Here is a 144,179-nt window from a genome sequence, read left to right on the forward strand (position 1 = left end):
TGGGATCCAGATATAATGGGGTTTAAAGTGGTCCAGGAAGAATATAAAATTAATTTATTTGCTGATGACATTTTAGTATATTTGGCTGATCCAGCCGGCTCTTTGGTAAGACTTAGGGCCTTGCTGGACAACTATGGTATAGTCTCGGGATACAAAATAAATTGGAATAAAAATGAAATTTTACCTTTACGTAAAGGAGACTATGCCCAATATCAATATGGTACTCAGTTTAGATGGGTTAATTCCAACATGAAATATCTGGGAATTAAGTTTAATCGTAATTTGGATGACCTTTATAAACTTAATGATCTCCCCTTGCTGCAGAATGTCGAGGAGGACCTGCGTCGGTGGATAAACCTGCCCATCACACTGACGGGCAGGGTAAACTGTATAAAAATGAGGATAATGCCAAGACTTCAGTATTTTTTTCAGTCTTTACCTATCCCATTACCTAATAATTTTTCTAAGATTCTCAATGGACATATTCGATTATTTTTATGGTCGGGTAAAATATCTAGAATCTCCATGGAAAAATTGACCTGGGACTATAAATTGGGAGGGTTAAAATTACCAGATTTTAAAAAATATTGTTTAGCTGCACAAGCACATTTCATTGCTTCTTTTTTTTGATGAGACAACTATTCCTTCTTGGGTTACAATTGGCTTTCATATGGTACGAGAAGAGATGCCAGAAGAATTTATATATAATGGGACTCCAAATTAATTAAAAAGAAAGCAATCAGTCCTCTACTGAGACATGTAATTTATGTCTGGGGAAAAAAATTAAACAATTTATGGGTCTGAAAAAAGGAATATCCTCAAAGACGCCTCTATCTCAGAACGGAATACCCATGACTCTGGGTAATAAGTTTCTAGTCACCTGGTATCAACACGGTCTCAGGTGCATTGAAGATTGTTATAATCAACAGAGGCAATCTATGTCTTTTGAGGGGCTTAAAAATAAATATAACTTATCTAATAATACATTCTTCCGCTATCTCCAATTACGATCTTTTTTGAGGGACTGTTTGGGTCCATCACTGGCCCTACCAAGTTGCTCAGACATGGAGATTCTAATTCAAAAGGGGAATACAACTAAATTTATCTCTAATATGTATTCTTTATTCTGGGACCAATGCCCAAAGACTGGTATATATGCTGGTCACATCTGTGTTTGGATAGTGTTACCACTCTTATGAACTCTAGATACAGAATGATACATTATAATTTTTTACATCACTTATATCTCACACCTGAAAAAATACATAAAAATAAACCAGAAATTTCTGACAAGTGTTTCGGGTGTGGCATAGATGTCGGTACCTTTGTGCATTCCACCTGGCTATGTACGAAACTGAGATCTTTTTGGATAGATTTGGGAGATGTACTGGGAAAGATTCTGGGGATGGATTTCCCCCTAGACCCAGAATTGTTTCCTCTGGGGAATTTGGCAGTTTTGAAAGCTAGCCTCTCCAAGAATAAATCCAAATTTATTAAAATTGCATTGTCAGTAGCCAGAAAATGCATAATGGTAACATGGAAATCCAATTCCCTTGTACATATTGATCGTGGAATAAAGAAATGCAAAGTTGTATACCCCCTGAGAAGATTATTGATACCCTTAGGAATAGATACGCTATGTTCATTGAGATTTGACAACCATATTTGGATTACTTAAATGCCGGGATTGTTTAACTTACTTATTTTAATTCTTTTAAATTAATATATCCCTTATTATAAGCTAGTTTCTTAAATTTGTATTTTAAACTGACTCTGAGAGCTGGATGCCTACTCTTTTACTTTTTATTTCTCTTTTCTTTCTTCTTCTCTCCTTTCCTTTCTTTCCTCTGTCTCTTATGTTTTGGGATAGGTGTTCTTTTTCCTCTTGGATTTATTAATCTATTTGAATTAATTTTTTTTCAATGTGTATCAAATGTTGTATTAATTGAGTCCTTATATTTCTTCTTTTAAAAATATTTGAATAAAATATGAAAAAAACATCAATTTCCCACTGTGCAAAAAATTAAAATCAAGCAAACGGCAACAACATAAACGAAAAATATAAAACACAAAGTCAAAAGAATCCAGGCATATTCAGTTCAGCTCAGTGTTCGTTATCTGCAGGCAGCCCCAGTTTAAAGTCACCTAAAATAGCAACAGAAACCAGAAGCACCTCAAAAAGTGAACTACAATATCCACTCCCTAAACCACATCCATGAAAACTTGCCCAGAACCCCAGGACTCCAGCATAATTTTCTGACAGCATCCAGGGAGAGGGACCATTTAAATGCAGAGACTCTTTAGGAGCAGCAAGAGAGGGAGAGAGAATGTCACACAGATACCTTCTTCCAGCAGCAGTGAGTGAGAGGCTGATAGATGGTGCTGATCCCCCATTCCCCTTCCACAGGGTTTCCTCCTGCCTTATCTCCTTACCTACCCATCAGCTCCCTCTGATGCTTCTCCCCATTCCCTTCCTTATGTCCTTCCCTAATTCCAATCAACTTCCCAGTTCTTCACCCTTCCCCCTCTCCCAGTTTCGCCTATCACCACCCCCTTGTATTTCTTCCTCCCCTCCTGCCACCTTCTTACTGAGTCTTTCCCCCTTCCTTTCCAATTCTGGTGAGGGGTTTCAGCCCAAAGCGTTGACTGGTTACTCTTATCCATAAATGCTGCCTGAAAACCTACAGCACAATACAGGCCCTTCAGCCCACAAAGCTGTGCCAAACATGTCCTTACCTTAGAACTACCTAGGCTTACCCATAGCCCTCTATTCTTCTAAGCTCAATGTACCTATCCAGGAGTCTCTTAAAAGACCCTATTGCTTCCACCGGCAGCCCATTCCATGCACTCACCACTCTGCGTAAAAAACTTACCCCTGACATCTCCTCCGTACCTACTTCCAAGCACCTCAAAACTATGACCTCTTATGCTAGCCATTTCAGCCCTGGGAAAAAGCCTTTGCCTATCCACATGATTAATGTCTTTCATTATCTTGTACACCTCTATCAGGTCACCTCTCATCCTCCATCACTCTAAGGAGAAAAAGCCGAGTTCACTCAATCTGTTCTCATAAGGCATGCTTCCCAATTCAGGCAACATCCTTGTAAATCTCCTCTGCAGTCTTTCTATGGTTTCCACATCCTTCCTGCATTGAGGCAACCAGAAATGAGCACAGTACTCCAAATGCTGTAAAACTCAGTCCCACGGTTGATGAAAGCCAATGTACCATATGCCTTGTCATATTGTCATATGCCATACACAGAGTCAACCTGTGTAGCAGCTTTGAGTGTCCTATGGACTCAGACCCCAAGATCCCTCTGATCCTCCACACTACCATTAATGCTATATTCTGCCATCATATTTGGCCTACCAAAATGAACCACCTCACACTTATCTGGGTTGAGCTCCATCTGCCACTTCTTACTAACCCAGTTCCTCCAGCATTTTGTGTGTGTGTGTGTGTGTGTGTGTGTGTGTGTGTGTGTGTGTGTGTGTGTGTGTGTGTGTGTGTGTGTGTGTGTGTGTGTGTGTGTGTGTGTGTGTGTGTGTGTGTGTGTGTGTGTGTGTGTGTGTGTGTGTGTGTGTGTGTGTGTGTGTTGCTCTGGATTTCCAGCGTCTGCAGAATTTCCCTTGTATGTGTAATTTTCTGGGCTCAGTACCCCGACCAATCAAGGCAAACATGTCATACGCCTTCTTCACCCACCCCATCAATCTCCTCAACTGCTTTCAGGTTTCTCCAGATGCTGTCTAAAAATCAGAGTCATACAGTATATAAACAGGCCCTTCAGCCCATCTAGTTTGTGCCAATCTGTTATATTGCATATTCTTATCGACCCATTCCCAGACCATAGCCCTCCATATCCAGCCCAACCAAACTTTTTAAATGTTGCAATTGAGTCCACCACTTCTGCTGCCAGCTCATTCCGTACTCTCTGTACCCTCTCAGTGAAGGATTTCTCCTTAAATATTTCACCTTTTACCCTGAATCTAGGACCTCTGGATTCACACTGGCATCATGGTTGGCACAACGCTGTAACCCAGGTTCAAATCCCGCCGCTGCCTAGGTTCCCGCCTCCTGCCGAGGTTGTACTCTTCCCGTGACCACGTGGGTTTCCTCTGGGTGCTGCAGTTTCCTCCCACAGTCTGGTTGGTAGGTTTATTGGTTATTGTAAATTGTCCTATGATTCGGTTAGGGTTAAACTGGGGATTGCTAGGCAGTGTGGTGTTCCGCACTGTATCTCAATAAATAAACGAGGGCCTCTAGGCAAAGATCCATTGACCAAGGGGTGGAATTCTGGAGATATTGCTGAGGAGGACTGCTCTTGGGACTATTATACTGTATCTATATTTTTTTAAGAATTGACAGTTCAGAGGAGATTTACGAGGATGTTGCCTAGATTGGGGATCGTGCCTTATGAGAACAGGTTGAGTGAACTCGGCCTTTTTTCCTTGGAGCGACGGAGGATGAGAGGTGACCTGATAGAGGTGTACAAGATGATGAGAGGCATAGATCGTGTGGATAGTCAGAGGCTTTTTCCCAGGGCTGAAATGGTTGCCACAAGAGGACACAGGTTTAAGATGCTGGGGAGTCAGTACAGAGGAGATGTCAGGGGTTAAGTTTTTTACTCAAGAGAGTGGTGAGTGAGTGGAATAGGCTGTCGGCAACAGTGGTGGAGGTGGATATGATAGGGTCTTTTAAGAGGCTTTTAGATAGGTACATGGAGCTTAGAAAAATAGAGGGCTATGAGTAAGCCTCGTAATTTCTAAGGTAGGGAAATTTCCGACACAAATTTGTGGGCCAAAGGACCTGTATTGTGCTGTAGGTTTTCTATGTTTCTATATTTAGTGGAAGCATGGAAAATGGTTACCACAGACTTGTATTATTACTAAGGGTGCCTTAGTAAGAATGCAAGGAGCGGGGGCAGCACCAGTCCAGTGGGTTTAAAGGGATTCTAAGAACCTTCACTTACAACATAACCACCTCTATCACTTGACTTCCTCCCACCACTGGTACCTCACAGACTCTATGTGCTGCTGTGGTGTGATTTGTCAATCATAGGTGTCACTTGATGTGGGAGTTACTGGAAGGCTTCGTATTAGCTGCCGCATCATTTCTAAGACTTGTGTCCAGACAGACCGCATGCCCGAGCTGTTTTGACAAGAATGGTAAGGGGGTGTGTAGCAGTGTTTATATTTTAAAGGAAATATAACTGGTTAGTGCAAAGTGCATTGCAGGCTGCTTGAGGAAATGTTAGAGCCACTTGCTGTAGCTCATAAGACACAGGAGCAGAATTAGGCCATTCAGCCCATCTGATCACAGTTGATTGTTCTTCCTCTTAACTCTTCCCCCCACCCCATGCAGTTTCTTTATCATCCTGTCCACTTCTGCTGCCACTTTCAATCAGGATTAATACCACTGGATCGTGAGAGTTGTTTTGTGGCAGCTGTACATTGTAGTACATAATTTTAAAAGCTATAAATTACAATGAGATATATATACGTTAAATAATGAGTGGAAAAAAGGAAAAAAAAACTGAGGGAGTGTCAATGGGCTCACTATCCACTCAGAAATCTGAAGAAGCTGTTCCTGAAATTGGGTGGGTGTGCGGGTGTCTCTCCCCCACTGCCGCCCGGCTCATTCTGATTATGTTGCCCAGCTATTCGGAAATCCCGATTGTTCTGGATAGCATCCGGCTTACCAGGTAGTTTGCCGCACACCCTTTGAGCTCACAGAGACCCCGGTTCTCCCTTTTCCCCCAATTCCTGCCCTCTTTATCCAGAGATGCAGCGAGGTAACGAGCCCTTTGGGCAAGTGTCACCCAATTTTACCCGTGCGGCCAAGAAACTTACTTTAAACATCTTTGTAAAGTGAGGAGGAAACAAGGTGACAGGGAGAATGTAGCAACCCCAATCAGACAATAGCAGGGCTGGAAGCCAGGTCGCTGGTACAGTGATAGAGTTAAACTGACTGTTACACAACTGTGGAAAGTACCTCATTGCTGTGTACCATCATGGAGCTTAAAACCGTGCATCAAACACAAAATGCTGGGCTTGTGTGGGAAGAAAAACCGCTAACCATTTCAGGTCAAAGACCATTTGCCTTAAATGGGCATTAGGGAAGGCAAACCTAATAAGGACAGGAGGTGAAAGGGTGTAAGGGACTGCCTTCATCAGATGCAAACTACATGGGTGTATAGGAGATGCAGTAGTAAGTGTGCGGCACACATAAACCACACAAAATACAGAGCAAGTTACAAAGACTTCTGCAAAACACTAAGGTTTCAGGGCTCGTGATTCTTAGTCACCACTTGATTATTGCTGCTGTCAGGGGAGCTCCAAATTCTGACTCGCTCAAATTGTCAAGTTTATTGTCATTTAACTAAACACACTTATACCATCAAGCGAGACAATGTTTCTCCGAACCAGGGTGTAAAGCATTGCGGAATGCATAACGCACAAGACTCATAGCTCATGGAAGTAAGGATGAAAGCTACAGGTGGATTACGCATAAATAAACTGAAGGGCACAAATGAAATATTGTAAGGTACAGAACAGATTTACCACTGACACTTGATGTGGCAGGGAGTTCAGAAGCCTAATGACCTGAGGGAAGAAACTGTTTCCCATCCTGACCGTTCTTGTCTTGATGCATCGAGTCTCCTGCCTGATGGTAGAAAGTCAAACAGGATGCTGGACAGATGGGTGGGACCTTTAATAATACTAAGGGCCCTGCGTAAGCTGCAGTTCTGATCAATGGCAGTTCTGACCCCTATGATCTCACAGCCCTTTGTAGGGACTTCCGGTCCGATGCTCGGCTGCTCCTATACCAGATGGAGATGCAACTTGTCAGGACGCTCTTAATGGTGCTCCTGTAAAACGCAGTTCAGATGGCAGGAGGGGGCTTCATTTGCTTCAGTCTCCTTAGGACAGGGAGAGTCTGCTGTGCCTTCTTGTTCAGGGAGGTGACATTAAAGGACCAAGTGAGGTCATCCGTGATGTGGACTCCCAGGAACATGGTTTACTTAACTCTCTCTACCGAGGAGCCATGTATTCTCAGAGGGGGATGGTTCATCTGCACCTTCCTGAAGTCCACAATGATTTCCTTGCTCTTCTCCACGTTCAGACTCGTGAAACCACTGAGATTTCCAGCCCTTGGTTGAACTCCAACAGAACTGGGAAAGGCAGCCCTACAAGACAAAGAGAGCCAGAAACAAGGCAAATTCTTTGTTCGTGCATTAACTCAGGCTGGTTTCTTTCATTTAAACAACAAAGCCCCATAAATCAGTCAGACACTTTAATAGTCTCTCCTTACCCATTAGTCCAGCAACCAATGGATTGGACACAGCATTCCTCGGGGCTTTCAAATGTAATGTTTACATATAAGTAATCAGCCTGCATCCAAAAAATAATCCATCAACCCAGCTCTCAAAATGACCAGCAGACAGACAGCACGCTGGTGTAGTGGTTAGCACAACACTTTACAGCACCAGCGACTCAGGCTCATTTCCTGTTGCTGCCTGTGAGGGGCCATTTTCCAAAAGACCGGTATTTGGGTTTCACAGTTGCAGCTCTCTGAGTTGTACAGAGCTCGGCTGAGACGAACACCAGAGACGTGAGGGCGAAAGGAACAGTGGGGGATGGAGAGTGGGGGCAGGAAGTTCAGGAGGAGCAGAAGCTGGTGTTGATCGCTGGCTCTCTGCCTGGACATTAGCAATACCTACGTCAGGCTGCTGTTTACTGATTACAGCTCGGTGTTCAGCACCATCACCCATTCAGTACTAATCAACAAGCTTCATAACTTGGGCCTCTGCAACTGGATCTTAGACCTCCTTGTCGGGCAACCACAGTCAGAGCAGATCAGTCATCTCCTCACTGATAGTCAACACAGGTGCGCCTCAAGAAAGCGTGCTTAGCCCACTGCTCGACACTGAATTCCTGAATGTATGGATAGGCACAGTTCAAATACCATCCATAAATTTGCCAATGCAACTAATGCTGGCAGAATCTCTGGTGATGAGGAGGTGTAGAGGAATGAGATAGATCTGCTGGCTGAGTGGTTCATTTTATTATCAAATTAGTTATATGTTACCCTGAGATGAATTTTCTTGTGGGCATACTCAATAAATCTATAGAATAATAACGATGACATAATCAATGAAAGACCACCTAGCCAGACAGTTCAACCAGAGTGCAGAAGGCAACAAATTGTGCAAATACAAAAGAAGAAATAACAATAAATAAATAAACAATTAATATCAAAGCACAGAAACATAGAAACCCTACAGCACAAAACCGGCCCGTTGGCCCACAAAGCTGTGCCGAACATGTCCTTACCTTAGAAATTACCTCGGGTTACCCATAGCCCTCTATTTCTCTTAAGCTCAATGTGCCTATCTAGGAGTCTCTTAAAAGACCCTACCGTATCCGCCTCCACCACTGTTGCCAGCAGCGCATTCCACACACTCACCACTCTGCGTAAAAAATAACTTACCCCTGACATCTCCTGTACCTACTTTCAAGCACCTTAAAATCATCCCCTCTCATGCTAGCCATTTCTGCCCTGGGAAAAAGCCTCTGACTATCCACATGGTCAATGCCTCTCATCATCTTATACACCTCTATCAGGTCACCTCTCATCCTCCGTCGTTCCAAGGAAAAAAAGGCTGAGTTCACTCAACCTATTCTCATAAGGCATGCTCCCCAATCCAGGCAGCATCCTTGTAAATCTCCTCTGTTCCCTTTCTATCATTTCCACATCCTTCCTGTAGTGAGGTGACCAGAACTGAGCACAGTACTCCAAGTGGGGTCTGACCAGGGTCCTATATAGCTGCAACATTACCTCTCAGCTCCTAAACTCAATCCCACGGTTGATGAAGGCCAATGCACTGTATGCTTTCTTAACTACGAGTCAACTCATGCAGCAGCTTTGAGTGTCTTATGGACTCAGACCCCAATCCTTCTGATCCTCCACACTACCAAGAGTCTTACCATTAATACTATATTCTGCTATCATATTTGACCTACCAAAATGAACCACCTGGGCTGAGGTCCATCTGCCACTTCTCAGCCCAGTTTTGCATCCTATCAATGTCCCACTGTAACCTCTGACAGCCCTCCACACTATCCACAACACCTCCAACCTTTGTGTCATCAGCAAACTTCCTAACCCATCCCTCCACTTCGTCATCCAGGTCATTTATAAAAATCATGAAGAGTAAGGGTCCCAGAACAGATCCCTGAGGCACTCCACTGGTCACAAACCATGAAATGAAGAGTCCTTCCAAGTGAGTCCATTGGTTGTGGGACATCACTCAACTTCACTTCATCATTGAAATGTATGGACTCACTTTCAGTGTCTCTTCCTCTCATGTTCTCCATATTTATTGTTTATTATTATTTCCTTATTTTTGTATTTGCACAGTTTGTCTTTTGCACAGTGATTGAAAACCCAAGTTGGTGCAGTCTTTCATTAATTCTTATTCCCTCCAACAGCATTCCTAAAACTATTTGGTTCATTAGAACTTGTTGTTAATTGACATTCATACTCCTTGCATATCATGGGATTGTAGTCCAGTGTTTAGCTTAATTTGCAAAGCTCCCATCACTCTACACCTAGTCAGCTAAACTTTAGCTGATCTTGAGCATCATACACAATTGCTGGAGAAATTCAGTAGGTCAGGTGACATCTATGGCAGTGGTCGCCAACCACTGGACTGCAAAGCATGTGCTACCGGGCCACGATGAAACGATATGATTTGACGATATGAGTCAGCTGCACCTTTCCTCATTCAGCTATTTACAATATACATTAATGATTTAGATGAAGGGATTAAAAGTAACATTAGCAAATTTGCAGATGACACAAAGCTGGGTGGCAGTGTGAAATATAAGGAGGATGTTAGGGGAATGCAGGGTGACTTGGACAGATTGGGTGAGTGGGCAGTAATTTAATGTGGATAAATGTGAGGTTATCCACTTTGGTGGCAAGAACAGGAAGGCAGTTTACTTGCCATAGAGGGAGTACAGAGAAGGTTCACCAGATTGATTCCTGGGATGGCAGGACTTTCATATGAAGAAAGACTGGATCGACTAGGCTTATACTCACTGGAATTTAGAAGATTGAGGGGGGATCTTATTGAAACGTATAAAATTCTAAAGGGATTGGACAGGCTAGATACAGGAAGATTGTTTCCGATGTTGGGGAAGTCCAGAACAAGGGGTTACAGTTTAAGGAAGCCTTTTAGGACCGGGATGAGGAAAAACTTCTTCACACAGAGAGTGGTGAATCTGTGGAATTCTCTGGCACAGGAAACAGTTGAGGCCAGTTCATTGGCTATATTTAAGAGGAAGTTAGATATGGCCCTTGTGGCTAAAGGGATCAGGGGGTATGGAGAGAAAGCAGGGATAGGGTTCTGAGTTGGATGATCAGCCATGATCATACTGAATGGCGGTGCAGGCTCGAAGGGCCGAATGGCCTACTCCAGCACCTATTTTCTATGTTTCTATGAATGGTGTTGTTAGGAAAAGGGGAAGCACAACGAGATCTAGGTGTTCTTGTACATCAGTCACTGAAAGTAAGCATGCAGGTACAGCAGGCAGTGAAGAAAGCTAATGGCATGTTGGCTTTCATAACAAAGGGAATTGAGTACAGGAGCAAAGAGGTCCTTCTGCAGCTATACAGGGCCCTGGTGAGACCACACCTGAAGTATTGTGTTCAGTTTTGGTCTCCAAATTTGAGGAAGGACATTCTTGCTATTCAGGGAGTGCAGCGTAGGTTCACGAGGTTAATTCCTGGGATGGCGGGACTGCGGGACTGTCATATGTTGAAAGATTGGAGTGACTGGGCTTGTATACATTGGAACTTCGAAGGATGAGAGGGGATCTGATTGAAACATATAAGATTATTAAGGGATTGGACACGTTAGAGGCAGGAAACATACTCCGGATGTTGGGGGCGTCCAGAACCAGAGGCCACAGTTTAAGAATGAGGGGTAGGCCATTCAGAACGGAGTTCAGGAAAAACTTTTTCACTCAGAGAGTTGTGGATCTATGGAATGTTCTGCCTCGGAAGGCAGTGGAGGCCAATTCTCTGGATGCTTTCAAGAAAGAGTCACCACCCAGGCGAGGTGCCTAACCGCAGCGACACCCTCGCGCCAGGATCACCGGTCGGCCTCGGGCAACTGGCGCCTCGCGCGGCCGGTGGGAAGCGCCGTTGGTACCGGCCCGGAGCGCGGACAGATGGTGCCGACTCTAAACCTGTTCACCACACCGAATGCTCGTGGGGAACCCGGTGCTAAAATATTCGCAGACGACCTAATTCGGGCTCAGGGTTTCGGAAGTAGCAAAGCAGCTACCTCGCTGCGATGGACTGAAAGTCATCCCTCGGCCGATAGATCCTACAAGCGAGGCGGGCGGGTGCCCTGCCGCTCTCCCCCGCTCGCTCGCTCGCTCGCTCCGGACTGCGATCGCTGCGGCCCCGGTACGGGGACCTCCGGCCCTGACCTCGTCCTCTCACCCCACCCACGACCAGCCGCACCTGGCCAAGGCAGCGGGCGGGAGGCTGGAGCTCGGGCCCGGAGGCTGTCTAATGAGGCAATGAAGCCTCAGAACTGCTTCGGTACCTTGAGTCCAAGCGCCCTGCACTTAAAGACAAACCCGTTGAGTTTTTTGAGCGGAAAAAAACGTGAGCAAGCGGGACAGAAGCAAGTGTTGAGAGTCACGAAAACCAAATTGTGGAATAGACATAAGGAACCTCCTTCGAGTATTGCTGTATTCCGGTCATGTTTAACATTCCCCCCCCCCCCCCCCCCCCCGCCATCGGCCGGTCCGCAAGAATATTGTCAATATTAAACCGATACACGGTGCAAAAAAGGTTGGTGACCCCTGATCTATGGAGGGAAATAATTTTTGAAGTAAATATTATGGATCTATGGAGCCTGCAGAATCCAGAGTAATACACACACAAAATGCTGGAGGAACTCAGCTGGTCAGGCAGCATCTAACCAGAAGGGGTTGATTAAGCATTCTTGTTTGTTTAAGTAATTAATTATGGGTTATCCAGAGCAACACACAAAATGTTGGAGGAACTCAGCAGGTCAGACAGCATCTAAACACAAGAGATTCTGCAGTTGCTGGAAATGCAAACCAACACACACAAAATGTTGGAGGAACTCAACAGGTCAGGCAGAACCTAAACACAAATTCTGCAGATGCTGCCTGACCTGCTGAGTTCCTCCAAAATTTTCTGTTAATCAAAACAAATTTATTAGTCACTTTGAGTTACCTACCACCCCATTATCCTCCGCAACTTCTGCCATCTTCAAAGGGATCCTACCACTAAACGTACCTTTACTTACGCTCTCTCCCCCCCCCCCCCCCCGCCGTTCCACAGGGATCACTCCATCCATGATTCCCTTGTCCATTTGTCTCTCCCCCTAATTTTCCTCCTGGCACATCCCCATCAGGCCTAAATGCTACACCTACCTACCCCTGCACCTCCTCACATCCATTCAGGGCTTCAAACACTCCTTCCAGGTGAGGGAACTCTTCACTTGTGAGTCTGTTGGGGTCGTCTATTATTTCCAGTGTTCCTGATCTGGCCTCTAGTGAAACCTGTCGTGAATTGCAGGACTGCTTTGCCGAGCGCCTCAATGCTATCCGCCACAAGTAGGGCTTCCAAGCAGCCAAACGTTTTAATTGTGACATGCTGATCCTTGTTTCTCTCGAGCCAAGATGAGGCCACTCTCAGGTGGAGGAGCGACACCTTATATTCCATCTGGGTACCTTCCAGCCTGACTGCATGAATATCCATTTCCCCTACCGGTGAACAAATTTACACTCCCCCCCCCCCTTCCTTTATTCCTCACTCTGACCTTTTACTTCCTCTCATCTGCCTATTACTTCCCCGGGTCCCTTCTCCTTCCCTCTCTCCTATTGCCCACACTCTTCTCCTTCCCTCTCTCCTATTGCCCACTCTCTTCTCCTTCCCTCTCTCCTATTGCCCACACTCTTCTCCTTCCCTCTCTCCTATTGCCCACACTCTTCTCCTTCCCTCTCTCCTATTGCCCACTCTCTTCTCCTTCCCTCTCTCCTATTGCCCACTCTCTTCTCCTAAATCACAGCAAGAGGCGGAAAGAGAAGAGGTAAAAGAAGCTCGGAGAGAAGCTGTTCTTTTTTAAACTGATCCCGGCAAAGAGGCTAGACTGCACGGGCGCATGACGTAGCACGCCTAAGGTTTAAAGAGAAAGACCGCCACATACAGCAGCAGCCATCGTTGGAGTGGACTGAGGCAGAGTGGATCGGCTTCGGCTCAGTCAGGCAGGCAGAGGCGAGGTTGAACGGGGCACGGCTGCGCAAGCGCATGGAAGTCAGCCCGCAAGGCAGCGGGGGAATTTAAAAAGCGAGCAGATGCTGAGTACGAGCTTCACTCCAGGTGAGGTAAGGCCGGGGAAGCTCCTTTAATTAATCTGATTAGTTTAGGAGTAGGTAATGGAGGCAGCAGTTAGGGCAGTTGAATGCTCCGTTTGCAGTACGTGGGAAGTCACCTCCCAGGTGCCAGGGTCTGTGATATCTCGGATCGAGTTCTCAGTATTCTCAAGAGGGAGGGTGAGCAGCCAGATGTCGTGGTCCATGTAAGGACCAATGATGTGGGTAGGAAGAGTGAGGAGGTCCTGAAAGGTGAGTTTAGGGAGCTAGGTGCCAAGTTAAAGGACAGGACCTCCAGGATAGCAATCTCAGGATTGCTGCCAGTGTCATGTGCAGGTGGGTTTAGAAATAGTAAGATAGTGCAGATCAACACGTGGCTGAAGACATGGTGCAGGAGGGAGGGCTTCAGATTTATAGATAATTGTACAGTTTTCTAGGGAAGGTGGTACCTGTTCTGGCGGAACAGTTTATATCTGAACTGGAGGGGGACAAATATTCTTGCAGGTAGGTTTGCTAGAGAGGCTCCAGTGGATTTAAACTAGATACGAGGGGGGAGGGGAACCAGAGTGTAGGAACAGATGTATGGGAGAAGGAAGAAAAAGAAGATAGTAAAGTTGTTTGCACTGATAGTGATAAACGGAGAGGGAGAGGTGGAGAATTTCTTAAATGCATTTATTTTAATGCTAGAGCATTGTAAGAAAGGTGGATGAGCTTAGAGCATGGATTAATACCTGGAAATATGATGTTGTAACTACTAGTGAAACATGGTTGCAGGAGGGGTGTGAATGGCAACTAAATATTCCTGGATTTCGTTGCTTCAGGTGTGATAGAATCGGAGGGGCAAGAGGGGGAGGTGTTGCATTGCTTGTCAGAGAAAATATTACAGCAGTGCTCTGGCAGGATAGATTAGAGGGCTCATCTAGGGAGGCTATTTGGGTGGAATTGAGGAATGGGAAAGGTGTAGTAACACTTATAGGGGTGTATTATAGACCACCTAATGGGGAGTGAGAATTGGAGGAGTAAATTTGCAAGGAGATAGCAGATATTTGTAGTAAGCACAGGGTTGTGATTGTGGGAGATTTTAATTTTCCACACATAGACTGGGAAGCCCATTCTGTAAAAGGGCTGGATGGTTTGGAGTTTGTAAAATGTGTGCAGGATAGTTTTTTGCAGCAATACATAGAGGTACCAACTAGAGAAGGGGTAGTGTTGGATCTCCTGTTAGGGAATGAGATAGGTCAGGTGACAGAGGTATGTGTTGGGGACCACTTCGGGTCCAGTGATCACAATGCCATTAGTTTCAATATAATTATGGAGAAGGATAGGACTGGACTCAGGGTTGAGATTTTTGATTGGAAAAAGGCTAACTTTGAGGAGATGCGAAAGGATTTAGAAGGAGTGGATTGGGACAAATTGTTTTATGGGAAGGATGTAATAGAGAAATGGAGGTCATTTAAAGGTGAAATTTTGGGGGTACAGAATATTTATGTTCCTGTTAGGTTGAAAGGAAAGGTTAAAAGTTTGAGAGAGCCATGGTTTTCAAGGGATATTGGAAACTTGGTTAGGAAAAAGAGAGATATCTACAATGAATATAGGCAGCATGGAGTAAATGAGGTGCTCGAGGAATATAAAGAGTGTAAGAAGAATCTTAAGAAAGAAATTAGAAAAGCTAAAAGAAAATACGAGGTTGCTTTGGCAAGTAAGGTGAAAATAAATCTGAAGGTTTTCCACAGTTATATTAATAGCAAAAGGATAGTGAGAGGTAAAGTTGGTCCCTTAGAGAATCAGAGTGGACAGCTATGTGTGGAGCCGAAAGAGGTGGGGGAGATTTTGAACAATTTCTTTTCTTCGGTATTCACAAAGGAGAAGGATATTGAATTGTGTAAGGTAAGGGAAACAAGTAGGGAAGTTATGGAAACTATGATGATTAAAGGGGAGGAAGTACTGGCGCTTTTAAGGGATATAAAAGTGGGTAAATCTCCGGGTCCTGACAGGATATTCCCTAGGACCTTGAGGGAGGTTAGTGTAGAAATAGGAGGAACTCTGACAGAAATATTTCAAATGTCGTTAGAAACGGGTATGGTTCAATGCTCTGATTTATAAAGGCCAACATACCAAAAGCTTTCTTCACCACCCTATCCACATGAGATTCCACCTTCAGGGAACTATTAGACATTAGACATTTCAAATCTGGACAGAGGCATAGATGGAGTAGACAATTTACTCTACGTCCACTCTACCTATGCCTCTCATAATCTTGTAAAACTCTATCCGATCTCCCCTCAGCCTCCGGCACTCCTCTGTTTTATGGCCTTATGGAAGGGGGCAGAAACCGGACATTGGGGGAGGAGGACAAGCTGGTAGGTTCTCGGTTCAGCTGATCTTTGATGCTCACTATGTCTGCTGTCACAACCAGGGATCGTATTAAAAAAAAAGATTTTTTTTCCCAGTTAGTACATGGATTGACTTCTCTCGGTGCAACCTCGTGGGTCTGCGTTGTCTTTGGATTGTTTACCTTTTACATCTAATCGTTTGTCTTTGCACTTGCTCTGGGTTTTCACTTTGTCTTACAGGTGTCTCATTTGGGATTGTGGGGATTGTTAATCTCTCTTTGTATTTATCACTTTTATTCAACTTTGGATAATGTAGTTAGCACTGTCTAGCATCATAGTTGTTGTCTTTGGGGATTATTGCTTCATCTGGACACCTATGTTGTCTGACTGGCGCTGAATTCAATTGTGATCCAGGATATATTTCAGAAGGGCTACCCAGCTCTTCTGTGCTGGGTCATTGTCGATCCTTGTCTGGTGAAAACTCTGACTGAGTTCTTCTGTGTATTGTGAGTGATTTCAGTTCATCAAGCTACTGTATAGCTTGCCTGAGCTCCTGTTAGTTTTTTGGGTTAATTTCAGTAATAGATCTTTAGTTTTGTTTGAATTGCCAACACCTCTGTGATTCCTGCACTCAAGTTTGCTCATGACCTTCACATCTGCCCACCACATTTCTACTACCCTGGGTGATAAATAGGTTTAAAACATGTTATACTGCAGTGGTTAGACTTCAGCTGAAAGAGCCCACAAGCATCCTGTGCGGCCACCTCCAACAAACTAGTTGTAATGAAGGCAGTGAGTGGCACACACAAAAAGAACGGCTCTGAAGAGCAGCTGCTGCTTCCCTGCAAAGGACAGATGACCTGGGTAGCCTTTCTGTGGATGTACAGTATCCTCAATGCTTGTGGGGGCCTTGATCCAGGTAAAGGTCTGATCTATTTACATAAAGCACGTAACACGCAGGCCAGGCAGCGTCTATGGAGAGGAATGAACAGTCAATGTTTCAGGCTAAGAGCCTCATCAGAAATGGACAGTTTATTTATTTCCATAGATGCTGCCTGACCTGACGAGTTCCTCCAGCACTGTGTGTGTTTTACACTTGATTTCCAGCATCTGTGGAATCGTGTGTTGTTTATTGTTAGCATAACATGTGGACGATAGAAAAATGAGGGTTATGTACTGTAGGACGGAAGGTTTAGATTGGTCTTAGAGTAGATTAAAAGGTCAGCACAACACAGTGCATTAAAGGGTCTGTCCTGTTCGGTATTCCTCTCCCGTTCATACAGGAGATTACCAAGATGCTGTCTGGATTGCAAAGCATGTCTGATGAGGGAAGGTTGAGTGAACTGGGGCTTTTCTCTTTGGAGCAAAGGGGGATGAGAGGTGACTTGATAGAGGTACAAGAAGATAAGTGGACAGCCAGAGACTTTTTCCCAGGCCAAAAATGGCTAACACAAGGAGCAGTCATTTTAATGTGATTGGAGAGAGGTGTACGGAAGGATATCAGAAGAAAGATTTTTTACGCAGAGCATGGTGGCTGTGTGGTGGTGGTGGTGGTAGAGGCAGATACAGAACTTTAGGCATTTAAGAAACTCTTTGATGGATATGTGGATGATGGAAAATGAAGGGTATACAGGAGGGAAAGTTTAGATTGATCTTTCAGTCGGTTAAAGGTTGGCACATCATGGGCCAAAAGGGCCGTACTGTGCTGTAGTGTTCCGTGTCCTACGACACAAATATCTGTGGAGTCGTTGACAGCACAGAATCACAATGTGTTGGTGAAGTGGGCTGAGAAGTCACTGAGGGCGTTTAATCCAGATAAATGTGAGCTGAAAGACACTGGGGGCATTAATGAGGCCAGGACATGGAGTACTGAGGAAGACGGATGGAGGTGATATCACTGGAGAGAATGTGGATGTCGTATGGGATGGTGATGAGGAGGGTGAATGGAGGTGCAGCAACAGGATTGAGGTACACATGACCATGAGGGTATGGACAGGGTCGATTTAAGAAAATATTCACAGGGTGGTAGAAGGTCAAGGTGAAGGGTAAGGGATTTAGAGGGGGTCTGAGAGGGAGCTTTCTCTCCCAGAGAGCAGTACATGGTAATGTTCGCTGTTCTAAGACTAATTCTTTCATCCCTACAGATGGTGTTAGGTCTCTCAATGCAGCCTGTTCTAGGGTGTAATAGCTGCGGTTTGAAAAGACTGCTGCATTATCTCAGCTGCAGCGGCAGAGATCTCAGAATTAGAATCAGTTTTTTTTATCACTGGCATATATCATGAAATCTGTAACTTTGTGGCAGCAGTGCAGTGCATTACCTAATAACAGAGAGAAAAAGACTGTGAATTCTGTAAGTATGTACATGTATATTAAGTAGCTAGATTAAATAGCAAAATCCAAAATAAAAAGTAGACTCGCCCGGTATTACAAGTCCAAGAGGGTGCTTCCACCCAAATGGAAGTATGAATCCTCGAAACACAAAGTCCACTACAGATGCTGTGGTCAAATCAACACATACGAACAAGCTGGATGAACTCAGCAGGTCAGGCAGCGTCCGTTGAAATGAGCAGTCAATGTTTTGGGCCGAATGACGAATGAAAGATCAATCTAAACTTTCCCCCCTGCATACCCTTCATTTTCCATCATCCACATATCCATCAAATGTCCTGACGAAGGGTCTCGGCCCGAAACGTTGACTGCTCATTTCAACGGATGCTGCCCGACCTGCTGAGTTCATCCAGCTTGTCTGTACATCTTGAGTGTGAATCCTCTACTGCTTCAGCACTTGTAGCCTAAGGACGGTCTTCATTGACTGAATGGATCTCAGAAAGAATAAGTCAATTTGTCATGCTAACATGTCTTGAGTTTTGATTGAGATGGAATCCTTGGTATTACTCTATTAAAATGCATAATAGACCGTATGGCCAAGCAGTTTTGTTACAAGTTTCTTTGTACTGGTTAAAACTTGCTACCAAGGATTGCAAGTCTGGGACAAATCTTCCTGTGAGGATGATTCCTCATCCTCTTGTATTTGCCCATATTTCCATATGGGCTTTAACCTGACTCCCATTTAAGATTAATTCACAAAAACATTAAAAGGATTTATTGATCTAAAAAAAAGTAGAGAGGTAGTGTTCATAGGTTCACGGTCCATTCAAAATTCCGATGGCAGAGGGGAGAAACTGTTCCTGAATCGCTGAATGTGCGTCTTCAGGCTTCTGTGCTTGTAACAATGAGAAGAGGGCAGGTCCTGGGGGTTGAGTGGGGGTGGCGTCACGGTTTTCTCTGAAGGTCTCGACTCTGAATCCTGAGCCACGAAAAACTCATTGTCTGATCTGTAGAAAGAAGGTGTTTGCACTGGAGAGAGTGTAGAAGAGTTTTACCAGGGTGCTCCCTGGGAAGGAGTGAGTCAATGATAAGGAGATAATGAGAGAGAGGCTGGATTTGTTTTACTTGGGCAGAGGCAGTGGGGTGGTTGAGTGGGTTGCAGGGGGCTTGAAAGAGGTAGACAAAATTAGGAAAGGCATACACTCAGTGGCCACTTTATTAGGTACACCTGTACACCTACTCATTAATCAAATATCTAATCGGTCAATCACATGGCAGCAACTTGATGCATAAAAGCATGCAGACATGGTCAAAAGGTTCAGTTGTTCAGACCAACCATCAGAACGGGGAAGGGATGTGATCTAAGTGACTTTGTTTATGGAGTGATTGTTGGTGCCAGACAGGGTGGTTTGAGTATCTCAGAAACTGCTGATGATCTGGGATTTTCACACACAACAGTCCCTAGAGTTTATGGGAAATGGTGTGAAAAATAAGAAAAAAACATCCAGTGAGCGGCATTTCTGTGGGTGAAAATGCCTCGTCAATGAGAGAGGTCAGAGGAGAATGGCCAGACTGGTTCAAGATGACAGTAACTCAGATAACCACACATTACAACAGTGGTGTGTGGAAGAGCATCTCTGTACACAGAACACATCAAATCGTGGAGTGGTTAGGCTGCAGAAGACCACAAGCATACACTCAGTGGCCACTTTATTAGGTACAGGAGGTATCTGATAACATTGCCACTGAGAGTATAGGGGAAGAGGTTTAGAGGGATACAGAGGGAAATCCTTCACACACAGAGACTGGGGAGTCCCTGGAATACCCTTCTGGAGAAAGTGATGGGAACTGACGGTATTTATGGAGTGTCTGGCTGAGCATTTGAATTATCTTCGTATACAGGGCTGCGGGCCAAGTGTTAGAAAATAGGAATGATATGGATGGATGCTCACTTGCCTACCCGCCATCAAGAACATACAGTACTGTACAAACTTTTAGGCACGTATATATAGTTAGGGTGCCTAAGCCTTTTTCTGTATTTGTCAATGTGGAGTGGAGAGCAAGTTTGCAGATCTGGCGGGAGCAAAGGGTGTTGGAAATTGCAAGAGTGGAGTGCTGCGGGAGGGGTGTGGGACAGGTGGCAGAGAAGGAATGCCAGGGGCATTCCTTCAATATATGTTTATCAGCTATCTTATGTATTTATATTTATATTTATTGTGTGTTTATATTTATTGTGTTTTAGTGTTGTGTTCATTATATTGTGTTTTTTTTCATGTTGCATCAGATCTGAAATAACAATTATTGTGTGGTTCTTTACACTTGAGTACTGGAAATGACATTAAACAATCTTGAATCTTGGTCAATATGGGCAGGTTGGGCCGAGTGGCCTATTTCACTGCTGTATGACTCTCTGACCTTCAGTTTTACACCAGGTGGAATCAAAGTCTCTTCCCATTGCAGGCTCTCAAGGGGAAATCCTCGTCTCGCAGTCGCCACCATATCTCAGGGTCACGGCAGGGGAGAATGTGGTTATGAACTGCAGCTTTTCACTCCAGAGCAACGTAACGTCAATGTTTGTCGAATGGATTCAGGAAGGGCAAAAGCTTATCGAGTGTCAGAGTGAATCGGTAGGCTGCCATCCGCCTGACACACAGGAGAAGATTAAAGTCACTGTCAATTGGACGTCTCAGTTTTCTACGTTACATATCAGAAACATTGAGCCAAAAGATAATGGCACTTACTACTGCAAGATTCAGGTCGAGAAACCAGCTCCAATCAAACGAGTGTTTGGAAATGGAACAGCCCTCGAAGTCACCAAACCAGGTAAATGAACAGAAAGGCAGCCAAGGTGCGGCCCATTGGCACGGCTGGCAAAGGCACTGCCTTACAGCATTGTATCTACGGTAGGTCAAGAATATGGGACACTCTAACACTATTACAGCTCTGGGCACTGGAATTTGGAGTTTAATTCTGGTGCTCTCTGAAAAAAAAAATGTTTGTGCATTCTCCCCATGAGCTACCTGGCGTTTCTCCAGGCACTGCAGTTTCCTCCCACTGTCCAAAGACATACCGGTTAGTAGTTAATTAGTCATTGTAAATTGTCCTGTGTTTAGGCTAGTTTTAAATAGGTAGGTTGCGGAAGGGCCTGTACTATGCTGTATCTCTAAATAAATAAAGAAGGCAGAATCCATCATCTAAGATCCCTACCGTCCAGGCCATGCCATCTTCTTGCAGCTACATCCAGCTGCAGGTACAGAGTCCAAATCCCTCACCAACAGGTTCAGGAATAGCTGCTTCCCTTCAACCATTCAGTTCCTGAACTAACCGGCACAACCCTAATCAAAGACACATTAATTATCAGAGTATGCAACCTTGAGATTCATCGTCCCACAGACGGGCACAAATCACACAAACGGTAAAAAATGAGCAAATAACACATAGAATATTAACACCAGACTGCAGAGTCCTAGAAGCAGTTTAGGAATGTTCAGTTTAGCGCTGTATCATTTGTTGACTGCCGGCTACAGAGCCAGTCTGCCCAGATCAAAATCATTAAAAAAAATAGCGATTAATAAAAATGACTAACCAGAAACACACAAAACATGATCTGCAGGGTCTTCTTAAAAACCAGTCCAAATCCACAAACTGCCCAACAACTGACTCCTGCACCTTCTTCCAGCAGCAGCCCGTGAGAGGGAGAGGGAGACCAGTCAAACGCAGACAGGCGGCGCTGAAAGCCTGCTCTCCTTCCACTCTCTTCCTCATTGACTTCAGTCTTGCGCTCCGCTTTTATCGGCCAGTTGGTCGAGAATTGGAGACGATCATGGGTTTGCGCCCACGATCTATAGGCTGCTCACTCTGTACTCAACTACGCCAGATTCGCTCAGAGACAGCAGAGGCACCAGATTGCTCAGTCAGCCCAAAAACACAAATTACCAAAATGTAAAACAGTGGCCCCTGTCGCTCACAGATTTGTAATAGTATATTCAAAAGGAGAGGAAGTGGATTTTTTTTTATAAACTGTCTGCAAGACATCATCATCATCATGTACATGTGACTATCATAGTGTAGCAACTTTGCATTAAAATGAACTTCAGGTATTTCCTTTTTCTGATTGTTTTCTCTTGCAAAAAAATATAATTAATGTTTAATTTATGTTTTTTTCCTTCTAAATACTGCTCATATGACGCTACGTGCACCAGGGTGTAAAGCACAGTTGTACACATAACACACAATAACTTAAGAAAGTAAGGACAAAATCTACAAATGAATTACACTTAGATAAACAAAGTAAAGGTGCATAAATTAAATATTGGGAGGTACAGAGCAGATTAACCAGTGACACTTTGAATACGATGCAGCAGGGAGTTCAGAAGCCTAATGGTCTGAGGGAAGAAATTGTTTCCCATCCCGACTGTTTTATGTATCAGAGTCTCCTGGTAGAACGTCAAAGAGGGTGGGATCCTTAATAATACCAAGGGCCCTGCTAATTCAGCGCTCCTGATAAAAGTTTTTCATTGCACCTGTGCATGTATGAATGTGCAGAAGAGAATAAATTTGACTTCATATAATTTCATTCCCGATCTGCAGTCCAGTCTATGCTTGGAGTTTCAAATTCAAGTAGATCATCATTGGTGTAAATACACAGGGTATAAATGCCTTGAAAATGAAAGCGAAATTCGAGTTTATTTTCATGCACACAGGTCCTGAAGGATTTCAGTTCCAAAAGGATGGCCCCTTATTCCAACAACATGACCACATGGACAACTAAAGACCTCCCTACGACCAGTACATTTCAACACCTCCCAGATTCTACCCTTCATCTGCACAGTGGGAGCCAATTGACCCACCGACCCTGCACTGCATGTTGTTAGGGTGTGGCAGGAAACTGGAGCACCCGGGGAAACCTATGTGGTCACAAGGAGAATGTGCAAACTAGACACAAACACACACACACACACACACACACACACACACACACACACACACACGTACACTCAGGCGCACACACACACACACACACACACACACACACACACACACACACACACACACACACACGTACACTCAGGCGCACACACACACACACACACACACACACACACACACACACACGTACACTCAGGCGCACACACACACACACACACACACACACAGACACACACACACACACACACGTACACTCAGGCGCACACACACACACACACACACACACACACACACACACACACACACACACACACACACACACACACACACACACACGCAACACATCAGAGAACAGTATAATGAGGCAACCACTGGGCCACTCTATAGCAACCGATTGATCACTAGCCCCAGGTGATCTTGTATGGGGCATATTACACAAAGCAATGTGTTTAATGGGCAGTTTCTTTTCCTCGCAGAAGAAGCATCAGCTGACAGTAGCCATGACCTCCAAAAGTGGCTTCCATTACTGCTGGCCTTAGGGGTCATCTTTTGCCTGCTGTACACCACGTACGAACTGTGTAAAGGCAAACACTTGAAAGGTAGGTGCAACCTGAGTGATTGCCGGAGAAATTATTGTGCTTAGTGTGAGCACGGACACGTGGGGCTGACTCTCCCTGGGGAAGTCTGTAATCCAGCAGATGTCCTTGAGGTTCTGGGCATGGAGATAACAAAGAATTTGCAGCTCTTGCTGCTCAAAATGCTGAACATTGAAGAGGCAGACTGAAGCTCCCTCTACACTGTCCCACCACACACTCCTGGGACCAGACACAGACTGAAGCTCCCTCTACACTGTCCCACCACACACTCCCGGGGCCAGACACAGACTGAAGCTCCCTCTACCCCGTCCCATCACACACTCCTAGGGTCAGACACAGAGTGAAACTCCCTCTACACTGTCCCATCACACACTCCCGGGGTCAGACACAGAGTGAAGCTCCCTCTACACTGTCGCATCACACACTCCCGGGGTCAGACACAGAGTGAAGCTCCCTCTACATTGTCCCATCACACACTCCCGGGGTCAGACACAGACTGAAGCTTCCTCTACCCCGTCCCACCACACACTCCTGGGACCAGACACAGACTGAAGCTCCCTCTACCCCGTCCCATCACACACTCCCAGGGTCAGACACAGAGTGAATTCCCTCCACACTGTCCCATCATACACTCCCAGGGTCAGACACAGAGTGAAGCTCCCTCTACACTGTCCCACCACACACTCCCGGGGCCAGACACAGACTGAAGCTCCCTCTACCCCGTCCCATCACACACTCCCGGGGTCAGGCACAGAGTGAAGCTCCCTCTACATTGTCCCATCACACACTCCCGGGGTCAGACACAGACTGAAGCTCCCTCTACCCCGTCCCACCACACACTCCTGGGACCAGACACAGACTGAAGCTCCCTCTACCCCGTCCCATCACACACTCCCGGGGTCAGACACAGAGTGAATATCCTCCACACTGTCCCATCATACACTCCCAGGGTCAGACACAGAGTGAAGCTCCCTCTACACTGTCCCACCACACACTCCTGGGGCCAGACACAGACTGAAGCTCCCTCTACCCCGTCCCATCACACACTCCTAGGGTCAGACACAGAGTGAAACTCCCTCTACACTGTCCCATCACACACTCCCGGGGTCAGACACAGAGTGAATTCCCTCCACACTGTCCCATCACACACCCAGAGTCGGACACAGAGTGAAGCTCCCTCTACACTGTCCCATCACACACTCCCAGGGTCAGACACAGAGTGAAGCTCCCTCTACACTGTCCCATCACACACTCCCGGGGTCAGACACAGACTGAAGCTCCCTCTACACTGTCCCACCACACACTCCTGGGACCAGACACAGACTGAAGCTCCCTCTACCCCGTCCCATCACACACTCCCGGGGTCAGACACAGAGTGAATTCCCTCCACACTGTCCCATCATACACTCCCAGGGTCAGACACAGAGTGAAGCTCCCTCTACACTGTCCCACCACACACTCCCGGGGCCAGACACAGACTGAAGCTCCCTCTACCCCGTCCCATCACACACTCCCAGGGTCAGACACAGAGTGGAACTCCCTCTACACTGTCCCATCACACACTCCCGGGGTCAGACACAGAGTGAATTTCCTGCACACTGTCCCATCACACACTCCCAGGGTCAGACACAGAGTGAAGCTCCCTCTACATTGTCCCATCACACACTCCCAGAGTCGGACACAGAGTGAAGCTCCCTCTACACTGTCCCATCACACACTCCTTGGGTCAGACACAGAGTGAAGCTCCCTCTACACTGTCCCATCACACACTCCCGGGGTCAGACACAGAGTGAAGCTCCCTCTACACTGTCCCATCACACACTCCCGGGGTCAGACACAGAGTGAAACTCCCTCTACACTGTCCCATCACACACTCCCAGGGTCAGACACAGAGTGAAGCTCCCTCTACACTGTCCCATCACACACTCCCAGGGTCAGACACAGAGTGAAGCTCCCTCTACATTGTCCCATCACACACTCCCAGGGTCAGACACAGAGTGAAGCTCCCTCCACACTGTCCCATCACACACTCCCAGGGTCAGACACAGAGTGAAGCTCCCTCTACACTGTCCCATCACACACTCCCAGGGTCAGACACAGAGTGAAGCTCCCTCTACACTGTCCCATCACATACTCCCGGGGTCAGACACAGAGTGAAGCTCCCACTACACTGTCCCATCACACACTCCCAACATCAGCCACAGAGTGAAGTTGCCTTGTATCATCACCTCGTGTGGATGGAGTTCACTCCTCTGCACTTGCAGCTGGGGTCCAGGCAACGGAGCTGTTGTAGGACATCGATTCTGGGAGTCATTCTGTGCCATCTGGAGGGAGAGACAGGAGGATTTCTGCTCCCTATGGCTATGCTGGGATGTGAGCAAAGCCCACCATCCAGTTTCTATGTCAGGAGTACACTAGGGGATCAACAAAGAAACAGGGCTCTGAGATTGAGCAGCTTGAGTTAAAGTCACGTCTTAGTCTGGCCACTAGGGACCCACAGTTATGGCAGGAATACCAGGAGAAGAAGGATGTACTGAGGGATCTGCAACTTCAACAGTCCTGAGGCACATACATGAGGTCACGGATCCAAATGCTGTAGGATTTGGACTATGGCTCACCCTTCTTCTACTCGTTAGAGAAGTGGTGGGAGTCCAAATGCCAGTTGTGGAGTTACTAGTTGTTGATGGCTCCTGCGTCACGGATCCTGATGCAATCTACAAACCCCATTTCCAGAAAAGTTGGGATATTTTCCCAAATGCAACAAAAACAAAAATCTGTGATATGTTAATTCATGTGAATCTTTATTTAACTGACAAAAGTACAAAGAAAAGATTTTCAACAGTTTTACTGACCAACTTAATTGTATTTTGTAAATATACATAAATTTAGAATTTGATGGCTGCAACACACTCAACAAAGGTTGGGACAGAGGCATGTTTACCATTGTGTTACATCACCTTTCCTTTTAATAACACTTTTTAATCGTTTTGGAACTGAGGATACTAATTGTAGTAGATTTGCAATTGGAAATTTTGTCCATTCTTGCTTGATATAAGACTTCAGCTGCTCAACAGTCCGTGGTCTCCGTTGTCTGATTCTCCTCTTCATGATGCGCCATACATTTTCAATAGGAGATAGCAGCAGGCCAGTCAAGCACACACACTCTGTATCTACAAAGCCACGCTGTTGTAGCCCGTGCAGAATGTGGTCTGGCATTGTCCTGCTGAAATAAGCATGGACGTCCCGGGAAGAGACATCGCCTTAATGGCAACATATGTCTCTATAAAATCCTTATATACGCCTCAGAGTCAATGGTACCCTCACCTGCATGCAACTCACCCATGCCGTGGGCACTGATGCACCCCCATACCATCACAGATGCTGGCTTTTGCACCTTTCACTGATAACAATCAGGATGGTTGTTTTCATCTTTGGCACGGAGAACTCGACGCCTGTTTTTTCCGAAAACTAGCCGAAATGTGGAATCATCTGACCACAGCACACGTTTCCACAGTCTTTCGGTCCATCTGAGATGAGCTCGGGCCCAGAGAACTTGCCGGCATTTCTGCATAGAGTTGATGTATGGCTTCCTCCCTGCGTAATACAGTTTCAAGTTGCATTTCTGGATGCAGCGATGGACTGTGTTAAATGACAATGGTTTTCCGAAGTACTCCCGAGCCCAGATGGCTATAATTGTCACAGTAGCATGACCGTTTCTTAGGCAGTGCTGCTTGAGGGCTCGAAGATCATGTGCATTCAACAGTGGTTTCCGACCTTGCCCTTTACGCACTGAGATGTCTGTGAATTCTCTGAATCTTTTCACAATATTATGTACTGTCGATGTTGAAAGACCTAAATTCTCTGCAATCTTGTGTTGGGAAATGTTCCTTTTGAACTGACTAACAATTCTCTCATGAATTTTGGCACAAAGGGGTGAGCCATGACCCATCCTTGCTTGCAAAGACTGAGCCTTTGATGGACGCTACTTTTATATCCAGTCACGATACCTCACCTGCTACCAATTAGCCTGCTTAATGTGGAGTCTTCCAAACCGGTGTTACTTGAATATTCTGTGCACTTTTCAATCTTATTTTAACTCTGTCCCAACTTTTGCTGAGTGTGTTGCAGCCATCAAATTCTAAATTTGTGTATATTTACAAAATACAATTAAGTTGGTCAGTAAAACTATTGAAAATCTTTTCTTTGTACTTTTGTCAGTTAAATAAAGGTTCACGTGAATTAACATATCACAGATTTTTGTTTTTATTGCATTTTGGAAAATATCCCAACTTTTCTGGAAATGGGGTTTGTACAAAGGACTTTACTCCTTTCACGGGTCCTTGTTCTCGCCAGACCCGTTAAGTGCAGATCCGTGCAGTGAGGTCTGGGAGGAATTGTCAATGGTCAGTACAGAGGATGTGGAGTGGTGAGGTCTGGGAGGAATTGTCAATGGTCAGTGCAGAGGATGTGGAGTGGTGAGGTCTGGGAGGAATTGTCAATGGTCAGTACAGAGGATGTGGAGTGGTGAGGTCTGGGAGGAATTGTCAATGGTCAGTGCAGAGGATGTGGAGTGGTGAGGTCTGGGAGGAATTGTCAATGGTCAGTGCAGAGGATGTGGAGTGGTGAGGTCTGGGAGGAATTGTCAATGGTCAGTGCAGAGGATGTGGAGTGGTGAGGTCTGGGAGGAATTGTCAATGGTCAGTACAGAGGATGTGGAGTGGTGAGGTCTGGGAGGAATTGTCAATGGTCAGTGCAGAGGATGTGGAGTGGTGAGGTCTGGGAGGAATTGTCAATGGTCAGTACAGAGGATGTGGAGTGGTGAGGTCTGGGAGGAATTGTCAATGGTCAGTACAGAGGATGTGGAGTGGTGAGGTCTGGGAGGAATTGTCAATGGTCAGTGCAGAGGATGTGGAGTGGTGAGGTCTGGGAGGAATTGTCAATGGTCAGTGCAGATCCGTGCAGTGAGGTCTGGGAGGAATTGTCAATGGTCAGTACAGAGGATGTGGAGTGGTGAGGTCTGGGAGGAATTGTCAATGGTCAGTACAGAGGATGTGGAGTGGTGAGGTCTGGGAGGAATTGTCAATGGTCAGTACAGAGGATGTGGAGTGGTGAGGTCTGGGAGGAATTGTCAATGGTCAGTGCAGAGGATGTGGAGTGGTGAGGTCTGGGAGGAATTGTCAATGGTCAGTGCAGAGGATGTGGAGTGGTGAGGTCTGGGAGGAATTGTCAATGGTCAGTGCAGAGGATGTGGAGTGGTGAGGTCTGGGAGGAATTGTCAATGGTCAGTGCAGAGGATGTGGAGTGGCTGGATGCTCCCATCCTTGAACTGGGTTGTCTACAGCCCTTCAGAAACTCCAGAGGGGCAAGTCCCCTGGCCTAAATGGCCTGACCATTGAGTTATTTCAGGCTCTGTGGCACATCCCGGGGGATGATTATAGTCTTGCTCAGCCAGAATTACTCATTAGACCTAGGCCGTGGAATCTTACACATAAGCTAACCCTCAAACTCTGAGCGATCTCTCATCGACAATCCAGTCCCTTTCGGAGATGCAGGTAGGACTACACCTCCACACCATCCAGTTCCTAGCTCTTGTTCACCGTCCCGACCTGGCGTGGGGGTCGGCCTTGATGAGGATGGGGATATGTTAGTTCAGAGTCATAGAGTCACAGGAAAGTACAGCACAGAGACAGGCCCTTCAGCCCATCTAGTTCATGTGGAAACCATGAACTGCCTACTCCCATCAACCTGCACTGGGACCAGAGCCCTCCATATCCCTACTGTCCATGTACCCATCCAAAATTCTTGAAAAGGTTGAAATTGAACTCACATGGACCACTTGTGCTGGCAGCACATTTTGCACTCTCACAACCCTCTGATTGAAGACATTTCCCCTCATGTTCCCCTTCAACTTCTCACCTTTCACCCTTAACCCATGACCTCTGGTTGTATTCCCACCAATCCGCTGTGGAAAAAGCCTGCTTGCATTTACCCTCTCTATATCCCTCATAGTTTTATCTCTATCAAATCTCCTCTTAGTCTTCTACATTCTAAAGAATACAGTCCTAACCTATTCAATCTGTCCATATAACTCAAGTCCTCCACACCCGGCAACATCCTTGTAAATTTTCTCTGCACTCTTTTGACTTTGTTTACACATTTCCTTGATGTAGGTGAGCAAAACTGCACACAATACTCCAAATTAGGCCTCACCAACGTCCTATCCAAATTCAACATAACACCCCATCTGCTGTACTCAGTACATTGATTTATGAAGGCCAATGCACCAAAAGCCTTCCTTACAACTCTTTCTACGTGTGACACCACTGTCAATGAATTATGGACCTGTATTTCCTCGTTTCTGTTTAGAACCGTTTTAAAACAGCGGAACAACATTGGCTATCCTCCAATACTCCAGTGCTTCTCCAGTCACTAAGGATGTTTTAAATATCACTGCTAGGTCACCGGCAATTTCTGCACTTACCTCCCGTAGGGTCCAAGGGAACACTTGTCAGGTCCTGGGGATTTATCCACCCTGACTTGCCTCAGGGTAGCAAGCACTACCTCCTCTGCAATCTGTAGAGGGCCCATGAAGTTGATGCCACTTTACCTCACTTGTATAGACTCTGCATCTGTCTCGTGAGTAAATAGATGCAAAGAATTAATTTAAGTTCGCCCCCATCTGTTTTGCTCCACACATGGATTCCCATTCTGGTCTTCCAGAGGACCAATTTTGTCCCTTGCAATTCTTTTGCTTTTAACATACCTGTAGAATTCTTTAGGATTCTCCTTCATCTTATCTGCTAGAGCAACCTCATGCCTACTTTTAGCCCATCCGATTTCTTTAAGTGTTCGCTTACATTTCTTCTACTCCATAAGTACCTCATTTGTTCCTACTTGCCTATACCTGCTATGCACATCCTTTCTTAAACAGGGTGTCAATATCGCTTGAAAACGAAGGTTCCCTACACTTGTTATCTTTACCTTTTATTCTGACAAGCACATACAAGCTTTGTATTCTCAAAATTAAATGTTTAAAGGCCTCCTGCTTTCCAATACACCTTTGCCAGAAAACAGCCTGTCCCAATCCACACTTGCCAGATCATTTCTGAGACCATCAAAATTGGCCTTTCTCCAATTTGGAAACTCAACCCGTGGTCCAGACCTATCTCTTTGCATATTTACTGATGGCATTGTGGTCACTGGACACAGACTTCTGTCACCTGCCCTGTCTCATTCCCTAATAGCAGATCCAATATCCCATACTCTCTTGTTGGGACTTAGACGTACTAAAGGAGGAAACATTCCTGAACACATTTGACAAACTCTATGCCATCGAGCAACACACACAAAATGCTGGTGGAATGCAGCAGGCCAGGCAGCATCTATAGGGAGAAGCACTGTCGACGTTTCAGGCCGAGACCCTTCATAAGGACTAACTGAAAGGAAAGATAGTAAGAGATCCTTTTACAGTATGGAGTTCCCAGTCAATATGTGGAAAGTTAAAATCAACTACTATAACAAGCTTATGTTTCTTATGTCTATGATTTCTCTACAAATTTGTTCCTCTGAATACCTTGGACTATTGGGTGGTCTGTAATTTAACCCCATTAACAAGGTCATACCTTTCTTATTTCTCTGTTCCTCCCATGATGCATCACTAGTTGAGTTCTCCAGTCTGTGCTGATGGAGCACTGCCGCGATATTTTTCCTGACTGGTAACGCCACCCTCCTCCTTTATCCCTCCCACTCTATCACATCTAAAACAACAGAACCATGGAATACTGAGCTGCCAGTCCTGCCCCTCCTGCAACCAGGTCTCACTAATGGCTACAATATCATAATTCCAGGTGTTGATCCATGCCCCAAGCTCATCTGCCTTTCCTGTGATCTTCTTGCATTGAAATATATGGAGCTCAGGACACTAGTCACACCATGCTCAACCTTTTTGATTCCTGACTTTGTCTGAGGTCTTACCAACATCTACCAGCCCCAACCGCTCCACTAACAGTTCTGGCATTCTGGTTGCCGTCCCCTGCAATTCTAGTTTAAACCCCACCCTACAACATTTGCAAACTTTCCTCCTAGGATATTAGTCCCCCTCCAATTCAGGTGCAAACCGTCCCTTCTGTACAGGTCCCATCTTCCCTGGAAGAGAGCCCAATGATCCAAAAATCTGATGCTCTCCCTCCTAAACCAACTCCTCAGCCTCGTGTTAAACTGTATAATCTTCCTAGTTCTGGACTCACTACCACATGGACAGGTAGCAATCCTGAAATCACAACCCTGGAGATCCTACCCTTTACCTTTGCACCTAATTCCCAGAACTCATCATTCATCCTCCCCATCTCATTGATACCTACATGAACTGTTCACCCTTCACTTAAGAATGCTGAGGACTCAATATGAGACGTCCTGGGCCCTGGTACCCTAGAGACAATGCACCATCCAAGAATTTTGTTCTCACACACAGAACCTCCTGTTTATTCCCCTAACTAATGAATCACTATCACCATAGCGTACCTCTTCTCTCCCCTTCCCTCCTGAATTAGAGGCAGAGTCAGGCCACTGTGACTTTCCTCTATTCAGTCAACCTTGCCCCCCCCCCAAACATATCCAAAGTGATATACCCATTGTGATGGCGATGGCCGCAGGGGTACTCTTCACTGGCTCCCTAACCCCTTTCCCCTTCCTGACTCACCCAGTTTCCTGTGTCCTTCACCTTGGGTGTAACTACCTCTCTCTATGTCCTATCTATCTCCCCCTCAGCCTCCCAAATGATCTGGAGTTTATGTAATTCCAGCTCCAACTCCTTAACACGGATCATTTGAAGGTGCAGCTGGATGCACTTCTCGCAGTTGTAGGCATCAGGGTCACTGGAGATCTCCCTGCCTTCCCACATCCCATGAGAGGAGCTTTCAACTATCTTGCCTGGCATCTCCACTGTCCTAGCTGTACAGATATAAAGAATGGAAGGAGAAAAAAAAAACTTAACCCGGAGCTTTTCTTTCTCGGACTGAAACCTCCCTTCACTGAAGACTCAAAGAGCTGAAGCCTCTAGATCAACACTCTGAAGATGGCCGCTGCAACAATGGCCACTCTGCTTGCCCCAGCCTTCCTTTAATTTGTTCTTATTACTCAATGCGGAACACCAATTGGTCACTGGTCAGAGCTCCCACTGCCGCGACCCACTGCTTTTACTACTCAGGCACTGGATCTAATTAAAACAACCTCCTCTCAAACTTCTGATGTCTGCATTGGCCCCTGGTCAAAGCTCTTGCATATTAATGGATATTAGTTATGATTCCTGTGGTCTTTCAGTTTGCAATATGATCCTAGATTAGTGTAGAGGTTTAATAAATGTATTTGTGTACAAAAAAGGGATCAGACAGAATGTGAAACATCTACTGTACCGTCCCATCACACACTCTCGGGGTAAGACACTGAGTGAAGTTCCTTCTACACTGTCCCATCACACTCTCTCAGAGTCAGACACAGAGTGAAGCTCCCTCTACAACATCCCATCACGCCCTCGCAGCAGGTTCAGACAGAGTGAAGTTTCTTCTAGATCGTCCCATCACATGATCCCAGGGTCAGACACTGAGTTAAGCACCCTCTACGCTGTCCCATCTCAAATGCCTGGGATCAGACACAGAGTGAAGCTCCCTCTACACCGTCCCATCACACACTCCCAGGGTCAGACACAGAGTGAAGCTCCCTCTACACTGTCCCATCACACACTCCCAGGGTCAGACACAGAGTGAAGCTCCCTCTACACCGTCCCATCACACACTCCCAGGGTCAGACACAGAGTGAAGCTCCCTCTACACCGTCCCATCACACACTCCCAGGGTCAGACACAGAGTGAAGCTCCCTCTACACTGTCCCATCACACACTCCCGGGGTCAGACACAGAGTGAAGCTCCCTCTACACTGTCCCATCACACACTCCCGGGGTCAGACACAGAGTGAAGCTCCCTCTACACCGTCCCATCACACACTCCCGGGGTCAGACACAGAGTGAAGCTCCCTCTATGCTGTCCCATCACACACTCCCGGGGTCAGACACAGAGTGAAGCTCCCTCTACACTGTCCCATCACACACTCCCAGGGTCAGACACAGAGTGAAGTAGAGAGAAAATACTGGGAAGCTGAAAGGTCTGACAGTAGATAAGTCCACTACACCCCAGGGTTCTGAAAGAGATGACTGAAAAGATTGTGGGGGCATTAATAATGATCCTTTAATAATCACTAGATTCTGACAAGGTTTTTGAGGACTGGAAAATTACAAATGTCACTCCACTCTTCAAGAAGGGAGGGAGTCAGAATAAAGGAAATTATAGGCCATTTAGCCTGAACCTTGAGGTTAGGAAGATGTTACCATCAATTCCTAAATGTTAGGAAGAGTCCATTTTAAGGATGAGGTTTCGTGGTATTTAGAGGCACATAATAAAATAGCCCAAAGTCAACATGTTTTCCTTAAGGGAAAAGCTTACCTGACAAATCAGTTGGAATTCTTTGTATAGACAAAAGAGAATCAGTGGATATTGTGTACTTGTATATGCAGAATGACTTTGAGGCTGCTTAGCATGATGAGAGCCCATCATGGAAAGATAATTGAATGGAAAGAGCATTGGTTGATTGGCAGGACATAAAGACTGGGAATTAAATGGAGCCCTTTCTGATTGGCTGCCATTGACTGGTGGTGTTCCACATTGGTCTGTGTTGGGACCAATTCTTTTTATGTTATATGTCAATGATTTGGATAATGGAATTGATGGCTTTGTGGCCAAGTTTTCAGATGATACAAAGGTAGATGGAGGGGCAAAAAGTGTTAAGGAAACAGAAGGACTTAAACAGTATAGGAGAATGGGCAAAGAAATGGCAGATGGTATAAAGTCTCAGGAAGTGTATGGTCATGCACTTTGGTAGAAGGAACAAAATAGTGGGAGGAAGATGCAAAAATCTGAGATGCAAAGGGAGCCCCACGTAGGATTCCCTAAAGGTTAACTTGCAGGTTGAGTCAGTGATGAGGACGGCAAATGCAATGTTAGCATTCAATTCAAGAGGACTAGAATGTAAAAACAAGGATGTAATGTTGAGTCTTTATAAGGTATTGGTGAGTCCTCATTTGGAGTATTGTGAGAAGTTTTTGGCCCCTTATCTCATTGAAGAGGGTTCAAAAGTTCATGAAAATAATTCCGGGCAATAAAAACTTGCCATACAAGGAGTGTTGGTGGCTCTGGGTCTGTGCCCAGATGGCTGCAGTTTTAGAAGAGTGAGGGAGGATCTCATTGAAACCTGTCGAATAGTGAAAGACCTCAGAAGAGTGGACATGGAGAGGAAGTTTCCTATTGTGAGTGAATCTCAGACCAGGGGGAGGGAAGTCCATTTATAACAGAGATACGTAGGAGTATCTTTAGATGGGGGGTGGTGAATCTGTGGAATTTGTTGCCACAGGTGCCTGTGGAGGCCAAGTCATTGGGTGTATTTAAGGTGGAGGCTGATAGTTTCTTGTAAGGGTGTGAAAGGTTATGGTGAGAAAATAGGAGAATGGGAATGAGAGGGAGCTGGATCAACCATGATCAAATGGCAGAGCCGACTCGATGGTTCGAGTGATCTAATTCTGCTTCTGTGTCTTATGGTCTTAAGTTGCACCTAAGGCTGGCAAAGATAGTCATCTGTGGGCCTTGGAGATGGGCAGCTGAGGGTTCTGACCTGGTTGACTGCCTGGCAAAGTTCAAGGAGTATGCTGTGGCATTCACGGGTAATATATGGGCGTTAGACACTATGGAGGTTAAATGTCATCTTTGATGGGGGGGGGGGGGATATGTTACTTTAATGTATATTCGTTTTGATATTTCTGATCTTGCAGTTTGTAATATGATTGTTCATTAGTACAGGCTTTAAATTTGTAATAAGTGTATTTTTGTACAAAATGGGGTCAGACACAGAGTGTAGCTCCCTCTGCACTGTCCCATCACACACACCCAGGGTCAGACACAGAGTGAATCTCCCTCTACACTGTCCCATCACATCACACACTTCCAGGGTCAGACACAGATTGAAGCTCCCCCTACACTGTCCCATCACACACTCCCGGGGTCAGACACAGAGTGAAGCTCCCTCTACACTGTCCCATCACACACTCCCAGGGTAAGACACAGAGTGAAGCTCCCTCCACACTGTCCCATCACACACTCCCAGGGTCAGACACAGAGTGAATCTCCCTCTACACTGTCCCATCACACACTCCCAGGGTCAGACACAGATTGAAGCTCCCCCTACACTGTCCCATCACACACTCCCAGGGTCAGACACAGAGTGAAGCTCCCTCCACACTGTCCCATCACACACTCCCAGGGTCAGACACAGAGTGAAGCTCCCTCCACACTGTCCCATCACACACTCCCAGGGTCAGACACAGAGTGAAGCTCCCTCCACACTGTCCCATCACACACTCCCAGGGTCAGACACAGAGTGAATCTCCCTCTACACTGTCCCATCACACACTCCCAGGGTCAGACACAGATTGAAGCTCCCCCTACACTGTCCCATCACACACTACCGGGGTCAGACACAGAGTGAAGCTCCCTCTACACTGTTCCATCACACACTCCCAGGGTCAGACACAGAGTGAAGCTCCCTCCACACTGTCCCATCACACACTCCCAGGGTCAGACACAGAGTGAAGCTCCCTCTACACTGTCCCATCACACACTCCCAGGGTCAGACACAGTGTGAAGCTCCCTCTACACTGTCCCATCACTCACTCCCGGGGTCAGACACAGAATGAAGCTCCCTCGACACTGTCCCATCACACACTCCCAGGGTCAGGCACAGAATGAAGCTCCCTCCATACTGTCCCATCACACACTCCCCAGGTTTGACACATAAAAAAGCTCTCTCTCTACTGTCCATCACACTTGTCCAGGACACAGAGTGCATGGGTTAAATGAAGAGTAAGGATTGCTCTACACTATATGAGAATTCCATTCAATTATCCAGTATCAATGGGCTGGAAGCTGTCCTTGAACCTGATGGTGAATCTTTCAGGGTTATGTGTCTTTTGCCTGATGAGAGGGGGGGAAGAGAGAAGGTCCCGAATGGAAGGCTTGATTATGTTGGCTCTGTTCCCAAGACAGTGGGAAATGTAGACCGAGGCAGAGAAGGGAAGGCTGGTTTGTATGATGGATGGGGCTGCGTTCACAATTCTCTGCAGTTTCTTGCAGTCTGTCCGAGCAGTTAGCACACAGAGGTGTGTCAAAGACGGGATACTTCCCTGGTGCATCTGTAAAAATGGGTGACATGCCAGATCTCTTAGCCTCCTGAAGAAGTAGAGGCGCTGGTGAACTTTCTTGGCTGTAGTGTCAAGATGGCTGGACCGGGGCAAACTGTTGGTGATCGCCCACCCACCCCTCCCCATCACCCAGGTCATGCCTTGTTCTCATTGTTGCCATCAGGAAGGAGGGATAGAAGCTTGAAGGCACACACTTAGCAATTCAGGAACAGCTTCTTCCTTTCTGAATGGACATTGAACCCATGAACACTACCTTACTATTTATTTTTGCACTACTTATTAAATTTAACTATATATTTACTGTAATTCACTGCTTTTCTTGATTATTATGTATTGCTTTGTACAGCTGCCGCAAAGACAACAAATTTCATGACATATGCCGATGATATTAAACCAATTCTGGTATGATTCTACTGTTCACAGCTGGGAACTTGGAGCTCCCAACCATCTCCACTTCAGCACTGTTGATACAGACAGGGGAGTGTCAAATCAGGCCTAAAGTCTTTGGTTTCATTCCTTCTGAACCTCCTCATTTACGAAGCCCATCAGATAGTGTGCTGCTTGTTTATCCAGTGCATTGAGCCTTGACCCATCATTGAAGTTCAAGTTTATTGTCATTCAACCATACATATGTATGCGGCCAAACGAAACGGCGTTTCTCCGAGACCAAGGTGCAAGGCACTGAACATTCAGTCGCACACAGTACCCAGCATATATATTTAAGAGAGCACATACAGTCACAAAATAACAGAAACAGTGGCATGGCCTGAAGTTTGATGTCGTCCTGGAGCCACGTTTCTGAGAGAGCAAGCACTCAGTAGTTCCCCCTCCCATTGCAATCTAGCTTGCTTTCCAGGGAGTGAACACTGGACAGCAGCACTGAGCCGCCACAGATTCCAGCATGCCCGCTGCGACTCTGTTCACTCCCACACTGCCCCGGGACACCCTCCCCTGGGTGGCTGTAACAGGCTTTGCCGCAGTAGGAGGCCATAGTCTGTGCAACAGCTGAGGTCAAGCACCTCCCCTGACATCGGTCTCACCAATGAAAATATCAACCTGACTTGCATTATTTTGTATGACCAAAGTCTGACAGGACCTTGTGATCACAAGGAAAATTGTTTACGACACACACACTTGCAAGCTGGAGAGGCCGCCATCTTACAGGAAGCCTTGCACTGGCACCAATGGGCAGAATGGTCTCTTTCTGTGCCAGCGTGCTGATTTCCTTGAAACATCTGTTGGGTCCTGAGGCAGGGTCACAACTCAAAATGTCGACCATCCGTTTCCCTCCACAGTTGCTGGGTTCCTCCAGCAGTTTGTTCTTGTGCCCCCATGTGCTCTCTACCTTCCTCATGTCCTCAGTCTCTGAGATATCACAGCCCTCTGGAGGAAAGAATTCCAAGGATTCACTGAACACAGAGTGAAGCTATTTCTCCTCCTCTCAGTCCTAATGACCCATCCCTGATTCTGAACTATGGCATCGTTAGTAGGTAGACCTGCCCACCTGCTGGTTAGTGCAAATATCTAGTCAGCCAATCGTGTGGCAGCAACTCAATGCACAAAAGCATGCGGACATGGCCAAGAGAGCAGTTGTTGTTCAGAACAAACATCAGAATGGGGAAGAAAGATGAGAGGCATTGATCGTGTGGATGGCCAGAGGCTTTTCCCAGGGCTGAAATGGCTAACACGAGGGGGCACAGTTTTAAGGTGCTTGGAAGTAGGTACCGAGGGGATGTCAGAGGTAAAGTTTTTCACACAGAGAGTGGTGGGTGTGTGGAAAGCACTGCCGGCAATGGTGGAAGTGGATGCAATAGGGTCTTTTAAGAGACTCTTAGATAGATACATGGAGCTTAGTAAAATACAGGGCTATGGGGTAGGGTAATTCTAGGCAGTTTCTAGAGTAGGTTACATGATTAGCACAACATTGTGGGCCAAAGGGCCTGTAATGTGCTGTAGATTTCTATTTTTCTAAATGGGATCTAAGTGACTTTGACCATTGGTGTCATACAGAGTGGTCTGTGTATCTCAGAAACTGCTGATCTCCAGGGATTTTTACGCACAACAGTCTCTGGAGTTTACAGAGAATGGTGCGAGAAATGAAAAGAAAACATCCGGTGGGCAGCAATTCTGTGGGCGGGAAAGTCCTGTTAATGGGTGAGGTCAGAGGAGAACGGCCAGACTGGTTCATGCTGACAGGGAAGTGACAGTAACCCAAATAACCACATGTTACAACAGTGGTGTGCAGAAGAGCATTGCTGAATGCACAACACGTCAAACTTTGAAGTGGATGATGTGCAGCAGCAGAAGGCCACACTGGGTTCCACTACTCTGGCCACTTCATTAGGTACCACTTTTGAAGTGGCCACCGAACATAGGAATTCCCGACAGCACAGACAACAGAGACCTGCTCTCTGAATCCAGCCTTTGAAACCGTTGAAGAACTTGGCCAGCTTCAATGAGATCTCCCTTCAGTCTCCTAACGTTGAGCCTACTCAGCATCATTTGGAGTCATACAGTACAGCAGCAGGCTCTCCAGATCCACACTGACTAAGATGCCCCATCCAAGCCCAACCTTCTAATCCTTTCCAATCCACACATCTGTCCAGCAGTCTGAGAATGTGTTATTAATCCTGCCTCACCCACTTCATCTGGCAGCTTTTATTCAATATGTACATACTGTCTTCTGTGTTTTTCAAAAAACGTTCCTGTTTAAGTTAATAATCTTACTGCTCTCACCTGAAACGCTTACAGCCCACCATCCCTGGAACCAATTATCCGCTCTCAGATGGACAGTGAGCTGGGGAAGTTTCAGGAGACAAGCAGACTACCTGTTGAGTTTGAGAGACTAGAGAGAACACGTCCCCAGTGCTCTCCTTCCTGTCCAACAAAATGCCTTCTTTCTTTACAGGAATGAGATCAGAATCTCCAGGCAACAATCAAGGAGTTGACTGTTCCTCCAAGTCAGCTGAGGACAACGTAAGTTTGACAGCCTGCAGCCACGCTGAATGCTGACACTTCCCTGGCTTGCAATACATCTACCCGCCCATCAGTTCCCATCAGCCTCCGACCCAGTATGTCCATTTTGACAGCTACACTTACTGAGTTCCCGGGAAATCACATCAAACATCTCTGCCTGAAATGTTATTTGAAATAGTCCAAATTTCCCTAGGGTCAGACACAGAGTGAAGCTCCCTCTACACGCTCCCATCACACACCCCCAGGGTCAGATGCAGAGTGAAGCTCCCTTTACACTTTCCCAACACGCACACTGTGGGTCAGACACAGAGTGAAGTTCCCTCTACACTGGCCAAAAACACATTGCCAGGGTCAGACGATTGTGAAGCTTCCTCGACACTGTCCCATCACACACTCCCAGGGTCAGACACAGAGTGAAGCTCCCTCTACACTGTCCCATCACACACACCCGGGGTCAGACACAGAGTGAAGCTCCCTCTACACTGTCCCATCACACACTCCCAGGGTCAGACACAGAGTGAAGCTCCCTCTACACTGTCCCATCACACACTCCCAGGGTCAGACACAGAGTGAAGCTCCCTCTACACCGTCCCATCACACACTCCCAGGGTCAGACACATAGTGAAGCTCCCTCCACACTGTCCCATCACACACTCCCAGGGTCAGACACAGTGTGAAACTCCCTCTACACCGTCCCATCACACACTCCCAGGGTCAGACACTGAGTGAAGCTCCCTCTACACTGTCCCATCACACACTCCCAGGGTCAGACACAGAGTGAAGCTCCCTCTACATTGTCCCATCACACACTCCCAGGGTCAGACACAGAGTGAAACTTCCTCTACACCGTCCCATCACACACTCCCAGGTCAGATACAGAGTGAATTCCCTCCACACCGTCCCATCACACACTCCCGGGGTCAGACACAGAGTGAATTCCCTCCACACTGTCCCATCACACACTCCCAGGGTCAGACATAGAGTGAAACTCCCTCCACCCTGTCCCATCACACATTCCTGGGGTCAGGCACAGAGTGAGACTCTCTCTAATTTGTCTCATCATACTTTCCCAGAGTCAACAAAGAGTGAAGCTCTCTCTACAAGATCTTAGCAATTACTGCCAGGGTCAAACATAGTGAAACTCACTCTACTCTCGCCCATCACACATGCCCAGGGTCAGTCACGGGAGTGAAGCTCTCTTTACCCTGTCCCATCACACATTCCCAGGGTCAGACACTCCCTCCATGCTGCCCAATCACAGACTCCATACATCACAAAACAGATATGGAGTAACAGACACAAAATCATGGAGGAACTCACAGGAGCTCTATTGAAATGAATAAACAGTCAATGTTTTGTGTTGAGACCCTTCATCAGGACCTGAAAGGAAGGGGGTAGAAGCTCGTGTATGATGGCAGGGGGACTTGAAGTCATTCAAGCTGGGAGGACTGTGTATGAGTGGGTGGTAGGAAGGAAAGGGGCTTGTTTTCCTGCTGCTGTTGTTTTGTTACTTGTGTTCTGTGTTGTTACGGCAGGCATGCTATGTTAGTCCTGGAATGTGTGACCATTCGGCTCTCTGAGACTACTCCACTACTCCATCACGGCTGATTTCTTATCCCTCTCAACCACATTCTCATGTCTTTTACCCATAACCTTTCACACACTTACTAATCAAGAACCTATCAGCCTGGGCTTTAAATATAGAACATAGAACATAGAGCAATACAGCACAGTACAGGCCCTTCAGCCCACAATGTTGTGCTGACTCTTAAGCCCTGCTTCCCATATAACCCCCCACCTTAAATTCCTCCATATACCTGTCTAATAGTCTCTTAAATTTCACTAGTGTATCTGCCTCCACCACTGACTCAGGCAGTGCATTCCACGCACCAACCACCCTCTGAGTAAAAAACCTTCCTCTAATATCCCCCTTGAACTTCCCTCCCCTTACCTTAAAGCCATGTCCTCTTGTATTGAACAGTGGTGGCCTGGGGAAGAGGCGCTGGCTGTCCACTCTGTCTATTCCTCTTAATATCTTGTACACCTCTATCATGTCTCCTCTCATCCTCCTCTCCAAAGAGTAAAGCCCTAGATCCCTTAATCTCTGGTCATAATGCATACTCTCTAAACCAGGCAGCATCCTGGTAAATCTCCTCTGTACCCTTTCCAATGCTTCCACATCCTTCCTATAGTGAGGCGACCAAAACTGGACACTGGAAGTGTGGCCTAACCAGAGTTTCATAGAGCTGCATCATTACCCCGCGACTCTTAAACTCTATTCCTTGACTTACGAAAGCTGACACTCCATAAGCTTTCTTAACTGCCCTATCTACCTGTGAGGCAACTTTCAGGGATCTGTGGACATGTACCCCCAGATCCCCCTGATCCTCCACACTTTCAAGGGACAAATTTATTCCTAACATCCTGCAAGCGATCTCTAAACATCGACCACATGTCCATAGTATATTTCCCCGCAAAAACATCATCCCAATTCACATCCACAAGTTCTAGCCTTATAGCCTCATAATTTGCCCTTACCCAGTTAAAAATTCTTCTGTCCTCTCTGATTCTATCCTTTTCCATGATAATGCTAAAGGCCAGGGAGCGGTGATCACTGTCCCCCAGATGCTCACCCACTGACAGATCTGTGACCTGACCCGGTTCATTACCTAATACTAGATCTAGTATGGCATTTCCCCTAGTCGGCCTGTCAACATACTGTGACAGGAATCCGTCCTGGACACACTTAACAAACTCTGCTCCGTCTAAACCATTGGAACTAATCAGGTGCCAATCAATATTAGGGAAGTTAAAGTCACCCATCATAACAACCCTGTTATTTTTGCACCTTTCCAAAATCTGCCTCCCAATCTGCTCCTCGGTATCTCTGCTGCTACCGGGGGCCTATAGAATACCCCCAGTAGAGTAACTGCTCCCTTCCTGTTCCTGACTTCCACCCATACTGACTCAAGAGGATCCTGCTACATTACCCACCCTTTCTGTAGCTGTAATAGTATCCCTGACCAGTAATAACATCTCCCCTTTTTCTGTCCTCTCTATCCCTTTTAAAGCATTAAAAATCCAGAAATATTGAGAATCCATTCCTGCCCTGGTGCCAGCCAAGTCCCTGTAATCCAATGCTGTGGTTTCTACAGCCCTCTGTGGCAATGAATTCCTCAGATTCACCACCCTCCACCTCAGGAAATTCTTCCTCATCTCACTTCTAAAGGGATGTCCTTCTATTCTGAGGCTGTGCCCCCCGGTCCAAAACTCCCTAACTATAGGAAATATCCTTTGCACGTCCTTGCGGACTGGCCACAACACACCCTGGGACGCGGTGGTTGACATAAACAATGTATTTTTCATGTATACTTGGTAAATAAACTAGAACTTTGAATCTGGAATCATGGGACTCCCCCTGTTCTCTGAACCTCACTAGCATAACCAGCAACACCACACTACCCCCCCCCCCCCTCCCCGAGTCACACCCTGGGCATGCATTAACCTCCCCGTCTGCTACAGGTCTACAGGTCGGATCCCGGAATACTGTGTCCGGTGTATATCTCGACACCAACCCAGCAGCCCGCCATGTCTGGCGAGCAAGCCATCTACTCAGAAATCTGACTCGGAGTACATCCTACGCACGGGGAGTCTGTGAGAAACGGATTGGCAGGGCACGTCGAAGCTTTGTCCTTTCCAGGCAGCCGGTGCTCTTGGTGAGCAGTGCGAGGGTTCCCGGCTGGTTTAGAACTGGGTGCATGATGAGTAAGACATCCAGAGTCAGAAACTCTCCCCAGGATTGCTGAATTTCCGACCACTTTGCAGTCAACGAATCTCACTCCAGTCTTAGCCTGCGTCCTCTCTTGTGACTGCCACCCCCTTGGCAGTGAAATTCTTTCCAGTTTGTCTGTATGGATTGCAATCCCTCACGAGGTCCCATCGAAAACCCATTCGCCACTGGTATTCCCGATCACATCTTCCTGTTGGTTCTGCATCAATTCGCACTCCAGCCAAGCACACAACTTCCACCTCAGCACCACTATCGTGTCCGTAAACCTTCTAAATAGAGAGGCTAGACCATTTTGGCATGGTAGTGTAGTGGGCAGCGTAACGCTTTGATGCATCAGCAAGCCGGTTTGAAACCCCGCCGCTGACAGTAAGGAGTGTACACGTTACCTCCCCATGACCACATGGGTTTCCTCTGAGTGCTCCCGTTTCCTCGCGCGGTCCAAAGATGTACGGGGTAGGGTTAGTAAGTTGTGGGCATGTTATGTTGGCACCAGAAGCTTGGCAACACTTGTGCATAAAACAGATAGATAGATAGTAAGAGTACGGCACAGGAACAGGCCATTCGGCCCATAGTGTTGTGCCACACCAGCTAAAAAGCAAATCAAAACCCCCAAACACTAATCCCTCCTACCTATACCATGTCCATATCCCTCCATCTTCCTTACGTCCACATGCCTATACAAATGTCTCTTGAAAGCCTCTAATGCATTTGCCTCTACCACCATTTCAGGCATCCATTTTGACTATGTTGGTCTTTGACACAAGTGAGGCATTGTTCTGTATGTTGTGATGTACATGGTATAAATAAAGCTTTGTCTTTAATCTTTATCAAAAATTTAATTTAAACTTTGTCTTTAACCTTTATTACGTGCAGTAGACAGAGGTGATTGTTCTGAGGAGAGTGCAGAAGAAATTCACCAGGACGTAGCCTGGGATAGAAGTGTTTCAGTTACTCGGGGAAAATGCAGAGGCTGGGTCAGTTTGTTCCTGGAACAGAGGAGGTTAAGAGGTGCGTGACTGACCTGTAGCAAATTATATAGGGTATCAATGGGGTGCTTCCTAAGGTTGTCATAGCCAAGGGCGGTAGTGAGGACAAGCTCCCACGATGTATCAAATGGCATGCAACTCAAATAGCCTCTGACAACCAAATCCAGCTCCTGGCCTTCAACTGTGGCTTAGCTACTAAGCCGGGTGGAACCATTTCTACTGACAGGAGATGGGGCAAAGGCAGTCCCTAAAAACCAGTCGCTTCTGATAGATGGGGCTCATCAGCTGAGGTTGGCAGCTCCTCTAGGAGAAGGAGAACACTGATCTGAAACTTCTGCAGCCTCGTGGCTAAACCCCCTCAGTGCACACAGAGTACACCTTCTCAACGGCCATGTCTTAAACAAAGGAAGAAGAGAGCAAGCCCCTCCTATGTGCTGTTTTACATACCCAGGATAGTTTAAACTAGACACCAGGCAGCCATCCAATGGGAAACGCAGCTGCAGTTTCTAAACTAACCAATCACAATGGAAATGGCTTTCAACAATCAGAATAAAGCACCGCCCCCCCACACGACACTCCACCCCTCAAAAGTTGTGAACATGATGATCCAACCCTCAACTAGTATGACTCCCATGAGCTCCCAACTAAGTTATAGATAAAACACAAAACACCCAGTACTGTAAACCCAATAGTCACTCCCAGTATGATATAGTAGTCCACCAGCCTCCCTGTGCCACAAAAGGCCACCAGCCCCACTGTGCAATGTAATAGCCAATGAGTTGGTCCCCCACTTGATTTTATACACAGACTCTGAGATATGATCAAGCAGATGAGTGCTGTTCACCGACCCACCAGGAATGTCGGTGAAGCATTCCTCCCCAATAACAGTACGAGGGCCACCTTCCTTTGTGAGCAGTTCCTGGAACAGTCTGGCTGTACCACACTGAGAAAGGCTATCATTCAAACCATCCTTCCTTTGTAGTAGCCCTCGTACCCACCAGCATGGGCAAGGTGCTCATTCGGGGTGCTGGGGTGGCATACTTACAGCACCACATATCAGCCGCACCACCCGGTGGGAACAACGGGCAGACTTAGGAACTGCATTTCCGGTACGTGCCATTCAGCTTCCAGCAAGTGCCCATCTTCACAACACCATTTGACATAGACGCAGCCGCCCCAGGACGCTGCTCCTGCTCACACTTGCCCTCCACTTTGTCACTTTGTGCCTGTACTCAATGTACTGCCTACACCAGCACTCTGTCAGGAGGGGAAATCACTTTAAGAGGCAGGGCATTCCAATTATACAAATGGTACATGGGGAAATACCAGCCCTTACAGCACCTACTCCACCCTTATATACCGTACTCTGGGTTGAGGCTGGCTGGAATAGACTACCTCTTCCCAGCTCCCCCCCCAAAACAGAATTCCAAAATCTGAGAAGCCAGATTCAAACACCACGCCCAGGAATTTATAATGGGATCTCCCACCACAAATCAGAGTTCACCACTTTGCCATTCTTTAATGCAGGGAGATACAAATGCACTCACTCCTGATTAGTCACTGGATATTTAGAAATCACAAAACAATGCCCAAATGCTCAATTCTCTCTGAAATATGGGCATCTCATATCCAAAATAAAGTTGCCTTAATTTGCCTAGATTTCATTTTTTTTAGATATTTACAGATTAGGAATTTCTTAAATACTGTACTTCCTACCTTTCCAAATCTTGAGTCTTCGGGTATTTTGGAGAATTTGTTAGAACTAAATCCTTCTCAGAAAGGTGTAATATCAAAACTCTACAATATAATTATGAAAATACGTTCAGAGCCCTTCTGTAAGATTAAAAATGATTGGGAAAGATAACTTAACCTTACTATCCCTATTGAGAATTGGAATAAAATTCTTCAATTAGTCAATTTATCATCTATATGTGCTAAACATTCATTAATACAGTTTAAAGTTGTGCATAGGGCTCATATGTCTAAGGATAAATTGGCTCGTTTTTATTCCTATATAAATCCTATTTGTGACAGATGTCATTCTGAGATAGCGTCTTTAACTATTATGTTTTGGTCATGTCCGCTTTTGAAAAAATATTGGAAAGACATTTTTGATATTATTTCCACAGTATTGAACATTGATTTACAACCTCATCCTATTACTGCAATTTTTGGTTTACCAATAATGGACTCAATCCATTTATCTTCTTCTGCTTGTCGAATGGCTAGAAGATCTATTTTGTTCAATTGGAAAGAAATTAATCCCCCTACCGTATTTTATTGGCTTTCTCAAACTGTGTTATGTCTAAATTTGGAGAAAATTAGATGTGTTGTATTTGACCCTTCTATTAAATTTGAAAAGACATGGAGACCATTTATTCAATATTTTCATATGATGTAATGAGACCCTGTTCCAAACCTATTCGTTTTTCCAGTTTTGATTATACATATGTTGAGAGGATTGGAGTTGGCGACACTGATGATTTTGTATTTTTTTTATAGATATTATAAACAGCCCATTTTTTAAATTATTTTTTTCTCTCTTTTTTTCCTTTTTTCTCTTTATTAGTTATTAGGTCGTTAGATTAGTTTTTTCTAGCATAATTTTTTTTCTTTTTCTCTTTTTTGTTTTTTTTAATATATATATTATGATATAACCTAGTTTTGCTTTGTTTATATGTTATTTGTATCATTCATGATTTGGGAAGACTTAATTATATTGTAACTATTGCTTGTGTATCCTTTCATATTTAGTATAAATTTGTAAGTTTGTAATCCCAATATATATTGATAATAATAATAAAAAGATTGAAAAAGAAACAAAATAAAGTTGCCCAAATTTCAACTCAAATTTCATATGGCCATTATGAAAAATGAGTCATCCCTAAAACTAATTACAAACAAGTGGGGAAACAAGTACCGAAGTAACAGATTAAGACATAATAAACACGTAACTGATTAGAACACAAAACACAAAGCACAAAGCCCGGGCTGTGCTCCTCTTCTTTAAAACTTCCTATGGAACTGCAAATATACAGACAGTTAATTTCTCACAGAGAAACAGCACTATCCAGGGAACAACTGATAAGGAAAATGCATCTGGGTGGGACCCAATGCATTCACAAAGTCTCTTAAAGGTCCAAAGTCTCTTAAAGGTACAAAAAGTAAACTGATGCATGTGGCCACAACTCACATTTCTCTGCATTCAAATCATTCACACTCTACTTACAGGGAAGAGGGATGCAGGTCGAATGACACCCTCCCTACAACAATGAGGCACGAATGTACTAACCACCCTCTGGTTCCCACTCTTGGTGAACATTAACCAATATCCTTTGCAGGGACTCTGAGGAACCTGGCTGAGGACGAAAGGAACCCTTAACTGCAAAGGACTTGAAGAATGACCCTTCTCCCTCAACAGTCTCCCTTCCATGCATAGAGGATGGGGGTTGGAACCCCATTTACTGCTCTCCCGGAACCCCAGCTTTAAGCAACGCTAAAATCATTTCTTTACTGGATACGCGGGATTCCCCCGCCTACCATCTGCTTATCTAACTTCCTTTCTTTGTTATGTGCACCCTCCCCTACATACTCTAAACCTTGGTCTGATTGAATTGCTTGTACTTGTAGGAGTGCAATTAAAGACAGTCCTTTTATTGGTAAAATGGCCTCCGAAACCATGTGTCTCACCATTCCAGAAGTTAGCTCAACATTCTCTAGTGGGCTACCACTATCGCAGTATATTTCTGTGGTAAGAACCCACTGTTGTAAAACCTTAGCACCCTCCTCTACTGTGCTCCACTCTGCTTGGGGGTTTAAATTCCATTCAATAAGAGTGGGATACCTAAGTTTAGCTGCTGTCGTTATTAGAATCCACAGTGATGGCACTATGCTCAGGGGAAGCAAGCAGTGTTCTTAGGCATCATTGGTCACGGGACGATGGGCTCCCTAATCTCTCTATTAGATAGGCTCACTTCTGTACCTCTCTCATCCCATAACCTCAATAATCGCGCGGCCTTTTGTCTGTACCTGTCCACGAAACTCAATCATTCTGTAATGGAGAATTCTCTGAGCTCTGTTGTGTCCAAGGTGTCCATTACACCATCCCCCACACATACACATTCCTGAGCCTCCTCCCCCTCCCCTTCTCAAGAGGAAGAAGCGGCGGATCTATGCCCCGCCCCAACAGGTGTGGGAGTGCATAACCACTGGCTTGGCCCATGCTGTTTCAGACACATGAGGGAGAGGTAATCATCTCGAGGATTAAACTGAGGGATCTACTCTACTCTTTCTCCTTCATTTTCATCATCCAGCCAGATGCCCCCATCTCCCAGGCCTACAGCAGGATCATTGCCTCATCTCAACATGGCTTGAATCTTAAAACGGGTCAGGTTACCAAATGGCCCTTCGAACTGCCACTAAATTCTGTACTTTCGTTAGCCGACAGGCTATCTGTGTATTCGTATCTTCTAACTTTGTAGCCCTACTCTGGGCCAACAATAGTGATTCATTCAAAATAATACAGCACTGACTATGATCTTCCAGTTCATTCTTAAGGCTCACTATTGTTTTCTACTGATGTCTTGCAATAGTTGCAAAAAGCCAGAAAGCATCCTGCTGACTACCTTTTTAGAAAACCCAGTGATGTGAGTATAGAAACAATGTGGTGTCCCATTTCAACCCCGGTCTGACCAATTTGCCGGCATTCCATAACCCATCAGTGGCTTAGCGAGACTTCCAAAGCCTGTTTTATTATCCGTCCGCCCTGGAACTCTGCACCTCTCAAACTGGGGGTCCTCTCTTTTAGATAACCTCTTAAAGAAATGCATTTCCTCTCAAAGAGCCAACCCTGCTCGCAGCGCCAAATGCAACGTGCAATCAGCTTTGCAGGTCCGGCAAGTGAGACAGGAAATGCACCGATTTCAAACAGATGTATTAATCATTTACTTTCAAACAGTAAAAATTCCACCAAACATTCATGTTCCCCAAGTTACAGACACTAATAGGCCTCCATTAGTCTCGAGAGACCATGGATTTGCACCTTGGAAGGTTTCCAGGGTGCAGGCCTGGGCAGGGTTATATGGGAGATCGGCAGTTGCCCAAGCTGCAAGCCTTCCCCTCTCCACGCCACCGATGTTGTCCAAGGGAAGGGCACTAGGACCCAAACAGCTTGACACCGGTGACGTCGCAGAGCAATGTGTTGTTAAGTGCCTTGCTCAAGGACACAAACACGCTACCACAGCTGAGGCTCGAACCAGTGACCTTCAGGTTACTAGTCTGATGCCTTGCCCACTAGGCCATGCGCCAACACTTACAGACACTGCAAAGCAGAATATTCAAAAAATGTATGTACATTCAACAAGTATACTTAGTTAAAAGTGCATGCAGAGTACACCTTCCAATGGTCATGTCTTAAACAAAGGAAGAAGAGAGCAAGCCTACTCTAGAGAGTATGTGCTACTTTATATACCCAGGATACGTTCCCAATGTCGCCCTCACCCTGATGGCCAGCTTCGTGTGTGGCTGCATCAGGTTGTGTGTGGATCCCAGGTACGTGGGCACCAAGTACCACTATGTGCCCAGGTTCTACCCATCGCCCTGGCTACGAAGGATGGGTCTGGCCCCACTCCTGCACAATGCCCCAGTCAGCCGGTCATTGCCGCCATACCTGTCCTCCGTAGAAAAGTTCTTCCAGGTCAATGCCTTTGACCACGGGGCCATCAGACAGTGGTCAGCACTGAAAGGTCCTGCAGGCACTGCCGGAGAAGGACATGATGGACTCAGTGGGGTGGTTCCCTGAGCAGACCATCCAGTTCATCTGGCAAAATGCCTCATTGCCAGACCTCACCAACAGGCACCAAGACCTCACCTGGCTGGCGGTGAGAGGGGCCCTCCCAGTCCGATCCCTCCTGTATGCCTGGAACGTCATCTCCACACCCCTCTGCCCACGGGAGGACTGCAGTGAGGTGGGGTCAGTGACCCACCTCTTTGTACACTGTGGGTTCACGGAGAAGGTGTGGGGGAAGATGGAAGGGACAGTGTCGAGGTTCATCCCCAGCAGCTGCGTAACAGAGGACTCTCTGATCTACGGGCTGTTCCCGGAGACGCACACGGAGACCAACATCCGATGCTGCTTTGATGATCTTTGACGTTCTTTGGTCGGCCCGAAACTTGATGGTCTACCAGCACACGGAGATGTCCGTGGGGGGAATGCTGCCGACTGGCACATTCTTGGCTGCAGGAGTACGTGCTGAGGGACACACTGAAACTTGGTGCACCCACCACAAGGGCCCAGTGGAGAAGGACCACAGTTTAGAGTTTTTCTCCCGCGGGAGTTGAGGGGTAGGATGGTGGGGAGTTTACCCCTCAATAATGGTGTGTAAAGATGAAACAACAGAGTGCCACGTGGGTGGCTAATAAGTGTGGAAATGTAAAGACCGTAATGGAAACTTTTGTAAAGCTTTGAGAGACATTGAATGGCTTACTGTACATAATTATATTTTTGAATAAAGTATATTTTGTTTAATAAAAAAAATATACCCAGGATAGTTGAAACAGGACACCAGGCTACTATCCAATGGGAAAAGCAGCTGCACCTTGTAAACTAATCAATCACAATGCATGTGGCTTTTGACAATCAGAATAAAGCACGCCCCCATAGGACAAGAACATATATTTGGAATGAGGTGGGAAGGGAAGTTCAACGAGAATCTAAGGAGGATCTTTCTCTATCAGAGCATGGTAGTACCTGAGACACACTGCTGGAGAGAGTGGTGAAAGCTGAGTCATGGACAGTCTTTCAGAAGAGTCTCTAAATTACCCCTCGTGTGTGTGTGGGGGGGGGGAGCAGAATCAAAGGTCAAAGTAGATTTATTATCAAAGTACAAATGTATCACCATATACAACCTTGCGATCCATTTTCTTAAAGGTATTTACAGTTATCATCATCGTTATGTGCCATATCAAGGGGAATAGAACATAAAATCAAGGAGATAATTCTGAGCCTTTATAAGACACCAGTCAGGATGCACTTGGAGTATTGTACATATCTCAGAAAGGATGTGTTGTCGTTGGAGAGAATCCAGAGGAGGTTCACAAGGATGATTCTGGGAATGAAGGGGTTAACATATGAGGAGTGCTTGGCAGCTTTGGGCCTGTACTCACTGGAATTTAGAAAAAATGCAGAGGAATCTTATTGAAACCTACTGAACGTTGGAAGGACTTGGAAAAGGTGAACGAGGAGAGGCTGGTTCCTATGGTGGGGGTGTCCAGAACGAGAGGGCACAGGCTCCAAGTTGAGGGGTGATCCTATAGAACAGAGGTAAGAAGGAGCTTTTTTCAGTCAGAGAGTTGTGAATCTGGGGAATGCTCAGCCACAGACAGCTGTGGAGGCCAAGACTATGGGTATATTTAAAGTGAAAATTGATAATTTTCTGATTGGTCAGGGCATCAAAGGTTAAGATGAGAAGGCAGGTGTATTGGGTTGAGTGGGATCCGGGATCAGCCATGATAGAGTGGCAGAGCCAGCGCGATGGGCTGAATGGCCTGATTCTGCTCCTACGTCTTATGGTGGTATGATGTGGTTTATCATGGTCATGACCACGGTTGTTCTTGGCAAAAAAAAAATTTCTACAGAAGTGAACACGAGTGAATCTGCAGATACTGGAAATAAATAAAAACACAAAATGCTGGCAGAACTCAGCAGGCCAGACAGCATCTATGGGAGGAGGTAGTGACAATCTGACCTGCTGAGTTCTGCCAGCATTTTGTGAGTTTTTTTCTGCAGAAGTGGTTTGCCATTGCCTTTTTCTGAGCAGTGTCTTTACAAGATAGTTTGCCTTGGCTGTTGTAGTTTTTTATTGTTAAGTTCGGTAATATTAACTTAAATTGCCAAAGTACTTATGATTCCTGCACTTGAGTTCACTAGTGAGCATAACAGTACCAATTAGAAGGTTAATTGGTCATTATAAATTGACTTATGTGATTAGGCTAGAGGTAAATGGGTGGGTTGCCAGGTGATATGGCTCTTAGGGCCAGAAGGGTTATTCAGTTCTGTATCTCTAAACAAATAAACAAACACTAGTTGTAGATTCCTTGACATTGTATAGGTTGTGGAAATCAGTTCAGTGTTGAGGTGAGTGAGGTGAGCCATGCTGGCTCAGGAGCCTGATGATTGAAGGGTATGTGAGGGAGAATAAAAAGATTACTGTAAATGTGTGGTTAGTGGCTGGAATGGTCTCAGTGGGCTGAAGGCTGTACTTCTACCCTGCATCTTTCCGTGACTCTGACGTCATGTCTGGTCAGATAAGACTTCCACCATCAGCTCGTTTCTCTGTCAACTAAGCAAGTAGCAATTTCATTCTCTGCTCTGTGGGCTTGTGTAACTAACAGTTTGTAATCCCTGCAACTGTGGTGGGATCCAGTTTGCTTGCAACATGTACCCTGCTGCTTGAGTTAGTTCAGAATCAGATTTATTACCACTGACATTTGTCATTTTGTGGTGACGGTACTGTGCTGTAAGTGTTAACAATAAATATTTAAATAATAATAAACAAAAAGAGAGCAAATAGGGGAAGCAACTGTTCATAAGTTGTTGAGTGTATGTCTCCCGACTTCTTTACCTCCTCCCTGATGGAGGAGAGACTGTCCTGGACGGTGAGGGCCCTTAATGAAGGATGCCACTTTCTTGAGGCATTGCCTTTTGAAGTTGTGCTTGACGTGGTGAGTTCTGCGCCCGCCACCCTACACAGTGTTTTCAGGAACCTGCTGGTAAGCGGTAAGTTACACAGATGATGAGGCTGCAGGAGCAATTCAGAGGGCAAGGATCCTGTGGGGAGTGGGTGACCCATCTCCCCACACCCCGAGTACCCCTCACATTGACAAGGCACGCAGTCAGGAGTCCGATGGGACTTTCTCCAGCTGCCTGGGTGAATGCAGCTCCAGCAACTTGAGAGCCTTGACAAGCATCCAAAACAAAGCAGCCCCCCTCGATCATCACCCCATCCACTCCCTAAGCACTCCTTCCCTCCACCACAGTGGCTGCAGCATGGACTGCGATGGAGTGTACACCAAGATTGTGCTGGTGATATACGGTGACGTTTCGCGGACAGTTTACAAAAGTACTAGATGTACTTGTTCTGATCACTGCAATCTGCAGCCTGTAATTTCCCCTTAAGAAATGAACTTTTGACCCGTATTCGTGACCTAGCAATTTTACAATCTCTTGAAGAATTCTGTGAACCTGACTCTCGGGTATGCAGGCAAGGTAACTTGAAGTGACAAAGGTCGGCCGTTGCCCGGAAAAAAAAAATGCCCTGGGATGGATTTCAAACCAGAATGATGCGTCGAGGCCCGAGAGTGGTAAATGAACCGGTGTTCAGCCCCACTACTCCATGCCAGCAAGGACCCCACCTGTCTGCGTTTGGCCCACCTCCCTCTCCTCTCCCTACTATCATCGGGCTGGAGGTGGGTTGCATGCCAGCAGGTTCAGGGAGTACTGTTACCCTACCTTACAAGAGAATGGGCAAAGTAGTGGCAGATGCAATACAGTGTTGGGAAGTGTATGGTTGTGCACTTTGGTAGAAAGAATAAAAGCATAGATTATTTTCTAAACAGCCAGACAGTTCAAAAACCTAAGGTGCAAAGGGACTTGGGAGTCCTGGTGCAGGATTGCTTAAAGGGTAACTTGCAGGTTGAGTCGGTCATGAGGAAAACAAATGCAATGTTAGCGTTCAATGCAAGAGGACTAGAATATAAAACCAAGGATGCCATGCTGAGGCTTAAAAGGCATTGGTGAGACCAGACTTGGAGTATTGTGAGCCAATTTGGGCCGCTTATCTAAAAGGAAAGGGGGTGCTGATAATCTGAAAGGATCCAGAGGAGGTTCACAAAAATTAGTCCAGAAATGAAAGGGTGAATGTATCTTTGATGGCTCTGGGCCTGTACTCACTGGAGTCAAGAAGAATGATTGTGGATCTCATTGGAAACTATTGAATGTTGAAAGGCCTCGACAGAGTGGATGTAGAGAGGATGTTTCCAGTAGTGGGTGAGTCTAGGCCAGAGGGCACAACCTCAGAAGAGAAGGATGTCCATTTAGAAACATAGAAACCATACAGAACAATACAGGCCCTTCGGCCCACAAAGCTGTGCCAAACATGTCCTTACCTCACAAATTACCGAGGGTTACCCATAGCCCTCTATTTTTCTAAGCTCCGTGTACCTATCCAAGAATCTCTTAAAACACCCTATCATATCCACGTCCAGCACCATCACCAGCAGCCCACTCCATGCACTCATCACACTCTGCATAAAAAACTTACCCCTGACATCTCCTCTGTACCTGCTTACAGCACCTTAAAATGGTGCCCTCTCGTGTTAGCCATTTCAGCCCTGGGAAAAAGCCTCTGACTATCCACATGATCAATGCCTCTCATCATCTTATACACCTCTATCAGGTCATCTCTCATCCTCTGTCGTTCCAAAGAGAAAAGGCCAAGTTCACTCAACCTATTCTCATAAGGCATGCTCCCCAATCCGGGCAACATCCTTGTAAATCTCCTCTGCACCCTTTCTATGGTTTCCACATCCTTCCTACAGTGAGGTGACCAGAACTGAGCACAGTACTCCAAGTGGGGTCTGACCAGGGTCCTTTATAGCTGCAACATTACCTCTCGGCTCCAGAACTCAAAGCAATGCCCCTTGGATCCCATGTCTCCTTACTTTCTCAATAAGCCTTGCATGGGGTACCTTATTGAATGCCTTGCTGAAATCCATATACACTACACCTACTGCTCTTCCTTCATCAATGTGTTTAGTCACATCCTCAAAAAATTCAATCAGGCTCATAAGGCACGAACTGCCTTTGACAAAGCCATACTGACCATTCCTAATCATATTATGCCTCATATTTAGAATGGAGGTGATGAGGATATTTTTTAACCAGAGGGTGATGAATTTGTGGAATTTGTTGCCACAGGGAGCTGTGGAGGCCAAGTCATTGAGTGTATTTAAAGCGGAGGTTGATAGGTTCTTGATTTGTCAGAGCATCAAAGGTTACAGGGAGAAGGCAGGAGATTGGGATTAAGAGGGAAATGGATTAGTCATGATCAAATGTAGTGGAAGACTTGATGGGCCAAATGGCCTAATTCTGCTCCTATGTTTTATGGTCTTGAAATGTTGTCAAGACAGGCAGCATCTGCAGAATCTCGTGTTTGTGATTTGCTGCTGCACTGCGAGGTATCTTCAAGGGATGCCTACCCTGAATAAATTTACATCTTTTTGTACTGTTTCTCCTTCCCCCAACCTTATTCTGGCTTCTTTCCCCCCCCCCCCCTTTCCAGTCCTGATGAAGTGTCTTGGCCTGAAATATAGAATATTTATTCCCCTCCATGGATGCTGCCTGCCCTGCTGAATTCCTCCAGCACTTTGTGTGTGTTGCTCTGGATTTCCAGCATCTGCAGAATCTCTTGTGTTTTTAACCCCTTCTCTTCTCTTCACTGTCCATCACCTCCATCTGTTCACCTCCGCCTTCTCTTTCTTGCGTACTCCACTCTCCTCTTCTGCTGGATTCTTTCTCCTTCAGCCCTTTACCTCTTTTATCTATTAGCTTCCAGCTTCTCACTTCATCTCCCTTTCTCCACCTGCCGTCTCACCCGATCTCAGCTATCACCTGCCAACTTGTACACCCCACCTCCCTTCTTATTCTGGTTGCCTCCTACTCCCTTTCCAGTCCTGTGGAGTTCCTTCAGCATTCCTCCATGCTCTCCTCTCGTTACCATCGGGGAGGAGGTATCGAAGCCTTTAGGCACACTCTCAGCGATTCAGGAACAGCTTCTTCCCCTCTGCCATCCAAGATTAGACTCATGAACACTACCTCACTACATTTTTTTACTTCTGCTTTTTTTTTGCACTATTTATTGTAGCTTAACTATTATATATAATTTATTTATTTAATGTCATTCAGCTTTTTTCCTCTATATGTTTATCACGTTTTCCATCATACAGCTGCCGACTCTGATTGTGTTCATCTTCTGAATCTCTGGAATTGCCATGCCAAGATCACTGGCTCCAGAACCTGAAGTTCCCTCTGAAACAGCTACAGAGATAGATAGATAGATAGATAGATAGATAGATAGATAGATAGATAGATAGATAGATAGATAGATAGATAGATAGATAGATAGATAGATAGATAGATAGATACTTTATTCATCCCCATGGGGAAATTCAACTTTTTTTCCAATGTCTCATACACTTATTGTAGCAAAACTAATTACATACAATACTTAACTCAGTATAAATATGATATGCATCTAAAATCACCCTCTCAAAAAGCATTAATAAATAGCTTTTAAAATGTTCTTAAATAGTTTACTAAAATACATTGAATGGTAACTTAAGCTCAGTCCTAACCCCGGCACTTTAACATATCTTACCCCTGGCGGTTGAATTGTAAAGCCTAATGGCATTGGGGAGTAATGATCTCTTCATCCTGTCTGAGGAGCATTGCATCGATAGCAACCTGCCGCTGAAGCTGCTTCTCTGTCTCTGGATGGTGCTATGCAGAGGATGTTCAGGGTTTTCCATGATTGATCGTAGCCTACTCAGCGCCCTTCGCTCAGCTACCAATGTTAAACTCTCCAGTTCTGTGCCCATGACAGAGCCCGCCTTCCTTACCAGCTTATTAAGACGTGAGGCATCCCTCTTCTTAATGCTGCCTCCCCAACACGCCACCACAAAGAAGAAGGCGCTCTCCACAACTGACCTATAGAACATCTTCAGCATCTCACTACAAACATTGAATGATGCCAACCTTCTAAGGAAATACAGTCGACTCTGTGCCTTCCTGCACAAGGCATCTGTGTTGGCAGTCCAGTCTAGCTTCTCGTCTAACTGCACTCCCAGATACTTGTAGGTCTTAACCTGCTCCACACGTTCTCCATTAATGATCACTGGCTCCATATGAGGCCTAGATCTCCTAAAGTCCACCACCATCTCCTTGGTCTTGGTGATATTGAGACGCAGGTAGTTTGAGTTGCACCATATCACAAAGTCCTGTATCAGTTTCCTATACTCTTCCTCCTGTCCATTCCTGACACACATTCCTGATGACATTCCTTGAGCGGTCGATCATGGCTGTAATCTCAGGAAGGATATGGACCCACTGTAATCTGACTATCATCACAATAAACTCATGGCAGATGCAATCTCAGTGGCTCTTGTTACGAACCCCGTAACTGGGTTACTTACCAGCAAAGATAGAGACGTCCGTTGGAGTCTGGTGATACTATTTTTAACAGTATTTATTAGTAAAAAATAGACAAAAATAATATCAATGCAAATATACAGATAATATACATCATCAATACTAAACCTAAAAGTGCGGGTATAATAATAATCAATAAGAAATAAGCTCTATCGTTGTCTAGGGGATAATGAATTGTCCGATGGAAATCTAAAGTTCATTTCAGTTCATACAGGCTGCAGCTGTTGTTGATCGCTGTGTTGCAATTGTTGGAGAGAGAGAGAGAAGAATGGGAACAGTTACCGCTATTGTTTTTGCCAACCTTCCTTTATGATTTTGATCCGTCGGTGTCTCGTTGTTGTGGCCGTTCAAGTATGACCTCTCCTTTAGCTAAACCGTTCTTCCATGATGAGCCCACCACCCAGGCAAGGGAGGACACACACAAGTTCTCACTGGCTTTCGCTATAAAACGCTGTCACTGGATTTCTAGCATTTCTCCTGGTGCGTCTGAGAGGTGTTCCCCAGACCCGACTTTTATCCTCACTCACGGGGTCTCAGATGTCAATCAGGTTGGGATGATGCAATCCCTCAACCAGCCCACTCTGGTTGTCCCCTGAGGGGTTTCAATGAATAGTACAGTACTCAATACACAATTCCTTCTCCAAGAGACAATAGCAGTAATCAGTGGTTCCGTTCCGCTTTTGTTAGAAGGAGACATTCCACTTTGTGTATTCTGGTGTCTCTCTCTCATTACTGACATGATGTGTATCTCTCTCATTTCCTGGGCATCAGACCCGAAATAATAGCAATCTTGCGATTCTCAAAAAGGAGGGGGCGACTTTGCACCCTTCGGCCCATCAGAGTTGCTCCACATTCGTAACACCCCCATCCTTCTAAGGATTTTTACCACAGGGAAAAATTAACTAATACAGAGTCTTACAGATTTTCAGAATCTAACACAATACAAAATAGTTTTTTTTCACTACAGAGTAATACAGTTATACATTCAATTCAACATCTAGATAAACAGTCAGCGAGCACATTATCACTTCCTTTAATATCTTAATATCTTGTACCTTAATAAATTCCTGGAGCATCAGACTCCAATTTAATAGCCACTTACTTTTTTTAATCCTTTTCTTCAGCAAAACAAAACTAAAGAGTTGTGATCTTAGCTTACGTGTATATTACAAAAGTTTATGCAAATACTAATCTTTATTTTACTTTCAAACTTAACAGTCAATCTTCCATGGTGTTGTCTTTATTATTTACATGCTTTGTCGAAATCCCTTAAAACCAGATCCTGTTATTTAAATGGCATCCCATCAACCCTCGCCCCTTTTCCAGTTAACTCTCACGTGGTTAGCTTGCTTACCAGTGTGGAATAGGCTTTTGCATGCTCCTTTCATAGGAGTTATTTTATCAACAATGTTTTCCAAACTTAGCACATTTTCTGAACTTCCACACAATTCTTTATTTTTAAGCAAGTCGTTAGTTTTATCTTCAGGACCCTTCATTCTATTAGTTTTCAGTTTAATATCTGCAAGCGAACCCTCTTTGTCCAAACAACATTTCAAATTCTGCCTCTTCACAGCACAACCTTGAATAACATTAGCGAGTGGGGCACCTTTATATTCCAAATCAAACTGTAATTGATTTGCAGGCACCTTGTTAAAAAGCCATTGTTCCGGTCAGTGTACAGATATCCCCAGAGAGAGAGAGACTGAGAGACACCGGTCAGTGTACAGATATCCTGAGAGAGAGGGACTGAGAGACAACGGTCAGTGTACAGATATCCCCAGAGAGAGAGAGACTGAGAGGCACCGGTCAGTGAACAGATATCTCCTGAGAGAGAGGGACTGAGAGACACCGGTCAGTGTACAGACATCCCCTGAGAGAGAGGGACTGAGAGACAACGGTCAGTGTACAGATATCCCCTGAGAGAGAGGGACTGAGAGACACCGGTCAGTGTACAGATATCCTGAGAGAGAGGGACTGAGAGACAATGGTCAGTGTACAGACATCCCCTGAGAGAGAGGGACTGAGAGACACCGGTCAGTGTACAGATATCCTGAGAGAGAGGGACTGAGAGACACCGGTCATTGTACAGATATCCTGAGAGAGAGGGACTGAGAGACAACGGTCAGTGTACAGATATCCCCTGAGAGAGAGGGACTGAGAGACACCGGTCAGTGTACAGATATCCCTGAGAGAGAGAGGGACTGAGAGACACCGGTCAGTGTACAGATATCTCCTGAGAGAGAGGGACTGAGAGACAACGGTCAGTGTACAGATATCCCCTGAGAGAGAGGGACTGAGAGACACTGGTTTACGGTTTTACAGATTCTTTCTGCCCTCACCCCAGCTACTCATTCTTTGAAAACCCCGTCAGATTCTCCCTGGAAGTTAATGGAACAACACTGAAATTAACCGTGCAGCATGCGTCCCCTTGAGCAGGAAGCAAAAGATTGACGAGGTGTCAATTGAGCTGTTAACACAGATAAAAGATTAAAAGTCTTAAGCATCAAAGACAAACTCTCAGATCAGAGGAAAGACTGTTTAAAAATTGTTTCTGCACAAGGGTGAGGCTGATACCTGGAATCACTGACAGAGGAAGTGGTGGGATCTGATACAATCAGTGTTTAAAGCATTTAGACATATACTTAACGAGTGCAGTTTCCCAACACGATTACTTTGTTCCAAGCTTAAAGAGGTTCAGCTTGTCTAACAAACTTCTACAAGTTTAAAGATTGAACGTATCCTAATTAAATAGTGTTATGTTTTGTAAATCCAAAATATTAATTCAGAGGAAAACAGAGCTGAGAAATGTGAGACTCTTGGGTCTCTGTTCATTTTCTGATATCTAGGCTTCTTTCAGGAGGCAGGCATGATGAGCTGTCTTAATTCTAACATTTCTATTTATTTTAGAGTGTAAACATACAAAATCTAAGCAAACTAAATAAAAACCTGAGAAAGGGTGCTAGGAGGGGACAAAAGAATGAAGAAGCCATGATGCTCCCTTTGAAAAATCCAGCACTTTTGTAATAACAAAACTTCCTTAGACAGAGATAAACTGGTTAATAGGCTACACGTGACGAGTCCTGAGTACGTTCTGGGAGAAGCTGCGGTGGTGGAGGAGTACAAATACTTGGTTGTTCACCTCAACACCACACTTGACTGGAAAACCAACACCAAGGCTGTTTACAAGAAGGGGATGAGCTGACTCTATTTTCTCAGGAAGCTGAGACCCTTCAATGTGTGCAGCAGGATGTTGTAGATCTTTTATCAGTCTGTTGTAGAGCATGTGATCTTCTTTGCAGCTTTATGTTAGGGGAGCAGCATCGGTGCTGGTGATGCAAATAAATACAAAATAAACTCATCGGCAAGGCTGAATCCGTCCTTGGCTACAACCCAGACTCTTCTGAGTTAGTGATGGAGAGGAGGTCACTATAAAAACTGTTAACCATTATGAACAATCTGACACATCCTCTCCATGACCTACTGAATAAGCAGCGGAGCACCCATTCGAACAGACTCATTCAGCTCCGCTGTCACAAGGATCGTTACAGAAAATCTTCCCTACCAAATGCAATCAGCATACACAACAGTTCACCTCTGTGTGACAGGCAAACACACAAAGTGGTACAACAATCTCTGCTTTATTATTTTGTACATTATTATTGCTTATCATTGCATATTGGTAAGTTATTGTGTATATTATATTATTCAATTGTGTACATGTATGTTATATTACTTCATACTTTATTATTTGTAACACTCAGCACTATCACCTCACGTTTGTCAAGGGGGAAACCACAGGCCAAACTGTGTCTCACTGTACAAACCCACAACGTAAAATATCAGACAGTACACAATGTACGATTAAATGATTACACTTCATAAATCTTACTGTGACTACGTGGTTGGTAGGGAAACAAATAGAAAAGAAGAGGTGCCACATTTATCAGAGTTACTCAGTTTGTGCGCAATCATTGGAGCTCAAGGGACAGAGTTTTCTCTACACCATTCGATCTCCTCTGGACTCCTCGACCCTCAGACTGGGACCAACCACGGTGGTCTACCAGAGCGCTTCCCGCACATCCTTCCTCTTCGCCTCTCCTCGCCGAATTCCCTCGCACTCACCCAGGTTCCCACACATACAGATAGAATAACAGGACTTCCATTGGTTAGTTCCCTGTTGTCTGTAATTATAACCCAAACATTTCAGCTACAAAGAACATTACCTCATCAGTTAACATTACAGAGAAGCCATTTTATAATTAGCAGTTAACAGTTAACATTACTGAGAACCCAACATTCTTCCCCCCCCCCCCCCCCACCGAGTTTAGTCATGCCCTCATGACGTTCAGGTAATTCGCCAACCCTTCCTGCAAAACGCAGAGCCAAATCCAAGTGCAGAAAGCAGTGACATAACTCCCAAAACGGCGGAGATCACACCCTGCTCCCAGGCACTACATAGGCCAAACTCTCCGGGCAGTTCCTAATCCTCTGAGACCTCCATACCCCCTCTTCCAGCTCCTCTGGTTCAGACACTACTGGAGACACTTCGGGGCTACTTGGCGAAACCTCCCGCGATCTGTCACTCAAACCCCTCTGCAACTCATAGCCCCCTGTCTTGGGCTCAGGTCCCACTTCCTCTCCTCCCAAGTCCTGCTGCGCTCCCTGTTGCCCACCAACAGCCCCCCTCACCTCACCTGATGCATTGGGAGAAGGGCCTGGAGTCTCTTCCTCCGTCATAGGAAAGTTAGTGAATGGGAGCATATACCACTCATCCAAATCATCCGAATCCGTATCCCTTTCCGGGGCTGGGCCCAGCCCAGGCTCTTCCATGGTGGGCGCTTCCATCGCCCCTCACTTCCGCAGAGTCCTCGTACTAGGTGGAGACTCCCAAGCCGGGATCTAGGTCTATCTGCACCTCTTGTCCCAGGGGCACTGGTGGTTCCAATGGAGAATCTTGACAGGCCCATTCCCGTCCTCGGGCCTCACCCAGAAAACCAGTAGGTTTGGCATCTGACTCTCCACCACATAGGGTGTGGCCACCCAGCAGTCAGCCGACTTGTGCTTTCCAGGTAGCGCCAAATTCCCAAATTCCTCATGAGGACTTGGTCTCTCAGCAGGAGTTGGGAGAACTTCACTTTCTGGTCATACCCCCTCTTATTTCCCCGATTCTGCTTGGCGGCCACAACCCCAGCCAATTCATAAGCTCTTTTCAGCTCTCTCCTCATATCAGATGCATACTTCAGACAAGGCTTTGGCGGTACATCACCCGCGTCAGTCCCGAAACAGAGGTCAATGGGCAAACTCCCTTCGCGCCCAAACATCGGATAATAGGGCGAGTACCCAGTAGCTGCATTGAGTGTACAGTTGTAACAGTGAACCAGATGCCCAATATGTTGATGCCATCTGCTCATCTTGCTGATCTCCAGGGTCCAGAGCATGTCCAGCAAGGTCCAATTAAACCTCTCAGGCTGGGGATCACCCTGCAGGTGATAGGGCATGGTCCTCGATTTCTCAACTCCCAGCATGCCCAGTAAATCATAGATGAGCTTACTCTCAAAGTCCCGACCCTGGTCACTATGTATCCACCGAGGAAGGCCATAATGCACAAAATACTTCTCCCATAACACTTTTGCCACCGTAGTCGCCCTCTGGTCCTCGGTAGGAAAAGCCTGAGCATATCTGGTGTAGTGGTCCGTGACAACTAAGACATTCGCTGTCTTGCTGGCATCGGGTTCTATGGACAGGAAATCCATACATACCAGGTCCAGGGGCCCTGCACTGCAAGGGTGACAGAGGAGTGGTCTTTTCCACCCCCAAATGTTCAGGATCATTGTGCAGTGACTTCAAAGCAACCTGCCGATAATTCTCAGGCAGGGCCAACTCCCAACACTGAGGTCGGTCTGGGGGTGATGATACCCAGTAAAAAATTTGGTTCCTCAACTTCAACTGAGGCCATTCCCTGAGTATGGAGGCACCGAAACATGGTTCGTCTTCTCTGCCGATGCCATACCCCCCCCCCCACTTCTCCACCGCGTACCAGGCAGTGCCAATGCCCAGGTCATCTCGCTGAGCAGCTGTCATTTCCCCGGACTTCATTCCGGCAGCTGCTTGGTCTTCAGAGTGGTCAGGTCACAGTAAACTGGGGGCAGGGCGTAATCAGAAGCCCCCAGTGGGTCCACTGTGTGATCCGGCCTCCCCTTTTCCTTGGCCTTCACGTTGATAGCAAACTGACACATGGCCTTCACCCCAGGGGCAGGAACGCTCTCCCACTCCTTGTCCCTCTCCAGTTGCTCATGCATCCGCCGGGACAAAGCCTCTGAAATGACATTCCGGCTCCCCGGCCGGTACTTCAGGCTGAAATCCTCTACCGACAATGCCACCAACCACCGATGGCCTGTAGCATCCAGTTTCGCCGAGGTCAGGATGTAAAGGAGCGGGTTGTTGTCTGTCCGCACCTCAAACTTGGCCCTGTGGAGAGAGTCACTCAGTTTATCCACCACCGCCCATTTAAACGCCAGGAACTCCAACTTGTGGGTGGGATAGTTTCTCTTGGAGGGCGACAAACTCCGGCTGACAAATGCTACAGGCCTCAACCAGGTGCCCTGATCCTGATACAGGATGGCCCCTAATCCCTCTCAGCTGGTACCAGTGTGTAGTACATAGGGTAATCGGGGGTCTGCAAAGGCCAGCACTGGTGCCTGGGTCAGCAACTCTTTCAGCAATTTAAAAGCCTCCTCACATTTCGCATCCCACCTCTGTCCGAAGGGCTCTGATGGGTTGAGATAGTCTCTAACCTCCCATCCTATTTTCCCTTTCTTCCCCAAGGGAGGGTAACCACGCAGAAGCTGGTTCAAGGGGTGACTCACTTTGGCGTAGCCCTTTACAAATCTCCAATAATAACCACAGAACCCCAAGAACGAGCGCAAGACGCTCACAGTCTGGGGCCTCAGCCACATGGTCACCACTTCTATCTTAGCCAGGTCTGTAGCTACTCCATCCCATGAGATTACGTGCCCAACATAGCTAACAGACGTATTGCAGAACTGGCACTTGTCCAGGGAGAGTTTTAACCCTTCCTTCTTCAGTCGGCTTAGCACCTTCAGTAGCCTCACTTCGTGTTCTTCCAAGGTGGATCCAAATGCTACCAAGTCATCCAAATACACCAACATTTTGAGCAAATTCATATCCCCCACTGTCTTCTCCATGACCCTCTGGAAGGCAGCAGGGGCTCCCAATATGCCCTGGGGCATCCTTTCAAACTGGAAAAATCCCAGAGGGCATATAAATGCTGTCTTCTTTTTGTTGGGCTCACTCATTGGGATCTGGTAATATCCACTCCTCAAGTCCAGCACACTAAACCACTTCGCCCCAGTCAGACAGACCAGCACGTCTTCGACCCTCGGGACAGCATACTAGTCAGGGTCGGTGCACCGGTTCAGAGTCCTATAGTCCACACACATGCGTACCCTTCCGTTCTTCTTCCGGGCCACTACTATTGGGGACGCATAGGGGCTTCGGGATTCAGAGATGATCCCAGCTTCCCCCAACTTACGCAAGTGCTGTCGCACATCTTCCAAAACTGCAGGGGCCAGTCGCCGTGACCTCTCTCTAAACGGGGTGTCCTCAGTCACCCAGACGGTGTAGCAAGTGCTCTTGGAACAAGAGCTGTCATGCTGGGAGATTTTAATTTCCCAAATATCGATTGATGTCTCCCTAGAGCAAGGGGTTTAGATGGGGTGGAGTTTGTTAGGTGTGTTCAGGAAGATTTCCTAACACAATATGTAGATAAGCCTACAAGAGGAGAGGCTGTACTTGATCTGGTATTGGGAAATGGAACTGGTCAGGTGTCAGATCTCTCAGTGGGAGAGCATTCGGAGCAAGAAGGCTGCGAGTGAACTGCTGATTTCTCGGAGCAAAAGGAGTTTTCTTTTATACTCGGGTTAAAGAGAGGCGAGACTGCGCAGGCGCATGACGTCAGCCAGTAGAGCGCGAAAGGTTTAAAAAGAAAGCCATGATATCCAGCAGGCAGTGGAGTGACAGGGCTTTGGCTCAGCGGGCTTAGGCAGTAACGGGACAAGGCGAGGTAGGAAGTATGTGTGTGAGGCCAGTTTTCTCTGCTCAGTGTCAGATGTGGGGGGTCCTGGAGTCTCAAAGTCCTAGAGCTGCAGCTCGATGACCTTCGCCTAGTCAGGGAGAGTGAGAAGGTGCTAGAGAGGAGTTACAGGCAGGTGGTCACACCGGGGCCACGGGGGGACAGACAGGTGGGTCACAGTCAGGAGAGGGAAAGGGAAGAGTCAGGTACTAGAGAGTACCCCTGTGGCTGTACCCCTTGACAATAAGTACTCCTGTTTGAGTACTGTTGGTGGGTAGGGAAGGGAAGAGGAAGGCAGTAGTGATAGGGGACTCTATAGTTAGGGGTCAGACAGGTGATTCTGTGTACGCAGGAAAGAAACTCGGGTGGTAGTTTGCCTCCCAGGTGTCAGGGTCCAGGATGTTTTGGATTGCGTCCAAGATATTCTGCGGTGGGAGGGAGAACAGCCACAGGTCGTGGTACATATTGGTACCAATGACATAGGTAGAAAAAGGGAGGAGGTCCTCCTGAAAAAAGACTATGTAGTCTTTTCATAGTCTATGTAGACTATGGAAAAAAAACTATGTATAGGAAGGAAATTGAGAAGCAGGGCCACAAAGGAATTAATTGGGACCTCTTTTGGGACAGGCGTGATCTGTACAAAAAGGACAGGTTGCACCTGAGTCCTAGGGGGACCAATATCCTGGCAGGGAGGTTTGCTAAGGCTGTTGGGGAGAGTTTAAACTAGAATTGTTGGGGGGTGGGAACCGAACTGAAGAGACTGGAGAAGAGGAGATTAGCTCACAAATTGAGAAAGCTTGCAGACAGTGCGAGAGGGAGGATAGGCAGGTGATAGAGAAGGGACGCACTCAGACCGAAGGCTTGACAAGTGTCTATTTTAATGCAAGAAGTGTTGTGAACAAAGCGGATCAGTACTTGGAGATATGATGTGGTGGCCATTACAGAGACTTTGATGGCTCAGGGACAGGAATGGTTACTTCAAGTGCCGGGTTTTAGATGTTTCAGAAGAGACGGGGAGGGAGGCAGAAGAGATGGGGGCATGGCACTGTTAATCAGAGATAGTGTCACAGCTGCAGAAAAGGTGGACGCCATGGACTACGAAGTCTTTCTGGGCGGAGTCTACGGAGTCTCAGGAAGGGGTCAAAAACTTTACTGGGTGTTTTTTATAGGCCTCCTAATGTAACAGTAATATCAAGGAGCAGATAGGGAAACAGATCCTGGAAAGGTGTAATAATAACAGAAATGTCGTAGTGGGAGATTTTAATTTCCCAAATATCCATTGGCATCTCCCTAGAGCAAGGGGTTTAGATGGGGTGGAGTTTGTTAGGTGTGTTCAGGAAGGTTTCTTGACACAGTATGTAGATAAGCCTACAAGAGGAGAGGCTGTACTTGATCTGGTATTGGGAAATGAACCTGGTCAGGTGTCACACCTCTCAGTGGGAGAGCATTTCGGAGATAGTGATCATAATTCTATCTCCTTTACAATAGCATTGGAGAGAGATAGGAACAGACAAGTTAGAAAAGCGTTTAACTGGAGTAAGGGGAATTATGAGGCTATCAGGCAGGAAATTGGAAGCTTAAATTGGAAACAGATGTTCTCAGGGAAAAGTATGGAAGAAATGTGGCAAATGTTCAGAGGATATTTGTGTGGAGTTCTGTATATTCCAATGAGACAGGGAAGTTATGGTAGGGTACAGGAACCATGGTGTACAAAGGCTGTAATAAAGCTAGTCAAGAAGAAAATAAAATCTTACAAAAGGTTCAGAAAGCTAGGTAATGTTAGAGCTCTATAAGATTATAAGGCTAACAGGAAGAAGCTTAAGAAGGAAATTAGGAGAGCCAGAAGGGGCCATGAGAAGGCCTTGGTGGGTGGGATTAAGGAAAACCTCAAGGCATTCTACAAGTATGTGAACAGCAAGAGGATAAGACGTGAAAGAATAGGACCTATCAAGTGTGACAGTGGGAAAGTGTGTATAGAACCGGAGGAAATAGTAGAGGTACTTAATGAATACTTTGCTTCAGTATTCACTACGGAAAAGGATCTTGGTGATAGTAGTGATGATTTGCAGCAGACTGAAAAGCTTGAGCATGTAGATATTAAGAAAGAGGATGTGCTGGAGCTTTTGAAAGCATCAAGTTGGATAAGTCACCAGGACCGGATGAGATGTACCGCAGACTACTGTGGGAGGTGAGGGAGGAGATTGCTGCGCCTCTGGTGATGATCTTTGCATCATCAATGGGGATGGGAGAGGTTCCGGAGGATTGGAGGGTTGCGAAAGTTGTTCCTTTATTCAAAAAAAGGGAGTAGAGATAGCCCAGGAAATGATAGACCAGTGAGTCTTACTTCAGTGGTTGGTAAGTTGATGGAGAAGATCCTGAGATGCAGGATTTATGTACATTTGGAGAGGTATAATATGATCAGGAATAGTCAGCATGGCTTTGTCAGAGGCAGGTCGTGCCTTACGATCCTGATTGAATTTTTTTTGAGGATGTGACTAAACACATTGATGAAGGAAGAGCAGGATATGTAGTGTATATGGATTTCAGCAAGGCATTTGATAAGGTACCCCATGCAAGGCTTATTGAATGTAAGGAGGCATGGGATCCAAGGGGACATTGCTTTGTGGATCCAGAACTAGCTTGCCCACAGAAGGCAAAGAGTGGTTGTAGATGGGTCATATTCTGCATGGAGGTCGGTCACCAGTGGTGTGGCTCAGGGATCTGTTCTGAGACCCTTACTCTTCATGATTTTTATAAATGACCTGGATGAGAAAGTGGAGGGATGGGTTAATAAGTCTGCTGATGACACAAAGATTGGAAGTGTTGTGGATAGTGTGGAGGGCTGTCAGAGGTTACAGTGGGACATTGATAGGATGCAAAACTGGGCTGAGAAGTGGCAGATGGAGTTCAACCCAGATAAGTGTGAAGTGGCTCATAATGGTAGGTCAAATATGATGGCAGAATATAGTATTAATGGTAAGACTCTTGGCACTGTGAAGGATCAGAGGGATCTTGGGGTCCGAGTCCATAGGATGCTCAAAGCAGCTGCGCAGGTTGACTCTGTGGTTAAGAAGGCATACGGTGTATTGGCCTTCATCAATCGTGGAATTGAATTTAGGAGCCAAGAGGTAATGTTGCAGCTACATAGGACCCTGGTCAGACCCCACTCGGAGTACTGTGCTCAGTTCTGGTTGCCTCACTACAGGAAGGATGTGGAAGCCATAGAAAGGGTGCAGAGGAGATTTACAAGGATGTTGCCTGGATTGGGGAGCATGCCTTATGAGAATAGGTTGAGTGAACTCGGCCTTTTCTGCTTGGAGTGAAGGAGGATGAGAGGTGACCTGATAGAGGTGTATAAGATGATGGAGGCATTGATAGAGTGGATGGTCAGAGGCTTTTTCCCAGGGCTGAAATCATTCCCATGAGAGGACACATGTTTAAGGTGCTAGGGAGTAGGTACAGAGGAGATGTCAGGGGTGAGTTTTTTTTACTCAGAGAGTGGTGAGTGCGTGGAATGGGCTGCCAGCAATGGTGGTGGAGGCGAATATGATAGGGTCTTTTAAGAGACTTTTGGATAGGTACATGGAGCTTAGAAAAATAGAGGGCTATGGGTAAGCCTAGTAATTTCTAAGGTAGGGACATTTTCGGCACAACTTTGTGGGCCGAAGGGCCTGTATTGTGCCGTAGGTTTTCTATGTTTCTGTTTTTCTATAACCCACATCAAACTTGCCAAGGGTAAAAACATCTTCCAGCTTCAACATCTTCTCCATCAGCCTTTGCTTCCAACCCATTGGCATAGGAGAGTCCCCAAAGTTAAAGGCCTCAGCAGTCAGCTTTCCTCTGTTTTCCAATAGCTCCCCCCCAGCTGGCCTCATGGGGGCGCTAGACATTACTGTCAGTGGGAACAAATGTGCCAGAGGCATCCCTCTCTTAAAGGTGACTTCTCTCTCCGTAGTGTTCCGGACAAACACAGTCACCCTGTTCGCCTGTACCACCGGGGGCCTCACCAGCACTCCAGCCGGCAATCGCGACTCCCTCTCGAGGTCTTCTGCGGCGTCTACTGAAAAGGGCCTCGCCATCAAGCACTCCGGTGAAATCTAGGTGTTCCCATCACTCTCGCTACTTCCCCGGGTCTTATTATCTTAGGATTTGACTGGGTGCACCACACAGTCCCTCGTTTAAGTTCAGTCTCCGGCCCAGGGCAGCTCTGCACTTTTTCAAAAGCAGCTCCAAACACCGGGTGCACAGCCAAGGTCCTCAAAAAGTTCTCAGCCACCCTCTCCTTACAGGCCCCATGACCCTCCGCACCACAGGGGTGCTGGTCCCCACCAGAACTGAAGCACCGCCCGTCTCAACCAGGTCCGGACAAACCAGCACTAATGTCTCCAGAACTTTAGACGCTCCCACATCAGCTTCTGAAAACTCTAGTCTCACTGACACATACCCATCATACAGATAATCACCGGCACTGATGCCCTAAATCTCCAGCACACTGAATGGGGTGAAGGGCAAATGCATTAAATACTGTTTGTAAAACGAATGGTATAGAAACGTGACCTGTGATCTGGTGTCGGGTATGGCTTTAGCATAGATTCCCTTTACCTGTAGCGACACGCTGGAGCGGGGTCCCACTAATCCTTCCGGAACTGGGTCTTTTGCTTTTGGAGGTTCCTTGGTACATTGCTGGGAACATGTTCCCCCAGAGATAGCAGGCCGTGCCCTCGCTGGGTCTCCTCTAAGTTTTCCAACACCTCCCCCTGCCTGGATGCCCGGGGACATCTGCTCACATTCCCACCAGAAGTGGCCCTCTTCCCCAGTTACAGCACAAGCTACCGGCCACCCCTCTTCTTGCGAACCTCCCCCCCCCCCCACTCGCAGCCCTCTGCACTGTCCGACCTCTGAGGGTGGTGGCCCTCCATACCGACCCCAGTTCTCAGCTTGGTCACCACCTCCTTTATCTTTCTTTTTTTAAATATATTTTTCTATTGAATTTTTAAGAGAATTACACAGAATGAATAGAATAATAGAGTAATGAAAATTAATATTAGCCCTCCCCCTCCCCTTAACCCTTCCCCCTTAACATCCCTGTCTAAAAAAAAAGAAAAAAGAAAAAAAAAGAAAGAAAGATTGCCTGGATATCGGAGGATCCCCACATGCTCCATGGAGTTCAAAATAATTTTAGTATATATCTTTATTTTTCCCCCAAATAACTAATAATTTTATCTTCAAAGGACCTATACATTTAATCCTATCTTTTGTAGATAAGGGTGCCAAATTTTCAAAAATATATCATATTCATTTCTTAAATTATAAGTAATTTTTTCAAGTGGAATGCAGTTATATATTTCATTATTCCAATGGTCCATAGTTAAGTATGAATCTGATTTCCAAGTAACTGCAATAACTTTTTTGGCTACTGCCAATGCAATTTTTATAAATATTTTCTGGTAATTATTCAATTTAGGTTTCGGTGTTATCCCTTCAATATCGCCTAATAAAATTAATGTTGGGCTATGTGGAAGTTATATTCCAATAATTTGTTCCAGTAAAAGTCTTAGATTTATCCAAAAAGGTTGAATTTTAAAACAAGACCAAGTAGAGTGTAAAAAAGTACCAATTTCTTGATTACATTGGAAACATTGGTCAGATAAATTTGGGTTTAATCTATTTATTTTTGTGCTGTAATATATAATTGATGTAAAAAATTGTATTGTACTAATCTAAGTCGGACATTTATTGTATTTGTCATACTGTCAAGACATAGTCTTGACCAATTTTTTTCATCAATTTTAATATTCAAATCAGTTTCCCATTTTTGTCTTGACTTATGAATTCCTGGTTTAATTGTTTTTGAATCAAATTACAAATACAAGACGTAATTTTTAAAATTTTTGCTTTTTGAATTAAAGTTTCTATTTCATTAGGTTTTGGCATTAACATTGTTTGACCCAGTTTATCTCTTAAGTAGGCCTTTAATTGAAAATAACAGAAAAGAGTGTTATTTGATATTTTATATTTATTCTTTAATTGATCAAACGACATCAAAACGGTCACCTATATATCTGATCCCTTTTTGAAACCAGTTATATAAAAGTTAATTATCCATTGTAAAAGGAATAAGTCTATTTTGAATTAGGGTTCTCTTTGCTAATAAAGATTTCTTTATCTCATCATCTACATTTATCTTATTCTATAAATCGATCAAATGTTTTAATATAAGAGATTCTTTCTTTTCCCGTATCCATTTGGATTCCCATTTATATATAAAATCTTCTGGTATATTTTCTCCTATCTTATCTAACTCTATTCTAATCCATGCCAGTTTTTCTTCATCAAAAAAAGATGCAATAAATCTAAGTTGATTTGCTTTATAATAATTCTTAAAATTTGGGAGTTGTAACCCTCCTAGGTCAAATTTACATGTCAATTTTTCCAACGATATTCTTGACATCTTACCTTTCCAAAGAAACTTCCTCACACATTTATTCAACTCTTGAAAAAACTTCTGGGGCAGTTGTATTGGTAATGTTTGGAATAAATATTGTAATCTAGGAAATATATTCATTTTTACAGCATTAACTCTACCTACTAATGTTATTGGGAACATCATCCATTTATCAAGATCCTCTTGAATTTTTTTCAATAATGGCAAATAATTTAATTTATATAAATTCTTTATATCATTATCGACTCTTATACCTAAATATTTTATACCATTTGTCGGCCATCTAAATTGAGTTACTAATCGACATTGACTATAATCTCCTTTAGTAAGGGGTAAAATTTCACTTTTATCCCAGTTTACTTTATACCCTGATATTTTCCCATATTCTTCCAATCTAAAAGATAATTTATGCAACGAATGCAATGGGTTTGTTAAATAAATCAGAACATCATCAGCAAATAAATTAATCTTATATACCTCCTGGTTAACTCTGAAGCCCACAATATCTGGATTGGTTCTAATTAATTCAGCTAATGGTTCTATCGCCAATACAAATAGCGCAGGTGACAATGGACAGCCTTGTCTAGTTGACCTTGTTAACTGGAATGATGTTGAAATTTGACCATTTGTCACTACTTTAGCTTTGGGACTAGTATTTAAGGTTTTAATCCATTTTATAAAAGATTTTCCTAACCCATATTTTTCCAATACCTTAAATAAAAAGTCCCATTCCAATCTATGAAATGTTTTTTCTGCATCCAAAGCAACTGCCACACTCATTTCCTCCTTCTTTTGTGCCAGATGAATTATGCTAAGTAACCGAGTTACATTATCTGCCGATTGTCTATTTTTAATAAAGCCTGTTTGATCCGTATGTATTAATTTTGGTAAATACTTAGATAATCTATTAGATAAAATTTTTGCTATTATTTTATAATCCATATTCAACAAAGAGATAGGCCTATATGATGTTGGTTTTAAAGGATCTCTATGTTTTTTGGCAATACTATTAGGATCGCTGTTGAAAAAGATTGTGGAAGTTTATGTGTTCATTCCGCTTGATATATTAACTCCATAAAGGGAGGGATTAATAAATCTTTAAATTTTTTATAAAATTCAGGCGGAAAACCATCTTCTCCTGGAGATTCATTACTCTGGAGTGATCCTAAAGGGCATATCTAATCCTTTCTGTTCTTCCGAATTCAATTTTGGAAGAGTTATTTGTGATAAAAAAATTTCTATCTCAGCAACCTCATTTTGTGATTCTGATTGATATAATTCGAAGTAAATTTTTTTAAAGTTTCATTAATTTCTAAAGGTTTATAAGTAATTTTATTTGCACTTGCTCTAATTGCATTTATTGTTTTGGAAGCCTGCTCTGTTTTCAACTGCCAAGCAAGAATCTTGTGTGATCTTTCACCTAATTTGTAATATCTCTGTTTAGATCTCATAATTACTTTTTCTGTTTGATATGTCTGGAGTGTATTATATTGTAATTTTTTATTGACAAGTTGTCTTCGTTTTTCTTCTGTCATATATCTTTGGGACTCTTTTTCTAATTTTGTAATCTCTTTTTCTAATTGATTTATTTCTACCATATATTCCTTCTTTTAGAAGTATAACCTATTATCTGACCCCTCAAATATGCTTTCATCGCTTCCCATAATATAAATTTATCATCAACTGAATATGAGTTTGTATACAAAAAAAATGGATCTGTTTTTTCATAAAATCACAAAAATCTTGACGTTTTAATAAAATTGAATTCAATTCCATCTGTAAATCAATTCCTCCTTATCCATCATTATCATTGTCATTATCAAGGGGGAATGATCTGACAGTATTCTCGCTTTATATTCCACACTTTTCAGTCTATTCTGAATATTTGTTGATATTAGGAAAAAATCAATCCTTGAATAAGTTTTATGTCTATTTGAATAAAATGAATAATCTCTTTCTCTTGGATTAATTCTTCTCCATATATCAATCAAATTTAAATCTTTCAATGATAAAGTTAGCTTTATTACTTTTGATTTTGTAACAGCCTTAGTTGACCTATCTAGAACTGGGTCTAAACAAAAGTTAAAATCTCCACCTATTAATATTTTATCGTGTGCGTCGGCCAAATTCAAAAAAGCTTCTTGTATGAATTTTGCATTATTTTCATTTGGTGCATAAATGTTCATAAGAGTCCATAATTCCAAAAAGATTTGACCATGTATAATCACATATCTCCCCACAGAATCAATTAGTACATTTTGTATTTTAATTGGTAAGGTTTTAATAACTAAAATTACAACCCCCCTCGACTTTGAATTAAATGAAGCTGCAATAACACTTCCAACCCAATCTCTCTTTAATTTCTGATGTTGTCTCTGTTAAATGTGTTTCCTGCAAAAAAGCTATATCTCCTTTCATTTTCTTAATCTATGTTAAAACTCTTTTTCTTTTCACAGGTCCATTAAGCCCATTAACATTAAAACATAAAAAATTGAATAAATTAGTCATTCATAATACCTTGGGGAATCTCTTTAAAATTCTCCATGTTGCTATTTGTCTCCCCCCAAATCATCCAGGCAAAAAAAGAAAAATAGAAGATAGATAGATAGATAGTAAAGAAAAAATAACAAAATACCCCACCCCACTAATGTTGTGAATGAATAGAAACACAACATTACCCCTTCCGTTTTACGGGTCATGGCAATCGCCATGATTACACACGTGAATCCCGCAGCAATCGATCAGAAGCTCCTCCAGCTCCCCGTAACAAAAAAAAGATATATATAAGTGAAGAAGAAAAAAAATTAATATCTCTACTCCCAATTAATATACCTCAATTATTTCTTTTATCTTGCTCCCCTTCTATCATATGCTTAAAGTATATTTGTATATTCTTCTACTCTTAAATGTCCATCAAATCCGATCCCTATCTCAGTCTTCATCTTTAATCCATTTCATTTCCATAATTCTTTTCCGCATCTCACGAATATTAGGAAGTTCTTGTACAAACTCCTCCGCTTTCTGATGATCAGTAAAAATTCTTCTTTCTTCATCATCCAAAAAAATTATCAGTGTTGCTGGGTAGCTCAATATAAATTTATAACCCTTTTCTCATAAGATATTTTTCACTGAATTAAATTCCTTCCACCTCTTCAAAAGATCGTAACTTATATCAGGATAAAAAAGAACTCTTTTCCCTTCTATCATCAATGGCCCATTTCTTTTTCTGGCACCTTGAGCAGCTGCCTTCAAGATCTTTTCTTTATCTTGATATCTTAAACATTTTATCAAGATTGATTGTGGATTTTGATCTTGTTGGAGCTTTGGTCTTAAAGCTCTATGAGCCCTTTCGATTACAATTAACTGACTTCCCTCTTCCATTTCCAAGATTTCCAGGATCCATTTTTGAAAGAATTTTATTGAATCTTCTCCCTCTATACCTTCTTTAAGACCAACAATATTAATATTGTTTCGTCTGCTGAAATTTTCGAGCACATCTACTTTTTCCAACAACTGTTTTCTTTCTGATGTCCAGGCAAGGATATTATCTTCCATCTTGTCCATTCTTTCAGTGTTATCTCCCATTTTTTCTTCCAACTTTTTAACTTGCTTATCCGTTTTCTTTTGTTTTTCCACCACCTTATCAAGCGTAATCTTCACATTTCTAATATCTGTTTTTATTACTTTTAATTCATGCATTATTTGAATCAGGGCTTTTCTTATGTCTCCAGAAAGTTTTCCACCTTTAATTTCCTCCTGTTCTTCTTCTTCTTCATCTATTTCTTCATCTGTGTTTTCCAGAGAGTCTGATTCTACTTCAGATTCACTTTCATTTTCACTTCCAGTCGCAGTTGGAACTTGTAGTTTTGTTTGCACCTGTTTGTGCATACTTGTTTCTTCACGCATGTGCAGCTCCCGCTGTTTCTTCTTAGAGACCGCTGATATTGTCGCAGCCTCCTGCCCTGCACCATCGGAGGCGACATGTACTTCGCCAGGAAGGAATCCAACTTGAGTACGAGGCTCCGCCAAAACAGCCGGGCCTCTTTCCCCGCCAACTCGCACTGTCTTCAAAGTAGTAATTCTCTTCTGTTTCTGTTTAAGAGGCATATCTAAAGATAGTCCTGAATTGTTTATAAGTAGTTTCTAGAAGGTATTTATTAACTCTTCTTCACTTAAACTTTGTTTTATTGGTTTTTACGGGAGAGCTGGATTTCCACGTCTCGGTCCTATGTGATCACGTGACGTCCCCCCCTTTATCTTTCTTTATCAATCTTTTTATTAGTTAAATTTTTAAAAGTACAAATATATATATATATAAACAAGAGGAGAATTGTCTCAAAAAATCTGTATCAATAACAATTCAAATAAAAGGAAAAATACAAATTATTACGATCATGTATGGATTCTCCTCTTACACATAACAAGAAAAAAGATAAAGAAACTTTTATAATTGAAACGTACATTAAAAAAAACCCCAAAACACAAAAAAAAACAGAAAACAAAGAAAAATAAAAAATAAAACTGGGCAGTTCATCTTGAGAGTAAAAGCAGGAAAAAAGGAAAAACTTTCTGATCAAATCCAAAACTTCAAAAAGGTAACTGGAAAGGCCATAAGTCAGAGCCTTTGAAAATAATGAATAAAGGGTCACCAAGTTTCCTCAGTTTTAAAGGATGTGTCCAATGTCTGACTTCTTATTTTCTCTAAACAAGATATAATGGAGGAAAGCCAAAAAAGGACAGTAGGTGGATTAGAGTCCTTCCATTTAAGCAAAATGGCTCTCCTAGCCAATAAAGTTGTAAAAGCTATCTTCCGTGGAGCGGAAGCAGGAATATCACTTGCTTCCGAAAGAATAATCCCAAAAATTGTTGTTAATAGATTCGGTTGTAAATCCAATTTCAAGACTTTGGATAAAGTTTTGAAGACTTACCACCTCCTTTATCAATTTCCGGGTGGAGCTGCTCCGATCACTTCCCCACCAGGAGCTGCAACTGAAGATTTCACCCTACTGACAGAGTCCTCCCGCAGCCTCAACACATTCTCATCCCCCCTCATGTCTCTGATCAGCTGAACAAATGTCAGAGGAGGGCACATTTTATAGGACGCCGGAGACTCCAAACAACCTTGTCCTCAGCCTGGGCACCTCCAGTTACCTGATCCATCCTTAACTGATCCACCTGTTCGGCCCGAATGACCCCCCGGCACTGCAGCCCATTAAGCCATCTGCCTAGCCGAGAATATACGTGGAGAGCTTCTCACCCTTCTCCTGACGCATGTTTTGAAACTCCCTGAGGAGCTCCCAGTCAACCCAAAAGCACTTTCCAAGGCCTCCAGATAGTCATTCAGGGTGGCCGAAGGCTGGTTAACCTTCACACCTCGCACTACCCCAGCCGCCACTCCCCGCAAACCTTCAACCAATCTCTGTCGCTTTTCCTCATCCGAGCACTGCCACTCACTCAGCAACTGTGACATCTGCTCTACCCATGTCTCATAAACCTCTTCAACGTCAGGGGTGGGTGTTACCCAGAGAAAATTCTTGCCCTCTGTCTTTCTCGCCATGGAGGTAATGGCAGATGCCAGCTCAGAGCTCTCGCCTTTCGCTGGAGGACGGGAACTAACCAGATCTTCCAATTCTGACCACTCCTTCCCTTCATCCCTCAGTACCAAGAGAATCCATTCCCTATGATCCCCTCCCTCATCCGCTGGGACTCAGCTCACTGAGCTCTGGCTCCTCTCCCCCCAGCAATTTGCAGGCACCATGGTCCCGCCTCCCCTGGGACGCCAACCTCCTCTGGCAACTCCGCCCCTCTTATGTCTTCACTCTCCCTCTGCAACTGGATCCTAGACTTGCTGACTGGGAGACCTCAGTCAGTCCAGATCGGGAGCAGCATCTCCAACACCATCACACTGAGCATGGGGGCCCCCCAGGGCTGTGTGCTCAGTCCACTGCTGTTCACTCTGCTGACCCACGACTGTACTGCAACACACAGCTCGAACCACATCATCAAGTTCGCCGATGACACGACCGTGGTGGGTTTCATCAGCAAGAACGATGAGTCAGCTACAGAGAGGAGGTGCAGCGGCTAAAGGACTGGTGCAGAACCAACAACCTGTCTCTGAATGTGAACAGAAGAGATGGTTGTTGACATCAGGAGGGCACGGAGCGACCACTCTCTGTTGGAACATCGACGACTCCTCAGTAGAGATCGTTAAGAGAACCAAATTTCTTGGTGTTCACCTGGTGGAGAATCTCACCTGGTCCCTCAACACCAGCTCCATAGCAAAGAAAGCCCAGCAGCGTCTCTACTTTTGCGAAGGCTGAGGAAAGTCCATCTCTCACCCCCCATCCTCATCACATTCTACAGGGGTTGTATTGAGAGCATCCTGAGCAGCTGCATCACTGCCTGGTTAAGAAATTGCACCGTCTCGGATCGCAAGACCCTGCAGCGGATAGTGAGGTCAGCTGAGAAGATCATCGGGGTCTCTCTTCCCGCCATTACAGATATTTACACGCTGCATCCGCAAAGCAAACAGCATTATGAAGGGCCCCATGCACCCCTCATACAATCTCTTCTCCCTCCTGCCGTTTGGGAAAAGGCACCGAAGCATTCGGGCTCTCACGACCAGACTATGTAACAGTTTCTTCCCCCAAGCTATCAGACTCCTCAATACCCAGAGCCTGGACTGACACCAACTTACTGCCCTATTGTCTTGTTTATTATTCATTGTAATACTTGCACTATTTTGTGCACTTTATGCAGTCCTGGGTCAGTCTGTAGTCTAGTGTAGTTGTTGTGTGTTTTTTTTTCTCTGTGTTGTTTTTTACATAGTTCAGTCTAGTTTTTGTACTGTGTCATGTAACACCATGGTCCTGAAAAACGTTGTCTCATTTTTACTATGTACTGTACCAGCAGTTATGGTCGAAATGACAATAAAAGTGGCTTGACTTGACTTGTCTGTGCTAACACTATGCCTGTTTTCGCGATACAATTTCCACTTTGCCAACAGCTTTAACTGTACTGAAACCTCAAAGTAACACTTCATCCGATACCCTCATCTCCAACCCCCACAACACACACACATTGCTCACTGGTACCCCCACAGCCGCCCACAATCACTGAAATGTGGCTGTCACCATCACAACTGCACTTTAAACAGAGTGGTCACGCAGCATCTACAGAATTCAGTCACCGGACGAGCACTCACAAAATAACCCCCAGTGCTATCACCTGACGTTTGTCTGGAGGGAAACCACCATCTGCCCACCAAACTGTGTCTCATGTTTGCGTAGATGCTGTGCAATACAAACGCACAACGTAAAATATCAGACAGTACACAATGTACGATTAAATGATTACACTTCATAAATCCTACTGTGACTACGTGGTTGGTAGGGAAACAAATAGAAAAGAAGAGGTGCCACACTTAACAGAGTTACTCAGTTTGTGCGCAATCATTGGAGCTCAAGGGACAGAGTCTTCTCTACACCATTCGATCTCCTCTGGACTCCTCGACCCTCAGACTGGGACCAACCACGGTGGTCTACCAGAGCGCTTCCCGTACATCCTTCCTCTTCGCCTCTCCTCACCAAATTCCCTCGCACTCACCCAGGTTCCCACACATACAGATAGAATAACAGGACTTCCATTGGTTAGTTCCCTGTTGTCTGTAATTATAACCCAAACATTTCAGCTACAAAGAACATTACCTCATCAGTTAACATTACAGAGAAGCCATTTTATAATTAGCAGTTAACAGTTAACATTACTGAGAACCCAACATTCTTCCCCCCCCCCCCCCCACCGAGTTTAGTCATGCCCTCATGATGTTCAGGTAATTCGCCAACCCTTCCTGCAAAATGCAGAGCCAAATCCAAGTGCAGAAAGCAGTGACATAACTCCCAAAACGGCAGAGATCACACCCTGCTCCCAGGCACTACATAGGCCAAACTCTCCGGGCAGTTCCTAATCCTCTGAGACCTCCATACCCCCTCTTCCAGCTCCTCTGGTTCAGACACTACTGGACACACTTCGGGGCTACTTGGCGAAACCTCCCGCGATCTGTCACTCAAACCCCTCTGCAACTCATAGCCCCCTGTCTTGGGCTCAGGTCCCACTTCCTCTCCTCCCAAGTCCTGCTGCGCTCCCTGTTGCCCACCAACAGCCCCCCTCACCTCACCTGATGCATTGGGAGAAGGGCCTGGAGTCTCTTCCTCCGTCATAGGAAAGTTAGTGAATGGGAGCATATACCACTCATCCAAATCATCCGAATCCGTATCCCTTTCCGGGGCTGGGCCCAGCCCAGGCTCTTCCATGGTGGGCGCTTCCATCGCCCCTCACTTCCGCAGAGTCCTCGTACTAGGTGGAGACTCCCAAGCCGGGATCTAGGTCTATCTGCACCTCTTGTCCCAGGGGCACTGGTGGTTCCAATGGAGAATCTTGACAGGCCCATTCCCGTCCTCGGGCCTCACCCAGAAAACCAGTAGGTTTGGCATCTGACTCTCCACCACATAGGGTGTGGCCACCCAGCAGTCAGCCGACTTGTGCTTTCCAGGTAGCGCCAAATTCCCAAATTCCTCATGAGGACTTGGTCTCTCAGCAGGAGTTGGGAGAACTTCACTTTCTGGTCATACCCCCTCTTATTTCCCCGATTCTGCTTGGCGGCCACAACCCCAGCCAATTCATAAGCTCTTTTCAGCTCTCTCCTCATATCAGATGCATACTTCAGACAAGGCTTTGGCGGTACGTCACCCGCGTCAGTCCCGAAACAGAGGTCAATGGGCAAACTCCCTTCGCGCCCAAACATCGGATAATAGGGCGAGTACCCAGTAGCTGCATTGAGTGTACAGTTGTAACAGTGAACCAGATGCCCAATATGTTGATGCCATCTGCTCATCTTGCTGATCTCCAGGGTCCAGAGCATGTCCAGCAAGGTCCAATTAAACCTCTCAGGCTGGGGATCACCCTGCAGGTGATAGGGCATGGTCCTCGATTTCTCAACTCCCAGCATGCCCAGTAAATCATAGATGAGCTTACTCTCAAAGTCCCGACCCTGGTCACTATGTATCCACCGAGGAAGGCCATAATGCACAAAATACTTCTCCCATAACACTTTTGCCACTGTAGTCGCCCTCTGGTCCTTGGTAGGAAAAGCCTGAGCATATCTGGTGTAGTGGTCCGTGACAACTAAGACATTCGCTGTCTTGCTGGCATCGGGTTCTATGGACAGGAAATCCATACATACCAGGTCCAGGGGCCCTGCACTGCAAGGGTGACAGAGGAGTGGTCTTTTCCACCCCCAAATGTTCAGGATCATTGTGCAGTGACTTCAAAGCAACCTGCCGATAATTCTCAGGCAGGGCCAACTCCCAACACTGAGGTCGGTCTGGGGGTGATGATACCCAGTAAAAAATTTGGTTCCTTAACTTCAACTGAGGCCATTCCCTGAGTATGGAGGCACCGAAACATGGTTCGTCTTCTCTGCCGATGCCATACCCCCCCCCCCACTTCTCCACCGCGTACCAGACAGTGCCAATGCCCAGGTCATCTCGCTGAGCAGCTGTCATTTCCCCGGACTTCATTCCGGCAGCTGCTTGGTCTTCAGAGTGGTCAGGTCACAGTAAACTGGGGGCAGGGCGTAATCAGAAGCCCCCAGTGGGTCCACTGTGTGATCCGACCTCCCCTTTTCCTTGGCCTTCACGTTGATAGCAAACTGACACATGGCCTTCACCCCAGGGGCAGGAACGCTCTCCCACTCCTTGTCCCTCTCCAGTTGCTCATGCATCCGCCAGGACAAAGCCTCTGAAATGACATTCCGGCTCCCCGGCCGGTACTTCAGGCTGAAATCCTCTACCGACAATGCCACCAACCACCGATGGCCTGTAGCATCCAGTTTCGCCGAGGTCAGGATGTAAAGGAGCGGGTTGTTGTCTGTCCGCACCTCAAACTTGGCCCTGTGGAGAGAGTCACTCAGTTTATCCACCACCGCCCATTTAAACACCAGGAACTCCAACTTGTGGGTGGGATAGTTTCTCTTGGAGGGCGACAAACTCCGGCTGACAAATGCTACAGGCCTCAACCAGGTGCCCTGATCCTGATACAGGATGGCCCCTAATCCCTCTCAGCTGGTACCAGTGTGTAGTACATAGGGTAATCAGGGGTCTGCAAAAGCCAACACTGGTGCCTGGGTCAGCAACTCTTTCAGCAATTTAAAAGCCTCCTCACATTTCGCATCCCACCTCTATCCGAAGGGCTCCGATGGGTTGAGATAGTCTCTAACCTCCCATCCTATTTTCCCTTTCTTCCCCAAGGGAGGGTAACCACGCAGAAGCTGGTTCAAGGGGTGACTCACTTTGGCGTAGCCCTTTACAAATCTCCAATAATAACCACAGAACCCCAAGAATGAGCGCAAGACGCTCACAGTCTGGGGCCTCAGCCACATGGTCACCACTTCTATCTTAGCCAGGTCTGTAGCTACTCCATCCCATGAGATTACGTGCCCAACATAGCTAACAGACGTATTGCAGAACTGGCACTTGTCCAGGGAGAGTTTTAACCCTTCCTTCTTCAGTCGGCTTAGCACCTTCAGTAGCCTCGCTTCGTGTTCTTCCAAGGTGGATCCAAATGCTACCAAGTCATCCAAATACACCAACATTTTGAGCAAATTCATATCCCCCACTGTCTTCTCCATGACCCTCTGGAAGGCAGCAGGGGCTCCCAATATGCCCTGGGGCATCCTTTCAAACTGGAAAAATCCCAGAGGGCATATAAATGCTGTCTTCTTTTTGTTGGGCTCACTCATTGGGATCTGGTAATATCCACTCCTCAAGTCCAGCACACTAAACCACTTCGCCCCAGTCAGACAGACCAGCACGTCTTCGACCCTCGGGACGGCATACTAGTCAGGGTCGGTGCACCGGTTCAGAGTCCTATAGTCCACACACATGCGTACCCTTCCGTTCTTCTTCCGGGCCACTACTATTGGGGACGCATAGGGGCTTCGGGATTCAGAGATGATCCCAGCTTCCCCCAACTTACGCAAGTGCTGTCGCACATCTTCCAAAACTGCAGGGGCCAGTCGCCGTGACGTCTCTCTAAACGGGGTGTCCTCAGTCACCCAGACGGTGTGGCAAGTGCTCTTGGAACAAGAGCTGTCATGCTGGGAGATTTTAATTTCCCAAATATCGATTGATGTCTCCCTAGAGCAATGGGTTTAGATGGGGTGGAGTTTGTTAGGTGTGTTCAGGAAGATTTCCTAACACAATATGTAGATAAGCCTACAAGAGGAGAGGCTGTACTTGATCTGGTATTGGGAAATGGAACTGGTCAGGTGTCAGATCTCTCAGTGGGAGAGCATTCGGAGCAAGAAGGCTGCGAGTGAACTGCTGATTTCTCGGAGCAAAAGCAGTTTTCTTTTATACTCAGGTTAAAGAGAGGCGAGACTGCGCAGGCGCATGACGTCAGCCAGTAGAGCGCGAAAGGTTTAAAAAGAAAGCCATGATATCCAGCAGGCAGCGGAGTGACAGGGCTTTGGCTCAGCGGGCTTAGGCAGTAACGGGACAAGGCGAGGTAGGAAGTATGTGTGTGAGGCTAGTTTTCTGTGCTCAGTGTCAGATGTGGGGGGTCCTGGAGTCTCAAAGTCCTAGAGCTGCAGCTCGATGACCTTCGCCTAGTCAGGGAGAGTGAGAAGGTGCTGGAGAGGAGTTACAGGCAGGTGGTCACACCGGGGCCAGGGGGGACAGACAGGTGGGTCACAGTCAGGAGAGGGAAAGGGAAGAGTCAGGTACTAGAGAGTACCCCTGTGGCTGTACCCCTTGACAATAAGTACTCCTGTTTGAGTACTGTTGGTGGGTAGGGAAGGGAAGAGGAAGGCAGTAGTGATAGGGGACTCTATAGTTAGGGGTCAGACAGGTGATTCTGTGTACGCAGGAAAGAAACTCGGGTGGTAGTTTGCCTCCCAGGTGTCAGGGTCCAGGATGTTTTGGATTGCGTCCAAGATATTCTGCGGTGGGAGGGAGAACAGCCACAGGTCGTGGTACATATTGGTACCAATGACATAGGTAGAAAAAGGGAGGAGGTCCTCCTGAAAAAAGACTATGTAGTCTTTTCATAGTCTATGTAGACTATGGAAAAAAACTATGTATAGGAAGGAAATTGAGAAGCAGGGCCACAAAGGAATTAATTGGGACCTCTTTTGGGACAGGCGTGATCTGTACAAAAAGGACGGGTTGCACCTGAGTCCTAGGGGGACCAATATCCTGGCAGGGAGGTTTGCTAAGGCTGTTGGGGAGAGTTTAAACTAGAATTGTTGGGGGGTGGGAACCGAACTGAAGAGACTGGAGAAGAGGAGATTAGCTCACAAATTGAGAAAGCTTGCAGACAGTGCGAGAGGGAGGATAGGCAGGTGATAGAGAAGGGACGCACTCAGACCGAAGGCTTGACAAGTGTCTATTTTAATGCAAGAAGTGTTGTGAACAAAGCGGATCAGTACTTGGAGATATGATGTGGAGGCCATTACAGAGACTTTGATGGCTCAGGGACAGGAATGGTTACTTCAAGTGCCGGGTTTTAGATGTTTCAGAAGAGACGGGGAGGGAGGCAGAAGAGATGGGGGCATGGCACTGTTAATCAGAGATAGTGTCACAGCTGCAGAAAAGGTGGACGCCATGGACTACGAAGTCTTTCTGGGCGGAGTCTACGGAGTCTCAGGAAGGGGTCAAAAACTTTACTGGGTGTTTTTTATAGGCCTCCTAATGTAACAGTAATATCAAGGAGCAGATAGGGAAACAGATCCTGGAAAGGTGTAATAATAACAGAAATGTCGTAGTGGGAGATTTTAATTTCCCAAATATCCATTGGCATCTCCCTAGAGCAAGGGGTTTAGATGGGGTGGAGTTTGTTAGGTGTGTTCAGGAAGGTTTCTTGACACAGTATGTAGATAAGCCTACAAGAGGAGAGGCTGTACTTGATCTGGTATTGGGAAATGAACCTGGTCAGGTGTCACACCTCTCAGTGGGAGAGCATTTCGGAGATAGTGATCATAATTCTATCTCCTTTACAATAGCATTGGAGAGAGATAGGAACAGACAAGTTAGAAAAGCGTTTAACTGGAGTAAGGGGAATTATGAGGCTATCAGGCAGGAAATTGGAAGCTTAAATTGGAAACAGATGTTCTCAGGGAAAAGTATGGAAGAAATGTGGCAAATGTTCAGAGGATATTTGTGTGGAGTTCTGTATATTCCAATGAGACAGGGAAGTTATGGTAGGGTACAGGAACCATGGTGTACAAAGGCTGTAATAAAGCTAGTCAAGAAGAAAATAAAATCTTACAAAAGGTTCAGAAAGCTAGGTAATGTTAGAGCTCTATAAGATTATAAGGCTAACAGGAAGAAGCTTAAGAAGGAAATTAGGAGAGCCAGAAGGGGCCATGAGAAGGCCTTGGTGGGCGGGATTAAGGAAAACCTCAAGGCATTCTACAAGTATGTGAACGGCAAGAGGATAAGACGTGAAAGAATAGGACCTATCAAGTGTGACAGTGGGAAAGTGTGTATAGAACCGGAGGAAATAGTAGAGGTACTTAATGAATACTTTGCTTCAGTATTCACTACGGAAAAGGATCTTGGTGATAGTAGTGATGATTTGCAGCAGACTGAAAAGCTTGAGCATGTAGATATTAAGAAAGAGGATGTGCTGGAGCTTTTGAAAGCATCAAGTTGGATAAGTCACCAGGACCGGATGAGATGTACCGCAGACTACTGTGGGAGGTGAGGGAGGAGATTGCTGCGCCTCTGGTGATGGTCTTTGCATCATCAATGGGGATGGGAGAGGTTCCGGAGGATTGGAGGGTTGCGAAAGTTGTTCCTTTATTCAAAAAAAGGGAGTAGAGATAGCCCAGGAAATGATAGACCAGTGAGTCTTACCTCAGTGGTTGGTAAGTTGATGGAGAAGATCCTGAGATGCAGGATTTATGTACATTTGGAGAGGTATAATATGATCAGGAATAGTCAGCATGGCTTTGTCAGAGGCAGGTCGTGCCTTACGATCCTGATTGAATTTTTTTTGAGGATGTGACTAAACACATTGATGAAGGAAGAGCAGGATATGTAGTGTATATGGATTTCAGCAAGGCATTTGATAAGGTACCCCATGCAAGGCTTATTGAATGTAAGGAGGCATGGGATCCAAGGGGACATTGCTTTGTGGATCCAGAACTAGCTTGCCCACAGAAGGCAAAGAGTGGTTGTAGATGGGTCATATTCTGCATGGAGGTCGGTCACCAGTGGTGTGGCTCAGGGATCTGTTCTGAGACCCTTACTCTTCATGATTTTTATAAATAACCTGGATGAGGAAGTGGAGGGATGGGTTAATAAGTCTGCTGATGACACAAAGATTGGAAGTGTTGTGGATAGTGTGGAGGGCTGTCAGAGGTTACAGTGGGACATTGATAGGATGCAAAACTGGGCTGAGAAGTGGCAGATGGAGTTCAACCCAGATAAGTGTGAAGTGGCTCATAATGGTAGGTCAAATATGATGGCAGAATATAGTATTAATGGTAAGACTCTTGGCACTGTGAAGGATCAGAGGGATCTTGGGGTCCGAGTCCATAGGATGCTCAAAGCAGCTGCGCAGGTTGACTCTGTGGTTAAGAAGGCATATGGTGTATTGGCCTTCATCAATCGTGGAATTGAATTTAGGAGCCAAGAGGTAATGTTGCAGCTACATAGGACCCTGGTCAGACCCCACTCGGAGTACTGTGCTCAGTTCTGGTTGCCTCACTACAGGAAGGATGTGGAAGCCATAGAAAGGGTGCAGAGGAGATTTACAAGGATGTTGCCTGGATTGGGGAGCATGCCTTATGAGAATAGGTTGAGTGAACTCGGCCTTTTCTGCTTGGAGTGAAGGAGGATGAGAGGTGACCTGATAGAGGTGTATAAGATGATGGAGGCATTGATAGAGTGGATGGTCAGAGGCTTTTTCCCAGGGCTGAAATCATTCCCATGAGAGGACACATGTTTAAGGTGCTAGGGAGTAGGTACAGAGGAGATGTCAGGGGTGAGTTTTTTTTACTCAGAGAGTGGTGAGTGCGTGGAATGGGCTGCCAGCAATGGTGGTGGAGGCGAATATGATAGGGTCTTTTAAGAGACTTTTGGATAGGTACATGGAGCTTAGAAAAATAGAGGGCTATGGGTAAGCCTAGTAATTTCTAAGGTAGGGACATTTTCGGCACAACTTTGTGGGCCGAAGGGCCTGTATTGTGCCGTAGGTTTTCTATGTTTCTGTTTTTCTATAACCCACATCAAACTTGCCAAGGGTAAAAACATCTTCCAGCTTCAACATCTTCTCCATCAGCCTTTGCTTCCAACCCATTGGCATAGGAGAGTCCCCAAAGTTAAAGGCCTCAGCAGTCAGCTTTCCTCTGTTTTCCAATAGCTCCCCCCCAGCTGGCCTCATGGGGGCGCTAGACATTACTGTCAGTGGGAACAAATGCGCCAGAGGCATCCCTCTCTTAAAGGTGACTTCTCTCTCCGTAGTGTTCCGGACAAACACAGTCACCCTGTTCGCCTGTACCACCGGGGGCCTCACCAGCACTCCAGCCGGCAATCGCGACTCCCTCTCGAGGTCTTCTGCGGCGTCTACTGAAAAGGGCCTCGCCATCAAGCACTCCGGTGAAATCTAGGTGTTCCCATCACTCTCGCTACTTCCCCGGGTCTTATTATCTTAGGATTTGACTGGGTGCACCACACAGTCCCTCGTTTAAGTTCAGTCTCCGGCCCAGGGCAGCTCTGCACTTTTTCAAAAGCAGCTCCAAACACCGGGTGCACAGCCAAGGTCCTCAAAAAGTTCTCAGCCACCCTCTCCTTACAGGCCCCATGACCCTCCGCACCACAGGGGTGCTGGTCCCCACCAGAACTGAGGCACCGCCCGTCTCAACCAGGTCCGGACAAACTAGCACTAACGTCTCCAGAACTTTAGACGCTCCCACATCGGCTTCTGAAAACTCTAGTCTCACTGACACATACCCATCATACGGATAATCACCGGCACTGATGCCCTAAATCTCCAGCACACTGAATGGGGTGAAGGGCAAATGCATTAAATACTGTTTGTAAAACGAATGGTATAGAAACGTGACCTGTGATCTGGTGTCGGGTATGGCTTTAGCATAGATTCCCTTTACCTGTAGCGACACGCTGGAGCGGGATCCCACTAATCCTTCCGGAACTGGGTCTTTTGCTTTTGGAGGTTCCTTGGTACATTGCTGGGAACATGTTCCCCCAGAGATAGCAGGCCGTGCCCTCGCTGGGTCTCCTCTAAGTTTTCCAACACCTCCCCCTGCCTGGATGCCCGGGGACATCTGCTCACATTCCCACCAGAAGTGGCCCTCTTCCCCAGTTACAGCACAAGCTACCGGCCACCCCTCTTCTTGCGAACCTCCCCCCCCCCCCCCACTCGCAGCCCTCTGCACTGTCCGACCTCTGAGGGTGGTGGCCCTCCATACCGACCCCAGTTCTCAGCTTGGTCACCACCTCCTTTATCTTTCTTTTTTTAAATATATTTTTCTATTGAATTTTTAAGAGAATTACACAGAATGAATAGAATAATAGAGTAATGAAAATTAATATTAGCCCTCCCCCTCCCCTTAACCCTTCCCCCTTAACATCCCTGTCTAAAAAAAAAGAAAAAAGAAAAAAAAAGAAAGAAAGATTGCCTGGATATCGGAGGATCCCCACATGCTCCATGGAGTTCAAAATAATTTTAGTATATATCTTTATTTTTCCCCCAAATAACTAATAATTTTATCTTCAAAGGACCTATACATTTAATCCTATCTTTTGTAGATAAGGGTGCCAAATTTTCAAAAATATATCATATTCATTTCTTAAATTATAAGTAATTTTTTCAAGTGGAATGCAGTTATATATTTCATTATTCCAATGGTCCATAGTTAAGTATGAATCTGATTTCCAAGTAACTGCAATAGCTTTTTTGGCTACTGCCAATGCAATTTTTATAAATATTTTCTGGTAATTATTCAATTTAGGTTTCGGTGTTATCCCTTCAATATCGCCTAATAAAATTAATGTTGGGCTATGTGGAAGTTATATTCCAATAATTTGTTCCAGTAAAAGTCTTAGATTTATCCAAAAAGGTTGAATTTTAAAACAAGACCAAGTAGAGTGTAAAAAAGTACCAATTTCTTGATTACATTGGAAACATTGGTCAGATAAATTTGGGTTTAATCTATTTATTTTTGTGCTGTAATATATAATTGATGTAAAAAATTGTATTGTACTAATCTAAGTCGGACATTTATTGTATTTGTCATACTGTCAAGACATAGTCTTGACCAATTTTTTTCATCAATTTTAATATTCAAATCAGTTTCCCATTTTTGTCTTGACTTATGAATTCCTGGTTTAATTGTTTTTGAATCAAATTACAAATACAAGACGTAATTTTTAAAATTTTTGCTTTTTGAATTAAAGTTTCTATTTCATTAGGTTTTGGCATTAACATTGTTTGACCCAGTTTATCTCTTAAGTAGGCCTTTAATTGAAAATAACAGAAAAGAGTGTTATTTGATATTTTATATTTATTCTTTAATTGATCAAACGACATCAAAACGGTCACCTATATATCTGATCCCTTTTTGAAACCAGTTATATAAAAGTTAATTATCCATTGTAAAAGGAATAAGTCTATTTTGAATTAGGGTTCTCTTTGCTAATAAAGATTTCTTTATCTCATCATCTACATTTATCTTATTCTATAAATCGATCAAATGTTTTAATATAAGAGATTCTTTCTTTTCCCGTATCCATTTGGATTCCCATTTATATATAAAATCTTCTGGTATATTTTCTCCTATCTTATCTAACTCTATTCTAATCCATGCCAGTTTTTCTTCATCAAAAAAAGATGCAATAAATCTAAGTTGATTTGCTTTATAATAATTCTTAAAATTTGGGAGTTGTAACCCTCCTAGGTCAAATTTACATGTCAATTTTTCCAACGATATTCTTGACATCTTACCTTTCCAAAGAAACTTCCTCACACATTTATTCAACTCTTGAAAAAACTTCTGGGGCAGTTGTATTGGTAATGTTTGGAATAAATATTGTAATCTAGGAAATATATTCATTTTTACAGCATTAACTCTACCTACTAATGTTATTGGGAACATCATCCATTTATCAAGATCCTCTTGAATTTTTTTCAATAATGGCAAATAATTTAATTTATATAAATTCTTTATATCATTATCGACTCTTATACCTAAATATTTTATACCATTTGTCGGCCATCTAAATTGAGTTACTAATCGACATTGACTATAATCTCCTTTAGTAAGGGGTAAAATTTCACTTTTATCCCAGTTTACTTTATACCCTGATATTTTCCCATATTCTTCCAATCTAAAAGATAATTTATGCAACGAATGCAATGGGTTTGTTAAATAAATCAGAACATCATCAGCAAATAAATTAATCTTATATACCTCCTGGTTAACTCTGAAGCCCACAATATCTGGATTGGTTCTAATTAATTCAGCTAATGGTTCTATCGCCAATACAAATAGCGCAGGTGACAATGGACAGCCTTGTCTAGTTGACCTTGTTAACTGGAATGATGTTGAAATTTGACCATTTGTCACTACTTTAGCTTTGGGACTAGTATTTAAGGTTTTAATCCATTTTATAAAAGATTTTCCTAACCCATATTTTTCCAATACCTTAAATAAAAAGTCCCATTCCAATCTATGAAATGTTTTTTCTGCATCCAAAGCAACTGCCACACTCATTTCCTCCTTCTTTTGTGCCAGATGAATTATGCTAAGTAACCGAGTTACATTATCTGCCGATTGTCTATTTTTAATAAAGCCTGTTTGATCCGTATGTATTAATTTTGGTAAATACTTAGATAATCTATTAGATAAAATTTTTGCTATTATTTTATAATCCATATTCAACAAAGAGATAGGCCTATATGATGTTGGTTTTAAAGGATCTCTATGTTTTTTGGCAATACTATTAGGATCGCTGTTGAAAAAGATTGTGGAAGTTTATGTGTTCATTCCGCTTGATATATTAACTCCATAAAGGGAGGGATTAATAAATCTTTAAATTTTTTATAAAATTCAGGCGGAAAACCATCTTCTCCTGGAGATTCATTACTCTGGAGTGATCCTAAAGGGCATATCTAATCCTTTCTGTTCTTCCGAATTCAATTTTGGAAGAGTTATTTGTGATAAAAAAATTTCTATCTCAGCAACCTCATTTTGTGATTCTGATTGATATAATTCGAAGTAAATTTTTTTAAAGTTTCATTAATTTCTAAAGGTTTATAAGTAATTTTATTTGCACTTGCTCTAATTGCATTTATTGTTTTGGAAGCCTGCTCTGTTTTCAACTGCCAAGCAAGAATCTTGTGTGATCTTTCACCTAATTTGTAATATCTCTGTTTAGATCTCATAATTACTTTTTCTGTTTGATATGTCTGGAGTGTATTATATTGTAATTTTTTATTGACAAGTTGTCTTCGTTTTTCTTCTGTCATATATCTTTGGGACTCTTTTTCTAATTTTGTAATCTCTTTTTCTAATTGATTTATTTCTACCATATATTCCTTCTTTTAGAAGTATAACCTATTATCTGACCCCTCAAATATGCTTTCATCGCTTCCCATAATATAAATTTATCATCAACTGAATATGAGTTTGTATACAAAAAAAATGGATCTGTTTTTTCATAAAATCACAAAAATCTTGACGTTTTAATAAAATTGAATTCAATTCCATCTGTAAATCAATTCCTCCTTATCCATCATTATCATTGTCATTATCAAGGGGGAATGATCTGACAGTATTCTCGCTTTATATTCCACACTTTTCAGTCTATTCTGAATATTTGTTGATATTAGGAAAAAATCAATCCTTGAATAAGTTTTATGTCTATTTGAATAAAATGAATAATCTCTTTCTCTTGGATTAATTCTTCTCCATATATCAATCAAATTTAAATATTTCAATGATAAAGTTAGCTTTATTACTTTTGATTTTGTAACAGCCTTAGTTGACCTATCTAGAACTGGGTCTAAACAAAAGTTAAAATCTCCACCTATTAATATTTTATCGTGTGCGTCGGCCAAATTCAAAAAAGCTTCTTGTATGAATTTTGCATTATTTTCATTTGGTGCATAAATGTTCATAAGAGTCCATAATTCCAAAAAGATTTGACCATGTATAATCACATATCTCCCCACAGAATCAATTAGTACATTTTGTATTTTAATTGGTAAGGTTTTAATAACTAAAATTACAACCCCCCTCGACTTTGAATTAAATGAAGCTGCAATAACACTTCCAACCCAATCTCTCTTTAATTTCTGATGTTGTCTCTGTTAAATGTGTTTCCTGCAAAAAAGCTATATCTCCTTTCATTTTCTTAATCTATGTTAAAACTCTTTTTCTTTTCACAGGTCCATTAAGCCCATTAACATTAAAACATAAAAAATTGAATAAATTAGTCATTCATAATACCTTGGGGAATCTCTTTAAAATTCTCCATGTTGCTATTTGTCTCCCCCCAAATCATCCAGGCAAAAAAAGAAAAATAGAAGATAGATAGATAGATAGTAAAGAAAAAATAACAAAATACCCCACCCCACTAATGTTGTGAATGAATAGAAACACAACATTACCCCTTCCGTTTTACGGGTCATGGCAATCGCCATGATTACACACGTGAATCCCGCAGCAATCGATCAGAAGCTCCTCCAGCTCCCCGTAACAAAAAAAAGATATATATAAGTGAAGAAGAAAAAAAATTAATATCTCTACTCCCAATTAATATACCTCAATTATTTCTTTTATCTTGCTCCCCTTCTATCATATGCTTAAAGTATATTTGTATATTCTTCTACTCTTAAATGTCCATCAAATCCGATCCCTATCTCAGTCTTCATCTTTAATCCATTTCATTTCCATAATTCTTTTCCGCATCTCACGAATATTAGGAAGTTCTTGTACAAACTCCTCCGCTTTCTGATGATCAGTAAAAATTCTTCTTTCTTCATCATCCAAAAAAATTATCAGTGTTGCTGGGTAGCTCAATATAAATTTATAACCCTTTTCTCATAAGATATTTTTCACTGAATTAAATTCCTTCCACCTCTTCAAAAGATCGTAACTTATATCAGGATAAAAAAGAACTCTTTTCCCTTCTATCATCAATGGCCCATTTCTTTTTCTGGCACCTTGAGCAGCTGCCTTCAAGATCTTTTCTTTATCTTGATATCTTAAACATTTTATCAAGATTGATTGTGGATTTTGATCTTGTTGGAGCTTTGGTCTTAAAGCTCTATGAGCCCTTTCGATTACAATTAACTGACTTCCCTCTTCCATTTCCAAGATTTCCAGGATCCATTTTTGAAAGAATTTTATTGAATCTTCTCCCTCTATACCTTCTTTAAGACCAACAATATTAATATTGTTTCGTCTGCTGAAATTTTCGAGCACATCTACTTTTTCCAACAACTGTTTTCTTTCTGATGTCCAGGCAAGGATATTATCTTCCATCTTGTCCATTCTTTCAGTGTTATCTCCCATTTTTTCTTCCAACTTTTTAACTTGCTTATCCGTTTTCTTTTGTTTTTCCACCACCTTATCAAGCGTAATCTTCACATTTCTAATATCTGTTTTTATTACTTTTAATTCATGCATTATTTGAATCAGGGCTTTTCTTATGTCTCCAGAAAGTTTTCCACCTTTAATTTCCTCCTGTTCTTCTTCTTCTTCATCTATTTCTTCATCTGTGTTTTCCAGAGAGTCTGATTCTACTTCAGATTCACTTTCATTTTCACTTCCAGTCGCAGTTGGAACTTGTAGTTTTGTTTGCACCTGTTTGTGCATACTTGTTTCTTCACGCATGTGCAGCTCCCGCTGTTTCTTCTTAGAGACCGCTGATATTGTCGCAGCCTCCTGCCCTGCACCATCGGAGGCGACATGTACTTCGCCAGGAAGGAATCCAACTTGAGTACGAGGCTCCGCCAAAACAGTCGGGCCTCTTTCCCCGCCAACTCGCACTGTCTTCAAAGTAGTAATTCTCTTCTGTTTCTGTTTAAGAGGCATATCTAAAGATAGTCCTGAATTGTTTATAAGTAGTTTCTAGAAGGTATTTATTAACTCTTCTTCACTTAAACTTTGTTTTATTGGTTTTTACGGGAGAGCTGGATTTCCACGTCTCGGTCCTATGTGATCACGTGACGTCCCCCCCTTTATCTTTCTTTATCAATCTTTTTATTAGTTAAATTTTTAAAAGTACAAATATATATATATATAAACAAGAGGAGAATTGTCTCAAAAAATCTGTATCAATAACAATTCAAATAAAAGGAAAAATACAAATTATTACGATCATGTATGGATTCTCCTCTTACACATAACAAGAAAAAAGATAAAGAAACTTTTATAATTGAAACGTACATTAAAAAAAACCCCAAAACACAAAAAAAAAAACAGAAAACAAAGAAAAATAAAAAATAAAACTGGGCAGTTCATCTTGAGAGTAAAAGCAGGAAAAAAGGAAAAACTTTCTGATCAAATCCAAAACTTCAAAAAGGTAACTGGAAAGGCCATAAGTCAGAGCCTTTGAAAATAATGAATAAAGGGTCACCAAGTTTCCTCAGTTTTAAAGGATGTGTCCAATGTCTGACTTCTTATTTTCTCTAAACAAGATATAATGGAGGAAAGCCAAAAAAGGACAGTAGGTGGATTAGAGTCCTTCCATTTAAGCAAAATGGCTCTCCTAGCCAATAAAGTTGTAAAAGCTATCTTCCGTGGAGCGGAAGCAGGAATATCACTTGCTTCCGAAAGAATAATCCCAAAAATTGTTGTTAATAGATTCGGTTGTAAATCCAATTTCAAGACTTTGGATAAAGTTTTGAAGACTTACCACCTCCTTTATCAATTTCCGGGTGGAGCTGCTCCGATCACTTCCCCACCAGGAGCTGCAACTGAAGATTTCACCCTACTGACAGAGTCCTCCCGCAGCCTCAACACATTCTCATCCCCCCTCATGTCTCTGATCAGCTGAACAAATGTCAGAGGAGGGCACATTTTATAGGACGCCGGAGACTCCAAACAACCTTGTCCTCAGCCTGGGCACCTCCAGTTACCTGATCCATCCTTAACTGATCCACCTGTTCGGCCCGAATGACCCCCCGGCACTGCAGCCCATTAAGCCATCTGCCTAGCCGAGAATATACGTGGAGAGCTTCTCACCCTTCTCCTGACGCATGTTTTGAAACTCCCTGAGGAGCTCCCAGTCAACCCAAAAGCACTTTCCAAGGCCTCCAGATAGTCATTCAGGGTGGCCGAAGGCTGGTTAACCTTCACACCTCGCACTACCCCAGCCGCCACTCCCCGCAAACCTTCAACCAATCTCTGTCGCTTTTCCTCATCCGAGCACTGCCACTCACTCAGCAACTGTGACATCTGCTCTACCCATGTCTCATAAACCTCTTCAACGTCAGGGGTGGGTGTTACCCAGAGAAAATTCTTGCCCTCTGTCTTTCTCGCCATGGAGGTAATGGCAGATGCCAGCTCAGAGCTCTCGCCTTTCGCTGGAGGACGGGAACTAACCAGATCTTCCAATTCTGACCACTCCTTCCCTTCATCCCTCAGTACCAAGAGAATCCATTCCCTATGATCCCCTCCCTCATCCGCTGGGATTCAGCTCACTGAGCTCTGGCTCCTCTCCCCCCAGCAATTTGCAGGCACCATGGTCCCGCCTCCCCTGGGACGCCAACCTCCTCTGGCAACTCCGCCCCTCTTATGTCTTCACTCTCCCTCTGCAACTGGATCCTAGACTTCCTGACTGGGAGACCTCAGTCAGTCCGGATCGGGAGCAGCATCTCCAACACCATCACACTGAGCATGGGGGCCCCCCAGGGCTGTGTGCTCAGTCCACTGCTGTTCACTCTGCTGACCCACGACTGTGCTGCAACACACAGCTCGAACCACATCATCAAGTTCGCCGATGACACGACCGTGGTGGGTTTCATCAGCAAGAACGATGAGTCAGCTACAGAGAGGAGGTGCAGCGGCTAAAGGACTGGTGCAGAACCAACAACCTGTCTCTGAATGTGAACAGAAGAGATGGTTGTTGACATCAGGAGGGCACGGAGCGACCACTCTCTGTTGGAACATCGACGACTCCTCAGTAGAGATCGTTAAGAGAACCAAATTTCTTGGTGTTCACCTGGTGGAGAATCTCACCTGGTCCCTCAACACCAGCTCCATAGCAAAGAAAGCCCAGCAGCGTCTCTACTTTTGCGAAGGCTGAGGAAAGTCCATCTCTCACCCCCCATCCTCATCACATTCTACAGGGGTTGTATTGAGAGCATCCTGAGCAGCTGCATCACTGCCTGGTTCGGAAATTGCACCATCTCGGATCGCAAGACCCTGCAGCGGATAGTGAGGTCAGCTGAGAAGATCATCGGGGTCTCTCTTCCCGCCATTACAGATATTTACACGCTGCATCCGCAAAGCAAACAGCATTATGAAGGGCCCCATGCACCCCTCATACAATCTCTTCTCCCTCCTGCCGTTTGGGAAAAGGCACCGAAGCATTCGGGCTCTCACGACCAGACTATGTAACAGTTTCTTCCCCCAAGCTATCAGACTGCTCAATACCCAGAGCCTGGACTGACACCAACTTACTGCCCTATTGTCTTGTTTATTATTCATTGTAATACTTGCACTATTTTGTGCACTTTATGCAGTCCTGGGTCAGTCTGTAGTCTAGTGTAGTTGTTGTGTGTTTTTTTTTCTCTGTGTTGTTTTTTACGTAGTTCAGTCTAGTTTTTGTACTGTGTCATGTAACACCATGGTCCTGAAAAACGTTGTCTCATTTTTACTATGTACTGTACCAGCAGTTATGGTCGAAATGACAATAAAAGTGGCTTGACTTGACTTGTCTGTGCTAACACTATGCCTGTTTTCGCGATACAATTTCCACTTTGCCAACAGCTTTAACTGTACTGAAACCTCAAAGTAACACTTCATCCGATACCCTCATCTCCAACCCCCACAACACACACACATTGCTCACTGGTACCCCCACAGCCGCCCACAATCACTGAAATGTGGCTGTCACCATCACAACTGCACTTTAAACAGAGTGGTCACGCAGCATCTACAGAATTCAGTCACCGGACGAGCACTCACAAAATAACCCCCAGTGCTATCACCTGACGTTTGTCTGGAGGGAAACCACCATCTGCCCACCAAACTGTGTCTCATGTTTGCGTAGATGCTGTGCAATACAAACGCACAACGTAAAATATCAGACAGTACACAATGTACGATTAAATGATTACACTTCATAAATCCTACTGTGACTACGTGGTTGGTAGGGAAACAAATAGAAAAGAAGAGGTGCCACACTTAACAGAGTTACTCAGTTTGTGCGCAATCATTGGAGCTCAAGGGACAGAGTCTTCTCTACACCATTCGATCTCCTCTGGACTCCTCGACCCTCAGACTGGGACCAACCACGGTGGTCTACCAGAGCGCTTCCCGTACATCCTTCCTCTTCGCCTCTCCTCACCGAATTCCCTCGCACTCACCCAGGTTCCCACACATACAGATAGAATAACAGGACTTCCATTGGTTAGTTCCCTGTTGTCTGTAATTATAACCCAAACATTTCAGCTACAAAGAACATTACCTCATCAGTTAACATTACAGAGAAGCCATTTTATAATTAGCAGTTAACAGTTAACATTACTGAGAACCCAACATTCTTCCCCCCCCCCCCCCCACCGAGTTTAGTCATGCCCTCATGACGTTCAGGTAATTCGCCAACCCTTCCTGCAAAACGCAGAGCCAAATCCAAGTGCAGAAAGCAGTGACATAACTCCCAAAACGGCAGAGATCACACCCTGCTCCCAGGCACTACATAGGCCAAACTCTCCGGGCAGTTCCTAATCCTCTGAGACCTCCATACCCCCTCTTCCAGCTCCTCTGGTTCAGACACTACTGGAGACACTTCGGGGCTACTTGGCGAAACCTCCCGCGATCTGTCACTCAAACCCCTCTGCAACTCGTAGCCCCCTGTCTTGGGCTCAGGTCCCACTTCCTCTCCTCCCAAGTGCTGCTGCGCTCCCTGTTGCCCACCAACAGCCCCCCTCACCTCACCTGATGCATTGGGAGAAGGGCCTGGAGTCTCTTCCTCCGTCATAGGAAAGTTAGTGAATGGGAGCATATACCACTCATCCAAATCATCCGAATCCGTATCCCTTTCCGGGGCTGGGCCCAGCCCAGGCTCTTCCATGGTGGGCGCTTCCATCGCCCCTCACTTCCGCAGAGTCCTCGTACTAGGTGGAGACTCCCAAGCCGGGATCTAGGTCTATCTGCACCTCTTGTCCCAGGGGCACTGGTGGTTCCAATGGAGAATCTTGACAGGCAGTCAATAATTAGCAGTTAATAATACTGAGAACCCAACATATTAGCTAAGTTTGCAAACTGCCAAATGTGTTTTTAAATTTTGCTTCTGCAACGAGAGACTGTCCCACTCGGAATCAATGGAGTATTTATTACTACTAAACCAATTTCATCATGTGTGCAATGTGCTTAGCCATTGTAAAAAGGAATACGCTGCTAAACTGTTAGATTTTTTCTGCCAGGACGTGTGAAACATACTCGCGTTTGAAAAGGATCTAGTACATCAGTGAGTTAAAAAGTATAAATTTTATGAAAAGTATTATGTTTTTTTAAAAATTACCAATTTCTAGTAAGTCCAACAAGATATAGATAGATAGATACTTTATTCATCCCCATGGGGAAATTCAACTTTTTTCCAATGTCCCATACACTTGTTGTAGCAAAACTAATTACATACAATACTTAACTCAGTAAAAAATATGATATGCATCTAAATCACTATCTCAAAAAGCATTAATAATAGCTTTTAAAAAGTTCTTAAGTCCTGGCGGTTGAATTGTAAAGCCTAATGGCATTGGGGAGTATTGACCTCTTCATCCTGTCTGAGGAGCATTGCATCGATAGTAACCTGTCGCTGAAACTGCTTCTCTGTCTCTGGATGGTGCTATGTAGAGGATGTTCAGAGTTTTCCATAATTGACCGTAGCCTACTCAGCGCCCTTCGCTCAGCTACCGATGTTAAACTCTCCAGTACTTTGCCCACGACAGAGCCTGCCTTCCTTACCAGCTTATTAAGACGTGAGGCGTCCCTCTTCTTAATGCTTCCTCCCCAACACGCCACCACAAAGAAGAGGGCGCTCTCCACAACTGACCTATAGAACATCTTCAGCATCTCACTACAGACATTGAATGACGCCAACCTTCTAAGGAAGTACAGTCGACTCTGTGCCTTCCTGCACAAGGCATCTGTGTTGGCAGTCCAGTCTAGCTTCTCGTCTAACTGTACTCCCAGATACTTGTAGGTCTTAACCTGCTCCACACATTCTCCATTAATGATCACTGGCTCCATATGAGGCCTAGATCTCCTAAAGTCCACCACCATCTCCTTGGTCTTGGTGATATTGAGACGCAGGTAGTTTGAGTTGCACCATATCACAAAGTCCTGTATCAGTTTCCTATACTCCTCCTCCTGTCCATTCCTGACACACCCCACTATGGCCGTGTCATCAGCGAACTTCTGCACATGGCAGGACTCCGAGTTATATTGGAAGTCTGATGTGTACAGGGTGAACAGGACCAGAGAGAGTACGGTTCCATGCGGCGCTCCTGTGCTGCTGACCACCGTGTCAGACCTACAGTCTCCCAACCGCACATATTGAGGTCTATCTGTCAAGTAGTCCACTATCCAATCCACCATGTGAGAGTCTACTCCCATCTCCGTTAGTTTGTGCCTTACTAAAACAAGTCCATACTAACCAGTACAGGGAAAAGATGAAAACACAGTAATAGACTACACATCAGTTTGCAGATATCCACCAGAGTGAGAGAGAGAGAGAGAGAGAGAGAGAGAGAAACTGAGAGACACTGGTCAGTGTACAGATATCCCCCTGAGAGAGAGGGACTGAGAGACACCGGTCAGTGTACAGATATCCCCTGAGAGAGAGTGGGACTGAGAGACACCGGTCAGTGTACAGAAATCCTGAGAGAGAGGGACTGAGAGACAACGGTCAGTGTACAGATATCCCCTGAGAGAGAGGGACTGAGAGACACCGGTCAGTGTACAGATATCCCCCTGAGAGAGAGGGACTGAGAGACACTGGTCAGTGTACAGATATCCCACTGAGAGAGAGGGACTGAAAGATACCGGTCAGTGTACAAATATCCCCCTGAGAGAGAGGGACTGAGAGACACTGGTCAGTGTACAGATATCCCCCTGAGAGAGAGGGACTGAGAGACACCGGTCAGTGTACAGATATCACCTGAGAGAGAGTGGGACTGAGAGACACCGGTCAGTGTACAGAAATCCTGAGAGAGAGGGACTGAGAGACACCGGTCAGTGTACAGATATCCTCCTGAGAGAGAGGGACTGAGAGACACTGGTCAGTGTATAGATATCCCCTGAGAGAGAGGGACTGAGAGACACCGGTCAGTGTACAGATATCCCCCTGAGAGAGAGGGACTGAAAGACACCGGTCAGTGTACAGATATCCTGAGAGAGAGGGACTGAGAGACACCGGTCAGTGTATAGATATCCCCTGAGAGAGAGGGACTGAGAGACACCGGTCAGTGTACAGATATCCCACTGAGAGAGAGGGACTGAAAGATACCGGTCAGTGTACAAATATCCCCTGAGAGAGAGGGACTGAGAGACAACGGTCAGTGTACAGATATCCCCTGAGAGAGAGGGACTGAGAGACACTGGTCAGTGTACAGATATCCCCTGAGAGAGAGGGACTGAGAGACACCGGTCAGTGTACAGATATCCCCTGAGAGAGAGGGACGGAGAGACACCGGTCAGTGTACAGATATCCCCCTGAGAGAGAGGGACTGAGAGACAATGGTCAGTGTACAGATATCCCCCTGAGAGAGAGGGACTGAGAGACACTGGTCAGTGTACAGATATCCCACTGAGAGACACTGGTTTACTGTTGTACAGATTCTTCCTGCCCTTACCTCAGCTACTCATTCTTTGAGAACCCTGTCAGGTTTTTCCTGGAAGACAGAAACATTGAAACATATAAAATAGGTGCAGGAGTAGGCCATTCAGTCCTTCGAGCCTGCACCGCCATTCAGTATGATCATGGCTGATCATCCAACTTAGAACCCTGTACCTGCTTTCTCTCCATACCCCCAATCCCTTTAGCCACAAGGGCCATATCTAACTTCCTCTTAAATATAGCCAATGAACCGGCCTCAACTCCTCAAGATAATGGAACAACACTGAGGCTACGACCACACTAGACCAGATAAATCTGTAACCAAAGCTTTTTCTCTTCGTTTTGACCCTCCGTCCACACTAAAACGGTGTTTTCCTCCCCCCGAAAATGGAGCTTTTCTAAAACGCTCTCCAGAGTGTGTAGATTTGAAAACGCTGGATTGGTCAGAGCAGTGTGGACGGGGTAACTGGAGAAATCTAACAACACTGTCCTGACCTGCTGGAACAGATGGTGATGGCAGCGCGCCATTTTGTTGTTTTCTTGAATGCAACCTAACAATTTCAGAACAGACAGTAACGAGACTGAAGCCAGAGGAGTTAGAAATATACTCACCAAATACTTTGACCCATAACTTACTGAATGAATAAGTATACTCACTTTGCCCTGTTTTCTGTCCTTGCTTGTATGAAGGTGGTTTACCTATTTATGCAACTACTTCTCTGACAATAGATGTTTAACAGCCTAATGTAACATTGTATGGAAATACAAGATAATACTGATGCGAACATGTTTTATACATTTAACAAGGTGCTTTATTAATGCAACAGAGTTAGCCAGTTTTTCAATGTTTGTTGTCAGCTGGGTCATACTGTCTGTGAACTCCCCGTCAGTTGCCTCCATACGCTCCAGTATTTTTTTTAGTTTTAAGTCCTCCTGCGCGGGAGCCAACAGCTGTCTGGCGTTTAAGTTTTTTTGGTCTGTAACTGAACAAACGTGTACCAAGTCTTTCACGGCGAGATTCGACACCAAACACGTCGCTTGTTTTCGGTAGATGTGTCCTGCGCAGTAGGAGGAGATTCGCAGAAATATCCATTTTAATGTGGACAGAAGTATTTTCAAAAACGCATAGTGTGGACACCCATCGTTTTTACACGGAAGCGGTATTTTCAAAATTATCCGGTCTAGTGTGGACGGAGCCTGAAGTTAAACATGCAGCATATCCCCTTGAGCAGGAAGCAAAAGATTGGCGAGGTGGCAACTGAACTGTTAACACAGATAAAAGATTAAAAGTCTAAGCATCGAAGATAAGCCCTCAGGCTACATCCACACTATGCCGGATAAATCCGTAACCGAAGCTTTTTCTCTTCGTTTTTATCCTCTGTCCACACTAAAACGGCATTTTCGTCCCCTGAAACAGGATCTTTTCAGAAACGCTTTCCAGAGTGGGTACCTTTGAAAATGCTGTTCAGGCAGATCAGTGTGGATGGGGTAATCAGAGAAATCTGAAAACGCTGTCAGACAGCAGCGCACCATTTCATTGTTTGTTTGAACGCAACCTAACAATTTCAGAACAGATAGCAACTAGATTGAAGACAGAAGAGTTAGAAATGTACTCACTGAATACTTTGACCCATAACTTACTGAATAAATAAGTATACTCACTTTGCCCTGTTTTCTGTCCTTGCTCGTATGAAGGTGGTTTACGTATTTATGCAAGTACTTCTCTGACAATAGATGTGTAATAGCCTAATGTAACATTGTATGGAAATACAAGATAACACTGATGCAGATATTAAAACATTCATACATTTAACAAGGTGCTTTATTAATGTAACAGAATTAGTCAGCTTTTCAATGTTCATCGTCAGCCAGGTCAATCTGTCTGTGAACTCCCTGTCAGTTGCCTCCAAACCCTCCAGTATGTTTTTTTTTTAACTTTTAAGTTCTCCTGCATGAGAGTCAACAGCTATCCGTCGTTTTAAGTTTTTCTAGTCTGTAACTACACAAACGCGCATTTTTATGGCGAGATTCAACACCAAACATGTCGCTTGTTTTCGGTAGATGTGTCCTGCGCATGCCCAGTAGGAGGAGATTCACCGAAATCTCCGTTTCAATGTGGATAGAGATATTTTCAAAAACACATAGTGTGGACACCTATCATTTTTACGCGAAACTGGCGTTTTCAAAATTATCCGGTCTAGTGTGGATGTAGCCTCAGGTCAGAGGAAAGACTGTTTGGAAATTGTTTCTGCACAGAGTTGTGGCTGATACCTGGAATCACTGACAGAGGAAGTGGTGGCATCTGACACAATCAGTGTTTAAAGCATTTAGACAGATGCTTAAACAGTGCAGTTTCCCAACACGGTTACTTTGTTCCAAGCTTCAAAAGGCTCAGCTTGTCACTAAATATTCTAACGAACTTGTAGAAGTTTAAAGACTGAATGTATCTTGACTGATCACTGTTATGTACATCAAAAATATTAATTTAACAGAAAGCAGAGAGCTGAGAAATGAGAGTGCAAGGCCCTACTTAAGCGAGAGCGAGCTGCGCACACACCACGTGAATGCATCATGACCTAGACGATAGTTTTTACATATAACCCATAAAGAATTACTTAAGCAAACCAATATGTATACGCGATTACTCAAATATTAGGTTGGTGAGGTGGAGTTCCGTCTCTACTAAAGGAGGTGTAAGGTGCTCCTTCCCACCACTAGCCCCTGTAGGCCACTCTTGGGTGAGGTGTACCACTTGCTTAGCACCCCTCTCCCACCCTGATCAGGGTCACGTGAAACCTTGGGAGCAGATGGTGTATGGTTCTATGGGGGAGGGGGGGAGAGCAGGGGAACACATCACAAGTCCTGGTTATGTGACCACTGACCCCAGGCAGACAATCTCCCTTGAAAATGGCTGGGGTCACCCGTCTTGTAAAGACCCTGTCCAGACAAAGGCCATGGCAAATCACCTCTGTAGAAGGGTTTGCCAAAAACACTCATGGTCAAGAAAACCATGATTGCCCATGTCATACCACACAGCTCATAACGAACATACAAACTCAATACAAAATATGCAAGGGTTACATCATAGCCTGGCACAGAAAGTCCAGTGCACAGGAGTGTAGGAGGCCACAGACAGCAGTGGAATCGGCCCAGTCCATCACCACCACCAGCTCCATCTAGAGGAGGTTCTGCCTCAAGGATCCCCGCCATGTCCTCTTCTCACAGCTACTGCTAGCCCGGAGATACAGAAGTCCCACACCACCAGGTTCATGAACAGACACTTTCCTACAACCATTCTGGGTACCTCCCGCAATCCAATTGGTCACATGGGTGTAACCAGCTTGCAGAGCTGGAAGAACCTGTTTCCATGCTTTATCCCTGTTGTAAATATGGCCGTTTACACAACAATATCATTAATAAAAACGCTAAAGACCGGAGCTAAGTTAACAGGGCTTTTTACTTACAGAACCTGAACTGAACAGATCAATACACGCCTAATAGCGCATGCTCAATACCGTGTTACTACGACATAAAATAGTCCCATATTATATAGTAGGCTATATGGTACACTCCTCCCCTTTTATTTAAAAAGTGTATCAACTTCTTTTACACTAATCAAATATTGTATGTGTACCCTTAATATACAAATACCCACCCACTGTTTAATTAGTAACTTAATAATATGAAATTATATCAAAGTAATGTAATAATAACTCAAGTCTTGGGGGGGGGGTCTTCTCTGCCCATCTGAGTAACGTCTGTCAATAGATTTGCTTGTTTTAATACAGAGTTCCATATAAAAGTCATGAAAAGTTCACCTCTGAACATAGGGAGTTTCCATGGTCTCCTTCAAAGATGACTCACCAGCACAAAAGAAGTAGTTGGTGATGCTGTCTCTACTAGTTATTCAAACATCGGGTAATCCCATGACTCATATGAAGATCAGTACTTCACCAGTAATCTTGCATCATCTGGTGCAGCAGTTGTTCGAAATCCTGATGTTTGTTCCATTGCTCTGAAGCTGCTGTTACAGTTTTGCTGATATTAAGGATTACCTGCAGTGCTGTCTGTCTGGCTCAAGAGGGAGAATTCCTTCAGATGCACATTCAGCACGAGTGTGAAAATACAATAACAGAAACCTTCCAGTTTGTTGCCAAAATCTGCCTCTGTTTTGATGCTGTTTCCCAACTTCTTTGTGAAAAGCAAGACACGTAGGCGGAGGATTCAAAATACGTACATGCAGAAGAAACTGTCCCGCAAAGGATTAAGTGTATGATTCTCAATGAAGGAAAAAATTGGTTCAAGATTTACCTTGTGCGAAAGCTGTTCTGTTTGAATAGAATTGATTTTGTCCTCTGTTAAGTTTACCTTCTTCCCCAGCAATCTGGTTTTAATTTATTTCACCACCCGCAGTAATTTCTCCGAGGCTCACGGTGTTGACGGGCTGTGTGAGGTGGTTGCTACTCCGTCTCGGCCTCGCTCACGGTGTGGACAGGCTGTGTGAGGTGGTTGCTACTCCGTCTCGGCCTCGCTCACGGTGTGGACAGGCTGTGTGAGGCGGTTACTGCTCCGTCTCGGCCTCACTCACGGTGTTGACGGGCTGCATGAGGCGGTTACGGCTCCGTCTCGGCCTCGCTCACTGTGTTGACAGGCTGTGTGAGGCGGTTACTGCTCCGTCTCGGCCTCACTCACGGTGTTAACGGGCTGCATGAGGCGGTTACTGCTCCATCTCGGCCTCGCTCACGGTGTTGACAGGCTGTGTGAGGCGGTTACTGCTCCGTCTCGGCCTTGCTCACAGTGTGGACAGGCTGTGTGAGGCGGTTACTGCTCCGTCTCGGCCTCGCTCACGGTGTTGATGGGCTGTGTGAGGCGGTTACTGCTCCGTCTCGGCCTCGCTCACGGTGTTGACGGGCTGCATGAGGCGGTTACTGCTCCGTCTCGGCCTCGCTCACGGTGTGGACAGGTTGTGTGAGGTGGTTACGGCTCCATCTCGGCCTCGCTCACGGCGTTGACGGGCTGTGTGAGGCGGTTACTGCTCCGTCTCGGCCTCGCTCACGGCGTTGACGGGCTGCGTGAGGTGGTTGTGGCTCCGGCCGGTCTGAGCTGGGGGCTCCTGCGCTCTCTCCGCTTCTTTCTTCTTTCTGATATAATTCCTTTCCACTTTTTCTGTCTCCATTTGCAGAAAAAGCTCTGCATTTCGTATTCCTTGCTTGTATTGTTGATCTAGTTTCTTCATCTTTTTCTGATACTCCTGCAAAGTGCCTTCATGTTACTGCTGTAGCTGTCTTTTCAGAGATGTCAATTTCAGTTTGTATCCTGAAAACTGGCTAAAACAAGAAAGTAGAGAAAGCACAGGAGGTAATGAAGTCTTAAAGGCCATAGTGACAATGAACAAAGTAAGGTGGGTAACGCTGTCTTCAGTAAGGAGGACGATGTCTCTGATTTTGATCATCTTGGATTTCTCCATCTGTTGCTGTCTCTGCTCCATCTCCTTTCTCTCCACCCTCAATGTTCTGTTAGTAATTACGTGGTGGACCACAGTGGTGAGGGTTGCAGCGACGATAACAATTTCTGTCCACGACATATTGGCTTCCTTGGACTGAAACTCCTCCAGGACCGGTTACATTTGCTTCTTCTGCACCCTTTTTGCCTTCCATTGCGTCAAACTCCACAGTTTCACCATTTCCAACACCTCGGAGGTACTTCCGCAGGTTATTCTTTTTTATAGCAGTCTGATATACAAACACATCTTCCTTTGTATCATTCCTGTTGATGAATCCATATCCATTTCGTATGTTGAACCACCTTACTGTTCCAAGAACCTTTATTGTGATGACTTTCTTCTCCACGGGGGATTTGGGTTTGTCTGGCTGTTGCTGCTGCTGTTCGGATTGCTACTCCATCTCCGCCTCGCTCATGGTGTTGACAGGCTGCATGAGGTGGTTGCTGCTCCGTCTCGGCCTTGCTCATGGTGTTGACAGGCTGCATGAGGTGGTTACTGCTCCGTCTCGGCCTCGCTCATGGTGTTGACAGGCTGCATGAGGTGGTTACTGCTCCGTCTCGGCCTCGCTCATGGTGTTGACAGGCTGCATGAGGTGGTTGCTACTCCATCTCCGCCTCGCTCACGGTGTTGATGGGCTGCGTGAGGTGGTTACGGCTCCATCTCGGCCTCGCTCACGGTGTTGACGGGCTGTGTGAGGCGGTTACTGCTCCGTCTCGGCCTCGCTCATGGTGTGGACAGGCTGTGTGAGGTGGTTGCTACTCCATCTCCGCCTCGCTCACGGTGTTGACGGGCTGCATGAGGTGGTTACGGCTCCGTCTCCGCCTCGCTCACAGTGTTGACGGGCTGCATGAGGTGGTTACGGCTCCGTCTCGGCCTCGCTCACGGTGTGGACAGGCTGCGTGAGGTGGTTGCTACTCCATCTCCACCTCGCTCATGGTGTTGATGGGCTGCATGAGGTGGTTGCAACTCCATCTCCACCTCGCTCATGGTGTTGATGGGCTGCATGAGGTGGTTGCTACTCCATCTCCACCTCGCTCATGGTGTTGATGGGCTGCGTGAGGTGGTTGCTACTCCATCTCCACCTCGCTCATGGTGTTGATGGGCTGCATGAGGTGGTTGCTACTCCATCTCCACCTCGCTCATAGTGTTGACAGGGTGCATGAGGTGGTTGCGGCTCCGTCTCGGCCTCGCTCACGGTGTTGATGGGCTGCGTGAGGTGGTTACAGCTCTGTCTCGGCCTCGGTCATGGTGTTGACAGGCTGCATGAGGTGGTTGCGGCTCCGTCTCGGCCTCGCTCACGGTGTTGATGGGCTGCGTGAGGTGGTTACAGCTCTGTCTCGGCCTCGGTCATGGTGTTGACAGGCTGCATGAGGTGGTTGCGGCTCCGTCTCGGCCTCGCTCACGGTGTTGATGGGCTGCGTGAGGTGGTTACAGCTCTGTCTCGGCCTCGGTCACGGTGTTGACAGGCTGTGTGAGGCGGTTACTGCTCCGTCTCGGCCTCGCTCATGGTGTTGATGGGCTGCATGAGGTGGTTACGGCTCCGTCTCGGCCTCGCTCACAGTGTTGATGAGCTGCGTGAGGCGGTTACTGCTCCGTCTCAGCCTCGCTCACGGTGTTGACGGGCTGCATGAGGCGGTTACTGCTCCGTCTCGGCCTCGCTCACGGTGTTGACGGGCTGTGTGAGGTGGTTACGGCTCCGTCTCGGCCTCGCTCACGGTGTTGACGGGCTGTGTGAGGCGGTTACTGCTCCGTCTCGGCCTCACTCACGGTGTTGACAGGCTGTGTGAGGCGGTTACGGCTCCATCTCGGCCTCGCTCACGGTGTTGACGGGCTGTGTGAGGTGGTTACGGCTCCGTCTCGGCCTCGCTCACGGTATGGACAGGTTGTGTGAGGTGGTTGCAGCTCAGTCTCGGCCTCGCTCACGGTGTTGACAGGTTGTGTGAGGTGGTTGCAGCTCCGTCTCGGCCTCGCTCACGGTGTGGACGGGCTGTGTGAGGTGGTTACGGCTCCGTCTCGGCCTCGCTCACGGTGTGGACAGGCTGTGTGAGGTGGTTGCAGCTCCGTCTCGGCCTCGCTCACGGTGTTGACGGGCTGCGTGAGGTGGTTGTGGCTCCGGCCGGTCTGAGCTGGGGACTCCTGCGCTCTCTCCGCTTCTTTCTTCTCTCTGATATAATTCCTTTCCACTTTTTCTGTCTCCATTTGCAGAAAAAGCTCTGCATTTCGTATTCCTTGCTTGTATTGTTGATCTAGTTTCTTCATCTTTTTCTGATACTCCTGCAAAGTGCCTTCATGTTACTGCTGTAGCTGTCTTTTCAGAGATGTCAATTTCAGTTTGTATCCTGAAAACTGGCTAATACAAGAAAGTAGAGAAAGCACAGGAGGTAATGAAGTCTTGACATTAGAAATAAAAAGCAATAGGTCATCAGCATAAAGCGAAACTTTACGAACAGTTCCTCCTCCTTAGAATACCAGTGATATCATTAGATTCTCGAAAAGCAATGGCTAAGGGTTCTAAAGCCAAATCAAAGAGCAAAGGGCTCAGGGGACAACCTTGTCTAGTTCCACGTTGAAGTTTAAAAGCTTTGGAATACCGAAAATTAGTAAGGACCCTAGCAGAAGGAGCTAGATACAGTAATTTAATCCATTGAATAAAATCAGGCCCAAAATTAAATTTTTCTAAAGTTTTAAATAAATAATTCCATTCAATTCGATCAAAAACCTTCTCAGCGTCCAAAGAAATCATACATTCCAATATCTCCTTAGAAGGGGAATAAATAACATGTAATAAACGACAAATATTAAAGTGGGAATATCGATTTTTAATAAATCCCGTCTGCCTGGCATCAGTGTTTGCATAACCAGGACTTGTGATATGCACCAGCGGCTCACACAGCCATCCACCAGCTTCATGTGATCCTGATCGGGGGGGGGGGGGGGGGGTACTAAACAGGTGCTACACCTTGCCCAAGAGTGACCTGCAGGCTAGCGGAGGGAAGGAGTGCCTTACACCTCCTTTGGTAGGGACATATCCCCACCCCAACACCCAACCATGGTAATGGTTATTCGAGTTACTGTCAGCTGGCCATTCTTCTCTGACCTCTCTCAGTAACAAGGCATTTTCACCCACATATGTGCCACTCACTGCAAGTTTTTGTTTTACACAATATTCTCCGTAAACTCTAGAGACTTGAACATGAAAATCCCAGGAGATCAGCAGTTTTAGAGATACTTAAACCTCTCTGTATGGCACTAACAATAATTCTGCAGCCGAAGTCATTTAGATCACATTTCTTCCCCATTCTGATGTTTGGCCTGAACAACAACTGAACCTCTCTCTCTCTCTCTCTCTCTCCGTCTTGTTTTACAGTGGTTGGCACCCAGCTTAATGGTGCATTACTGCCACCTTCTGCTCTGGAGTGTGCGATAGACTCACATTCTAGATCCCTTCACCCAATCGCACACACATACATACCCTAACCTACACCTTATCCTCCCATCTTTGGCCATCCTAGTACCCTATTCCTGTTTATCCATCATATCCTATTAAAAAAAACCCTGTAATTCTTAAGAAAGCTAAAAATACCCTAACCTGTGCTCTCTCACCCATGTCCAGCAACACTTTTAATGTGAATTCCTGCACCCCCAATTCCCTTAGATTAATTCTCATCATCTCTCTCTGTATCCCATACTTCCTGCAACTCAGAACTACATGTTCTACTGACTCCTCTTCCTGACCTTCCTCACACAGTCCTGTCTGGTGTTTCCCTATCAATTTCAATGTTTGGTTTAGTGCACAGTGCCCCTAGTCCACACAGCTTCCTCTCTTCTGTATCTACTTCCTACCCTAGTACCTGCAACACTTTTTTGTATTTGATATAAATGCCTCCCTTTCCCCTCCCTGTCCCATCTTTCTTGCCACATTTGGTTGATTTTTTTCCCCTAGATTACACACTTAACCTCTGCTTTACTGATACTAATGTGCATTTCTATATTTTCTTTCTTTAACACCCTCTTTGCCAACTCATCCACCCTCTCATTCCCCTTCACCCCTACATGAGCTGGAACCCACAGAGATTTAACCTGACCTCCCTGATTTGCAACTCTTGTGACTGACTGAAGGACTTCATGAAGTACATCTTGCCGGCTGTTTGAGTGAGAAGACCTTAAACTTGCTAGTACTGAAGATGAATCCGAGCATATCAACGCTTTGACTAGTTTAGTTTTCTCCACCCAACGCAACGCAACCAACACTGTCATCATCTCCACTGTAACACCGCTAACTTATCAGATGTTCTTCTGCTGATTGCAATTGCTTTTGCTGGTATAGCCACCCCAAACCCTGTCACTCCTGTTTCAGGTTCCTTAGCACCATCCGTATAAATCTGAGTGTAATCACTATAATTTTCCATCACATGACAGTTAAATGCACTTACCAAATCAGTTTTATACTTTCCTTTCCTTTTACCTCTAACAAATGTCAGTCTATGTCAGGCCATACCAGCTTCCATGGAGCTACAACCGGATAAACTACTGAAGGACTTATCCTTAGATCAAACACTCCACATGATCTAGCAATATCATTCCCTACCCGACTAAAGTTTTCCCTCTGAAACCTCCCATTTTCCCAGGACTCCTGCAACCCTCCTTTAGCAGGGTGAGAATCATTGTGTCCCTGCAAATTAGCCCAGTAGTTTGTCATCAATTGCATCCTTCTTAATTCCAAAGGCATTATTCCCATTTCTACCTGCAGGGCTGACACTGGTGATGTTTTAAAAGCCCCACTGCACACTCTCAAAACCTGAGCCTGAATCACATCCAGTTTCCTTATAGGAGACCTAGCTGCTGATCCATATGCTACACTTCCATAATCCAACACAGATCTTACTAAAGCCACATACATTCTCTTTAATGCTGAACAACTTGCTCCCCATTCCCTACCAGTCAAACATCTCATCACGTTTATTACTTTTTTACATTTCTCCTCAACTTTCCAGATATGGTCTGCCCATGTTAATCGTGAATCAAATATAACTCCCAGAAATTTAAATGGTCCAACCCTTTCTAATTCAATCCCATACATCCTTAACTTCTTCCCTACCTCAATTCTTTTCCTGGTGAAAAATACAGTCTGAGTTTTTTCTACTGAAAATCTACATCCCCAATCATAACCCCACTCTATCACTTCATCAATTGCTCCTTGTAGTTTCCTGATAATATGCTCCATGTTCCTGCCTCTTTTCAACTGAACCTCTCGATGATGTCTGCTTGCTTTTATGCATTGAGTTGCTGCTACATGATTGGCTGATCAGATATTTGCATTAACGAGTAGTTGCACCTGATAAAGTGGCCACTGAGTGTAGACTTAGAGGCATTTTACCTTTTTTATATTTCTTCGTCATCAGAAAGGTCAGCAAGTACACGAGGAGGAGGAGTGCTGAAACCACAGGCAGAGCAAAGTGTCAGTACGCCTGATCTGCAAAATGAAGATGTGTCTTTGCAAAAGATGAAACATGACTAAAACTGTGCCACACCTCATGGTGCCTGACAGCATGCAGGTTAAGCACACTGACCAGCAGTGTAATGGTCAGTAAGGGGAGGCGAGAGATCCTGATGAGATTTCTGGCAGTGAACAGGGAGAGGTGGATAGTCAGTTCTGTGGATGAGGGGGGCAGTTTCTTTCATTAGTGGTGGTCAGACAATAAAGACGTAGTACAGGGCCTTCGGCACACAATTTTGTGCCGACTATAACCCAGTGTGCAGAAGTGTTAGGCACATGTAAAAAAAATCTGTAAAGTAAAGATGCCTTCAAAAATAATGCAATGAAAAGTTTCTGAATACCAAAACAGAATACTATAAAGAGCAGCAAACATTAAAAAAATAAATTAGGTCAATATTTGGCGTGACCACCTTTTAAACTTCATCAATTCTCTTGGAGGTACACTTTTGTGATGTTAGAAACATAGTAAACATACAGCACAATACAGGCCCTTCAACCCACAAACATGAACCTACCTTAGAACTACCTAGGCTTTACCCATAGCCCTCTATTCTTCTAAGCTCCATGTAGCCATCCAGGAGTCTCTTAAAAGGCCCTACCGTATCCACCTCCACCACCCCTCCCAACAGCCCATTCCACGCAATCACCACTCTGCGTAAAAAACTTACCCCTGACATCTCCTCTGTACCTACTTCCAAGCACCTTAAAACTATGCCCTCTCATGCTAGCCATTTCAACCCTGAGGAAAAGCCTCTGACTATCCACAACGATCTATGCCTCTCATCATCTTATACACCTCTATCAGATCACCTCTCATCCTCCGTCACTCCAAGGAAAAAAGGCCGAGTTCACTCAACCTATTCTCATAAGGCATGCTCCCCAATCCGGGCAACATCCTTGTAAATCTCGTCTGCACCCTTTCTAAGGTTTCTACATCCTTCCTATAGTGAGGCGACCAGAACTGAGCACAGTACTCCAAGTGGGGTCTGACCAGGGTCCTATATAGCTACAACATTACCTCTCAGCTCTTAAACTCAATCCCAGGATTGATGAAGGCCAATGCACCTTCTTAACCACAGAGTCAACCTGCGTAGCAGCTTTGAGTGTCCTATGGACTTGGACCCCAAGATCCCTCTGATCTTCCACACTGCCAAGAGTCTTACCATTAATACTATATTCTACCGTCATATTTGACCTACTAAAATGAACCAATTTTATAAGAAAATTGGCAGGTATGTTGCTTAAAGCATCTTGGAGAACTTTCCACAGTTCTTCTTCAGACTCTGGCTGCCTCGCTTGCTTCTGTCTCTCCAGGTAATCTCAGACAGCCTCAGTGATGTTGAGATCTGGACTCTGTGAAGGCCATACCATATAAAAATTCCAGGTTGCTTGGGACTTTTGCACAGTACTGTATTCCATTGTCAATCTAACTCTTCCATCCTCCATAACCCTCCATTTTTCTATCATCTATGTCTCTACCCAAGTCTTTTAAATGCTCTTATTGGCCAGAAAGAATGACAATCTACAAATCAGTGAATTCAAATAAATCAAGGACAGTGGAAACAGACAGACTAATTGTCTTTGTTCTTGCCGTATGCTTGGGGATGGAGGCTGCCATTTTGTGAAGACACTCCACTTTGCGAGCTTGACATGCTGGGCTTGGTCAATGTTTTAAAGAAGACACAATGATTCTTCAGGTAATCTGCTGGACTGGAGATTATTTCCAAACAAGAAGTTATTAGTGAGATGTTCTTTGGCTGGCTATAAAATGCAAGTTTGTGAATGTTGGGATTGATGCTTGCCGGAAGTGATTCGAGCTCATTGCTGATTGAGAACAAAGAGCCATAAATTATCGACTGTCACTTGATGGGAAGAGGGCAATAAATGGATGCTGGCTTGGAGCAGAGCCAATAACAAGGTGTTAAAGGACAGACACATGGCCTGTGGCCAATGACACTGGAATGTGATATTTGAATTGATCAGGAATGCATATAAAAGTGAATGCTTCCCGTGTGCTGGCAGCAGTAACTTCAAAGAATAACCATCGCGGATACAAGCATGAGCAACCCTGCGTGAAACACGTGGCGAGTGAATCGGGACTACATGGAACGCCCGGCCAGCATAAACTCTTTTGCCCGGGTAATACCTTTGCCATTCTTTGACTATTCAGGAGAGTCAGGAATATCTAGTGAGTGTGCACACAAGGTATTTAGTGCATGAATTCACATACTTATTAGTTTAAACAATAAAGGTGCTTGTCAGTAAATACAGATCTCTCTGTGCCTCATCGTTATAAGTAGTAAGTATTTTTTTCAACACTGCCTCTGGCACCACTCCAGGCAGTGTGTTCATCCATCCACCGCTCTTTGTGTAAGAAACCTATCCCACCCTATACTTTCCTCCCAACATCTTAAAGTTATGCCCCCTTGTTCTGGTCATTTCTGCCCTGGGAAAAAGTCTCTGGCTGTTCACTCAGACTATGCCTCTTATCATCTTGTACACCTCTCCTCCTCCTTCGGTCTAAAGAGAAAAGCCCTGGTTCACTCACCGTATCCTCATAAAACATGCTCTCTACAAGATTGAGTATGTTAGGACTTTATTCCTTGGAATGTAGAAGATTAAGGGGAGATTTGATAGAGGTGTACAAACTTATGATGGGTATAGATAGGGTAAATGCAAGCAGGCTTTTTCCACTGAGGTTGGGTGGGACTACAACGAGAGGTCATGGGTTAAGGGTTAAGGGTGAAAGGTGAAAAGTTTTAAGGGGAATATGAGGGGAAACTTCTTCACTCAGTGGGTCATGAGAGAACCAGCACAAGTGGTGCATGCAAACTCGACTTCAATGCTTAAGAGAAGTTTAGATAGGTACATTGATGACAGGGGTATGGAGGGCTATGGGACTAGGCAGTTTAAATGGTTCAGCATGGACTAGATAGGCTGAAGGGCCTGTTTCTGTGCTTCAACTCCATTTTGTAAAACAACATTCCCCACTGGAGGCTCATTGAGACACGGGATCCATGGTAACATGGCGGCATGGATTCAGAATGGTATATTGGTGGTAACAGATAGAGCATACTTTGCCTGGAGTTTAGTGACCAGTGCTGTTCCCCAGGCATCAGTGCCAGGACCTCTGCTCTTTGTGGCTTTAGTAAATGGTTGGGATGAGGAAGTGGAAGGGTGGATTCACAAGTCTGTGGGCGATGTGAAGGGTGGTGGAGTTGTGGATCATGTAGAAGGTTGTCATAAGTTACAGTAGGACATTGACAGGATGCAGGGCTGGGCTGAGAAGCAGCATATGGATTTCAATTTAGAAAAGAGTGATGTGATCCACAATCTAAATGTAATTTTTTTTTGATATATCTTTTATTCTTGTAGGCGGTTTGATGTTTATTTTTAGAAGCTTTTTGTATGACGCATGGCTCCGGGGTTTTACCCCCAATGGGTTTTTTTCCCCCTCACTTTTCTTGCTTAGTAGGGGTTTTTTTACTCACAAAAATTTTCAATCCTTAAGATAATTTCTTCTTTTTTGAGGCATTATAAGTGTTGTTACTTCGATGTACTTGTGCTATTTTTGGATAATAATAATAATAAAAAAAGATTTGAAAAGAAAGAAAGAAAGTGCAGAGGAGATTCACCAAGATGCTCCTGGATTAGTCAGCATGTCTTATGAGCAATGGTGAGGAAGCTAGGACTTTTCTCACTGGAGTGAAGGAGGATGAGATGCGAACAACATGATAAGAAACATAGAAACATAGAAAATAGGTGCAGGAGTAGGCCATTCGGCCCTTCGAGCCTGCACCGCCATTCAGTATGATCATGGCTGATCATCCAACTCAGAACCCTGTACCTGCTTTCTCTCCATACCCCCGATCCCTTTAGCCACAAGGGCCATATCTAACTTCCTCTTAAATATAGCCAATGAACCGGCCTCAACTGTTTACTGTGGCAGAGAATTCCACAGATTCATCACTCTCTGTGTGAAGAAGTTTTTCCTCATCTTGGTCCTAAAAGGCTTCCCCTTTATCCTTAAGCTGTGACCCCTCGTTCTGGACTTCCTCAACATCAGAAACAATCTTCCTGTATCTAGCCTGTCCAATCCCTTTAGAATTTTATACGTTTCAATAAGATCCCCCCCTCAATCTTCTAAATTCCAGCGAGTATAAGCCTAGTCAATCCAGTCTTTCTTCATATGAAAGTCCTGCCATCCCAGGAATCAATCTGGCAAACCTTCTTTGTACTCCCTCTATGGCGAGAATGTCTTTCCTCAGATTAGGGGACCAAAACTGCACACAATACTCTAGGTGCAGTCTCACCAAGGCCTTGTACAACTGCAGTAGAACCTCCCTGCTCCTATACTCGAATCCTTTTGCTATGAATGCCAACATACCATTTGCCTTTTTCACCGCCTGCTTACCTGCATGCCCACTTTCAATGACTGGTGTACAATGACACCCAGGTCTCGTTGCACCTCCCCTTTTCCTAATCAGTCACCATTCAGATAATAATCTGTTTTCCTGTTCTTGCAACCAAAGTGGATAACCTCACATTTATCCACATTAGATTGCATCTGCCATGAATTTGCCCACTCACCTAACCTATCCAAGTCACCCTGCATCCTCTTAGCATCCTCCTCACAGCTAACACCGCCGCCCAGCTTCATGTCATCTGCAAACTTGGAGATGCTGCATTTAATTCCCTCATCTAAATCATTAATATATATTGTAAACAACTGGGGTCCCAGCACTGAGCCTTGCGGTACCCCACTAGTCACTGCCTGCCATTCTGAAAAGGTCCCGTTTACTCCCACTCTTTGTTTCCTGTCTGCCAACCAATTCTCTATCCACATCAATACCATACCCCCAATACCGTGTGCTTTAAGTTTGCACACTAATCTCCCGTGTGGGACCTTGTCAAAAGCCTTTTGAAAATCCAAATATACTACATCTACTGGCTCTCCCCTATCCACTCTACTAGTTACATCTTCAAAAAATTCTATAAGATTCGTCAGACATGATTTTCCTCTCACAAATCCATGCTGACTTTGTCCAATGATTTCACCACTTTCCAAATGTGCTGTTTCATATCTTTGATAACCGACTCTAGCATTTTCCCCACCACCGATGTCAGGCTAACCAGTCTATAACTCCCTGGTTTTTCTCTCCTTCCTTTTTAAAAAGTGGGGTTACATTAGCCACCCTCCAATCCTCAGGAACTAATCCAGAATCTAAAGAGTTGTGAAAAATTATCACTAATGCATCCACTATTTCTTGGGCTACTTCCTTAAGCACTCTGGGATGCAGACCATCTGGCTCTGGGGATTTATCTGCCTTTAATCCCTTCAATTTACCTAACACCACTTCCCTGCTAACATGTATTTCCCTCAGTTCCTCCATCTCACTAGACCCTCGGTCCCCTACTATTTCCGGAAGATTATTTATGTCCTCCTTAGTGAAGGCAGAACCAAAGTAGTTATTCAATTGGTCTGCCATGTCCTTGTTCCCCATGATCAATTCACCTGTTTCTGACTGTAAGGAACCTACATTTGTCTTAACCAATCTTTTTCTTTTCACTTATCTATAAAAGCTGTTCTCTGTCAGCTTTCTCTCATAATCTTTTTTCCCTTTCCTAATTAAGCCCTTTGTCCTCCTCTGCTGGACTCTGAATTTCTCCCAGTCCTCAGGTGTGTCACTTTTTCTGGCTAATTTGTATGTTTCTTCTTTGCAATTCATACTATCCCTAATTTCCCTTGTCAGCCACAGGTGCATTGCCTTCCCTGGTTTATTCTTTTGCCAAACTGGGATGAACAATTGCTGTAGTTCATCCATGCGATCCTTAAATGCTTGCCATTGCATATCCACCGTCAACCCTTTAAGTATCATTTGCCAGTCTATCTTAGCTAATTCACTTCTCATACCTTCAAAGTTACCCTTCTTTAAGTTCAGAACCTTTGTTTCTGAATTAACTATGTCACTCTCCATCTTAATGAAGAATTCCACCATATTATGGTCACTCTTACCCAAGGGGCCTCGCTCAACAAGATTACTAACTAACCCTTCCTCATTGCTCGATACCCAATCTAGAATGGTCTGCTCTCTAGTTGGTTCCTTGACATGTTGGTTCAGAAAACCATCCCACATACATTCCAAGAAATCCTCTTCCTCAGCACCCTTACCAATTTGGTTCACCCAATCTATACGTAGATTGAAGTCACCCATTATAACTGCTGTTCCTTTATTGCACGCATTTCTAATTTCCTGTTTAATACCATCCCCAACCTCACTGCTACTGTTAGGTGGCCTGTACACAACTCCCACCAGCATTTTCTGCCCCTTAGTGTTATGCAGCTCTACCCGTATCGATTCCACATCCTCCAGGCTAATGTCCTTCCTTTCTATTGCGTTAATCTCCTCTCTAACCAGCAACGCTACCCCACTTCCTTTTCTTTCATTGAATATCCCTGGATGTTGAACTCCCATCCTTGGTCACCCTGGAGCCATGTTTCTGTGATCCCAACTATATCATATTCATTAATAACTATCTGCACATTCAATTCATCCACCTTGTTACGAATGCTCCTCGCATTGACACACAAAGCCTTCAGGCTTGTTTTTACAACACTCTTAGCCCTTATACAATTATGTTGAAAAGTGGCCCTTTTTGATTTTTGCCCTGGATTTGCCTGCCTGCCACTTTTACTTTTCACCTTACTACTTTTTGCTTCTACCCTCATTTTACACCCACCGGCCACATTAGTTTAAATCCTCCTGAACAGCAGTAGCAAACGTTCCCCCTAAGACATTGGTTCCAGTCCAGCCCAAGTGCAGACCGTCCTGTTTGTACAGGTCCCACCTCCCCCAGAACTGGTTCCAATGCCCCAGAAATTTGAATCCCTCCCCCTTGCACCATTTTTCAAGCCACGTATTCATCTGAAATATCCTCCTATTTCTACTCTGACTAGCACGTGGCACTGGTAGTAATCCGGAAATTATTACCTTTGTAGTCCTACTTTTTAGTTTATCTAAAAGGAGATGGGGTAGTTTATGAGAGACACAGGTAGAGTGGATAGCCAGCACCTCTTTCCCAGGACAGAAATGGCTGATGTGAGAGGACATACTTTTAAGGTAATTGGAGGAAAGCATCAGGGGTGGATGTCAGAGGCAGTTTTTTCACCCCAGTGCAAAGAGTGTGTGGAATGCCTTACCAGGGGTGGTGATAGGGGCATATACATTAGAGGTGGATACATGGATAAAAGGTGTATGGAGGACTATGCAGGAGGGAAGAGTGAGATTGATCTTGGAGTAGGTTAAAAGGTCAGTTCAACATTGTGGGCTGAAGGGCCTGTACTGTTCTATGTTCTATACAAGTCTTTTACCATCATCCTCACAGCTTCGTGCCACCTACATAAGGACCCCATCAGCCACTGTGTGCCCTCCTTTCATTACTACCATCAGGAACAGGAGCCTGAAGACACACACTCAACGTTTCAGGAACAGTTCCTTCCCCTCCAGCGAACGGCCCATGAACCCATGAGCACGATCTCACTATCGCTCTGCAACTCACACAAAAGATTCAGAAGCTTCTAGATTCACGCAACTCCATCAAGTATACAACTCCCCCCACCCCCCCACCATTGGGGACATTTTCAAAAGGCAGTGCCTCAAGAATCCATGGTAGCATCCATCATTAAGGACCCTTACCACCCAGGGCATGTCCTTTTCTCATGACTACCATCAGGGAGAAGACACAAACTCTTCTTCGATCTGTGCTAGTCATTCACTGATTCAATTTAAAATTGTAGTAACTATTTAAAAATAGTTATTATAAAAATATTAAATATTAATTTTATTATAAAAAATTAAATATTATAAAAAATAGTAACTATTTGATGAAGGAGAGATTGTCTAAAATCTTTCCTAATGTTGATAGTTATTGTGATAGATGTAAAACTGAGACAGCTACACTGACATACATGTTTTGGTCTTGCTCTATACTGGAACAGTTTTGGAAGTCAGTTTTTTCTATAATTTCTAAAGCACTTAAAATTAATTTATTACCTAACAAATTAACTGTGCTTTTTGGAATAATTCCTTAAAATATCCGTGGTAGTTCTTTGTCTGACCAACCTGTTATTACATTTGTTACATTGATAGCTAGGAGGGCCATTCTGTTGAAGTGGAAGGATACGCCGGCTCCCACTCTGTCACAATGGTTCTCTCAAGTGATGCTATGTCTTAGTTTGGAAAAAAATTAGAAGTCGAACCTTCAAACCTATATTTGATTTTGAAAAAAGATTGTATTCATTTGCTCGTTACTATCATTTGAGTTAATTGATTGATTTCCTCCACGATCTAATTGTAAATTTTGATATAATTTTTTCTTGCTGGCGGTTTGATGTTTATCTTTAGAAGCTTTTTGTATGACGCATGGCCCCTGGGTTGAACACCTAATGGGTTCTTTTTTTTTCCTCACCTTTCTTTGCTTTAGTAGGGTTTTTTTTCTTTTCTTTTTTTGTGTCACCATATATTTCAACCTTTAAAACATTATTTTTTTTCCTTTGAGACATTGTAAGTGTTACTTACTTCGATGTAATCTTGTTATTTTGGATAATAATAATAAAAAATTTGAAAAAAAAGACACACACTCAACGTTTTAGGAACAGCTTCTCCCCCTCTGCCATCAGATTTCTGAATGGACGTTGAACCCAGGAATGCTCCCTCACTGTTTTGCTCTCTTTTAACACTAATTTATTATTTTTGAACATTTCTTATTGTAGCATATTTTATATTATATACTGCCTTCACAAAGCAACAAATTTCATGACCTATGCCAGTGATAATTAACCTGATTCTGATTCTAAGTGTGAGCACTGTAGTATGTTCCCCTCTGTTCTGTGAAAAAAAGAACTTTCAACTCTTTCTCTCTCCTTGCTGTTAGCCAGTCAGCTTTGTATGACTAAAAGCTGCAGCACTCACTGCGAGTGGGTACAATGGGCAGCATGACTATGATGGGCCAAAGGGCCTGTTTCCGTACTGTATGATTAAAAGCAGCTGCAGTGATATATTTGGCACACCATGGTCACGCTAATGTACCCACTCACAGTGGGACCTGGGGAGTGTTGCAGAACAGAGGGACCATGATGGAGTTCAGGTACGGTGCTGTGCTAAAGTCTTGGGCACATGCAGTGGGTAAGGGTGGAGCTCTGCGGGAGAAGGAGTGCCAGGGGCCGGGGGTGCCACAGGTGCAGACACACCCAATTCTGAGACAGCAGACAAGGTCATTTGATTCTAGACAACTGGTTTATTAACCATCACAGAATGTCTCTCTGGTGCATCTCACTCCCTCCGCTCTCCCTTCCCATTTCCCAAACTATGATTCCCCTCTGCCAGTCCCCTTCCTGCTCTCAATCCGCAATAGAGACCTATATCAGAATCAGGTTTATCATTACATTTCTCATGAAATTTGATTTGTTTTGTGGCAGCAGTACAGAGCAATACATAACAGTACTCTGCAGAAGACTAACTATATAACCCTAGCTCTATATATAAGGCTTTTGCACAGTACCATACGTGGTACATTTGACTAGCTTAGATGGGCATCTTGGTCAGCATGTGCCAGTTGGGCTGAATGGCCTGTTTCTGTGTTGTGTTACTCCATAACTCCCTAGTTTTACTTACTGTGCAATGGAGGGACATTTTGTGCGCTCCACCCTATCCTCATAATCTCCCACAGTTTGCCAATTCAAGATTTTGTCTAGATATGTAGACTCCTTGAGTTGTGGAGAGATACGTTCAGTGGCCGCTTTATTACATACCTCCTGTACCCAATAAAGTGGCCAGAGTGCATCTTCATGGTCTTCTGCTGCCGTAAGTCCAGGGGTCACCAACATTATTGCACCGCGGACCGGTTTAATATTGACAATATTCTTGCGGACCGGCCGGCAGGGGGGTGGGGATGGTGTTAATCACGATCAGAATATAGGTGATAAGTCAACTATAAGTCTAATACACTCAATTTCATTGCTAAAAGGGTTTATCTAACAAATTTAATATTAAACACAGTGCATATTCTCCACACATGAATATAGTGATAAGTCAATTATCAGTCACTTATAAGTCAATAGCATCATAACGTTTTAAGTAACATTTGGATATTAAACACACATCGCATATTTTCCTCATGTGAACACATAAAATCATTGCAACACATCAATATCGCTGAATCAGTGGGAGCCCTGGGCTTGTTTCCCTGCAACAAGACGGTCCCATCGACGGGTGATGGGAGAGAGCGATACTGGAAGGGGGCTCCTTATGTCCAGTCTATTCCACAATTTAGTTTCCGTGGCTCTCAGCACTTGCCTCTGTCCCGCTTGCTCACGTTTTTTTCCGCTCAAAAAACTCATCGGGTTTGTCTTTAAGTGCAGGGCGCTTGGACTCAAGGTACCGAAGCAGTTCTGAGGCTTCATTGCCTCATTAGACAGCCTCCGGGCCCGAGCTCCAGCCTCCCGCCCGCTGCCTTGGCCAGGTGCGGCTGGTCGTGGGTGGGGTGAGAGGACGAGGTCAGGGCCGGAGGTCCCCGTACCGGGGCCGCAGCGATCGCAGTCCGGAGCGAGTGACCGACCGAGCGGGGAGAGCGGCAGGGCGCCCGCCCCGCTTGTAGGATCTATCGGCCGAGGGATGACTTTCAGTCCATCGCAGCGAGGTAGCTGCTCTGCTACTTAGGAAACCCTGAGCCCGAATTAGGTCGTCTGCGAATATTTTAGCACCGGGTTCCCCACAAGCGTTTGGTGTGGTGAACAGGTTTAGAGTCGGCACCATCGTCCGCGCTCCGGGCCGGTAGCAATTACACTTCTCACTGGCCGCAGCGAGGCAGCCGGTTACCCGAGGTCAACCAGTGACCCCTGGCACGAGGGTATCACTGCATTTAGGCGGCTGATGACCTCGCGTGCGCTCAAGTTCAACAATGGGCATGACAGGGAATGAGGAAAGGTGCAGCTGACTCATAGCGTTTCATATCGCCAAATCATATAGTTTTTTTATTAAACAAAATATACTTTATTTAAAAATAAAATTATATACAATAAATCATTCAATGACTCTCAATCCTTTACAACTGTTTCCATTACGGTCTTTACATTGTCACACTTTCCATCACCCACCTGGCACTCTGTTATTCCATATTAACATTCCCCTGTTCAGGGGTATACACCGCACCCCCCTACCCTCAACTCCCACGGGAGAAGAACCCTAGACTGTGGTCCTTCCCCAACGGGCCCTTGCGGTGGCTGCACTGAGTTTGAGTGCGTCCCTCAGCACGTACTCCTGCAGCCGAGAATGTGCCAGTCGGCAGCATTCCCCCCACGGACATCTCCGTGTGCTGGTAGACCATCAAGTTTCAGGTCGACCAAAGAGCGTCTTTCACCGAGTTGATGCAACACCGGATGTTGGTCTCGGTGTGCATCCCCGGGAACAGCCCATAGATCAGAGAGTCCTCTGTCACGCAGCTGCTCGGGATGAACCTCGGCACTGTCCCTTCCATCCTCCTCCACACCTTCTCCGCGAACCCACAGTGTGCAAAGAGGTGGGTCACCGACCCCGCCTCACTGCAGCCCTCCCGTGGGCAGAGGGGTGTGGAGATGACGTTCCGGGCGTACCGGAGGGATCCGACTGGGAGGGCCCCTCTCACCACCAGCCAGGTGAGGTCTTAGTGCCTGTTGGTGAGGTCTGGCGATGAGGCATTTTGCCAGATGAACTGGACGGTCTGCTTAGGGATAGTTTCCTCGCACGTGCTTTGTCCGCGGCCCGGTGGTTGGGGACCACTGCTGTAGTCCACCCACTTCAAGGTTAGACATATTGTGCATCTGGAGATGTTCCTCTGCACACCACTTTTGTAAACGGGTGTGATTATTTGAGTTACAGTCACTTTCCTGACAGCTTGAAGCAGTCTGGCCATTCTCCTCTGATATCTCTCATTAACATGGTGTTTTTGCCCACAGAACTGCCGCCCACTGGGTGCTTTTCGCACCATTCTCTGCAAACTCTAGAGACTGCTGCGTGTGAAAATCCCAGGAGATCAGCAGTTTCTGAGATACTCAAACCACCCCGTCTGGCACCAACAATGACTCACTCCACAGTCGAAGTCGCTTAGTCATTTCTTCCCCGTTCTGATGTTTAGTCTGCACAACATCTGAATCTCTTGACCAGGTCCGCTTGCCTCTGTGTATTGAGTCGCTGCCACATGATTGGCTGATTAGGTATTTGCATTAGCGAGCAGGATCATTGAGTGTACATCATGGAAACAGGCCCTTTGGCCCATCAAGTCCATGCTGACCATCAACCATCCATTTACCCCGATCCCATTTCAATGCCACATTCCCATCAACTGCCCCCAGCTTCCAGCCCTCACATCCCCACAATGGGGGTAATTTACAGAGGCACCAAACCTGCATGTCTTGAAATGTGGGAAGATGCTGGAGGTATGAGGCAGATTTAATTCCAATCACTGTGATTAAAGCAGGTACGGTAAAGACATTTGGATGCTGCATAGGTAGGGAAAGGCTCAGAGGGACATGGGCCAAATGCGGGCAAACATGCTGTTTGGTTGCACGCCCTGGTCAGCATCAAAGATTTGGGCTGAACCAGCTGTTTCCCTGACCTATGGCTCAATCCCCAAACTTTTTCTGCATCTCTCCCCCGCTCTCTCTCTTCCCTTCTCTCTCTCCATCTCTTTTTCTCTCTATCTCTTTCTCTCCCTCTCTTAGTCAGGACCTGATGAGGGGTCTTGGCCTAAAACGTCAACTGTACTCTTTTCCATAGATGCTGCCTGGCCTGCTGAGTTCCTCCAGCATTTTGTGTGTGTTGCTGAGATGCTGAAGTTCTGGGTTATGGACTGTCGTTTTTTTGATGGATTTTGGATCAAGGTCTCTTTATGGGCCTTGCGGTTGCTTGCATGGGGGTGGGGTTGGGAGTTGATGCTTTTGCTGGTGCAAGTCCGGGGGAGGTGGAGGGGAAGGGGCGATGATTTTGCTGGTGCCTGTGTGTAGAAGGGGGAGAGGGGTGGTTTCTGCTGTTTTTGTCATTCTTTGTAGTTTTTTTCTGCTTCATGGATGCCTGCAAAGAGTGAGAATTTCAGGCTGTATACATTCTCCGATATGAAACTGAACCGTCTGATGAGAAGAAGTGCACTTTGATCAGCAGCACTCACTGACGATTAGCAGCACAGAAACATTTCCGTGAACGGTCTCATTTCCGGGGGGATCAAGCAGTGTAACCCCACACCTATAGGTACCATTGTCTGTGAAAGAAACTTCCTTGATGGTCAGGACCGAGGATTTATTCCAGCCGTGAGCCGTGACGGAAAGCCTTCCGTCCCAACTGCTGCAGCGATTGGACTCCCGTCCGGGGACCGCAATGGTGCAGGACACCTCAGCCCTCTCGCTGGCCCAGGGGAAGCTGAGGTTCCTCACATCGGCGACCGCTCATTGGAGGCTGCAGGTCAGCCTGGCGTCTTCTCCTTCCATCGCCGTGACGAGGGAGGGCAGCTGGCAGACCGTCAGCGGGGACGCTATATAAGAAGGCACAGAACTCAGATAGAGGGCTGGGAATGGGCTCGGAAGGGGAGTCCAACCGGAAATAGTTGGGGGAAAACAAGAGATGAATTCCAAATGCGGAGGACCAGATTGACTGAACCGCGTTAACCATCCCCACCAGATGTAGGACCCAGCTCAGAGTTAGAGGAAAACTTTGCCCACCCAGAGAGTGGTGAGTACCTGCAAAGCTACCTGGGTACCTAGACCAGCCCTTCGATCTCCTGTGATCAGGCCAAGTGTTGGAAGATGGGATCAGAGTGTAAAGGTCAGTGTCAACATGGCCTGTTTCCATGCTGTCGTTGAGACAAAGGAGATTGTGCAGTTGCTGGAAATCTTGAGGAACGTACATAAAAGTACGGGGTATTCCAGCAGGTTAGACAGCATCTCTGCTGGGAAATGAACAGTTGTCACTTTGGTCCGAGACCCTTCTTCAGGATTTGATTTAGGCAAGATGGCACTAGCATCTATGAAGACATCCTGCAGTTGGTTCATAAATCTACTTCTTCTCCTCCTTTTAAATATACTTCTGCTACTAATCTGTGTGCAATTGGAGTCTGTAATTTACATTTTCATAAGGAGCTGACTGAGTGATCTGGCGCTTCTACTGTATCCTGTCTCCGAGGGAATTTGGCATGGTTGAGAACGGATTGCGTGGCCTAATGGCAGTGTGTGAGCCCACGGTCAGCTCCAATTCTCGACCAGCTCGCCGATTAGAAGGTTGAAATCACTGAGGACGAGGGTGGGAGGTAAGCAACAGTGTTCAGCACTGCCTGCTTGTGTTTCACCAGTCTCCCTCTGCCTCTCACTCGCTGCTGTCGGAGCTAGGTGCAGGAGGCTTGCGTCTTTGGTAAAGATGTTGCCGGGAGTAGCGAGCCTGAGTTGTAGGGAGATTCTGGCTAGGCTTGGAGCATTAAAGAAAGAGGGGCAACCTCAGAGAAGTGTTTAAAATTTGATAAGGTGGATGGTAACAGTCTTTTCCCCACAGAAGGGGAGTCTAATGCAGGGAGCAGAGGTTTAGAGCGAGGTGGGAAAGATTATAAATAGACCAATTGCTCCACAGCCCTCTCTTGTGCCAGAATATGGCCACCCTCAGGGTGAAGGAGCCACACCTTATATTCCATCTGGGCAGTTTCCAACCTGATGGCATGAATATTCATATCTCCTTCCAGTAAAGAAAAATACATTTTCCCTCCCCTCCCCTCTTCCTCTATTCCCCACTCTGGGTTTTTACCTCTCTTTACATAGAAACAAAGAAAACCCACAGCACAATACAGGCCCTTCGGCCCACAAAGCTGTGCCGAACATGTCCTTACCTTAGAACTACATAGACTTTACCCACAGCCCTCTATTTTTCCATCCAGGAGTCTCTTAAAAGACCCTATCATATCCAGCTCCACCACCATCACCAGCAGCCCATTCCACGCACTCACCACTCTCTGCATAAAAAACTTACCCCTGACATCTCCTCTGTACCTACTTCCAAGCACATTAAAACTATGCCCTCTCGTGCTAGCCATTTCAACCCTGAGGAAAAGCCTCTGACTATCCACACGATCTATGCCTCTCATTATCTCGTACACCTCTATCAGGTCACCTCTCATCCTCCGTCACTCCAAGGAGAAAAGGCCGAGTTCACTCAACCTATTTTCATAAGGCATGCTCCCCAATCCAGGCAACATCCTTGTAAATCTCCTCTGCACCCTTTCTATGGTTTCCACGTCCTTCCTGTAAATGAGGTGACCAGAGTTGAGCACAGTACTCCAAGTGGGGTCTGACCAGGGTCCTATATAGCTGCAACATTACCTCTCAGCTCTTAAAATCGATCCCATGATTGAAGGCCAATGCACCGTATACCTTCTTAACCACAGAGTCAACCTGTGCAGCAGCTTTGAGTGTCCTATGGATTTGGATCCCAAGATCCCTCTGATCCTCCACAGTGCCAAGAGTCTTACCATTAATACTATATTCTACCATCATGTTTGATCTACCAAAATGAACCATCTCACACTTATCTGGGTTGAACTCCATCTGCCACTTCTCAGCCCAATTTTGCATCCTATCAATGTCACGTTGTAACCTCTGACAGCCCTCCACAGCACCCCCAACCTTTGTGTCATCAGCAAATTTACTAACCCATCCCTCCACTTCTTCATCCAGGCCATTTATAAAAATCACAAAGAATAGGGGTCCCAGAACAGATCCCTGAGGCACTCCACTAGTCACCGACCTCCATGCAGAATATGACCCATCTACAACCATTCTTTGCCTTCTGTGGGTAAGCCTGTTCTGGATCCACAAAGCAATGTTTCCTTACCTTGTTCATATATATACTATATGGTTCATGTTTCGGGAAAACTTATTTATTCTGTAATCATTGCTTATGTATTCTTTCATGTGCAATGGGAATTTGTATGTTTGTAATACCTTTATTAATATATCAATTGTATTTTGTTCATAATATTATTAATACTAATAAAAAGATTGAAAAAGAAAGCAATGTTTCCTTGGATCCCATGTCTCCTTACTTTCTCAATAAGCCTTGCATGGGGTACCTTATCAAATGCCTTGCTGAAATCCATATACACTACATCTACTGCTCTTCCTTCATCAGTATGTTTAGTCACATCCTCAAAAAATTCAATCAGGCTCATAAGACACGACCTGCCTTTGACAAAGCCATGCTGACTATTCCTTAATCATATTATGCCTCTCCATATGTTAATAAATCCTGCCTCTCAGGATCTTCTCCATCAACTTACCAACCACTGAAGTAAGACTCGCTGGCCAATAATTACCTAGACTATCTCAACTCCCTTTCTTGAATACAGGAACAACATCCACAACCCTCCAATCCTCCAGATCCTCTCCTGTCCTCAATGATGTAAAGATCATCGCCAGAGGCTCAGCAATCTCCTCCCTTGCTTCCCACAGTAACCTGGGGTACATCCCGTCTGGTCCCGGTGACTTATCCAACCTGATGCTTTCCAAAAGCTCCAGCACATCCTCTTCCTTAATATCTACACTCTCAAGCTTTTCAGTCCATTACAAATCATCACTACTATCACCAAGATCCTTTTCCGTAGTGAATATTGAAGCAAAGTATTCATAAAGTACCTCTGCTATCTCCTCCGGTTCCATACACACTTTTCCACTGTCACACTTGATTGGTCCTATTCTCTCACGTCTTATCCTCTTACTCTTCCCATAGTTGTAGAACGCCTTGGGGTTTTCCTTAATCCTGTCCGCCAATGTCTTCTCATGGTCCCTTCTGGCTCTCCTAATTTCATTCTTAAGCTCCTTCCTGATAGCTTTATAATCTTCTAGACTCTTATCATTACATAGTTTTTTGAACCTTTTGCAAGCTCTTCTTTTCTTTTTGACCAGATTTACAACAGCTGTTGTACATCACGGATTTTGTACCCTTCCATCCTTTCCATAACTCATTGGAATGTACCTACACAGAACCCCACTCAAATATCCCCTGAACGTTTGCCACATTTCTTCCTGCCATTCACTTCTCCCTGGGTCCCCTCCTCCTTCTCTTTCTCCTCTCCTGTCAGATTCCGTCTCCTCCAGCCCTTGACCTTTTCCACTCACCTGGTTTCACCTATCACCTTCTAGCCAGTCTCCTCCCCCTTCCCCAACTTTTTATCCTGGCATCTTCCTCCTTCCTTTTCAGTCCCGAGGAAGGATCTTGGTCCAAAACTTTGAATGTTTATTCATCTCCATAGATGCTTCCTGCCCTGCTGAGTTCCTCCAGCATTTTGTGTGTGTTGCTCTGGGCCTCAGGGGCAACTTTTTCACAGAGGGCGGTGAGTATATGGAACGAGCTGCCAGAGGAAGTGGTTGAGGGTACTTCAGTATCATTTAAGAGGCACTTGGATAGGTATATGGTGGGGAGAGGCTGAGAGGGACATGGTCCTAACACAGGAGATGGGTACTGGCAAGGTGGGTACATGGTCAGCACAGACTGGTTGTGCTGAAGGGCCTGTATCCCAGATATATTGCACTGTGACTCTTTAACTCTCCACTCCAGTGTGGCACAGTAGTGCAGTGGTTTGCGTAATGATTTACAATGCCAGCAACCTGGGTTCAATTCCCTCCACTGCCTGCAAGCAACTTGCATGCTCTCCCCGTGACCATGTGGGTTTCCTCCAGCTGCTCCAGTTTCCTCCCCAAGCCCAGAGACATATGGGTAGAGATTCCAGGCTGGAAAGTGAAATGCTCCTCCTGCGGGAAGTGGGAAGGCAAGGAGACCCCCAGTGTCCTTGATGACTACAGCTGCAGCCTCCAACAATCCACGTTAAGGAGTTGAAGCTGGAACTGGATGAACTCTGGATCATTCGGGAGGCTGAAGGGTGATAGACAGGGCATATAGAGAGGTAGTTACACCTGAGGTGCAGGACACAGGAAACTGGGTGACAGTCAGGAAGGGGAAAGGGGTTAAGGAGCCAGTGTAGAGTACCCCTTAGATAGACCTAAGCAACTGCAAGGGTAAAAAGACCCTGACGGGAGTTGTATACACACCCCCAAACAGTAGTAAGGATGTGGCCTACAAATTACAACAGGAGATAGAAAATGCATGCCAAAAGGGCAATGTTACAACGGTCATGGGGGACTTCAATGTGCAGGTAGATTGGGAAAATCAGATTGGTGCTGGATTATAGGAGGGAGAGTTTCTAGGTGGCTACGAGATGGCTTTTTAGAGCAGCTCGTGGTTGAGCCCATTAGAGGATCAGCTATTGTTCGATGAACCAGAATTGATTAGAGAGCTTAAGGTAAAAGAACCCTGAAGGGCAAAGGATCATAATATGATCGAATTCACCCTGAAATCTGAGGAGACGATAAAGTCAAATGTGTCAGTATTACAGTGAAGCAAAGGGAATTACAGAGGCACGAGACAGGAGTTGGCCAGAATTGATTGGCAGGGATGCACTGGTAGAGTAACAACAGCTGGAATTTTTGGAAGCAATTTGGAATGCACAGGGTATATACATCCCAAAGGGAAAATGATGTAACTGTGGCTGACAACAGAAGTAAAAGCCAAAGAGCGGGCAGATAATAGAACAAAAAATAGTGGGAAGTGAGGATTGGGAAACTTTTAATAACTAACAGAAGGCAACTAAAAAAGTAATTAAGGTAAAAATAGAATATGAAATAACTTTAAAGAGGATAACGAAAGGTTATTATGAAATATTAAGTGTAAAAGAGAGTGGATATCCGACCGCTGGAAAGATAGTAATGGGGACAAGGAAATAACAGATGAACTGAATAAGTATTTTGCATCTGTCTTCACTGTGGAAGACACTAATAGCATGGAGAAAGTCCCAGGTGTCAGCGGACATGAAGTGTGTGAAGTTACTATAACTAGAGAGAAGGTTATTGGGAAACTGAAAGGTTTGAAAATAGATTAGTCACCTGGACCAGAGAGTGTACACCCCAGGGTTCTGAAGGAGGTGGTTGAAGAGTTTGGGGAGGCATTAGTAATGATGATTCAAGAATCACTAGATAGATTCTGGAATAATTCCAGAAGACTGGAAAATTGCAAATGTCACTCCATTCTTCAAGAAGGGAGAGAGGCAGAAGAAAGGAAATGATAGGCCAGTTAGTCTGACCGAAGTGGTTGGGAAGATGTTAGAGTCGATTATTGAGGATGAGATCTCAGGGTACTCGAAGGCACATGGTAAAATAGGCTGTAGTCAGCATGGCTTCCTCAAGGATAAATCTTGCCTGATAAAACTGGTGGAATTCATGGAAGAAATAGCAACCAGGACAGACAAAAAATAATCAGTTGATGTTGCGTACTTGTCTTCAGAAACAAAAACCCTACAGCACAATACAGGCCCTTCAGCCCACAATGCTGTGCCGAACATGTATTTACTTTAGAAATTACCAACGGTTACCGTTAGCCCGATATTTCTAAGCTCCATGTATCAACCAGGAGCCTCTTAAAAGACCCTCCACCACAGTCACTGGCAGCCCATTCCACGCACTCACCACTCTCTGCATAAAATCTTACCCCCGACATCTCCTCTGTACCTACTTCCAAGCACCTTAAAACTATGCCCTCTCAAGTGAGCCATTTCAGCCCCATGAAAAAGCATCTGACTATCCACACGATCAATGCCTCTCATCATCTTATACAACTCTATCAGGTCACCTCTTATCCTCCGCCACTCTAAGGAGAAAAGGCCGTGTTCCCTCAACCTATTCTCATAAGGCATGCTCCCCAATCCAGGCAACATCCTTGTAAATCTCTTCTGTACTCTTTCTATGGTTTCCACATCCTTCCTGTAGTGAGGCAACCAGAACTGAGCACAGTACTCCAGGTGGGGTCTGACCAGGGTTTTATACTGCTGTAACATTACTCAACAGCTCTTGAACTCAATCCCACAGTTGATGAAGGCCAACACACCGTATGCCTTCTTAACCACAGAGTCAACCTGTGCCACAGCTTTGAGTGTCCTATGGACTCGGACCCCAAGATCATTCTGATCCTCCACACTGCCAAGAGTCTTACCATTAATACTATATTCTACCATCATATTCGACCTACCAAAATGAACCACCTCATACTTATCTGGGTTGAGCTATATCTGCCAGTTCTCAGCCCAATTTTGCATCTGCAACCACTCTTTGCCTTCTGTGGGCAAGCCAATTCTGGATACCCAAAGCAATGTCCCCTTGGATCCCATGCCTCCTTACTTTCTCAATAAACCTTGTATGGGGTACATACTTTTGAGAAAGTATTTGATAATGTGCCACACACGAGGCTGCTTAACAAGCTATGAGCCCATGATACTACAGGAATGATTCTAGCATGGATAAAATAGTAGCTGATTGGCAGGAGGCAAAGAGTGGGAATGAAGAGAGCTTTTTCTGGTTGGCTGCCAGTGACTAGTGGTGTTCCACAGGAGTCTGTGTTGGGACCTTTTTTTTTACCTTATATGTCAATGATTTGGATGATGGAATTGATGGCTTTGTTGCAAAGTTTGCAGATGATATGAAGATAGGTGGAGGGGCAGGTAGTTTTGAGGAAGTAGAGAAGCTAAAGTAGGACTTAGACAGATTAGGAGAATGGGCAAAGAACTGGCAGATGGAATACTGTGTCAGGAAGTGTATGGTCATGCATTTTGGTAGAAGGGTTTGACTATTTTCTGAGGTGCTGAGGTGCAAAAGGAAGTTAGGAGTCCTTGTGCAGGATTCCATCAAGATTAATTTGCAGGTTGAGTCAGTGGTGAGGAAGGCAAATGCAGTGTCCGCATTCATTTCAAGAGGACTAGAAGATAAAAGCAAGAATGTAACGCTGAGACAATAAAACACTGGTGAGGCCTCACTTGGAGTGTTGTGAGCAGATTTGGGTCCCTTATCTTAGAAAGGATGTGCTGAAACTGGAGAGGGTTCAAAGGAGGTTCATGAAAATGATTCAATGATTGAATGGCTTGTCATATGAAGAGTGTTGATGGCTCTGGACCTGTATTTGCTGAAATTCAGAAGAATGAGAGGTGACCTCATTGAATCCTATCGAATAGTGAAAGGCCTTAATAGAGTGGATGCGGAGAGCACGTTTGCTATGGTGGGGTGTCCAAGATCAGAGGATATAGCCTCAGAATAGAGAGGCATCCTTTTAGAATGGAAATGAGGAGGAATTTCTTTAGCCAGAGAGTGGTGAATCTGTGGAAGTCTTTGCCACGGGCAGCTGTAGATGCCCTAGTCTTTATATTTAAGGCAGAGGTTGATAGATTCTTGATTGGTCAGGGCATGAAGGGATACAGGGGGAAGGCAGGAGATTGGGGCTGAGAGGAAAATTGATGATGAAATGACAGAGGAGACTTGATGGGCCAAATGGCCTAATTCTGCTCCTATACCTTATGGAAGAAGAAGAAGAAGAAGAATAGCCCTTAACTCGGCAGTGGGGTTATCGGGGCACTGTCATGACGGTGTTTCCGTAGCGAGCTATTCTTGTTTTTATGAGGCCGAGTTGCTAGCTCAACGCTAAACCCAACCTGGATTCGAACTTGGCAACCTTCGCTCCGGAGTCCAGTGCTGATATTATTGCACCACCAAGCGACTATACCTCATGGGTCAATAGGCAATTGGTGACGTGGGTGCACGGGCTTGATGGGATGGAAGTGCATGTTGTATCTCTTAATTAAAAAAAATAACATTACCTACCTTCAACCAGAACCACTGAGCCATTTCCAGAGAGGTCTGAGATTTGCAAAGGATTGGTGATCACAATATCACACTGTTAGCTTCCGCTGTCGTTTAGTAAAGCTTGAGTGATTGTAAACTGAAGATTTGGTTTGCAAGTCAATTGTGTTGAGGACCCGCGAGTCAGGAATAAGGTTACACTGCCACAGTGTGGACTCACTAACTATTACAAAGCAAATGGTTGAAGATGTTCCCCATGAACTCTGTCTCCCTTCATGCTGTCTGTAAGGTGCAAGTCAGTTTAATGGGCTCCTTATCCCTCATCGAGAGGGAGGCAGGGACCTGGGAGAAACCTCCCCATGCCAAACTAGATTATGGATAAACAAGGAGATGTCTTTAATCTTAAAAAGGTGCCTCAAAAAGGCAGTGTCCATCAGGACATGCCCTCTTCTCATTATTATCATCAGGAGGAGATACAGGAGCCTGAAGGCACACACTCAGCGATTCAGGAACAGTGTCTTCCCCTCTGAGAGTTCAACTAATTTACCAATTTTAACATCAAGAGTCAACTTGTCACCAAGAGCAGCAGTTCCTGGAGTTCCTAAGGGCAATTGAAAAGGCACAGGATAGATACATCCCAAGAAGTAGAAGCATACCAAAGGCAGGGTGACACAACCATGAACAAGAGGGGAAGTGAAAGCAAACACAAAAGCCAACGAGAGGGCAGATAGTAGAGCAAGAAAAAAATAGAGGGAAGTTAGAGGACTGGGAAACTTAAAAACCAACAGAAAGCAACTACAAAAATCATAAAGAGGGAAAAGATGGAATATTATGGTAAGCTAGCCAACAGCTTAGACAGGTGGAGGGGCAGTAGTGTTGTGACAGTAGAGAGGCAATAGAAGGAGTTAGATTAGGAGAATGGGCAAAAAAAAATGGCAGATGGAATATTGTGTCAGGAAATGTATGGCCATGCACAAGACATAAAAGTGTAGACAATTTTCTAAATGGAGAGAAAATTCAAAACTTGAAGGTGAGAGGGGAGTTGGGAGTCATCATGCAGGATTGCAAAGGTTAACTTTCAGGTTGGTGAGGAAGGCAGGAGCAATGTTCACATTCATTTTGAGAGGACTGGAATATAAAAGCAAGGATGTAATGTTGAAGCTTCATAAGGCACTGGTGAGGCCTCACTTAGAGTGCTGCGAACAGTTTGGGGCCCCTTATCTAAGAAAGGATGTGCAGGCATTGGAGTGGGTTCAAAGGAGGGTCACAGAAATGATTCTGGGATTATAAGGCTTATTATATGAGGAGCGTTTGATGACTCTGGGCCTGTACTCACTGGAATTCAGAAGAGTGATGGGGGAGTCTTGTTGAAACTGATTTGATATTGAAAGGCCTTGATAGAGTGGATCTGAAGAGGATGTTTCCTATGGTGGGGGAGTCTAGCACCAGATGGCACAGACTCAGACTAGAGGAATGTCCATTTAGAACAGAGATGGAGAGGAATTTCAAGCAATATGTGGAATTTGTTGCTACAGACGGCTGTGGAGGCCGAGTCATTGGGTATATTTAAGGCAGAGGTTGATAGATTCTTGATTAGACAGGGTATGAAGAGTTTTGGGGAGAAGGGAGGAGATTGGGGCTGAGTGGGAAATGGATCCGCCATGATGAAATGCTGGAGCAGACTCGATGAGCCAGAAGGCCTGTTTCTACTCCTGTATCTTATGGTCAAATATTCCAACTAATTTCAACAGATATACTGTTGAAAATATCCTGATTGGTTGCATCATGGCCGGGTACCGGAATTCCAATGCAGAGGAGTGTTAGAAGTAGCAGAGGGTGGAGGTGGAGGATACAGCCCGGTCCATCACGTCCACATTCCTCTCCACCATTAACATCTATAGGACGTGCAGCTTCAAGAAGGCAGCATGTGTCATCGAGGGTCCCTGATATTCATCCAAGTGCCTCGTCTTGCTCCTACCATCAGGCAGGAAGTACAGAAACCTGAAGCCCCACCCCACCAGGAACAACTACTTCTCTACAACCTTTAGGTTCTTGAACCGACCTGCACAACACTAATCACTACCTCGCCTTCATCATCCCCATTTCCCTCTCTCACCTTATCTCCTTGCACATCACCTCCCTCTGGAGCTCCTCCCGCTCCCCTTTCTTCCATAGTCTTCTGTCCTCTCCTATCAGATTCCCCCTTCTCCTGCCCTTTATCTCATCAGCAATCAACTTCCCAGCTCTTTACTTCACTCCTCCCCGGTTTCACCTATCAACCTCCACCTTGTACTCACTCTGAATTCTGATCTTCTTTTCCCAGTCCCGTCGGGACTTGGTCTTGGCATGAAACTCCAACTCTTTACTCTTTTCCATACCTACTGCCTGGCCTGCTAAGTTCCTCCAGCTCTGATTTCCAGCGCCTGCAGATTTTCTCCTGTTTGTGATCCGTTCTGAGGCACTCTCTACTGTTCTCTTTTCCCTCCAGCTGGCGTGAACTCTTGCCCTCTCGTAGGTCGGTGACGTGATTTCCCTGCCGTTCTGAGCAAACATTGTCAGCAGGCTGACAGTGCAGGAAGTGGAATCACGAGTGAGATTCTGGCAGGCGGCAGGAAGTCACTGAGTCACCAGAATAGGAGGAGGAGGAATACGGTTTGGCAATTGCCACACTTCCACTTTCCACGTCTGTTGTTACTGGTATCATCACAAGTACCAAAATACAGCGAGAAGCTTGACTGGAGTCACGGAGTACTACAGCACGGAAACAGCCATTCGGCCCATTCAGTCTGTGCCAAACTGTTATTCTGCCATGGTTCGTGAACAGTTGTTACCCTTTAACCATCAGGCTCCCGAACCAGCGTGGATAACTTCACTCACCTCAACACTGAACTGATTCCACAACCTACTGACTCACTTTCAAGGATTCTACAACTCCTCTTCTCACCATCATTTATTTCCTTATTTGTTTATTATTGATATTGGTTTGTATTTGTGCAGTTTCCCTTCTTTTGCACTATTTAAATCTGTTCCCTCTCACCTAAAACCTGTGCCCTTGAGTTCTTGATTTCCTAACTCTGGGGAAAAGATTGGATGCGTTCAGGGGTTTCTCTGGAGTTCTGTTCCCAGGAATTTACTCACAGAGCCAAGATGAGGAGCAATACATATTCTGTCTGGGTACCCTCCAACCTGATGGCATGAATATCGACTTCTAGGAGTAAAGAGGTCCTTCTGCAGCTGTACAGGGCCCTGGTGAGACCACACCTGGAGTATTGTGTGCAGTTTTGGTCTCCAAATTTGAGGAAGGACATTCTTGCTATTGAGGGAGTGCAGTATAGGTTCACAAGGTTAGTTCCCGGAATGGCGGGACTGTCGTATGTTGAAAGATTGGAGCGACTGGGCTTGTATACACTGGAATTTAGAAGGATGAGAGGGGATCTGATTGAAACATATAAGATTATTAAGGGATTGGACACGCTGGAGGCAGGAAGCATGTTCCCGCTGATGGGTGAGTCCAGAACTAGAGACCACAGTTTAAGAATAAGGGGTAGGCCATTTAGAACAGAGATGCAGAAAAACTTTTTCACCCAGAGAGTGGTGGATATGTGGAATGCTCTGCCCCAGAAGGCAGTGGAGGCCACGTCTCTGGATGCATTCAAGAGAGAGTTAGATAGCGCTCTTATAGATAGCGGGGTCAAGGGATATGGGGAGAGGGCAGGAACGGGGTACTGATTGTGTATAATCAGCCATGATCACAGTGAATGTTAGAAAGGCCGAATGGCCTACTCCTGCACCTACTGTCTATTGTCTATTCTCCTTCCAGTGAACTAATTCCACCCCTGCCTTCCTTTTATTTCCCACTCTGACCTTTTAATTCTTCTCACCTGCCTGTTACTTTTCCCTGGGTCCCCCCCCCCCCTCTTCCTTTTCTCTTATGGTCCACTCTCCCTCCTATCAGCTTCCTTCTTCTCCAATCCCTGACTTTTCCCACCCATCTGGCTTCATTTATCACCTTCCAGCTAACCTCCTTCCCCTCCCCTCCCAACTTCTTATTCCAGTGTCTTCCCCTTCCTTTCCAATCCTGAAGGAGGGTCACGGCTTGAAACGTCAACTCTTACTCCTCTCCACAGACGCTGCCTGACCCACTGAGTTCCTCCAGCGTTCTGTGCGTGTTACTTTGGATTTCCAGCATCTGCAGACTTTCTCCTGTTTATAAGTTGCTGCACCAAGCCACAATGAACCTTCATAGGAAGTTTCCTGTGGTGCACTGATAAGAGTTGGTGAGGGTCAAAGGGGATGTGCCAAATTCCTTCTCTGTCAACACTCCCAGCAAATTTACTAATTGGACAACAGCACCCAAGACTAGTGCCTGGGAGTGTAAGGGAGGCAGATCACCACGCACAGGCCATATTCTCTTCTCAGTACAACCATCGGGCAGGAGGGACAGGAGCCTTACGTCCCACACCGCCTGGTTGAGGAACAATTATTACCCTGCAACCTTCAGTCTCCTGAACCAGAGTGGATAACTTTGCTCGTCTCAACACTAACTGATTCCACAAGCTACAGGCTCACTCAACCTAAAACTCAGTCTACACATTTCTTTATTATTTGCATAATGTCTTCTTTTGCACATTGGCTGTCAGTCTTTTCTTCCATAAACTCTACTGTATTTCTTTATGTTCCTTTAAATGGCTGCAAGAAAACAAATCTCAAGGTAGTTTGCAGTAACACATACGTACTTGGTGATGCTGCCTGACCTGCTGAGTTCCTCCAGCATCTTGTGTGTGTTGCTCAGATTTCCAGAACCTGCAGATTTTTTTCTTGTCAAGGACATCCCTGCTAGGTCTGGTGTACTGGGTTACTGAGATCCACAGTGAGATCTAACCATCAGGAAGGTGGTTCTGCAACTCTCTGAGGAAAGAGAAGGGCATGAACACACAGGAGAAGTCGTGGTTGTCTCTTCTCCTTCGGCTGTCCATCGATTTCGATGTTGACTGAGGCCTGGGCAAGGTTGTATGGAAGACCGGCTGTTGCCCATGCTGGAAGTCTCCCCTCTCCACGCCACCATCATCTACTGCATCAAGGAAGACCCCAGTTGTGATGACTACTCATACCACTGGACCTGGTCTTTCAAGGGCTAGAGTGTGTAACTGCCCCAATGCAATGGCTTTTCCGCTTTCAAAAGTCTCCCATTCAGGTTTCCTGTCATCATCAGATATGACCGACGACCACCATATGTACTTTGATAATAAGCTTACTTCACTTTGCATGTTATGTGTTCTGTCTGGAAATGTAAGGATCTTCATTTCCAGGGGGCTCATATACTCACCCACCCAACAGCAGTGAGGGAACTTCTTCACCAAAAGAATAGTTCAAGTTTAATTGCCATTCAACCATACGTGAATACGGCATTACTCTGGGGCTCAATAATCTATATTTTCATTTATATTTATCATTATTATTGTTATGAGCAGAGAGACAACATCTGCCGGAAGTAAATTCCTTGTATGTGCATAGGTACTTGGCGATTAAAGTCTGATTCTGATTCTGATTCTGATTCGTGCAAAACACAGTACCACCAGACTCTGCACTAGGCACATATAGCATGTATGAGATAGCAAGTATATACAAGTTATCGGTAAAATACACCCACATAAAAAAACATAGTCCAAGGTCCCGAGCCCATGAACGTTGCAGGAATCTGTAATCAAACAAAATATGGCTTGTCATCTGCCAATTGAACACTAGGGGGCAGCACCAACTCCAGCTTGAAGGCTGCGCCACACTACCTCTGATGCCTGTCGCCTGGGTGGCTGTTAAAAGGAGATGCCACGGCTTGAGGCCCAGTCCTCGCTATGACCGAGGCCACGCAGCTCCCCCACCATCGGCCCTGCTGTCCCCCAATAAATCAGTGAATCAGACTTGCAGCACTCCGCAATAACGATGTCCAACGGGGTCTTGCCATCGCAAGAAAAGTGACTAAGCTGATCACTTGCTGTTACCCTGCACACCTCTGACTCAGGCAGCAGTACAATTTGCACCGTCCAGCTCCTTCACTTTCTCTGCCAACGAGCAGCTCCCCGATGGGGTAGACCTGCAGTACTTTAAGTTCTTAATATCCAGCAGTGTCTTGCGATTGTAAAAAGAACATTTTAAAAGGACAATAACCCCTTTGGTTGACTCTGTCAAAGGCACTGCGATCGAATGTGCTGCCCTCTTACCAGAAGAAATCTTAAAACTGGAAGAAGGTTCAAGTAGGTAGCTCATCACTTAAAGGTCAGTTTTGGGTGAGTGCCGAAGGCGGGCTTTGTTGTCCTGGGAATAAGTGAAAAGAAGAGCAAAAGGAAAATCACGCAGATGCTAGAATTATAATTGGGTGGAATGTTAGCAGTGGTTAGCACGGTGACCTGGGTTCAATTCCCGCCTCTGCCTATATGTTCTCCCCATGACCATGAGGGTTTCCTCCTGGTGCTCCGGTTTCCTCCCACATTCCAAAGACGTACCAGTTGGTAGGTTAACTGATCACTGTAAATTGTCCTGTGATTAGGCCAGGGTTAAGTTGGAGGATCGCTGGGCAGCCCAGCTCAAAGGGCTGGAAGGGCCTATTCCATGCTGTGTCACAATAAAAAAATAAAATTGTTTATTTTTGTAAATGACAGTAATTTGTATGTATTAGATGATACAAGACAACACATCGCATGACACACACTCTGTGGCCATTTTATTAGGTACGCCCGTATGTGTTCTGATGAGAGAGATCAGAGGAGAATGGCCAGGCTGGTTCAAGCAGACAGGAAGGAGTCAGTAACACCGATAACCGTGTTACAACAGTGATGTGCAGAAGAGCATCTCTGAATGCACAACCTTGAAGCATTCGACAGCAGCAGAAGACCATGAACCTACACACTGTGGCCACTGTATTAGATACAGGAGGTAACTAATAAAGTGTATGTCAGTGATAAGAAACTTGATTCCGAAACACTCAGCTGGTCAAACAGCATCTGTGAAGAAGGGAACAGCTAATATTTCAGGTTGAAGTCCTTTTCAAAACTGAAATGTTAAATCTGTTCCTCTTTCTACAGACTCTGCTTAACCTGATGGATGTTTCCAGTTGGTTAAATAACCAATAGCGTTGGCAAGGAACTGTAACCATGGGAACAGAAGTTCGCAGGAACTGAAAGATTATGGGATGGGGTTAGGGTGTAGGTTGGAGATGGATACCTGAAGAAGGTTAGAAAGTGAACTGGGACACAGGGATTGGAAACCAGGAATGAAGGGGTCTTCACTGGGAACTGCCTGATGATGATTTCTGGAAAGATGACAATGGGTGTCTGGAATCCCGTGAGATGTCAGGAGTTGTGAAGCAACTGCAGGTACAAAATTGTTCAGCAGAGAGAGATGTAGATGTGAACATCATGTCCTCTATGCTTTGTTCAAGAACTGTTTGTTACTAACTAATGATATGCCTATTTGTGTGTCAGTCTACCCGTCTGTTTACCCACCTCCAGTGCTCTCTATGTAGCTATCCCCTGTCTCTCTACGTCCATTTTCTCACTCTCTCCATCTATCTATATCTAACTCTAGCTAAGTGCTCTCTCATTCTCTATCTCTCTTTCTTTCAACAGAAGATACTGCAAATACTGGAATCTGGAGCAGCCAGCGGGTCAGGCAGCCTCTGTGGAGGGAAATGGACAGTCAGCATTTTGGGTTGATACTCTTCCGCCCTCTCCCTGTCTACGTCCTCGTACAGTGCTGTGTAATAGTACTGTGAGGAGCCGGGGTGCCCGAGCCCTTTGCACAGCAACGTATTTGCCAACGTGGAGCGACGAGCCAGTTTGTAAATCTGGTGGGAGTCCAGGATGTTGGGAATGGCGAGGGTGGAGTGTCACTGGAGGGGTGCGTGCCAGAGGCGGGGTGGGGGAGTGTGGGGAGGTATGGGTGCAGACTCATTCAGACCCAGCCCTGAGACGCCAGGCAAGTTCATCTGATTCCTAACAATTGGTTTACGAATCATTATAGAAAATCTCTCTAGTACTTCCCACCCTCCCCTGTCCCTTACCTTTTTCCCAACCATGATTCCCCTCTCCCTGCCCCCTTCCCACTCTCAGTCTAGAGACCCAGATCAGAATCAGGTTTATCATCACTCACGTATGTCATGTAATGTGTTTTTTTGTGGCAGCAGTACAGCGTAATACATAAAATTACAACAGTACTGTGCAAAAGTCTTAAGCGCCCTTGCTTTATATATGTGCCTAAGACTTTTGCACAGTAATATATAACTACATATATCTATTTACGTCTATCTATTATCTATCAATGTCTATCTGCCTCCTACTCTTCCCTGCCCACCCCTCTCCCTGTCTAGGAGAGGACACATGGTGAGTGGAACCAGCCTCGGCCACAGAAGGGTCTTCACCCTTGCGTCATCTGCCTCAGAGCCCGAGGAGGAAGTGAGTGTGGGTTAAAGTTAAATTTGGGGAGGACTGGCGACAGGTTGGAGAGACACTGAGTCAGAATAAAACCTCCCAGCATGCAAGAGCTGGTTGGGAGAGTGGGGGTGGTTATTATCTGGAGTTGCACGGTCCACATTCTGGTAGGGGTGGTTATTATCTGGAGCTGCACGGTCCACATTCTGGTAGTACTGTGAGGAGCCGGGGTGCCCGAGTCGTTTTTCACAGCAACGTATTTGCCAACGCTGCTGTCTGACTTGAGGGTCAGTTGTCAGTTAACGGACAATATCAGAAGTTGTGAAGCAATTCCTGGTCAAAGTTACTTGGGACAGAGGTGGACATGAACTTCTCCAGCACTGTGGCTCTGATCTGTTTGTTACTCATTAAAGGTCAGTCTGTCTGTCTATTCATCCAGCTTTTCAGCCGTCTTCACATCTCTCCGTCTATCAGTCCATCTGCCCATCTCTCCAACCCCCAGACCATCTCTCCAACGTCCAGTCCGTCTACCAGACCATATCTCCAACCCCCAGACCGTCTCTCCAATGCCCAGTCCACTTATCTGACCGTCTCTCCAACCCCCAGACCGTCTCTCCAACGTTCAGTCCATCTACCAGACCATATCTCTAACCCCCAGACCGTCTCTCCAACGTCCAGTCCATTTACCAGACCATCTATCCAACGTCCAGTCTATCTATCTGACCGTCTCTCCATCCTTCAGTCCCTCTATCTGAACGTTTCTCTGTCCATCAATCTTTCTATCTGCCAATCCATCCATCAGTCTATCTGTCTATTTCCCCATCTCTCCAACCATAAGTCTGTCTACCTGACCATTTCTACATCCTTCAATCTGTCTGACTGTCTATCTGACCATCTCTCCAACTCTCTATCCATCCGTCTATGTGAACATTTGTCTATTAGAACACAGGACAGTACAGCACATGAACCAAACCCTATGGCACACAATATTTGTAATGAACACGATACCAGATTAAACTCGATCTCTCCTGCCTATGCATGACCCATCTCCCTCCATACCCTGCACATTCACGTGTCTAAGCCACTTAAACACCACTGTCCTATCTGTCTTCACCACCCTTTCCTGATTCTGATATGGGTCTCTATTGGGACTGAGAGTAGGAACGGGGTAGGGAGAGAGGAGTCATAGTTGAGGAAGGGAAGGGAGAGGGGAGGTACTGGGAGGCACCAGAGAGAATCAGAATCAGGTTTAATATCACTGGCATATATGGTGAAATTTGTTGTTACGTAGCAGCAGTACAATACAATATGTAATAAAATAATAAAAACTGAATTACAGTAAATATATAATTGTTAAATTAAATGAGTAGTACAAAAGTAGAAATAAAAAAGTAGTGAGGTAGTGAGGTTCATGGGCTCAATATTCATTCAAAATCGGATGGCAGAGGAAAAGAAGC

The 144,179-nt window shown here is 45.1% G+C and overlaps 1 protein-coding gene, 1 pseudogene and 1 gene segment (V, D, J or C); 2 read left to right on the plus strand and 1 right to left on the minus strand.

Moving 5' to 3' along the window:
- Positions 1-16,546: 16,546 nt before the first annotated feature.
- On the plus strand, positions 16,547-48,255 carry LOC140728741 (Ig kappa chain V-III region MOPC 321-like). The segment is given in 5 exon segments: positions 16,547-16,677; positions 20,547-20,909; positions 23,492-23,614; positions 39,817-39,884; positions 48,002-48,255. Coding segments are annotated over 5 exon segments (627 nt in total).
- A 50,582-nt stretch (positions 48,256-98,837) lies between these two features.
- On the minus strand, positions 98,838-107,478 carry LOC140729813 (Y-box-binding protein 1-like; annotated as a pseudogene).
- Positions 107,479-142,905: 35,427 nt separating this feature from the next.
- LOC140729302 (immunoglobulin superfamily member 3-like) overlaps positions 142,906-144,179 on the plus strand; it is a 19,152-nt gene continuing 17,878 nt past the window's right edge. Inside the window, exon 1 of the mRNA XM_073048910.1 lies at positions 142,906-143,135. Coding sequence (XP_072905011.1) covers positions 143,087-143,135 — 49 coding nt within the window. The 5' untranslated portion in view covers positions 142,906-143,086. The remainder of the gene's footprint in view (positions 143,136-144,179) is intronic.

Source organism: Hemitrygon akajei, chromosome 6, assembly GCF_048418815.1.
Source record: "Hemitrygon akajei chromosome 6, sHemAka1.3, whole genome shotgun sequence".
Lineage (NCBI taxonomy): Eukaryota > Metazoa > Chordata > Chondrichthyes > Myliobatiformes > Dasyatidae > Hemitrygon > Hemitrygon akajei.